Below are 134,120 nucleotides of genomic sequence, written 5' to 3'. Positions count from 1 at the left end.
CTCAGAGACGCCTTCCTTAAAATAGGTGCTGGTTAGACTGCAGGAGTTGCTGCTCAGTGTGGATCCATAGTACTCTGTTCTAACAGAGACCCGATGCAAGCGCGGGTGTCTGAGATAAAGCCCACTACTGTCAAGCCGTTTACATGGGAGAAAGGGGACCGAGTCTGTAATAATCGGAGTTCCTTTGCAATGCCTCCTATCTTTGCTCCGGGAATTGAAGATGCCTTCTCACTACCCCCCCGCCTCCAAACACCCCCCCCCCAAGCCTTCAAGTGGGTGCACGGTCCTTTTTGTGAACAAGCTCCTTCCACTTTCAGGACTGCAGCTCCCAGCACTTGTTACCTGCAAGGCTTAGAGCAGAGATGTTGTAAGCTCCTCTCTTCGTTAGCTGCACGGGGGGGCGTGGATGTGCGCGCGCGTAAGCACCATATTTATTACATTAGATCTATAAACACACGGGTGTATATAGATCCATAGATACCCCTGGTGCTTATAGCGTATACGTGTGTGCATATATACACACATAGGTTCACATATACGTGTATGCACGCCCACATGCAAATAGTGCATTGTTGTAGAAAATCATCCCTGAACACGTTACAACTTCCTCTTCATTACACAGACACCAAAATTCATTTGCGACACCCTCTTATGGGACGGGCAGGGGGGTCGCGTCGGTTCAAGGCAGAGAAAGGCACACTGGAACTGCCTGCCCAGCGTCGGGCTAGTCTCGCAAGCCGCAGGACGCCCTGGAGGCGAGGCGAGGCGTGGCGGAAAGTTCTTGCTCTGGCCAAATCGAGCGATGCTCTTTCGGCTAGTCTTGAAGCAGCCGAAATTCTGAGCACCGGGATCCTTCTCCAGTGTTCAGGTGTGGTCTTTCAAAGCCCGAGGGCACGCAGGAACTAAACGCTGGCTGGCTCGTGATAACCAACATGGGTTTTCTATTTATTTTCTTAATGTCCTCGTCGCCTTTTTATTTTTAGAAGCAGCGTCCTAAACAAAATCACTTCTGTCTGAAAAGATCTTGTTTAAAGTGCTCTTTTGTTCTCCCAAGTCTTATCGTGAGCTGGGCTAGGAAGAGACCATTTCTCCACTGAAACCCAGTCAATGATCAGCTGCGGAATGTGTGTGTGTGTTTGTTTGTTTGTTTCCCTTGGAAAAGAGATGAGGGCCCGTTGCCAAGCACCGTCCCGTTCAAATTGGTTATTTAATTTGAAATTTGTACGTGTTATTGCAAAACAATGGATCCAATTTCATTCCATGCTAATTTCATTACTGTCAATGAAGTCACTTAAATCAATGGGATTCTTACCCTGAGTGGGGAGTACAGGACCAGGAACTGAGCTGTGTGTGTGTACACAAACAGCTGCATATCCTACTTTAAAAACCCCCACACCATATATCTCGCCTTCATACACAAAGAGGTTATTATGGCACCTTAGAGACTAACAAATTGGTCAGTCTCTACGGTGCCACAAGTCCTCCTTTTCTTTTTGCAGATACAGACTAACACGGCTGCTACTCTGAAAGAGGCTATTGTAGATTTATTAAAGACGTTTCAGATGAGGAACTATTAGCATGTGTGTTGAAACGTTGTGCTTTGTGGTTACTTCCTTCTTCGTGCTGAAATTCAATTGGCCAGTGTATCTGAGTAAGACAATCAAACACATTTTTGATTTTTTTTTTTTAGTTTATTTGTATTTGTTTGAAAAACAAAACCTTTGTATCATAAGGTAAAATAATGTTTCTCAACATCGGCGAGCGAAACTTGGCCAACCGCTGAGATGTTTCTTTATATCAAACTCCTTTGTATAAATTGTTATTGCTCTGAACTTTGTACATTAATTAGACATGTTGTTGGTATTAGATGCTCGCTGTATGCCACTTCCATTAAGATCACAAAGTATTGTGTGTGCGTGAAAAATGCAGCACGAGGAAATAATAAGCTTTCCCGTTGTGTTTTGGTGACAAAGAAAGAAGCAAATAAACACAAAAGGCAAAGCAAAAGAAGTCTATTGCTTGGACAAATTATGCAATTTTACTGCTGCCCAGTGGCAGTAACTGGAATTGGGTCATTTTAGGGACAACGTCAGCGAAATTCAAGTCACGTCCACTTTTGATATAAGGAGGGTGTCCTCTTTAAAAATTGTTATGCAAAAGCGTCTAGTACGTGATCTTCTGGCAATAAAAGCAGCAAGCCAAATATTAGAGCACACGTCAATAATGTATGAACAGATTAAGAAACCTATCTCCCAGGCAATTACTTCAGCAATGGAAAATCGCTCTGTCTCCAAATTTCTAAAATAAAAAAGTAAATGCAGCAAAGCGAAAGTGTTGTATCTGGTCTTCTCTTTGCCCTTTCCGTGGTAGGGGTTGTTCCAGCCAGGGAATATGACTAAAGGGATGCTGTTTTATCTATATATGTATATTGCTGTACTAAAGAGACACAGCATGCAAACTCCTGTCTGCTTGCATTTATTTTTTTGTCTGGAGCAAATTACGCTTCCGGATCCGTAATTCTCACAAAAAGTAATAGGAAATGTTCCGTGGAAGGTGGGGTGGAGGCGTCCCGCAGGAAAGATGTGTTCGTGGGTTTTGTAGTGACTTATGTGCGTGGCGTTTGGGACCTCCGCCCGGTCAGCACTTTTAAACACTCTCTTTGTTGGTAAACATTGCAGCAGCCACGTCTTTCCCCTGCCTTTGAGGCCCGATCCCGTGCGCTAGGCTTGTCTCACAATGGAAGAGCCGCCTTAGATGCCAGTAACATCCGCCGGGCTCTGCAGTTGCGGACCCTGCTCGCGAGCGGGTTCCGAGTTTGCGGGGGGAAAGCGCCACCTGTCGGCGGTCCGCGGAGACGTGCGGGCGGCATTTTGCTCGCTGAAATCCGTGGAATTGGAGGAGGCGCAGAAAGGCATCAGTATTCTCGTTCAGAAGTTTGAGTGGGTCAGAGAGAGAGATGTTTTGACACACTGGGGTTGTATGCGCGTCTGTATAGTAGAGAACAGCCTTAGGTTATTGCTTAATACTCTTTCCATGCCGTCATGATTCTTGTATCGAACATTTTCCCAATAGTTACCTCGCATGAGTCTTCTTGAAGGCTCCCCTAATCGGAGACTGGTGACAGTGTACCACATGACAAATAATTCTCCTCTCCTGGGGAATGGCTCCTGAGGGCACAAATAGTGAATTAGATGTTGGGTTAGTGATGTAGCCACTCTATCCCTTGGCCATCGGTACTCTAACAATTCTTTCTTTGACCCTATATAACTAGAAGCAGGTCCTACCTCTGAATTTACCCAGATCTGAGGACTGTTCGTTAGGAATACTCTACCTGATGAGCATAAAATCTGGATCCAATGTATGTTTAGCAGGACAGTGTATAATTAGAAGAGCATTTGTATAGCGCTCAGGATTCAATCAGTGATGTAACAATCGATCAAGACTGCATATCCCTTCCCATATCGAGCCTTGGATCCTTGAGCAACCCCAATGCCTAACGAAGGAAGGCATGCGGGGTCCAAAATATAGGACCTGCTTGTAAATACGTAAGGATTTTAAGATTAAGGATCGGTGCTGTGCCCAGTCAAGTGAACAATACTGTATGGATCTGGCGGGAATCCTTTTCTTCGGTCTTTTTCTGATTATGTCAATGAGCCAGTCAATGGGATAAGCTGTAAAACAAGCTCTAGTTGCTAGAGACCCACACAAAAGAGGGGAAGGGCAATAGACAAGGAACATTAAATACCAAGTAAAGTTCGACGAGGATTTGTCTGTGGCCAGGTAACCAAATGGCAGTTAAAATTGACAAATTAAATGAGTTCACAGTGGGAACAGAAATAATAAATTTAAAAAGATGAACACAAGTAGGAGGACAGTGAGCGGTAAGGCAGGAAGTCTTTGAAAGGGTCCTCAGAGCGCTAGTGAATTCTTCACCGGGGCGTCTTCTAAACAATGTGGAGACGCCGTTCAAAAATCAAAAGCGTATCAGAGAGAGAGACAGAAAGAAAGAGAGAGAGAGAGAGAGAGCTGGTTCGGAGTCAGACTAGACTCCAAGAGAATGATTGGCGGAGTAGTTAATTATCTGATCTCACTTTATCCAGGGTGGGTTTCATTTGGATATTTAAAAAGTCAGTTAAATGGCAAAAGAATAAAAAGAGACAGAGAGGAAATTGGACTTAACAACGCACTGTAGGAAGAAATGTTTAAGAAAGAAAAGATCAAGAACACAGCTCCAAACCCTTCGCTTTCCTAATGCAGAAATCAGATCTATCTATCTACCTACAATAGAATATGGTGATAGATCCACACCCCCAAAACCCCAGAAGAGAGGACAGGAAGGCAGTCTTTCAAAGGGGAAAGGGAGAAGAAAGTCAAAGCAGATAATCGGTTACTTCTTCCTTTTTTCCTGCCTCTGCCATACTCCGACCCTTAGCACCCCAAAACAGCAAGAGGTACTCTGCAACGCGCATTGTCCCATGAACCAGTTCCTATAGCAGATCTGGGCTTTAGTTGAAACAATTAAAACATCCCCATCTGAAAAATCTGTTATTGGTGCACAGCAGACCGATTTACTATCTTCACTAGTTAATTGAATGGATTTATTTTGATACCTTTACAAAGTAATTAGGTCTTTGTTTGTTGGGGTTTGAAATTTTGAACTAAGGGGTGTTTTACTCTCTCCTCAAGTTAGGGATTGAACTAATTTGGGAATCGAGTTCATTGGGAGCACATTGTACTAGCTAACATCTCCCCAGCTTTTTTCCCAGGGAAGTTAGACAGCTCGGGGCAGATCCATTCTCGTAGTTCCACTGACTTCAAGAGAGCTTTGATCATTAACACCAGCTGAGGATCTGCCCACCCCAATCAAAGGGAGACTCCTCGGAAGAATGGCTGGAGAATTCCGTATCCCGACACCAGTTCTAATGTTCCTCATTTCTGACACCATTAGGTAGAAACTAGTTACAAACATGGGCACCCAGGGTTTGTAGGTGATCTAACAGGAGACTGAAAATCTCGATGGTTTGATATTAAAAAGAATGGCTTGGAATTTACAATCTGTTTGGCTAGAAACTTCGACACAGTTTGGTGCTATTGCTCGCAAACTGGTCCCAACCTGGATGATAGTGTGAATAGGTTGGTTCTGCTTCTCTTTGCGCACACCGCATCTTGGACCGCATCTTCTCTTCTCTGAAGATTGATGCCCTTTCTTCTCTAGAGCTACCAGAGGGCAGCTTTTTTCTTCGCCGTACAGGACAGGCAGTTTCAGTTATACTGGACTCAGCCTGCTGGAAGCCTTGGATACCTATTGCCTAGAATTAGAGCTTACTTTGTAGCGGGAAACTGTTGCTCCTTGAGCTGAAAAAGTGACCTTTAGTGGACAATGCTGCTGTGAGCCGTGACCGTGGGCTTAATAACGCTTGGTCACTTTTTCCACCTGGCGTGGTGATAGAGCCGTGCTCATTGATTGTGCAGTGTAGAGAGGTGTGTGGGTCGGACAGTCAGATTTCAGATCATTTTAAAGAGACAGATACTTCTCCAAAAAAAGGAGGACTTGTGGCACCTTAGAGATTAACAAGTACATTTTGTTAGTCTCTAAGATGCCGCAAGTCCTCCTTTTCTGTGTACGGATACAGACTAACACGGCTGAAACCTGAGATACTTCTCAGTGTTTACAAAGTTCTCTCTATAATATTGACAAGCACAAACATTTCCGCATATTCCTTCGGTTTCGGAATCATTCCATTTCATATTCACCGATCAGCTGAAAAGAGATCACAGATAACTAGACAAAATGTAATAACTCGAGGCAATGTCAAACACACAGCGAGATACAGGTGGGTAGATATGACTAGGACAGATAAATTATAGGTAAGATTAGAAGATAAAGAGGGATAGAAGATAAATAGAACACTACACGTTTCATGCTCCTTCTAAGACGAGGAAGCAGGACAACACGACCTATGCCAAAGAAAACATAGTTTGGGGGGAATTCATCAACTCCCTGTCACCAGAGAAAAGATTCATTGTAAAAGACAACTTCTTTAGGCAACGATCGGAATTGAACGGTGAAACCATTCCGTTATTACGATGGCGGAAACTGTAATGGGACGGGAAGCTCATTTCTGTCACCACCCACCATTATTTTAAAAGTGAGTTGAAGAGTTTGTTTGCTTCGTAAAATACCCCTTTTAAGTGCAGAGCATTTCCGTCTTCGGTCCTGCGGGAGAAAGGGGGGTGGGAGTGTTGCCGTCTGAATGTAAAGGGACTTTGAGTTGCTGCGAGTTAAGCCAGTGCTGGGGATAAAAGAAGAGGAGACCAAAGAGGGAAGAAGGAAAGCTGGAGCGAACGTGACCCTGATTTTGAAACTGCCCAGTCATGCTGAGGAAGAGCCCGCTGTGTAAATCACTGTGGTTTCTGCGCGGGTGAAGAATAGTAAAGCAAATCAGTCTCTCGTTAGACTGAGCAGCCACATTGAGTCGTGCTTGGTTGTTTTGCCGCTTTAGAAACTTCTTGTTGCTGCAGTTATTCCTCAAGACTACAGGTGATTAACTTCATGTTTAAGAGCAAAATAAAGTAGCCTCGAAACATTAAAAGGAGAATGGCTAGACATATGGGAAACAGTCTTAAAAGCAATGGGATCTCTCGTGGTCTGGCGGGGGGCTGATGGCCCTGCAGGGCTTGTGTCCCTGGTCTGAGCTTCCTTCAGCGTGTTCGTGTATTCAGCTATTTTTAAAGTACCCGGCTCTGCACTCTTTCTGTGTGCCGGAGCGCCTCGCTTTGTCTCTGGACACATTTGTACAGCGGCATGTAAGTGTCAAAGAGAAAGATTAAATCCATGTTCAGGGAAGCTGTCCTAGTGTTGCGGGATTTGTCGGCACCTCGGCTCAGGGGAGATAGAAAGGAATCCCCTCCTGTCTAAAGTTTCTGAAGACAGGAAAGGAGCCAGCGTTTGCCAGATACCCACTCAGGAATCCCCCATCCAGCCGAGCCAGGTACCTTACAGAAGGGGAGTGGGGCAGCGTGCGGGGGAGTGAGGGTGGCTGGAGGGGGGAAGAGGTTGCAGTGGTTTCTGCCACTCTCTTGGGAGCGTTTCGAAGCTGGCTCGCTTCGCCTGTGCCAGGCTTTGATGAGCTGATACTTGATCAACTCGGTAACCACCGAGATCAGCACTGTTTTTAAAAAGACTGTTCTGTTCCAAAGCATATGCTCTGATTGCCTGGGCACGTGATCCTAATGCTTGCGGACGGTGCCGTTTACACTAGCAGAGACCAGGATTCAATCAATGGGCCGAGATGGGGGAAGCCCAGTGACCGAAACCGTCTCCCTCCCTTCCTCCAGCAGGGCCAACTTTTGCACCAGACCCTTCGGTCCTTAGGACTCCAGGATCACGGCGTAAGCCCGCAGCGCAAAGGGCACCTGCCCTGGTAATCCCCACCCCTCAGCCTGCTGCTACTGCCCCCAGGGCCAGCTGCGGAGGGCAGCACAGGCCCGAGCCCAAGGGAGCCTTGTCGGTGACGGCCTTAAGGCTTGACTCAGGCTCCGGGGGAGCCGAGATCACCCCCGGCTGCCCCGGGACCTGCAGGCTCACTGCGGTGCCGGAGCAGCGCAGGGAGAATGGTCCCAGGCTCTGCAAGGCGCTGGCCCAAGCCGGGGCGCTGGGAGCCTCCTCCTGCTTTTGCCCTCTGCCCAGACCGAGGCGACGGGCAGCCCGGGTCCGGGTGAGCTCGGCTCTGGCTGCCCGCCGGACCACCTCGCTTCCCGAGCACAGACACACCCTGCCACTGGACAGCGGGCAAAGGTTACAGGCCTCTGCAGTGCCCGGTCTGGCCTGGAGAACCCGTCCTGCTGGCCAGGCCTTTCAGGTCAAACCCCAGAGCGCCCGATCCTGCTCCCAGGCCAGCCAGCAGCAGAATCCCCTTTGAGTCCAAGGGGGGCAGAGGTGCTGGAACTGGGGGGCTGCTTCACCCCCGGCTCTAAGTGGTTCCCATTATAGACAGGACTTAGGGTGTGGTTCAAGGGCTCTCGACACATTGCTCCAGCGCCCCTGAAGGGCTGGTGGGTTACAGAGACACAGAGTGCGGGGCGCAAGCCCTGGAGGTTTTGTTCAAGAACAAATAAACCTGGATTGTATCAATCTGTTTTAAAGGCATTCTGTGTTCAGGGATCCTGCGGCAGGCCAGGCATTCTGGGCGCCGAAATCACTGCCCGGTTGTGGAAGGCCGGAGATTTGCTGGGAGGTTTTGTTGCTAATGCAGCCCACCCCTCTAGTCCACGCCTTTTCCACCGGCTTTGACCTATTTAAAATGGCCCCATCCTTAGTTAAAAGAAAGCCACCGCAGAAGGGGGTTTGAGATCTGAAAACTGCCCTGGATCCGAAATAGTCCCCCTGCCCCACTCTTTGTCAGGCTCCGGCCCGGGCCTGCGTGGAGGCGGGGAGCGACATGCCCTCAGCTTGGCTGCAGAAGGAGTCCGCAGGGCTGTAAAATCAATAACAACAACTGTGAAGTTGACAGAACCCTCTTGGGAGAGATGCTGGGTTCTGGAGCCAAGACACCAAAGAGAAAGGGATTGAATCAGGAGTGATTTATTTAGGCGGGGAGGGCAGGTGGGAAGGCCAGCTGGGATATTTTCTAGACTGGAGAATGACTTCACAGTATTGTCGTCCATGTCATGTTGTCCATGCTATATGTTTTATTTTAATTGACAATCGCCTGTGGAACACCCCCTGAAGGGAGGCGGAGGGGGCTACCCAGCCCTTTTAAGATACATGCTGGAGCTGAGGGCTATTTCCAAGGTATGCCATAGGAAAATGGAAGGAGCACTCCCAGCCCTGCAGCCAAATGGAGAGTCCCTGGCTGGGCTAACAACATCACATTCCTGAGCTACACAAATGATGAAAAAGTTCCAGTTACTGTCTAATGAAAGGCCTCCATCTCCCTTCCCCAGAGGTTTCCGATGCACATATAATTAGCTCTCAATATTTCATGAATATGGGGTTGATTAATTCCTTTTCACTTGGGAGATTTTACATTCCGAGTTTTACCATCACTGGCACTTTGGACGAAGCCCTGAACCTGGGAGAAGTTGTTGAAGTTTGGAACTGTTTCTTCTACCTGGCTTTCAGGCTTCCTTACAGATCACCTCTTAGCCCAGCTAGGCACAAATGTGAGATACAAGATGTGGCAAAGACCCAAAAAATGATTTATGCAGGAAACTGCTCATGCTCTGTGGGATTCATTCCTTTAGCGCAAATAATTCTTTCTCTAGCCTATGTTTCAAGCTCTTTGTTTCTAGGACATTTGGGTGGAATGGAGCTAATTTCTGGACTAAAAAAGAGTGACATCACTGGACAAGGTGTGAGAGATGCTGCAGGGCCTGTTTCCATCAAGACGTTATGAAATAAACCTCCATGTTCTCTTACAGTTTTCCACAGTATTATTTTAAAATTCTTCTGATTGTAAGTAAATGAAATAATATGAGTGAGAGTTGGTGATGCATCTCTTAAATGTAAAACAGGACACACCTCTCTTCTTAGTTTTCACTGGGTCCAATAAAACTAATACATGAGTTCTTTGAATCTGTTTCAATTTTCATGTCTATCTCACTTTACTTTGACAGGGCCTAAAATAATAATGGCTTTAGGAGGCAGTAAAAGCTTATTAGTGTTAGGCTATGAGGCATATTGGTTTGGGCCAAGATTATCTAAAGTGACTAGTGCTTTGGGGTATTTAATTCCATCATTCCAATTTGTGATGTCTTAAAGGGCCTGGCTTTCAGAGGGTGGGTGCTCAGCATATTCTGAAAACCAAGATGTCTTAAACTGTGTGCTTAAAAATGGAAACAAGCCCAACTCGCTGATCACTTGTGAAAATATTGGCTGCTAGAACTTTTTCCTGTTGTGTAGGAATTAAGATCCAAAGCCTATTGAAGTAAACAGAAAAGTTCCCTGACTGACTTCGCATCAGGTCCAAAGCGAGTAAATAGGTTCCTGTCTCTGTGTAAAAAGCCCATTCGAGACAGTTGAAAGGTTCCAATGTACGTCAGGGGGCTTTGGATCAGGCCCAAAATCATTATAAATCTTTCCAAAACCAAAATAACTATTTAAAGATGGTTTCTTTTGAGAAGGCAAAGATTTCCCTCATGACCTACTCATGATCCTGTGGTTTAAAAAAGAGAAGAATAGAATGATGATCTCCTTATGAAATTCCAAGGTTCTTCGTATGGGTACTAGGTTGTGCCTGGCATCTTGTGTCTACGCTGCAATATAAGACTGGGCTCAGACTCAAGCTTCAGTCCAAACCCGCCTTCTGTCTACACACAAGTCTCTCAGACTCTGGCTTGGACCCTGCGGGGCTGGAGGGTTTGAGCCTGAGTCAAGCTGAGACTGAGGATTTGAGCCCTATTGCTTTGCAGTGTACATTCAGCTTCCTTGGCCCCTCATTCCCCATTCAGATCCTGGGAGTCCACCAAAGTCCCACAGTCCCATGGGCCAATTCCTTTGTCCTCTCTATCAGAAGAATCTCCAGCTGGCTCCAGGGAAATGGAATCAGCCCCCCCGGTGTCGTGCAGCAGCTCATTGAGACAGCATTTACCCCTTCTGTTGTCTTCTGAACACCATTGGAGAGCCTGCTGTGATTGCAAAGAGGGCTGAACAGAAGAGTCCTTTGCAAAGTAACACTGTTTCATGGTCATGAGGGCACAGCCAGATTTGGGTAAATGTCTGGTGCAAGGCCAGAAAAACAGAGGACTTTAGTGAGTGTACCAGGAATTACCATGCATGCCAGCAAACAGCAAAGAAGCTGGCAGCGTTACTAGTTTACTCGACCGCTGACCAGTGCAGGGAGTGGCTGAAGAATGAGTACAGGAAAATCAGGGACCTGATCTGCACCTCAGGCAACTCGCCGATATCATGCCCATTTTATGAGGTGTTTGACCGGGTGCTGGGCACCGTGCTAAGTGCAGAGCCAACAGTGCTGCATGTTGACCTGGTCAGCCAGGATGGTGACCTGCTGGCCCCAGCATCCAGCATGGGGAGTGATGGGAGCTAGCCACAGGTGCCGAGTCAGGACATTGAAGTGACTCTGTTGCTGAAACCAGTCCTGGAGGAGACTTCGGAGTAGGAGCAGCCGCACACCCTGGGGCCATACTTTTGATGCCCCCCGACCCCTAAGGAACTGCCTGCCAAGGAGACTACAGCAGACATGGAAGGGACAGAAGCTGCCCCTGAGGCCAGTAAGTTTCTGACTCCATGTTAATGTCTATTAATACAGTAATGGCGGGGATTTCCATTCTATGAACCAATGCAAAAGTTATTAGAAGCCCCAGCTCCCAGTGTATAGCCACAAATGGTATGCCACAGGGGGCGTGGCTTCCTCACCTCGTCACCCCCTACCAGGTGCCTTTCAAAATGGCGACTGGGAAATGTAAATAGTAAAAACTCCTTGAAAGTAAAGTTTCACTTAAGCAGGCGCAGATTTTTGCTCGGGGCTGAGAAGTCCTATTTCTTAAAAATAATAACCTGACATTGCCATGCCTGTAAGTACGCCACTCTGTAACCACTCAATGGTGTAACAAGCCACCTGGAAACAGTGAACTGAATTGGGGCGGAGGCGGGGAGGAAATGCTTTGCCTTTACAAATCTAGTCCACTTCAGTTAAAGGTAGTCCTTGCAGTCCATAGGTGACAAAATCATTGGTGCCAAATTCAACTGAATTTGAAATTTTTTCAAATTTTTTTCCAGAAATGTGGCAGGGGAAAATGGGGAGGAAGGAGGCTGGCTGTGGAGTTCTGTGTGTTTGCGTTAAGCTCTAACAGACTAAGCCATGTGTAAGCTAATGCATCATCCTGTTGATTCCCTCCTGAATTCTGACCCAATCCTGCGTGCCGATAGGTGCAAACTTTTCTTGAAGCAGGAACTCCAGTTTGGAGCAGTCACATTTCAGGGACCTCGGTAGCTGACCAGCCCATGCAACTCATAGATGTGCTGTAAGTTTGAATGCATCGGCGACGTACACTGCAGGTTTCCTACCAGCAGCTTGGAATAACATCTCCCTCAGGCACCACAAGAACAGTGGTATCCTCCAAAACGTGGAAGGCCTGAAATGCTAGAAAAAGCTTTTGCAGCACAGCCATGGATGGCACTCCCCCTAGCCCCAACCCAAAGAGTTCTGCAATTTTTAGAAAACAAAAAACAGCTTTGACTTTTTTACTTACCATTGTCTCTGCACTTCTTTCATTGCGATTAACCCAGCTCTGTCTAGGGAGGGTCTGTGGTCTGAAGCATCCCTCTCACAATAGACGGAAGTTCAGTTTGGAAAAGTAACATTATCTGAAATTATACAAGGATTTTTTCTGTGCTCCTGCACTGAGCTACTTGAGACAATAACCCTCTGTATCATGTCCTATTTCAGGGCCTTTGACCTCTACTAGCTGCAGTGCCTCCATAGCTTGCCCACATTGCATCTGAAACCTGGGCCAACATATACTCCCACAGATGGTTCCAAGAGGAAGTGTTTCTGTTATGACCTAACGGTTGAAGTTCTGGAGAGGGCCAACAAATAGGCTCAGTACCAAAGACAGAGGGACGGACTTACAGCTAGAGTAAAAGCATGGTGAGAGGCAAGAGAAAAGGTCGGGCTGGCTGTACAGCTTAAGGATGGGGTTTCAGTGCAGGAGCAGGCATTTGCTTCACAGTTTCTGGAACAGGAATGGGGGCCAAGGGAGGTGGACAGAGCTCAGCAGAGAAAACTGAGAAGTGGTCATGTCATTCATAAGCTCATTGCATGGCCATCAACCTCCCACCAATTCCCCAGCACTGAAACCCCAACCCTCACCCTACAAGCACATCATAAAGCATTATTCCCCCTCTTCCCTTGGGCCATACAAGTCCATAATGTGGGACCACAATGCATCTTCTGCCTGGGTGCATCCAGCTACAGTAGTGCTAAGCAGACTTTCTGGCTGAGCATACTGATTCAGCGGCCCCTAGCTGTCATAGATCCAGTCAGGGGGAAATGGTTCACCTCTGGCTTCACAGAGATTGTGAAAAGCCCAGCAAGCCACAGTAATATGCACATTCTTGATGATCCTGGAACACAAACGGGTCTGTAAACATCTCCAATGGGATTTCAATCTGTCAAAAGCATATTTAGCAACCTGCTGAGAGTGTAATTAAACCATCTTTTGCCAGGGCCACTGAAATCAGGATACAGATTCATAAATCAAGGAAAGGGGGGGATTTGTGGGGGTCCCCCAGGATAATGGTGGGGGCAGTAACTCCACTGATGACAATGGCATTTGGTGGGACTAATGTCCCAGCCTGTCCATGAATGTAGATGCCTGAACAATGAAAAACCCTGGGATTGTGAACTTTCCCAATGTGGTCTACGAAGGCCTGCATAACAATGGAGTAATGGCCTTTAGAGTTTTCATGTGCTCTTTGAGGAGGACAAACAAGTCCCATCCATGGCCCCAGCACAGTTTGGAAACCTCATTCTCTCAAGGCCATGAATTACTTCAGGAATATCTTTTATGCCTGCCACCTTGGGGTAAACCACATGGCTGATTGCCTTGGAAACCTCTACCACCTCTTTACCCACAGTCGACTTTCTAACACTTAACATAGTCCTGTTTGAAATTCACACCTCCTGCAATTCACACCCCTATAGTCCATTCTGCAGCACAGTGCAGACAAGCCCTTACAGGGCCAGATTCGTTTCGGGGTTCTGGCAAGCCTTTACGCTTTCTCTTTTGCACTGACAGAGATAATTCCAGCTCTAATTTCTGGTGCAGAGAATCCATGTCTGTGACTTTTTTGTCATCCTAAACAAGCCAACGCATGTGTGTGTGTGTAACCTCACAAAGCCATGTGACCCCCTTTTTGGTTACTTATTGATTTAGTACATGGCTTACTTGCCTTCACAGTAATCCAGAAGTTCTTCTAAAGCTCAGTAACCCTGATCTTGTCCCTTTATTGACCACATTAACTGGCAAGGGGCTTCAAGGCCCCCCATGGCAATTTGTTCTGGTGGCTTGTGTTGTTGAACAGCTCACATTCTCCAATGGTTTATCAATATGAACATTTCCCCCTTCAGGACTTCCTTTGCCAGAAAACATTTCACCAGTGTGATGCTGTGAGAGAAAGAACAATTCATTTGCCCATTAGGCTATTTTCTCTATTGATGCAAATTGGTATAGCTCCATTGATTTCAATAGAGATATGAAGCTTTACACCAGCTGAGGATTTGGCCCAATTAAGACACACTTCTCCCCAGAATCTGCCTTTCTCCTAAAAGTAGCCCTATTGTCTTAATATTTTGATTAGACAAACGTAGAGAGCTTCCTTCCACCGTTCCTGCCACTGGATCAGACCTATGCCTGAGCAGGGTCCTATGCTGCTCGAATGGAGACATCACAAGCTCTCCTCCCATTAGAGTTCCATTGTTGAAGGGTGGATGGTAGCTGGTATGAAGCTGTTGCGTCTTCTCCTGTCCCCGCTGTTAGAGAGAGAAATAGGGCCAGCCTAGGAGTTGTGGTGGAGCTTGACTGGCAGAAGATGGTAAGAAAGAACAACTGTAACAACATTAGTACCACCGGACAGGCTGAATTCTGGAATTGAGCACAATACTAACAGATTGTGGACTCTGTCCTGCTGGGCCCAGTCCCATTGTCTTCATGTAAAAGATGTTCTTAAGAACCTACCCGCACCATCTTTAACTACCTTGGGGGACAGGGGAAGTCATGGCCCATATGCCTCCTATATGTACCTGAACAGCTCTACTCTACCCCTCTGACCATTGGCAGTGACCTCCAAGATCTTACATTTTCGTCTCCTGTGCAAGTCCTATGTGGAAGGCCCCACCCTGAAATCTCGTGGGTAAAATTTACTGATGTAAACATGGGGTGACCTCACTTGTGTTATCCCAATGGCATTGCCCTGGGGTAAGTGACAGAAAAATTTGGCCCTTTTGGTCATCTAGTTTTTAAAGTGTGCATTTAGTACTAATTCATTTTCTTTTAAAGAACACAACTGCTATTAATGGTTTAGGTGCCAAGGCTATTTGGCTATTGATTTACTGAGTCTGTTTTTTAATTTGCCTGTCAAAGATCTGGGGCCCACAACCACAAAAGTGTGTAGGTGTTGCAGTCCCCACCATCACACCACCTAACTTTTAAGCCCCTGTGAAATCACTGGAATCCACAAGGCCTGATTGAGGTGCCTAGGTTTGGTGTGCAATAGGCACCTGAGGCTGGGATGTACAAAAGCCAGAATACTAGGCAGGGAGTTGCCTAAACTAGCTAATGGGAGAGCTTTTACCTAAGCCCCACTCACCTCAGAGAGTTTGGGGCTTTCTCTGCTTATGAGCCATAACCAGGAGACTTTTGTGATAGTCCAGGTCTTGAACCCAGGACTGGAAGTCTCCAGAGAGCCACATCCTGGCCTCCACCCACTGTCTGCTGAAATTTTGCAGGCTGGGAAACTAGTAAGACTATAAATAGCCTCAGCCAAGGCACCACCCATGGGAACTCTGATTGGAGGATCACCTGGCTCCACTGGTTGGTCCAACTGTGCTCTTTAAGTCAGAAGGAGGCACAGGAAGTTTGTCAGAGCAGCAAGGTGATTTTGATTTCCTGTTGTGGCTGTATTAGATTCTGCTTGTGCAAGCTTCATCCCTGCCTTTGCTCTTGCTCCATGCTTGATCCTTGCTTCTCCTCCAGTTCCTGCCCTTAAGCCTTGCCTCCAGTCATCAGTTACTGGTCCTGACTCTGGCTTCACCCCTGGCTCGAGTAACTGGCAGTTGACTCTGGTGCTGACCCTTGTCTTCATGGCCCACGCTGGATGCCTGCTCTGCCCACTAGCCCTGACTCCTGCTCTGACTACTAGGCCAGCCTTCCTACATCCCAGTCCATAACACCTTCTCCTGGAGCAGGTGGTTTAGGCACCTAAACCATTTCTTGCAAGAATGGTGCCTTCCTAACTTCACACACACCAGCTGAGGAGACAGCAGCCTCCCTTATAACCTTTAGACCAATGGTTGGGGAATTCTTTCAGGATGTTGGAGACGTCAGTTCAATTCTTTCTCTGCCTGATGAGAAGGGATTTGCAGCGGGGTTCTTTACCTCTTAGGTGAGTGCCCTAGTCACTGAGATGTGGGTTATTTGATGTGAGAATCTCTTCTGTTGAAGAACATCCATTTTGTATTAAATAAAGATTAACTAGGTCAGAGAGTGATGATGACTCTATAGTCCAATGTTCTAGGGCCCTCACCTGAGAGGTAGGGAACCTCTGTTCAAATCCTTTCTCCTTATCAGGCAGAAGGGGGAATTAAACTGGGGTGAGTACTCTAGGCTAAAGGTTATAAATAGGCTTGGCAGAATTTGGTGGTGGTGGTTGGTTTTTTTTGGTTTTTTTTAGTGTTGATGGATAATGTCGATGTTTTGTTTTTTAGCCCTTTTTTATTTTTATCCATTTAAATTTGCACAGTTGCTGGAACTTATGGGGGCTTAGTCAATAATTAATGACAGTAGATATTTATTCAAAAAATGAAAGCTTTATAGCCATTAAAACACAATTTGTCATCATCACATGACAAAATATACACAGTAAATATCCTTAAATCAAGCTCTGCTATGTTCTCAAGCTGCATTTTTCTTACTTTACCCATACATTTTAATTATCAATGGAAATATATTTTCATTGGTTTGTGTGTGTCCAGTGAAATTGACACTTACTTATATTTACCAGTAAAATTCTAATTCTCCCAAGCCTAGTTATAAGGTGGGCCCCCTCTAGCTGTTTTGTGGTGCTCGGGCCCTGGAGACAAGATAAGCATTGGCCCATCTATCATTCCCCTGTTTGAGGATCCTACTGGGCTGAGATAGCTGTCTGGGCACCTGCCTGAGGGAGGAGCAGTGTGTGTGCCCAGAGGCAGAAACTTAAAGGCCTAGGAGAGTTTTACTGCAAACATTTTGGTGCCCAGTGAGTTGCGGCCCTTACAGGGTTAAGTGTTAGCTGAGTGGGGGTTGTGTGAATTGCAGTAGTGCCTAAATTCCTTTATGGATCCATGGTGCATACAGACCTCAGCAGCCAGGTAAAGAATCTTTTGGACTAAATTCTCAGTAGGCATAAATTGTCATCGTTCTGTTGGTTTCAATGAAGCAGTACTAGTTTACACTAGCAGGGAATTTGGCCCTTTAAATTTATACCCACAGTAATGCACATCTGCGACTGGGGCACCCAGAACACATTACAAGCTGAAATGGCCCATGTTGCAGTTGCTTTTTCTTGGGTTGTTAAGGGCTTGCTTTCAAATGCTTGTTTCTAGCGACATCTCGTGGTTTCCTTTAGGTACTGCAAGCAAACTATTACACATGCCTCTTTTTATTGGGATTCCTTACACTGCAGAAGCTTTATGAAAGTCAGTTTGTCTTTTGCGCTTCTCATGATACTTTTGCCCTTTTAGATGGGGTTGATGCATCATACAAATTGGCTCCCATATATTTTTGTGGCTAGGAAGTGAGTAAAAGCCCTAATTTCCTTGTACATGAACCTTAAGAGTGAGGATATCTCCAAACTTGATGACGGCAGGAATGGCCTTTTCAGTGTGTTTTAGGGGAAGGCAGATTTCCTTAGAGATTGCTTCTTGCATTCTAGAACACTAGACACACACAACATCTTGGTGCATTGGTGAGGTCAAGACCACGATACCATGCACCAAGAATTAACTTCCCCCAGAGGTTTCCTCACGGCTCACTTAAGGACAGGGCTGCACAGTCAGAGAACTGATCAAACAAAAGCCATCAGTGACAAATAGTGGCAGCCTTGGAAAAGCAAATAAACATTGCCACATGGAGGACAAAAGGGTATATTTAACTTTGATCAATCAAAAACCAGTGAGTAGGGAGAGAAATGTTAAACTTAGAGATGGTAATAAAGAAAGATGGGGCTTTAAATTTTTTCAGAAGTAGTGGATTGTGTTCCTTTAAATTAAACTATAGTTTTAAAAAATATATAAAGAAATGCCTATGTTGATTGGCAAAACTACTGAACAGTAATTTAACCAAGAGAGGCAATATTTATAAAGGACCCCTCCCTCCCACAGGTCTTTTCCCTGACTGTATCTATCACCAATGGTGATTTCTTTATCCCAATAATGCAATGGAAAGGCAGGTATAGTATAAACAAACAAGGTATTTTATTAAACAAACCACAGAACCATAAAACCACTCAGTAGTTAACACCTAATATTGGCAGTAAGCCAGGACCGCAGAACAAAGAAGTGGCTACAGAGAACATCAAATAATCAAGTACATCACCATCTCTGCAGAGACACACAGGACAGGTAACACCACAGACCACGGATCATGACTGGAACACAGACGACCACTGAAAAATGACAACAGGGACCACTTGGAACTTCACACAGGATCAGGAGGAACACCACACAGGACCAATGGAGGCAGGAACACGAGGATAGCCGGGCGGGTAAGTGAAGTCTTCTCCTCTTCTCTCTTGATGATAGTGCAAGCATGGCTGCCACTAGGGGGACAGCATTTGGTGCTGGGCGCACCATTCCTTCATAGTCTCTCATTGTCGGGCAGATCACCCATATCATGTGACTCTTTCCCGCCGCTATTTCTCCTGCCTTAGGAAACAAGTGAACAAGAATAGGGGACCAAAAATGGAGGGCAAACAACAGCTACGAAAATAAAAATGGTGAACTGGCCTAACATCTAATAATGCTAGTTTAGGGTTTGATTTGGCCATCGTTAGTCACACTGGGCCCGATACTAGCATTCATTCATGCTCAGTAGTACTTTGTTCCATGAGTCAATCCATTGGGACAAGCCATGGAGTAAGTTACTACTCAACGTGAATAAGTCTGAGATACTCCGGCCCACAGAACAGTATCTTATTACACGAGTAGCCTCACTGATTTTAGTGGACAGAGGTGCGATTCAGCGTGAGTTAGGGTGGCAGAATCAGTCCCATGGGGATTTATTCCGTTCTATTCTCTTTAAAATATTCAACACCCATCACTATGGTATCTGAGCTGGCAATGCTGTTTGCTGTAGTTCATTGTATAGCATGGGATTGCCTTCACATTGCACAGAAAATTCTGTTACATGTATTTTGACACCAAGTGGTTTTTTTTTAAAATGGGTTTCCCATGTACTGACACCAGCTCAGACTGTCTTGCTGGTAGCCAGCAGCGCATGTAAGCTACTTTGTCTTCCTTTCCCACTGGCTAATAACTTTCTTGGCACCAACTTTTCAACAGGTGGGATGAAATCTGACTGCTTCATTGCTCACGATGAGGAAAGATTTATGGCAAAAGACATGTTGCTTATGCTTTTATGGAAACTGCTATGTAAAGACATATAATGCGTTATGGCAAGGGTCCCACAAACTCAGAGAGAGCCTCAGAACAGCCTAACAAATGATTGTCCAACTTGTCATTTATATGCTTAAAATATGGGTGTAAAAACAGGATGTAAACTGAGATCACTGAAATGGCTCTGTAGCTAAATTTTCCATGTCTTTGATCATAGAATGCTCCATCACTCATCCAGGATTAGATAAGGTATTACAGATTTTAAAAAATAGTTTCCCAAGTGCACAGAACAATGTTTTGCTATTTGATTAGACACCACGCTGATCTGAGTCTCTTCAAGTAGCCATCAGCTCCTTGTCTTTGATTGCAAAAGGCCGCATTGTCCAAAACATAACTATAGCTTTTTCACATGAACAGGTCAGCAGATGAAGAACTCTGTTCCAAGGCCTTTCATTGAAGGTGCGCACCATTTACAGATGGTGTCCAGACTTTCAGATCCAAATCTTACCTGCTGTATTTGTGTTAATGATCTATATTCCTTGAATAACTTTATTTATTGTTACATTTTGAAATATATTAGATGGTAGAAAATCCACTAAGTAGAAAATCCACTACAGTGGCACATCCTTTCAATACAACAAATACTTTTTCCATTACAACCACTAACTATTATAAAGACTGATGAACTGTAAGAGACCAAATGAAACCTTGTAGTGTTGCCTATTAAACCTACGGAATCAGTCTATTGTTTTGTTTTGTCAGCTGGAATGGACCATCCCATTAACTCAAAGGCTGGCTTTTGATATGTTATTAGATGAATCACTAAAGTTGACTGATGACTGTCTATGATATATTAAGAATGGAACAACAGAATTCCTTGGGGTGGGAGAACAGATGTATTTCAGCAGAACTGGAAGTTGGTACCTAAGGGATACATCTGTGAGTAGTTAAGAAGAATATTAGTGAATGTTTGTGTTTATTTGGGAACAGGAAAAATTGTTGGTCAACTTTAACTGGTATCCAAAGGAACTGTAGTTTCACTAACAAGTGATTGTCACCGAAGGGGAGTAATCATCTTGTGCTGGACTGCAAGCTGATGTAATCCCAAATGCTAATGGAAGCTTTTGACACATCAGGGCAAATTAATCCCTGGGGTAACTCCAACACCAAGGATAAATTTGGGCAGGTCTCCCTCTACAGATGTGGACTGTCTGTGTGTGCTTTTCTTCTCTGAGGTCATCATGTTGCGCTCTGACACTGATCAGAGAAAAGGACAAGTAGTAGGTTTGGGTGAATATTTCCACATGTTGTAGCTAAATTTAGGGCCAAACTAAGATGCTTTCTCTATCTCCCTCTTAATTTATTATTTTGTCTCTGTTCACGCAAAATTGACAGTGAAATATTCATTTAAGAGGTCCCAATTAAAAGCAGAGGCAGTTATTAAAAGGGAGAAGGGGAACTGAATTCTAACTTCACAATTAGCTATCATGTCTCTTATAGGAACACTCATTCTGGGATGGACCAAAATATATCATGCCCTTTGCTTTTTAAAGCATTCTTTCAGTTAAGGCATGTGTCTTCCTTTGTGTCTGGAAAGCAAACATTATAGCCCGCTATGTTTATCATCGTCCTTCCATTGTTCAGTATTTGGGTGACATGTATGTTAAAAACATTTCTTCTGTCAGCTGGATCTCAGTCTGAATTTGAAATTCTGCATATCTCAGAACAGCATAAGCGCTATGCCTCACTGCAGTAACTTCATATTTATTAATCGCACTTTCATGGGAGAGTTGATCTGTATACTGGCCTATTTAGGCTACCTGCTGTGTGTAGTTCCTTACCTAGTTTATAGTCAACATATTTTTCTCCTTCATATTATGTTTGCAGTATCAGCATCAGCAGGGGGACTTAAAAACATTGCTTCATTTCCACAACTACTGCAACTGCTTCTAACTTGCTAATAATGCTACAATATAATCCTAGATACCACATGATAGAAGTGCCTTTGTCAGTCTTTTCACGGCTGTTCCACTTTTGTGCACCAGGTAGCAGCACCATCACCATTTCACACAGTGCACATGTGACCCCTCGTGTCTTGCTTGTTAAAGGCAAACACTGCTCTACTTCCACCTTCTAATGTTCATCTCTTTACTTGTATTCATCAGTCAAATTTATTTCTTTTAGCGATAATGTGACATTATTTACACAGATGTTAGACATTTTGGGGCCCTAGTACCAATTGTCCCTACCTCTCGTCAGCCCTGGCTATCTCTGTGGTATTGTATTCCCTTGAGCAAGGCAGCCAAGTCACAATTTGCTACAAACTAGTTAGAAGGACTGTGTTTAAATCCTTTGGGGAAATCCTTTATTTCAGCCAAGCTCACCACCTTGTGAGCCCCATTCAGCTCATTCCGTCTCCTCCAACCCCTTTTCAGATGGAACAGCTCTACTCTGTCAACACAAACACCCCCTCCCCCCCAACCTCCTCACTCTTTCCTTCTAGTCAGGATCCATACTGAGTGGCTCACTAACCAGTGACAAGAGGGAAAAACATTGGCAAAAGGCTCTTTGGAAAGTTGTGCTTCAACTTGGCTTCCTCATCTGTGTCTGGCTGCTTGTTAGAACCTCTGCAGACAGCCCTGGTCAGGATGAGATTCCAGGGGAATTTGGGTGAGTCTCTTTGCTGGGCCTACAGTCCAGAGAGAGCTCATTCTACTAATGCTGTGGTCTCTGGAGATGCCAGAGAATAATAATTCCTATTATTCACAGCATAGCAGCGATATGACCTGCTTATGTACACTCTACCAAAGCATAGCTCAGAATTATGCCAATCAACCGACATCACAAAATCAATAATGAACATACAACAAGGGGTCAGACTCTTGGACCCCATGTACTGAATATCTCCAGCACTTTGGCCTCATGTCTGTCTGTCTTTTCTCTGAGCTGTGTGTGTGCCCTGCTACAACCTCATCGATGTTCATCACACCTCACCTTCATGCCATCCATGAAAGAGCCCTCATAAAGGGACATAAAAGCCACACGCAGGTTTTGCTTAATATTATGGAGGAAACTTTTCTATCTAGTAAGCTGGATGGGTTAAATCTAGGGATGGAAGAAACTTATGCAATTCAAGATGCTGCAAAACTCTCAGACTAAGGTCTTGTCTACGTAGTTATATATAGGTCTTGGTTGACCTTGAGCCCCTTCCCAAGTGATACAAACTAAACCATAGAAAGACCCACTGCTGCTGGAATAAGAGTATCCTCATGAAGATTTTTCCTTCTCCCCATTTCCTTCTCCTTCATTTCACAATCTCACCTAAGTAGAACGTGACACCAGTAATGTTCAAGTAAAAATATCAAACCTCACAGGATTTCAGTGAGTTTGAAATTTAAGGGAACCCAGTTTGCCCTCCATAGATAATCCTTCCATTGGCTCCTGAGTCTGACCACCTATTGAGCTAATATGCCACAGAGTCCTTGGGAATGGCAAGACTCAGATGGTACTACTCCTGGAAGAGTAGTATATCGTATATCTTCTTTGGGAATTACATTCTCAACCCAACACTTACCAAGGTTAGTGAACCAACTAGACAGCTGTATCAGGCATTTAGCTCATTAGGCAGTAGAGACAGAAATGCTTTGAAGACAGGATTTGTAATGCACAAAAATGCCAACTAGTTCTTAATCAATGCCACCAGTAAACATAAGGAATGACTTACGCCTCTTATTGCTTTGCAGTTGAATGTGGCCCACTTTATTTTCTTTTTGAGGTATCCTCTTTGGTTTCCACATGAAATATCCATCCCGTATTCTGTGTTGCTGTTCTTCCCCTGCATTTTCAAGGTCCCTGATTCACATCAGCTAAACAGTATGGTGCGAAGTAAGTGCCTGAGCAAGTAAGATTTTAAGAGTGCACCTGCAGATTGTCACTGCATTAATGGGTCTACTGCTGAGCCACAGGAAGAGAAGGGAAGAAGGAGGCTGCAGCCTGCTTCTCGTCATGGTTTCCTGCTGAAAATGATTATGAATAAGCTTCATTCCTTGATTAACTTCACAGCTTCATACAAGCGAAAAGAACTGGGGAGAATGCAACTGTAGGTCTGGCGTCTCCTAGTTAAAGCCGCTGACTTTACTTGCTGTACGTTGCTGTGATTCATTTCTGGGAGCTTGGTGGCGTCAAGCCTTTGAAAAATAAGATCTCTGGAAATAGAGATGATGATGATCGTGCTAAAGGAAAAGAAGTCTGGACAGTCAGGGTCTGATCGTCTGCTGGTGTAAATCAGTGTGGCTCCATTATGCTCAGTGGATTCGGACACTGACAGCTGGGTTTGTATTTAAATACAGGTTTGCATTTAACAATGTGCAAGCTGTACAGTCAGTTTTTAATGCCCGCTTTCCTAAAAGAATGGATGTTAAACCCATTCCAGCCCAGCTCAGCAAAGCTGATTTAAGAGTCCAACGTAGAGGCAAATGTATTATTTCCTTGTATTTGTTCGCCTCCATGCTTTGGGCCCAAACCTGTCAGGTACTGGGCACCTTCAACTTCCATTGAAACCAATGTGAATTAATCATCACTTTGCAGGACGGGGCCCCTTAAAATAAGGGAATTAGGCTTTATTTATAGTTCCATTTGCCCCGTGTATTTGGGCAGTGATATTTCACAGATGAAGATTAAAAATGATCTCTAGGTTTTCACCTTCAGAAAATACATTTTTATTTCTGACCAGTTTTTCCATAGAGAAACTTTCACCTAGAGAGAGACACTTAATTACTGACAACATGAAGAACTTAATTGGAAGGGTTTTCTAATGAATAAACTCAGAAAACTTTTGGCATTTCCAAAAACCAGGGGCTATGCACAGCACTAACTGGGGAGCCACCGGTTGGCTACATATTTTACCTGCAACTATCATTTCCATAATAATGGCATTTGCCACCTTGATTGGCCATCCTCAGAATGCCTCCCCATAGTAGCCACAAAGGATATAATTTGGCAGGTATTTTTGGCTAGTTAAGTGATGTTACTGACTTTGTATGAAGGTTGTGGTATAGAAAGAGTCTATAGTGGTATCACAACTGCAGGGGTGAACTTTTCTGTATTAAAACTTATCAGAGCATCAGAGGAACATGGTAGGAGTCAACATGCCCGCGCTGGGCTTTTTCAGTTCCTGCCAATGACTATCTGTAAGAAAAGCCAAGGCATATGTGCACAGACCTGCTTGCAGTGAAAAATCTAGCTGTGATTAGAGATGGGTCCAAACCAAAGCACTAGTTCTTAGTATCCCTAAACTTTGGGTGTGTGGTCTGGGGAGATTTGACATCCAGATCCAAACTGTGTGGTTCGATCCTCTCTATGTGTAGCTACAGGTAAACGGCCATCTAGTATTGTACCACAAGATGGAGCAATTACGATGCTACATGTCAGGCAGCTTGTTAAATGAATCGCTGGTCCATGAGGCACAGAGGAGCTGTTTTCATTTGTCTCTAGCTGCTAATGATCCCAGAATCATTAGTAGGCTTAATTGCTTCTCCCCCCGCACCTGGACCCAAGATCGACGTAGTCCATGTAGGGGTAAAACCCACCACCACATCCCCTTGTGCGAGCACGTAGTTCTAGTACGAATCAAGGGCTGTGTCCACACTACAGCTGATGTTGGCATAATTATGAATAAATCACCCCCTGAGCGACATAAGTTACACCCACCTAAGCGCCAGTGTGGACGGTGCTATGTCGCCTTCTCCTGCCAGTGGAGCTGCTGTGACTCGCGGGAACTAGGATAGTTACGTTGACAGGAGAGCTCTCTCCCCTCGGCTTGGAGAAGCGCAGCTGCTTCAGTGCAGATGCGCCGCTGCAAACTCTCTAATGTACCATGCCCTATTCTGACCAAGCGCCCACACTGCAAAGAAAAAACTGCGGCACTGAGTGTCCAAGCCGGTCACAAATACAAAGGGCAGGGTAACCACCCTTCCGTCCACAGTGCTATAAAATCCCTCCTGGCCAGAGGCAAAACCCTTTCACCTGTAAAGGGTTAAGAAGCTACGGTAACTTCGCTGGCACCTGACCCAAAATGTCCAATGAGGGGACAAGATACTTTCAAAGCTGGAGGGGGGCAGGAACAAAGGGTCTGTCTGTCTGTGTGATGCTTTTGCCGGGAACAGATCAGGAATGCAGCCTTACAACTCCTGTAAAGTTAGTAAGTAATCTAACTAGAAAATGCGTTAGATTTGCTTTTGTTTAATGGCTGGTAAAATAAGCTGTGCTGAATGGAATGTATATTCCTGTTTTTGTGTCTTTTTGTAACTTAAGGTTTTGCCTAGAGGGATTCTCTATGTTTTGAACCTGATTACCCTGTAAGGTATTTACCATCCTGATTTTACAGAGGTGATTCTCTTACCTTTTCTTTAAATAAAATTCTTCTTTTAAGAACCTGATTGATTTTTCATTGTTCTTAATATCCAAAGGTTTGGGTCTGTGTTCACCTGTACCAAATGGTGAGAATTATTATCAAGCCTTCCCCAGGAAAGGGGGTGTAGGCTTGGGGGGGATATTTTGCGGGAAGACGTCTCCAAGTGGTCTCTTTCCCTGTTCTTTGTTTAAAACGCTTGGTGGTGGCAGCATACTGTTCAAGGACAAGGCAAAGTTTGTACCTCGGGGAAGTTTTTAACCTAAGCTGGTAAGAATAAGCCTAGGGGGTCTTTCTTGCAGGTCCCCACATCTGTACCCTAGAGTTCAGAGTGGGGAAGGAACCTTGACAGAGCCTGAGTCAATTGACTTGGGCTTTTGGGGACCAGGCTGCGGAGCTACAAATAGCAGTGTAGACGTTTCTGCTCGGGCTGGAGACTGACCTCTGAAAGCCAGTGAGGAGGAAGGTTCTTGGAGCCCAGGCTCCAGCCTGAGCGCGAACATCTACACTGCTGTTTTTCGCCCCACAGCCCAATTCCTCTCCTCACCTCCTCCCCCTGAGTCAATGGACCTGGGCTCTGAAAGTGAACAAAAGGGTGCTGGGGGAGCAGCCCCACTCTGTCTGTCAGCTCAGCCACTCCTTCCCCACTGCTTTGCACCTTGTGCAGCCATCCACACCGAAACATACTTCATGCCAAACAAGAGTACAATGCAAACCTGCACATCCCCTTTGGGACTCCACAGCAGAAAATCAAGCCCTTGGTGGCTGGCAATCAGCAGCTCGTATCCTCACAGTGTAAGGTAGGTTTGGTGATACACTTAGTACATATTTTTATAGAGTGCTCGTGCTGATGGCCTGCGAGGTGAATCGAGCAGCACATGTGCTCAATTTCAGGGAGAACCGCAAATTCTTTGGGAATTCTCATCTATATTTGTCAAGTATGTCATTGCTCATATACGCAATGACACCACTGGCCAACGAATATCTCCATACAGCTCTCTGCTGACATCCAGCGGCCCATTCCATTGTTAGATGATGCCATTCAACACGTGATGTGCATGGCTGACAGTCCCAGCAGAGAGATGAGGGAGTGAATGAGCCCAGAGACCTTTTCTCCTCCCTCAGAGATGATCCCTCCACTTCAGGGATGAGACACGATGGTGGGCAGTGTGGCGAACACTGATTTGCCACTGCTGCTTTCATTCAGCTGGGTATTTTAGGATAGGAAGCTGTGTATTTGACTCCTTCCCTGGGAATAGGACTTTCAGGGAGAAGCTGCTATCTCTTTCAATGGACACCCTCTAAGTAAATAAATAACAATATCCCAGGAAGGTAAATAGAAGATACCCCAGTCCCACCCCTCTCCTGTCACCTGCCCCACTCATTCACATTATCTCATGTTTGCCTCATCCCACTCTTTCTTCCCATCCCCTGTTTTCACTTATCTTCCCTTTCTTACATATTTTTACTCCTCCTTCCCTTCTTGATCTCTCTATCTTCTTCTCCCTTTTACCTCGGTCTTTTTCTCCATCTAACTTTCTCCCCAGCAACTCTATGGTTAAACGTTTTATAAAGTTATGGGGCCCAAAAGCCCAGATCCTCAAAGTTACCTAACTCCCATGCCCTATGAGGGCGAGAATGAAAAGAAAGAGGCTGGTCATTGAAAGAGGTGATGAATAGAAAAGACATGGTAGAGCTATACAAAGTAATGAATGGTAGAGAGAAAGTGTATCACGTGCTCCTGCTTCTCCATGAAACAAAGATAAGGGGACATCCAAAGAAACTGAAAGACAATACATGCAAGCCAAATAAAAGGATACACTTTTTACCCAGCATGTAATTGACCTAAGAAACTCACTACCACATATTACTGGAGATTAATAGGATTCAAAAAAGATGTAGACATTATAATGAGAACATCCTACACTTACATGCGATAGACTAATGTCTTATTTTAATTTTTAATAAGGGTTATACACCTTAATTCTTCAGGACATAAGCCAACCACTGACTGCTGGGGGCTGGAAGGAAATCTCTTCTAGGTGTTGACCACTGCCGTTACTTGCTTCTTCTGCTGAAGCATCTGTTACCAGCCATTGTCTGAGAAAGGATGCGGACTAGATGGACCACTGGTGTAATTTGTAAGGCAACTCCTATTCTCCTGTGTTCACCTCTTGCTCACACGCTCAGGGCTGAGAAGGAATTTTCCCCCAGGTCAGATTGCCAGTGACCTGGTAGGGGTTTGCCTTCCGCTGCGGGGGGGGGGGGGTGCAAGTTTCTTGCCAGGATTATCAGGGTATATTTTACTTAAATTCCCTGCTTTTATGGGGGCTTTGAGCACTGGTGCACCTCAGTCCCTCCTATTCTCTGACTGTGGCATATAATAGTCTGGCCTCCTGTGGGCTGTAATACTTTGGTTTAATTTCAGTTGTTGGGTTTAGTGTGTGGTGGTGACCTGTGATATACAGGTGGTCAGATTAGATGATCTGTTGGTCCCTTCTGACCATAAACCCTATGACCTCTCCATCCGCCCCCAGTATCACTCAGCATTTGGGAGAATGGAAAAGTGGCCTGTCTCTTTCTGCTTCCCAGGCTCCAAGTCTGGGCTTCTTTACAGACCACTTCCACACCACCTGGAGACTTGGGTTCTTCATGGCTGAGTGTATGGAGATGTGGCCATACTCCTTCTACCACCTGCACTGCAGGGTGGACTCCTGGAACACATGGTCTTCAAGCTGGTTGCTTTCATGCAGCTAGTAGCATGTTGCTGCTTGTGCTTCAGGGATGAGTTTTTGGAGCGTATTTTTCACCCTGGATGCCGCTATGAGGAAAAGGCTGTCCTCCCTATGGAGCCCATTCTCTGAGCACAGGCTCATCTTGGTTGGCCCCAAGCAGAGGTGATTGATCTGCTGCTGCTGCCCTTACTCCAGGAATGGGATCAGCAAACACAGGGACTTCCCTGGCTTTTGCTCATAGCAATTCCCTTCTGCTGCCTTTCCTGGGGATGGTCTGCTGGAGTACAGATGCTGCTGACCCTGGGGATGGTCTGCTGGAGTACAGATGTGCTTGATGGCCTCCCCGGATGGACTCTCAGAGCACAGACTTGTCGATGCCTTGACAGTATCCTGGCTCAGCGATGAGCTGGGGTATCATCCAAAGATTGTGTAGGGTTGCAGAATGGCATTAATTGCTGCCTATGTGGTACCTGCCCTGTGGATAAAATCAGAGACTTCAGCCCCAAGGGCTGTCAAACTGGTGACATCATTAAGGTGCTCGTTCTGCTCCTAGTCCGGCATGGAGCCTGCTGCCACGCCTTCCTCCGAGGCCTCCCCTATGACTGGCAACTGTTTTATGTCCACCAGAGAGGTCTCCTCTTAGCTGCTGATCTTCTACTGGGACATCCTCAGGACCTCACTGAAACCCTGCTGCAAATCCACGTTTTCCTGTGCTGGGGGAGACTCCTCAATGTTCAGGAGGTTGGTCCCAGCTGGTATTGCTGCCTGACCAAGGTGAGGAGGTCATGCCTAGTGGCTGGTACAGGAGTCAAGCCTACTGGTCAGAGCAGGAATCAGGCCCAATGGTACAACAGGAGTCAGCAGCCAGGAATCAGAGCCCAGGGTCAGAACTAGAGTCAGAGGGCAGATGCCAGAGCTGAAGTCAGGAATCAGAGCTGAGGGTCAGAGCCGGGTTACCTGGCATCAGGTATGAGGCAGGGGCAAGGCTGGAACAAGGTAGGAGTGGGAGCTATTGCAGCTGTGGGCGAATGGTTTGAACAGCCACTGAGCTGCTGCTGCTGGATTTAAGAGCCGGTCTGTTGACTCTTACCACCAGTCAGGTGGTGTAGCTGATCAGGCAGCTTACTACACGCCAGCTGTGTTTGTTGGGTTGCCCTGAGACTGACTCTGCTGCAGACCATAATTCCTGACAGGCGTCTCTGGATGACCTCCTAGACTGTGGCTGGTGGGACTGCCCACCTCTTGTCTCCCCTGCCTTGTGCTCCAGGAGGTGAAGGACACCCTGTCTCCTCCCTCTCTTGAATATCTCCTCTGAGGAGAAAACTCAAGAAGGAGGTTTTCTACTATGGTGGAGCCATTGTCTGTTCCCAGGTCATTCCATGTCTCCAGGCAGAGGTCCTCCAGACAGTGTCCATGGATTCTTTGGGCTCCTTAGCAGAGCAGTGACCGTTGTCCAGGGTTCTCTGCTCAGTGTCCCCATCACATTCCCTTGTTTCACACCTTGGATCCCATTTCTGTTTTATCACTGGTTGACCCCTTGTTTAGCTGATTCATCACTCTGTGGGCCTCCCACATTTGAAGGAGTGGGTCTTTTTTTGTGGTGAACCCCATCCACCCTTCCAAGATTTCAGATAGGCTGGTGAAAGCATTACGGCACAGGTCCTGCATCCCTGAAGTCAACAGGAGCTCTGCATCAGTGCCCTCATCAGCAGAGCACTTGAGTATGAGCTAAATTTAAGCATTGAGTAATCCCATCCCAATTCAGCAAAACACTTCAGCGCATGCTTAACCTTAATTGTCTGAACTGACTTCAGTGTGACATAAGCACCCTGCTTCAGTGCTTTGTGGAATAGGGATGGGATTACTAAAGTGCATAAAATTAAGCACTTGTTTAAGTGCTTTGCTGAGTGGAAGTTCAAGGGCCAAGAGTTGAGATGCAGATCACCTCCAGAAGGATGCTGAATGGGAGCAAGGGCAGCTCAGTGGCTCGCAGGATTGGGCCCTAAAAGAGGAAGAAAAGAAAATGCCCTAAGATGCACATTGAAATGATTTGTCATTGAGTATATTTGTGGACAAATTCAATGTTGTCAGTAATTTTCATCCTGACTCAACAGCTCACAATTGTTACCCCGCATTACTCAAGTTGTTTATCTATGGGGCAGTATTTTGCTAGAGAAGAGAATGGAATTGCATTGCAGTCACATAGAGCAGCTAGTTAATTAGACCACAGATGTCCAGTCAGTTTGAAGTCACCAAAGATAATAGGGGTAACAGTTGGGCAGAAGCAGCAAAGCCATGCGCATTTTCACACTGGTAAAGTGGTACCTTTTTTATTTTAAGACTGTGATAGAAAAACTACAGTCAGCATCAGTAAAGAAAGTGTGCCCGACCTGGCATTTTATTTCTAGATAGCTTAGGAGATGAAAGCATTCACCTGTGACTGGTTTATTACTGTCCCCAGCCACCCCAAAATGAAACATCACATACAGCAGTTTCTTCTTTATTGCTTTACTATTGCACTCACTTGTGTGTTGTGAAATGCTGGAACTAACGTCAGCGGCAAGGGCTGGGTTTTCTTTGCCATGCAGCTACAAAGCCAGCCTATAAAGTTTATTGACTCGGGAAACTTAAAGACACTTTAACGGAGCTCTCCCCAGTCCCCACAAATATTGTGTATTGCTGCAGAGAAGGAACAGTTTTCATGGATGTGTTGGTCATAAAGTCCTAAATGACCTGGGTCCTGCCTGCCTTAGAGACCAACTCTCTTCCCATGACATACTGCCACAGTAGCCAGCGGGGGTGCTCTAGCTAGATCTCCCTATTTATCAAAGAGACCAGGGCTGCCATAAGAGGGTTCTCTGTGACAACTTTAGGCTCTAGAACATGCTACCCGCTGCATCCAAAATAGCCCACATTTGACCTTCCAGGAATGCTGTTAAATTCTTTGACCCAGGCTTTTGAGGAAGGATGAGGGTAAGTTCCTGCGAAGGATGGGGGCTAAAGGGCTTCTCCATTTTGATTAATCGGCTGTCTGAGGTAAATTGGCTTATTGACTGCTGCTTGCTAGTGGGGTTTGTTTACCTGTATAATAGTATTTATTTCCACTGCGTGCTTATGGTTGGTGTTATAAGTTTAATTATCGTTAGGATGCTCAGAGCTTCTCTATGGACTTTTCTTAAATCTACAGTAAATTAGATAAATGCATATGCATCCTCCACTAAAATTAAGCTTCTACAACTGAGTCTGACTTGATGTGCTTCCACTTTACTAGAAAACATTTTGAACTCTTTAATTTTCTTAAAGTAAAAAAGACATCAGGAGGTAAATTTTCTAAGAACCAAGCACGGAGTTATCTGACAAATGCACTCAGCATTAATAGGATTTATGTGGATAACTCCTTCCATGCTACAGTGGGAAATCCAGCCCGGAAAGCATATTTCCTTTCAAATGCCACTCTAATCCTATTTTCAGCCTTTATTTTATTAACTCCATATTATTTTTTGTGCTGCATCCCTGCTGGAGTAGAATCTATATGATATCTACATTTGACCATACTGTAAGGGTGTCTTTACCCCCAGTCTTGTTTTTATTTCCTTTTCTCTGAGGAAATCACTTCAGTTTTATTAGCTCTCTGCTGATCAGTACTGGTGTTATTGCATTGCAGTAGCATCCATTGTCCCCAAGCAGGGTCTGAGCCTTTGTACTATAGACTGATACAAACACGCTGTAAGAGACAGGATGTGTGTTCTAAAGGCCCCCACATACACAGTGCAATGTCACTGCACACCTGCAACATCTCTACACAGACATCACGGCACTGACCAGGCCCACTGTGACGCTGTGTCTTTTTCATGCAGTAGAGATACAGTGCTCCGCTAACCATCCTAGACTGATGAATGGCACCTTCCTTCCCAAGCTTACAGATTTTATAGAGAATGATTAGCTTGTGATTTACATCTCTTTGATTTATATGATAGAAAATTATGGGATTGGATAGTTCAGGGGCCTGAAGGCTTTTACCTCGGCCATTTCAAAACCAGCCCAAGTGGTCCACAGTGGCTGAAAGGTCTTACTAGTGTTTAGTGTATCATTTGCAGTGAATCATTTATTCAGTGAATTCAGCCTCTTTTTCAGCTCACGGAATACCCTCAAGCTGATAGCAAGCTGCTATTTGAAGATTTTGGGAGTATGTTTTTACTCCAGTAATTGGTGAGAAACAGTTCCCCGTGAGTTTTCAGATACCTGAAACCTGTAATATAAAAGATGAGCTGCTTAGTTGTGACTGGCCACATACATCACATGATATTACTTCTGTTCCCTGGCTGGGTGAGATTCAGGGCCTATAATAAGGACTGAAGAAGCCATGATGGTTTTGAATCTCTCAGGGAAAGGCAGCAGTTTAGGGAGACAGAACTGATAAGCCAGATTGGGGAATTTTAGCAATTTTTAAACCTTTTTCTGTCTGGATTCCTTCTCCCGCTGGCCCCTAAGGAATTCCCAAACACACAAGCCAGCTGCATAGGATGTTCACTGAGGCCAGGATTTATCCAATAGCATAAGTGCCCTAAAGATAAGAGGCCACACGGTGTGGATTAGCCAGGTAACATGCGAATACTGTGGGCAGGTATCAGGGCCAGTGCAAATGGCACCATGCTCCCCACTCAGCACTCTCAGCCTGATCACGGCTGCTCAGAAACAACCTGGGCTAGGGCACCATGGTACCCTACTGTGTCCTGAGGGCAAGGACAGGCGGTGACATGCTCCCCTTTTAGATGGATCCCAGGCAAAGAAGAGACATGCAGGGGTGGGGAAAAGGTGTAAATATTGTCCTACCTCCTCTGTGCCAGCAGAGTTGGCTGGATGTAGAAGGACAGCACATGCCGCATCCCCTTAAAAGGAGAAGCAGCAGCTGGACTCCTTGTGCCTTCCCAGTGTGTTGCTTCTCCATCCTGCCTCCAGCTCAGGACAGCGTCTTGATGGCACAACAGAGCCCTTTGTCTGGGGGAGGAAGAACGGGACAATGGGAGAGTGAGCTAGTGACTAATAAGACCAAGCTGCTCCAGGTTTTTGATGTCACCTGATAATTCTCCTCTTGTTATTGGACTAAATCTTTCTATTGGCATGTAGCCTTCAAGTGCTGCCTGCTGGCAAGCGCCCAGGCCCCACGTCCAGGCCTGTTTCCAGAACATTGATTGGAAATCATTAGAGAGACAAAAGAGTGGCTGATGGACATTGATGAGAGGGGAAGAGAAAATTATCTCATGTCTGGCCTGGGAAGAATTATAACTGAGTTTGCTTCTGAAGAATAAGAAAACGGGTTTGCAAAAGGAAAAAGATAGTTATGTGTTGAATATAGCTGAGGTAATGCCAAATGCTAACTGAGACTTAACTGCCACGGCCTGTCTCTACAGGAGTATATCTACAACATCTCTATTTACAGCGGGGCACCAATTCTTTGACACATGCCACCAGAATAGCTGCCAGGCACAAACAGATCACATTAGATTGGGCAAATAGACGACTTTTCTTCTCTGCTATATTAAGCAGAGGAGAGCGGGACACTGGGTTTTCCAGTTTGTGAGAAATGCTGTGATTCTGAAAAACCATTCATTCTGAAATGGAACAAAACTAAAAAAAAAAAAAAATTGAAATGTCCCACAAAGTCAAATTCTGAATATTTGTTTATTTGGGGGTCACTCAAAATGTTTTGTTTTGATCAAATTAAAACATTTTGTTTCAATTTCACCCTTTAAAAATGTTTTTACATAAAGGAAAACCAATGAGTTTCATTTCAAAAAACTCAAAACTTCATTCAGAAAATGTCAAAATAGGATATTTCAATATTCCTGAAATGCTTTGAGTCATTTTTTTCTAAACAAAATGTTGTCAATCTGCAAGTTTTTCTAAATGTATGAATTTCAGTGAAAAGCAATTTGACAAAATTTTTCCAACCTACTCTAATAAGAAACATTTCATTATTGCATAATATAAACTCTGTGCCAGCCTAGAGCCACTGTTGTACTATTTGACTAGACATGTTTGTTTCTACTTATTTTGTATTTTATTAATCTTGTCCTAGTTTCTGTAAAATTGCCGGTAAAATATAGTTTTGTTTAAGAGCACTTACACCGGGTCTCAAAATCATTTGGGACATTTATGGGCCCGTGTCTGAAAGAGAGGAACTGAACCTGGACATGAGGAGTAGGCTTGGGTATTGTAATGATGTGTTTAATTACAGGTTTTAGAGTAACAGCCGTGTTAGTCTGTATTCGCAAAAAGAAAAGGAGTACTTGTGGCACCTTAGAGACTAACCAATTTATTTGAGCATGAGCTTTCGTGAGCTACAGCTCACTTCATCGGATGCAATTACAGTGAGTTATTCAGTAACTAGTTGTCTGTGGGCACTTTCCAAGCAAAGTGTACTCTGTTTCAAACCAAAGAGACAAAACTAGAACATGAGCTCTACGGAACTGCTTTAAGAGTGTCCACAGAAGGGTTTGCACTGCTTTAACAAAACCAGTTTAAAAATCAGTGGAAACCTAGACAAGTCTTCAGATTAGACTCAGCACTAATCCCCATCAGGAGGTCTTGGGTCACTGGATAGCTCTCGGGAGCAAATGGACAGCAAAAGGGACCACGGAGGTGTGGCATTAAAGCCTTTAAGTGGCCTCTAATCTAGTGTCTCAGGTTGTGTGTGCAATTGAGGTACACAAAATGAGTGCACACTTTTGAAAATTTGCGTGCAAATCTTTATAATGGGCTGAGCTAAAGCCCTAGTTCTAATTTCTCACTCAGCCTTCCCCAGAATGCATGAGCGTTTAAAATCTAGATCAGGGTCTAAGTTTTGTGACTTGAGCCTTACATATGGTGTTTTTTGGGGGGAAGTATATCTCCTGTGAGTGATTTGGCTTTACTGTCCATACACAAAGAAAGTCTCTCTTTTATTCTCTGTGTTTAGACAGTCAGTCTGACATTGACTATATTTATGTCTGGCACATACATTTATTGGCATGTTGACATCTCTTTTTATTTTGCCTGCAGTAGGGCTACTCCAACAGTCTGAAATCACTATAACAGAACATTTAAATACTCTAATTTATAGAAGGGGGAAGGGAGATCAAAATCACTTTTTTCCCCGAAAGTGGGACCACATTTTACAGGATTATCTGATTTCTCATCTCTACACATTTCTCGGCAGAGATTCACTCCAAGCAAATCTCAATCTATCCACTGAAAATCAATCCATTTGTAATGGGACTAGCATGATTTCATAAGCAGACTCTTCCAAGCCTGAGATTTAAAGGCATTATGCTGCCAAAGTCCTGTAATGATTAACACGTGTTGTGCTGGTCATACTCCCTCAACTACACACCAGTGAAAGCTGCTTACTGGCCTGCTAGGTTTCTCTGCAATTTAATTAAAATAATTAACGAAGCACAAAACAGCAGATAATGGGCATACATAATTGATCATTAATACATACTTACAGCCTGGCCCTGAATTCCTTGCAAACCCACTTGGGGTGTGGATGCAAAAGTGGTAAGAGTTGAGCTTTTGGCATTGTATCCAATTGACTGCATTGATCCAGATATTCCATTTATTTAGGCCCGGGACTTGGGTGTATGTTGAACTTCAAGCACACGAGTGCTCCTATTGATTGCAGTGTTTAAATGCTTGGCTGGCTCAGGGAGTTCACTATGGTGCACAGGGTGCTGGCCCCTCTGCACCATTTAGGTCCTACAATGGGCTGACTGAGGGGATGTAGACAGAGCAAGTGCAAACAAGATGCCTCTTGCACCCCATGCGGACTGCAAATGAGGACTATGCAATGGTGCTGAATAGGCTGGTGTGGAGATGGCTTTGCAGAGGGTCAGGGAAGAGCTCGCAGGAACCACCACAGCTACGTGAATCTAGTGGCCCAATCCCCCTCGTCACACATAAGGGATGCAGAGAGCAAGTCACCAGGGACACCGGGTTCAGGAGAGTGTGAATTCTGCCCCCACACTGAGTCCCCTGCACCAAGCCAGAGCACTTGGGGTTTGTGTGCGAAGAGGTGACTTACACTTAAAGGAGTTCTGCTTCACCAACGAACTGATCTAAAGTCCACTGAAGACAGTGGAAAGTCTCCCATTGACATCCATGGGCTTTGGATCAGGCCCTGAATCCTTGGGGCTGCACGTGACTTGGAAAGGTTAAACACTGTGCAGTGCAGGTGTTTACATCTGCTAAGCTAATTTAAACACAACGGTGAATATAAATCAGCTACTTCCATGTCGGATTTCTCAATCCCATCAAAAGCACTGTACTGAATCACAAATATCAGACTCCAGTTAATAAAGGTAAATAATGACAGTCAGATCTTATTATTTTATGGGGCTAGAGTTAAATATTTGACCAATAATGAAAACATGATTCCCCACCCCAATTTCTTTAATGTGTCTTTTTAAGTCTTGTTTTCTTTGTTAGAACAGAGGGACTTTATTTGGGTTCTTTTTTAAGCTGTCAGCCTCTGTGCGTTGAACCACGTTTTTACTTTATTTATTTCTGGATTACTTCAGTACTCAGAGCTGCAGCCCTGGACCTGGGCCCCATTATGTGAGGTGCTATCCAAACGCAGCACAAAAAGATGGTCCCTGCTCCAGAGATCTTACCATCTAAATTATAATCAACTCAGCAACGAACATAGGTTGGCTTGGCCAAAGGTGCCTAAGGGAATTACAACCAATGGGAGTTGAGCACCTGCCTCCCTTGGGTACTTTTGAATGTCGCAGCCTTCAGGGCTCTACATAAGTTCCTCTATTTAAGATGGGCTTTATTTCCATTCACAGAAATCAAGTTTTATACAGAGGGATGTAATTATAGAAGGTGCAGGGCTGCATTGCAAATTATCTTTCATTCATTGCTGGCAGGTTAATCAGAACAACAGGAATCTGACAGAGAGAAAGGTGCAGGATGGGGGAATTATACATTGATCAGCTAGCTGCAGGCAGAAAATGGAAGATACCAGCTGGCAAGGATAGGCCCAAGTGGAAATGTCCAACTCTGACTAGTACAATTAATTACCTTTCTCTAGCTAGTTACCAGACCTGCTAGTGGCAAGATTCAGCGTAATTCATTCAGCTGAGAAAGGTCAGCAAGAAAATCAAAATGTGTATATTGAAATGTGTGACAGAGTGTTGAGAACCGGCTGCTGAACTCTCCACTGTAAATCCAGTAAGTCTCGCACCCCTCCTCTGACTGAGGGAAGGAGTGGCTAAGTACTAGATCAGCCTGAGCTGGGGAGAGCCAAGAGCCTGTTAACTGCAAGAATAGAAGAGGCATGCAGGCGGGAAGTGCGGGGACACGGGTGCAACTAGGGCCTTGGGGAGATCTCTGCCCTCTCTGATGATTGTCTGATTCTGTAAGTAGAATTGCTGCCCGGAACTGTAAGAGGGTGGTGACTGATAAAACACAAATAAAGTACACAGCAGTGGCTACAAACCAGAGGTGTCAGCACCTTTGGTGCAGTAAGTCAGGAGGAGCAGAGGGCCCAGGCCCTATTACAACATGTCATTTAGTTGCCAACTCCCTCCCCCCGCAACCCGCACAGATTCCTTCCTGCTGTTAAATCAGCTGAGCCAGTGTCTATCCTGCGTAGAGGGGCACCAGAGTATATGCTTTACAGCACATTATATATTTTTGCTTCCTTTTCTGGCTTGAAAGGAAGGAGCTGTCATGAGTGCTCTGAAGGAAGCTGCTGTGTGCGGATGCTATACGTGATTTACTTCTTTATTAGAAAAGTGAGAGGCTTTGTGAATGCTTGTCTGCTTCACCAGCTCAGGCACTTAGAATGCATTCTGCCCACACACACAAGTGGTCCAAACAGCTCCCTAGCATGCACAGTGCTGCTAGACCTAGAGTAGCTCTGAGTGAGTCTTGTTAATGTCAGAATGTCCACTTCTAACCACTTCAGTGGTGGGGCCAATAGAAAGCCCCAATGTGGCAGCAGCACCTGCTGCATTGGTTCTCCTGGTGCTGACCATTCAGCAAGCACTTTAGACTAGAGCCCTCTGGATTCTGTGCCCTCCCCTGGAAGCAATTCTCCAGCAAGTTCCTTCCCCAGACATAATGCTTTGCTGCCACCTCAGGTAACTACAGCTCGCATCTTTCTGTGAGGATGCTGTGGTGGTGTGCATGCTACCTGAAACTTTCAGATTCCCAGCCGTGTTTCTATAACCAAGCTCTTCTACAGTCATGTTGCCAGCTGGCCCTAAATGGATGCTAGGGCTCTTCTGAGGACCTGGGGTGATGAGATGAAGTGAGATGAGCTCAAGGATCTTGAACACTGATGTTTTTAAAAGTATGCAGGCATGTGGCTGAGAGCAGTGTAAATTGAACTACCAAGCAGTGCTAGCTCTAAATCAAGAGCCTCAAAGTGATGGATGATGACTGGATGTCTGGGGTAGGACGTTGCATCTGCCTCTTCTGCACATTCTGAGCCCTGAGGCAACCATTTGGAGTGACACCTGGTAGTGTGATGGTGTGTCTGGAGGAAAGGAGGAGGCTTGCTGCTTTGAGCAGGACAAGGACGGGGAGCTCCCAGGCTCTGTGAACCTGGCCTTGAACTCTGTCACCAACAGGGACGGAGAAGAAGGATCTTCCACAGAAGGTACAGTGCTGTCCGTGTAGTGATTTCACAGTGAGTGTCTTGAATCAGCTCTATACCCCACAGAGATCAAAATAGGTTTCTTCCCTCATTCAGATGTTCTTTTCCGTAGGCCTACAGTACAGCCTTTCCCCACCAGTCACTGGCTGTGCTCCCAAAGTGGCACTTGACCAGTGAGGGTTGCTAACCAACAGGCACCCAGGTTGGTCCTGATTTAGACAACATTCTCTGATGGAACTCCTTCTGCCACATCTTCCAGTCTCAACAGCCTTTCCATTGACTTGCCAGCATTTCCATCACAAACTGGGCTCCCTGAGCACAGCTCGAAGGTGTGCTTCGTATTGGGGTAAGTGCAGAAAGTGGTCAATCCCCAGAGGCAGGGTGTCCTCCAGTGTTGATCTGATCTCCCAGAATTCTATTCTGGTCCCATAGTATGTTGCAGGATCTCCCATAAACCCCCAATTCAGGAAGCTGTGTCAGGAATAGAGGGTGAGGTATCTCAACTGACCCACAAGGCATTTGTCCTGGAGCATTTGGAGAGCAGCGACTGGCTGGCTGTGCTGAACTGTGTTACACAAATTAGACAGGTTAGCGTGGAGCAGACCGTACTACCATACTAAGTGGTGCCATAGTCTAAATGCTTATATGTAACATTTATCCTAGGCACGATGTAGTCTTCTACTGGGAGATTTCTGACAGTAGAAGGCTCTTCAGTCTAGAAGACAAAGGCATTAACAAGATCAAATGGGCTGGAAGATGAAACTGAACAAACTCAGATGGACCTTTATAGTGTTGTATTTAAAACCCCATATAACTCCAATGGTCTGATTTCAGTAAGTTGTGAAGAGCAATTCAATGAATGAAAATGTGCTAAGATTTCTTCCAGCAACGGATTATTACAGAGTTGCAAGAAAGTGCTAGTTAACATGTTGTAACCGGGCAATGACTCACCAGCGGCGCCTCCTGCTGGTCATCTCTGGGAATTAGCGTTCCAGCCTCTGGAGTGCCCTCTTCAGGCCAGTGTCTTGCCTTGCTGCCGGCTACCGTGTCCCTCCCAGGACCCCAGTGCTCCTTTCACTGGGTGCTGCCCCCTGGCAGTACCCCACAGTTCTGGGTCTCCCCCTTCCAGGGGAAACCCCCCCCACCCACTATCCCTACCTCACCTCAGTCATAGGCTCCTGCCAGTCACCAGCTAGCCCCCGCACCTTGGGGCAGACTGCAGTACGAGCCACTCATCACAGGCAAGGCTGGGTTTGGACCTGCTGCCTCTATCTAACCTTGGGCTGTCCCTGCAATACCAGTGCCTGTTGGACCTAATACTGGGCCGCAGCCTAGGGCTTTCCTGGCTAGAGCTCCCCAGCCGCTTCCCCAATCTAGGTATTCTGCTTGGGTCCCTGCAGCCAGGTCCCTCCCTCTCAAAAGCTAGAGAGAGTGCTTTTCTGCTCCTGGCTTCCCTGGCTTTTATAAGGCCCGCTGGGTCAGGCCCCCAGCTGCAGCTGCTCTGCCAATCAGCCCAGCTCTTCCCCTGCCCCAGCCCTCTCCCAGGGCTATCTTAAACCCCTCTGGGCCCAAGCGGGTGTCCACCCCACTACACATGTATAAAAGTGTGTACTGACACTGGTAAAGTCACACTGAGCATTACCATTTCTCAGCAATTAGATTGAGCAAGATCTGTCCAGAATGTCCGTCATTGCCAAAAAACAAAAAATGTTCTGCCAGATGAGAAAGGAGAACTGAAAGGTCATGTAAAGCAGACTGAAACTGCCAACTTTTGAGATGACCAGTGACACCATGATCCTATAAGTATCAGACCCCTACAGGAGCAGAATGGGAGAATGCCCCATGACCTACAAGGGGAAAGAGCAGGAAAAACCATTAGCATTGATGTCAGGATAGGAAATTCAAGTCACCGTCCTCAGATGTGCCCATTATCTGATGGGTGTAGCTGAGAAGGGGAACCACTTTCGTTTCCCCAGTCCTGAAGCTGGATTGGTCCTCGGCCTACGGTACAGCTCACTGCTTTAAGCTATACCTGTGTTGCAAATGGTCCCAAGTCAGTCAAGGCTGGGGATTGCTGGCAGCGAGAAGCTGCATGAATGCACAGCTTTGAGGAATGCTAGTGTTTTCAGGTTCCAGTCAAGCCAAGGGTGAGCCTTCTTTCTGAGAGGGAGTCAGCCTGAACCAGCTTGCGTGTCGCCAGATGCCTGAGATGTAAGGCCAAGCCTTACTGTAAAAATGGAAGGTGCATTTTCAGACAAAAAAAGGCAGTTACCTGCTTTGTTCAGAATGAGAGCTGAACCCAGAGTATTATTAGCCTGTTTGAGTGTGCTTGTGATCTGGTTTCTGCTAAATGGGTGAAGGGGCATAATTTGGGGGACAGTTTGAATTGTGGCACTGGCTTTTGCTTTCAGTAGGAAGCCACAAGACAGTGGGGTCTGAGGTATGTTCTTTGAATTCCCAGCACTCAGTAACCGTGCACACTCGGTTTTTTATACTGTCCTTTATACATAGGTGTAAAGCATTTACTATGTATGGACCATGGCCTGCCACTGGATGAAATATTTCAACTTTGTTCATGCACATATCTGCTCCATCTGCTTGCCAGACAAGTGACGTGGGACGGGGGTGGCCAGAGGTTCATGGTGGTTCAAGTTGAAATGTTTGCCAGCAGCATTCAGGATGTGGAAGTGAGGCTGGTGGCTCTTGAGAGCAGCACTTCAGGCCAGGATCCTTATGAGGACAAGTTGGTGTGTGGTGCCATCCATGAAGCAGAAGACCATGGGTTAGATTCTTATCTTAGTCACATCAGTGTAAATCTGGAAGTCTGATTTAGGAATCTGACAATTGCGTGTCTTTCTGAATGATCCAATAGTGCTTAGGGCAAACTGCTGAGCTTCTTTACGAAATGCAAAGGGGCAGCAGTTCGAACAGCCAAGTTAAACATGACACAGTTAGGGATCAGCTTACTTCTCCTCTCCAGCTCAGAGCTCCTATGTGCGGAGCACCATGAAGATGCATCATGCCAGCTGTAATTATGTTGTTTCCACTAGACCATTAGAAGCGCTAGCCCATTTTGAATGTGGCTGATTTTTATAGAGCTCATGGTTTTGTATATCTCATGATCTTATTTCCAACTTGGCTTTTAGACCCGGGAAATGTTTGGGCTCAGATATTACTTGTGTAGGGAACAATTGTGCGTTCAGATGGGGGGGACCAGATGATGTATAGGATCTTTAGAGAACAATGTTGCTTGTCAGAGGTACCTCTTTTCTTACAGAGCATGTTTTTCCTCTTTGAGGGTGGCCCTCTTAGGCCACCCTGACCATTTTACTGGGCCAAGGGGGCCTCCCTGGTGTTAATTCACCTCAAAGAGCAGGTCTGAGTCTCTAAAATACTTTGCAGGTGGTTCCTTGAATTTGTGATGCAGCTGGGCCTAGAGATGGGTTGAAGAGAAGCAGGTTCTGGTGGCACACAAATTAACGTAATTCACCACAGAAAAGAAATCTGGTTTCAATCTCTACACAACAAAGCTAGGGAGGAGAAATGTCAGCCCTCCAGCATCTGTGCTTTTATTGCTTTAGCACAAGTGCTTCTTCATGGGTCCCAGGGGAGTCGCCAGCTGCATGCTGCTGCCCGCAGCTGTGGAACCTGTATGCACACACGCAAACTTTCAGGATGTGCCTTGTTCCATTTCTCGTGTTGCACAGCAGTGGCAGGCTCGCTCTCTGTCTCCCATAGACACACACACACCTCCCTCCTGCGGCTGCTGACGCCACTGATGGACTCCATGCTGACTCCTGGCTCCCTTTGGGGAATAAGAGAATCTGCATCCTGGGCAGGGGAAGAAGAGATGGGCAAAGCAATGTGTTCATTTCACAGCTATTCTCCTGAGAAAAGTAAAGCTGGTGGTCTCAAAGGGAAGCAGGGAGGGTGGTGCCAGTCCATAATCAGCCCAAGGATATTCAACGCAAACGATCCCTCCCTTGGGCATTGAGACGTTCTTTGGAGTAAGGTATTGCATTGTAAAGGGGCCTTGCCTGCTGCAGATATCTCCTGCTGACACACCTCCGCAATTCCAGGGAAATTGCCGGGCCTTGTTATAAAAAATGGACCCAAACAGGAAAATTTGGATCTGGATTTTGAAAACTCAGAGTCTGAAGATATTTGAGTCCAAGTGTTTTGTGTTAACACAAGGGCCAGCATGACACACTGGTGTTCAGATCCAGGGCGTTGGCTCAGCCTAGTCTCTTCAGTCTCCCCGCATGTGAGTGTCTCTTCAGGGCCTTTAATGATTTCTTTCACTCCTATCTGGACCCTTCTTTTTCTGCTGTATTGCTTTTGAGATGGGGTACCCAGAACTGAACACAGTAGACAGTGTAGTCTAGTGAATGTGGTGTTCAACTGGGAGCCCCGAGACCCGATTGATAGTATTCCTAGCTCTGCCAGTGACTGGCTGTGGACCATGGACAAATCACTTAGGACCCGATTCAATGCCCATTGTACTCAACAGGCTCCCAGTGATTTCACTGGGCATTGCGTTGGGCCCCTAGTCTCTCAGTTACTCATGTGCCTACGTGCTTTCAGGATCAGGCCCCGTGTTTGTAAAATTGAAGACCTGACACATGGCAGAACTGTTTGATACTCATTTCAATAAAGAAATTTTTTTTTAAAAAGGGAGCGAGACAGGAAACACACTAATTAGGTGAATCAGAGGATAAATAAGCCAATTTATGAACAATCTTGTAGCTACACTATTGAAGTTCAGGCTGAAAGTCTGTTTGCTGTAAAGTTATTAGCATCCAATCAGTTATCCAGTCAGCTCCATCACCTCCTATTTTCTATAAAACTCTCATTTCCCACTCTCATGGCCTTCTGTGCTTTAGGACAGGTTTGCACTAGAAACCTTTGCCGATAAAACAGGGTCACTTAGGCAAACTTTTTGCACCATTTTTATACCAGCCAAAGCTCTAGGGTAGACACCACTAGATTGGCATAAAAGTACTTTTGTTGGTGTAGCTTATTTCACTCAGGGAACCAGTGTAAACCATACTGGTAAAATAACTTGTTTTTTTCTGGTATAAACTGAGATTACACTAGGATAGTTTGCAAGTATAGCAAGAGTAGCAAACCTTTTCTGGTGCAGATGGGCCTTACTGGAAGTTGAAAGTCAGAAGGCAAAGGAGTTAAAAGTAAACCCAATTCCCAACCCCCCCCACACACTAGAGCACATCATTTGCATAAAACTAAGGCCAGATTCAGCCCCCTTTGCTATCTTACCTTAGGGTGTTATACTGCTGTCCATCACCATAGTATCTTAGCATTTCTCACTTTGAGTTGCACCTTATTCTTCGAGTAATTGCACTGAAACAAATGAGATTACTCAGTGAGAGGAGCAGAATATTGTGTGTAAATATTGTAAAGCCAGTGCCAGGGTCTGACTTTTGAAAAGGCCTGGAAGCAAATCACACTTAAGCTTTTCAGGTTTCTGGATGCAATTATCCTGGTCAGAAAGCTGTGCGGAAGCTGTAGTGCAGGGGCACCTTGCTTATCGAGCTTCTTAGAGAAGTTTAAAGAAGAGTTGGTTGTCAGACCAAAGCCTAGCAGAGCAGTGCATTAACAGGGAAATGCAGACATGGGGTTGCTGTCAGGAGCAGGTAACATTACTGAACTAGAAGGGCTCACACTTTGTGGCTTCCATAGGCCAAACTCATTGCACGCACCAGGGGCTCCTTGCATTCCTCCATTCTCCCCCACCCCCCAAGTTCCAGGTGTACCATCCTTCCAAGTCCCTCTATTTCAGGGACCCCCCTGCAATCCCCTCTCACTCCTCTCCATGCCAGGGGTTCTGTATCCTCCTCTCCCACATCCACCACATGCAGTGCCGGGTTTACAATGGCTCCAGTGGCTCCATGGAGCCGAGCCCATGCTCGGAAGGGGCCCCGGCTTGCTCCACTTGGACTGCACCCCGAGACCCCACTGGATTCCCCCCGTCCACCCCTTGCTCCTCTCAGCCCCCTGGCCGGACCCCAGTGCACCTCCGGCTCCAGGCAGTCTCTGCTTCCCGCCACCTGAGAGGCCCCACCTGTCTCCCTGGAGCTGAGCCACCTGGGACTGGTGCAGAAGCCAGGCCAGTCTCAGCCAAGTGTGTGTGTGAGGGGGGAGACAGTGTGGGAGACTTAGCTGGGCCCCTCCAGGCAACTGCATCTTGAGTGACCCCAGCCGGGGCAGGTTCTGGCCTGGCTGATCACGCCACTCCCAGGGGGCTGGAGCGATTCACGGCCCTGGGACCAGCCCTGGCTGCGCTGCTGGCTCAGCCTGACAAACACAGTTGCCTCCCAGCAGGGCCAGTGAAATGCAGCCGGGAGGCAGGGCTTGTGGGAGTGGGTCTGTGGGGACTCTGGGGGGGTGAGGGGCTGTGAAGGGGTGGGGAGGATCTGTGTGTGTTGGGGCACTAGGAATTGGGGGTTCTGTGGGGGATGCTGGGCAGTTGTGGTGGAGCTGTGGGCCGGGGTGGTGTTGTGCAGGGTGCTGTGCATTTGTGGGTGGGTCTGGGGGGGTGCTGGGCATAGTGGATCCAGGGGGCCTCCAGCCATAGGGAGTCAGCGAATGTTGGGTGGGGGGGTGTGTGGTATGGCATGGGCCTACCCCCTCGGGGAAGGGACACACTGGCAGCACAGGGCTGGGAAGGCCACTGTGCGTCTGGCAACTGCTGGTTTGTAAATAGTGCCCTCGCATTGGGCAGAGCGGGAGTTATACTTTAGCCTTCACAACATCTCCTGGCACTGAGTTCCACAGTGTGCATTGTGTGAAGAAGTACTTCCTTCCATTTGTTTTCAACCAGCTGTCTATTAATTTCATTGTCTGACCCCTGTTCTTGTGTCATGTGAAGGGGAAATAACACTTCCCTATTCACTTTCTCCACCCCAGTCATAATTTATAAACCTCTACCATATCCCACCTTAGTTGTCTCTTTTCCAAGATGAACAGTCTCAGTGGGTTTAATCTCTCCTCATATGGAAGCTATTCCATACACCTAATCATTTTTGTTGTCCTTTTCTGTACTTTTTCAAATTCTAATATATCTTTTTTGAGAACTGCACCCATTATTCAAAGTGCGGGTGTACCAAGGATTTATATAGTGGCATTATGATATTTTCTGTCTTATTATCTCACCCTTTGCATCCAATGAAGTGAGCTGTAGCTCACGAAAGCTTATGCTCAAATAAATTTGTTAGTCTCTAAAGGTGCCACAAGTCCTCCTTTTCTTTTTGTGGATACAGACTAACACGGCTGCTACTCTGAAACCTTTCCTAATGGTTCCTAACATTCTGTTCGTGTTTTTTGACTGTCGCTGAAAATTGAGCCAATGTTTTCAGAGAACTATCCACAATGACCCCAAGATCTCTTTCTTAAGTGGTAACAGCTAATTTAGACCCCATCATTTTGTATGTATAGTTGGGACTGCATTTTCCAGTGTGCATTACTTTGCACTTATCAACTCTGAATTTCATCTGCCATTTGTTGCCCAGTCACCCGATTTTGTCAGAGCTCTTTGTAACTCTTTGAATTCTGCTTTGGGCTTAACTATCTTGAGTAATTTTGTATTGTCCACCAACTTTGCCACCTCACTCTTTATGCCCTTTCCCAGATCCTGTATGAATACATTGAACAGCACTGGCCCCAGTACAGATCCTTTGGGGAAGCTGCTATTTACCTCTCTCCACTGTGAAAACTGACCATTTATTCCTACCCTTTATTTTCCCCTGTCTTTTAAACAGTTACTGACCCATGAGAGAACCTTCCCTCTTCTCCTATGACTGTTTACTTTGCTTAAGAGCCTTTGGTGTGGGACCTTTATCAATGGCTTTCTGGAAGTCCAAGTACACTATATCAACTGGATCACCCTTGTCAACATATTTGTTTACACCCTCAAAGAATTCTAATAAAAAGGCCCCTATTTATGTGTAAAAAAGTTCATTCCCTTCTGTTGTAAACTCCTTCTTGAGGGGCTATACAGGCAAATGTCACATTGGACACCTCAGGAGCAGGGGAGCTGAGTGGGGCTGTGGTTGGCTAGTTCTGAGTGAGAGCTTGACTTTGTGACCCTTCGTTCTGACATGAGCTGGGAGAATCTTAATGGTAGGCCAGCTGGCAAATATCTGAAGCCAACAATAGTGATTTGGTGAGATGGCTGAAGTAAGGAGCCCAACTACATGGGCCCAGTGTTCCCTCTAATTTTCCCACCCGTATGCGGAAAGAATTTTGTTATGTGCACTAATATGGAGGTGCTGTGTGATACATCACCTTCACATTGGTGCACATAACAAAATTCATGTGGTGGGTGTGGGGCCGAGGGGTTCAGAGTGTGGGAGGGGGCTCAGAGCTGGGGCAGAGGGTTGGGTGCCGGGGGTGAGGGCTCCGGCTGTGGGTGCTGGCTCTGGAGTGGGGCCTGGGATGAGGGGTTTGGGGTGCAGGAGGGTGCTCTGGGGCTATGGCAGGGAGAGAGGACGCCTCCCAGCTCTCCCTGGGCTGGGGGGAAGAGGTGCCTTGCCCCCGCCGTGGGAGCTCTGGGGCTGCAGGATTGGCACCCTTCACCCGGCCCCCAGCAGGACCACTCCGGAGTGAGGCCGCACCACACCACCCCGGCCGTGCCTGGGTCTCAACCTGCTGCGGGTGGGTGCGAGGACTGCTCTGGCCGTGCCGTGCCTGGGCCCAGTTCGGCTGCGGGAGGTCTGGGCCGCAGGCTCACTGACTTGGGGCCTGGGGGAGGGGCACCCTGGAAGGAGCCTCCAGAGGTCATCAAGTCCAGCCCCCTGTGCTGAGGCAGGGCGAAGAAAACCTAGACCATCTCTCATAGATATTGTCTAACCTGCTCTTAAAAACCTCCAGTGATGGGGATTCCACAACCTCCCTTGGAAACCCATTCCAGGCCTTAACTATCCTTATAGTTAGAAAGTTTCCCCTAATATTTAAGCTAAATTTATCTTACTGCCAATTAAGCTGATTACTTCTTGCCTTAGCTTCAGTGGACATGGGGAACAAGTGATCACAATCCTGTTTATAACAACTCTTAACATATCAGGTCCCTCCTCAGTCGTCTTTTCTCAAGACTAAATGTGCCCAGTTTTTTTAACCTTCCCTCATAGGTCAGGTTGTCTAAACCTTTTATCATTTGTGTTGCTCTCCTCTGGACTCTTGCCATATCTGTCTCTGTCCACATCTTTCTTAAAGTATGGTGCCCAGACCTGGACACAGTGTTCCAGCTGAGGCCTCATCAGGACCTAGTAGAGTTGGATAATTACCTCCCATGTCTTACATATGATCTTCTTCTTCAGGCATCCCAGAGTGATATTAGCCTTTTTTGCAACTGCATCATGTTGACTCATATTCAATTTGTGATTCACTCTAACCCCCAGATCCTTTTCAACAGTACTACCACCTAGCCAGTTAGTCTCCATTTTGCAGTTGTGCATTTGATTTTGTTTCCTAAGTGAAATACTTTGCACTTGTCTTTATTTAATGTAATCTTATTAATTTTAGACTAGTTCTACCGTTGGTCTAGGACATTTTGAATTCTAATCCTGTCCTCCAAAGTGCTTGCATCCCTGCCAGCTTGGTGTCATCAGCAAATGTTATTCGCATACTCTCTGCTCCATTATCGAATCCATTAATGAAAATGTTGAATAGTACCGGACTCCAGACTGACCCCTGCAGCGCCCCATTAGATACATCTTCCTAGTCTGACAATGAGCCATTGATAACTACTCTTTGAGTACGCTCTTTCAACCAGTTATGTACCCATCTTATGATAGTTTCATCTAGACCACATTTCCCTAGTTTGCTTATGAGAATGTCATGTGGGTGAAGTCCCTGGAGTCAGTCCGTTCAGATCAGTAAAACTTCACTGGCATGACAAGCTATGCAAGTGCTGACAAAGTATAAGGACTTTCTCAGGCCTGTCAGGTGTTGGTGTGACCCACCAAGCATAAAGGCGGGCTGTCAGCTCCTTCTGAGAGGGTGGCTTCCCTGCTTGTCTGGCTACACTGACCCCTGGCTGGAATGAAAATGATGTCCAGCTGGTGGAGGTGGCAGGTGGTGAATGAGAACAGCAGCAGTTGCTGGCACTGAGAGACAGCCCCTGTCTTTAAGGCCTCCCTGTTCTTCTGGAAGGGATGTGCCCAAGGATTGAAGATGGTGAGCATCACAAATGGGTCCGTTTGCTTACCGTAAATGAAAGGAATCACAGGTGTAGCCATTCATCCTCCTCCTGCCCATACAATGTGCTGGAAGCTGCTCTTCTATTAATAATCACATTGCTTTAGCAAGCCCTCCACCCAGTCACATACCCTGCTTCGGAATTCATGTTTTCCCCTTATTTAGTAACTCTGTTGCACAATCAAAGTCAATCAGTTGGTACAGCCAGAGATAGCACAGCAGGATCCAAAGCATCACAGAAGGAGAGGAGCCAGCAGCTATAGTGAATGTGCAGCAGAGGCTAAGGAAGCAAATCCAATAAATGATCGCTCGTTCATCCTTACTGTGCTCGAAATGTATATTAGAGCTGGGTGAAAGATTCTTCATGAAACATTTTGTCATTTGTTTTGGTTTACACCCTGTTGGAATCATGTCATGAAATTTCCAAATTTTTGATGACATATATTGTAAAAGCTACTTTATAGACAAACTAGCCTCCGAGAAAACCACTTTTGCCAGAAAATTGGCACTTATGAGTGATGGAAGAGGGCCGGCCGCCTGCTTCCAAAAGTCACACACGCTAGTGAGTTGGGATATTGGATTAAACACAGGTGGTGTTGAATTGTAGTCTCTATATATCCATGGCACTTACCTGGTTTGCATTACTGCAGTATCTGAGCACCTTACAATCTTTAATATGTTTCAGAGTAGCAGCCGTGTTAGTCTGTATTCGCAAAAAGAAAAGGAGTACTTGTGGCACCTTAGAGACTAACCAATTTATTTGAGCATAAGCTTTCGTGAGCTACAGCTCACTTCATTGGATGCATACTGTGGAAACTGCAGAAGACATTATATACACAGAGACCATGAAACAATACCTCCTCCCACCCCACTCTCCTGCTGGTAATAGCTTATCTAAAGTGATCACTCACCTTACAATGTGTATGATAATCAAGTTGAGCCATTTCCAGCACAAATCCAGGTTTTCTCACCCTCTGCCCCCCCCCCCCAAACTCACTCTCCTGCTGGTAATAGCCCATCCAAAGTGACCACTCTCCTTACAATGTGTATGAAAATCAAGGTGGGCCAATTCCAGCACAAATCCAGGTTTTCTCACCCCACCCCCCCACCCCCCCACAAAACACACACACACAAACTCACTCTCCTGCTGGTAATAGCTTATCCAAAGTGACCACTCTCCCTACAATGTGCATGATAATCAAGGTGGGCCATTTCCAGCACAAATCCAGGTTTTCTCACTCCCCCCCCCCACCCGCCAACACACACACAAACTCACTCTCCTGCTGGTAACAGCTCATCCAAACTGACCACTCTCCTTACAATGTGTATGATAATCAAGGTGGGCCATTTCCAGCATAAATCCAAGTTTAACCAGAACGTCTGGGGAGGAGTAGGAAAAAACAAGGGGAAATAGGCTGCCTTGCATAATGACTTAGCCACTCCCAGTCTCTATTTAAGCCTAAATTAATAGTATCCAATTTGCAAATGAATTCCAATTCAGCAGGTTCTCGCTGGAGTCTGGATTTGAAGTTTTTTTGTTGTAAGATAGCGACCTTCATGTCTGTAATTGCGTGACCAGAGAGATTGAAGTGTTCTCCGACTGGTTTATGAATGTTATAATTCTTGACATCTGATTTGTGTCCATTTATTCTTTTACGTAGAGACTGTCCAGTTTGACCAATGTACATGGCAGGGGGGCATTGCTGGCACATGATGGCATATATCACATTGGTGGATGTGCAGGTGAACGAGCCTCTGATAGTGTGGCTGATGTTATTAGGCCCTGTGATGGTGTCCCCTGAATAGATATGTGGGCACAGTTGGCAACGGGCTTTGTTGCAAGGATAGGTTCCTGGGTTAGTGGTTCTGTTGTGTGGTATGTGGTTGTTGGTGAGTATTTGCTTCAGGTTGGGGGCTGTCTGTAGGAAAGGACTGGCCTGTCTCCCAAGATTTGTGAGAGTGTTGGGTCATCCTTCAGGATAGGTTGTAGATCCTTAATAATGCGTTGGAGGGGTTTTAGTTGGGGGCTGAAGGTGAAGGCTAGTGGCATTCTGTTATTTTCTTTGTTAGGCCTGTCCTGCAGTAGGTGACTTCTGGGAACTCTTCTGGCTCTATCAATCTGTTTCTTCACTTCCGCAGGTGGGTACTGTAGTTGTAAGAATGCTTGATAGAGCTCTTGTAGGTGTTTGTCTCTGTCTGAGGGGTTGGAGCAAATGCGGTTGTATCGCAGAGCTTGGCTGTAGACGATGGATCGTGTGGTGTGGTCAGGGTGAAAGCTGGAGGCATGTAGGTAGGAATAGCGGTCAGTAGGTTTCCGGTATAGGGTGGTGTTTATGTGACCATTGTTTATTAGCACTGTAGTGTCCAGGAAGTGGATCTCTTGTGTGGACTGGACCAGGCTGAGGTTGATGGTAGGATGGAAATTGTTGAAATCATGGTGGAATTCTTTTCCATGGGTCCTGATGATGAAGATGTCATCAATATAGCGCAAGTAGAGTAGGGGCGTTAGGGGACGAGAGCTGAGGAAGCGTTGTTCTAAATCAGCCATAAAAATGTTGGCATACTGTGGGGCCATGTGGGTACCCATAGCAGTGCCGCTGATCTGAAGGTATACATTGTCCCCAAATATAAACTAGTTATGGGTAAGGACAAAGTCACAAAGTTCAGCCACCAGGTTAGCCGTGACATTATTGGAGATAGTGTTCTTGACGGCTTGTAGTCCATCTTTGTGTGGAATGTTGATGTAGAGGGCTTCTACATCCATAGTGGCCAGGATGGTGTTATCAGGAAGATCACCGATGGATTGTAGTTTCCTCAGGAAGTCAGTGGTGTCTCGAAAGTAGCTGGGAGTGCTGGTAGCGTAGGGCCTGAGGAGGGAGTCTACATAGCCAGACAATCCTGCTGTCAGGGTGCCAATGCCTGAGATGATGGGGCGCCCAGGATTTCCAGGTTTAAGGATCTTGGGTAGTAGATAGAATATCCGAGGTCGGGGTTCCAGGGGTGTGTCTTTGCAGATTTGATCTTGTGCTTTTTCAGGAAGTTTCTTGAGCAAATGCTGTAGTTGCTTTTGGTAACTCTCAGTGGGATCAGAGGGTAATGGCTTGTAGAAAGTGGTGTTGGAGAGCTGCTGAGCAGCCTCTTGTTCATATTCCGACCTATTCATGATGACAACAGCACCTCCTTTGTCAGCCTTTTTGATTATGATGTCAGAGTTGTTTCTGAGGCTGTGGATGGCATTGTGTTCTGCACGGCTGAGGTTATGGGGCAAGTGATGCTGCTTTTCCACAATTTCAGCCCATGCACGTCGGCGGAAGCACTCTATGTAGAAGTCCAGTCTGCTGTTTTGACCTTCAGGAGGAGTCCACCTAGAATCCTTCTTTTTGTAATGTTGGTAGGGAGGCCTCTGTGGATTAGTATGTTGTTCAGAGGTATTTTGGAAATATTCCTTGAGTCGGAGACATCGAAAATAGGATTCTAGGTCTCCGACTCAAGGAATATTTCCAAAATACCTCTGAACAACATACTAATCCACAGAGGCCTCCCTACCAACATTACAAAAAGAAGGATTCTAGGTGGACTCCTCCTGAAGGTCGAAACAGCAGACTGGACTTCTACATAGAGTGCTATCATGCACATTGTAGGGAGAGTGGTCACTTTGGATGAGCTATTACCAGCAGGAGAGTGAGTTTGTGTATGTATGGGGGTGGGGGGGTGAGAAAACCTGGATTTGTGCTGGAAATGGCCCACCTTGATTATCATGCACATTGTAGGGAGAGTGGTCACTTTGGATAAGCTATTACCAGCAGGAGAGTGAGTTTGTGTGTGTGTGTTTTGGGAGGGGGGGTGAGAAAACCTGGATTTGTGCTGGAAATGGCCCACCTTGATTTTCATACACATTGTAAGGAGAGTGGTCACTTTGGATAAGCTATTACCAGCAGGAGAGTGAGTTTGTGTGTGTGGTTTTTGGAAAAAAAGGGGGGGGTTGAGAAAACCTGGATTTGTGCTGGAAATGGCTCACCTTGATTATCATACACATTATAAAGAGAGTGGTCACTTTGGATGGGCTATTACCAGCTGTAGAGTGAGTTGGGGGGGGGGGCGGAGGGTGAGAAAACCTAGATTTGTGCTGGAAATGGCCCAACTTGATTATCATACACATTGTAAGGTGAGTGATCACTTTAGATAAGCTATTACCAGCAGGAGAGTGGGGTGGGAGGAGGTATTGTTTCATGGTCTCTGTGTATATAATGTCTTCTGCAGTTTCCACAGTATGCATCCGATGAAGTGAGCTGTAGCTCACGAAAGCTTATGCTCAAATAAATTGGTTAGTCTCTAAGGTGCCACAAGTAATCTTTAATATGTTTATTCTCACAACCAGAGTACCAGATCGCAAGAATAAAATACCAGGACGCATGGGGAGGGGGGTGGGGGGACAGCCACAGCCCCAACTGGAGCTGTGGGGAAGGGGGGGGGCACACAGCCCTAGGAAACTGTGAGGGGGGTGTACAGCCCCTTCTGCAGCCCCTGCCACAAGCCATGGGATGGGCTCATGGCCCTAGCTCCAACCCCCTGGCAGAAGCCACAGGGCAGGGGCACGGGGCCCAAAGGCAGCAATTAGGGGGGCAGGGGAGGGCAGGAGCCCCCCTCCACCCTCCCCCAGAGTTTCGTACAGGAGGTGTAGAAGCTCCCAAGTGGAGCTCTTAACTACAACCCAGCATTAGTGTGAAATGTAAGTTCTGCAGAGGAGAGGTGCTCCTGGGGTAGGGAGTCAGTATTTGGTTTACAAACAGAGGCAGAGTGATTAAGATAAGAAAGGGCTGGTGATTAAATTAAATATATGGAAGTTTAGCCTGTAAAAGAGGAATCCCTCTGTGGAGGGGGGAGAGGGAGGAGGGGTTGTTTTAGGGCATGGCTACACTTGCAGATGTAGAGTGCTGGGAGTTAAACGCTGTGTTACAGTAACTCCCTTCTCTTCATGTGCCAATATATATTTATGCCTGTGTCAGTAATTTCCACTCCATGCATCTGAAGAAGTGGGTTTTTTACCCACAAAAGCTTATGCCCAAATATATCTGTTCGTCTTTAAGATGCCACCGGACTCCTCATTGTTTTTATGGACTTATCACATACACACCAAGTAAACTGTCCAGTGTTCAGTTTTTCTATTTCTGAAAAGAGGCAGCATGTTCTAATCCCTGGCCTGGCTGAGGATGCCAGGAGCTGGCAGCATGTTCTAATACCTGAGCCTGGCTGAGGATGCCAGGAGCTGGGAGCATGTTCTAATACCTGGCCTGGCTCTCCCAATGACCTTCATATGCAAACTCAGCCAAGTTATTTCACTTGGACAAAATCAATCCTGGAGTAAGTGGCAGCCCTTTAAGTTTCTGGGCCAAAATGTCAAATTCAGTGGTGATGAGAACAGGGGTGAAGTGACGTGAAGGTGTAAGTGGTCCAAGCAATGGGGGTAAGTGGTAAAGTGACATGATTTGAACCAATCTGCCATTCAGCGGTTTTGGCAAATGAATGCAGTTTCCTTGCGGAGGAGGGGGAATGCATGTAGCAAGAAAAAGCAACAAAGGCCATGTCTACATTTACAGAAGCACATGGAGTACAGATGCTGCAAGCCAAACTAGCACTAGGAGTGTGGATGGTGAGGCACTGCTTCCTTAGATATACACCCTACCGGCTCTCCATGTGCCCAGGCCCGATACGTGCCCACACAGTGCCTCCCATGGCTACACTGTTAATTTTAGACTGTAGACTGCTATTTTTAGCAGCGTAGCGCCCTGCTGCCAGAGCCTTTCCCCGCCATGACGAAAGGTTCTGGCAGTGGGGAAAGGCTCTGGCAGCTCCCCACTGCTGGAGCCTTTCCCACCTGCAGGGAGGAGCTGCCTCCCCGTACCAGAGCCTTTCATCACTTCACGTAGCTACACACCACAGTGTAGATGCCGCCTGCTTTTCACTGCAGCATGTAGCTACATTTACCCTACATGCTCCTGCAAGTGTAGACAAGGCCTAAAAGGAGGGTGTAAGAGAAATCGGCCCTGCCAGCTTTTTGTACATACTCCTTTTACTTGAAATCCACCCCACTGATCTTCAGGTCCCCTGCTCTGACCTGCTTTGTTTTAGGGTATGTCTACACTGAAAATAAATACACTCGGGTTAAAATAGCAGTGAAGACACAGCAACTCAGCTTTTAACTCAGGTTAGCAGCTTGCGTTCAACCCCAATCTCCTCTATAGGCCTATAGTCCAGCATCTAACCTTAAAGGAGTGAAAAGGTGAATTGCGATTTCTTCACTGCTATTTTAACCGGAGTTAGCTAACCCAAGGTCAGAACACATCTTTTATTTGCAGTGTAGACATACCCTTACATGTTCCTGTTAGTGCCTTCCCCCAGTCACTCTCATTTTGCGCACTTACTAAATGTAATTTCAGTGCAAGCTACACTATTGTGTTAACACTCAACATTTAGCCTTCTGTCCCTAAGGAACGATCCTGAAGTCTGTGTTCAACCAAACATCATATGGACTTCAGTGGGAGTTTTACCTGCATACGGGCTGGCCACTTTGGCTTCAAATGCTGCAAAGTGCTAAGCAACTCTTAGCGGTGGTGAGCATTCATTATTCTTATTGAGTTCACCTTGCAGGATCAAACTGCAGGGTCTATCCAGACTGTGCTCTAATATAAGCACAAGGGAGAAGCTAAACATCTTAGTTATAGGATTTTTGAGGAACTGATCAAATTACCACATCAAAAGTATCTGGCAAGTCTAGAAAAATCGAGTTAATCAGAATGCACAGCAGATGGCATAAATTCAGCAGATGAAGTGGAAAGTTCCATATTTCCTCGGTGTCTGTAATCGGACAGGACTCTAGGTTACTATAAAAAATTCACCATGGAGAATCCAAAGAGTTACACTGAAGATGAAATTTCGAGTGATAGCAAAATGTTCACCATGTCAGACAAGATTAGGTTTGCTTCATCTGCTACCACCACATTTGAACTATATGGTAAAGTACTTTATTGCTTAATTAAATTGATTGATAAGTGTTTAGGCTGATCTATGAAGAAAATAGCTGATCTATTTGCATTTCATATGCAATGCCTTTCTACTGTGACTTTTGCTCCTAAATGTATCTGAACATTAATGAAGAGATGTATCTGGGACATATCTCTTCCAGCCAAAAATGCTGAGGAGATAGTCTCCAGCAAACACTAACCATTTTTTCTTCCAGTGGTTTTTAAATAACCCAAATACATTTCCATTGTGTAAAATTTCAATGCCTAAAATATTTCAGATATTCAAATCACCAAAAGCTAACTGAAAATGTAAATTTATGAATTGCAGGTGAATATAAAAACACTGTTGCTGACTCAAAACAATTCTATTGTAACATTAATGAAGATGATGCTCTTTTTAATCATTATGACTCAGCATCATACACTTTGCAAAACTCAATTAAGGGCACCTGGCATGGGCCACTGTCAGAAGACAGGATCCTGGGCTAGATGGACCTTTGGTCTAACTCAGTATGGCCGTTCTTATGTTCTTATGTTCTAAGTTTGCCTTGACTTACAGCCTGTACAATCCTAGCACTCACTGCATGAAACTCTTGTTTCACTAAGAGTTTGTAGATTTTTGACAGGATCATGCGCTTCTGGATCTTTCAGTGTGTGCATATGGGGACAGAAGAGCTGTTTTGAAGAACAATTCTTTGAAAGTTTGATTTAAAAAAAAAATATTGTAGCTTCTAAGTGAAAGCTTTCGAATTATAGCCCTTTCACAGGAATTCCTCCCCTTTTAGTACCAACAGAGTGCTCCTACTGTAACTCTGTGTACAGTACCTTCTATCACAGGAATCTTCCTGATCTTATGTTCTTATGCTGCCAGAGCCTTTCCCCACCACAGTGAAAGACTTTAGCAGTGGGGAAAGGCTCTGGCAGGGGGAGGCAGCGGGGAAAGACTCCAGGAGCTCCCCACTGCCAGACCCTTTTCCTGCTATTTCCCCAGTGCCGGAGCTTTTCACTGTTGCATGTAGCTACACACTGTAGTGTGCATACAGCTTGCTTTTCCCAGCAGAGTGTAGCCACGTGTACCCCACATACCCCTGCAGGTGTAGACAAGGCACGGGTTTCAAGAATGTTACAAATACTTTATTTGCACAGAATTGGCCAAAGAAATGTGTGATTTGAAAGGATGTTTGTCTTGTTTCTGCTGGACTTTAGAACCGCAAAGCAAGAAGAAGCCTTCTGCATGCTGTGTTTGGACTGCACTGGCAATCTACTTAATGATGCTAACTATAGGCCTGGGACTATTGGCGCTAAAAGGTAATTTTCCTAAATAACCATTTACTGTAGCCTTGAAATCCTTGTAATGGTTGGCAACGTGTTTGTGCCTGATGCTTTTGCAATACGCCATCCTAGAGGGTTTCGTGCCTCAATAGGATGAGCCTACTGTACATGCCAGGGGCTCTTTGCATCCCTCCAGTCGCTGCCCTAGCAAGCTCCTGTGTGTCACCCTTCCACCCCTCTATTTCAGGGACTCCCTGCAACCCCCGTTCCCCTATCCCCTTTGCCAGGGGCTCTGTGGGTTCCCCATTTCCCTCTCCCTCAAGTGTCCCCCATTCTCCCATCATGCCAGGGGCTCTGTGTGCCCCCATACCACTATTCCTCATTCTCCTCTTCATTCTCCCCTTCCCCACCATGGCAAGGGCTCCGTGTGCCCCCCATTCCCTCTGCCAGGGGGCTCTTTGAGTCCCTCATGCGTCCCTCCTCCATACCATTGTCTCACATTCCAGAGTGCTTTGTGTGTCCCCCATTCTTCACTTCCCCCTCCTTCCCACCATTCTCATATCTTTTCTTTCTGCCTGGAAGAGTCCCCCTTCGCTCAGCCAGTTAAGATACTGTGATGCTCAGTGCATTATAAATAGACATCCTGGTAGAGTATTTAAGCATTATCCAGCTAAGATCCAAGAGCAATCAATATCACTCCTATAAATGGTTGTTATGCCCATCTGTCACTCAGGGCTGGTTCTGAAAGCATACACACAGAAAGGGTGAGGAGAGTTTTGTGCACGCTCTCTTCTCATGCCAGGAAGCTGATTTCAGTGTTTCAGGGGTATGAGAGATGAGTGCCATGAAGAGCAGAGGAGGATAAGTACACTTTCCTTCAGTTCCTCAGAGAAACTTTTGGAGGACAAGTACATGATCCTGAGCACTCTAAGAATTAAGGCTCCCTCTATTAGAAACTGTTTTTTTTCCCCAGATGCATATTAGATATGTTGCTGTCATATCTGGCCACATAGCCAGGCATATGTGGCACCTGGATACAATAACGAACGGCATACTAAAAATGCCTGCATAAGTAGATGAGAGCCAATGGCTATGTCTACACTATAAATTAGGGGTGTATTCCCCTGCTTAATGTACTCTCATTGAGCTAGCGTGAGTATAAATAGCAGTGTAGCCAGATTAGCAGCGGAGGCATGGCTGAGCTGTGCCCAGTACGAATGCCCCGGTTTCAGGTAACATTCTACCTGTCATGCAGGAAAGAAGTGTCTGTTTTACAGGAACTCAGGGCCAGTCAATAGAAATTGCCCTATAGAGCAGGAATTTCCCAGGATGATAGAAGGAGCTTGAGAATATTTATTCCATGATGCCTTCCATTTTCCCAGTGTTTAACATGCAGGAGGAAATACGCAAAATCCAAAGAGAAGACAACTCATATATACCAGAGGAACTAGTCAGCCCCTTCTACAATGAAACTCTTCCAGAAATCAACTTTTATAGAAAGAACACTAGAGGTGAAGAAACATTGATTGAAAGCTTAGAAGAGGAAATCAACACCATTAGGGTCAGCAACCACAATTTACTGATGAGGATGAACAATATCACACTGGCTGCAGGTATCTCTCTGCTTCACCTTATCTTTTTGACTGTCATATTTTGTACATAATCTGAAAGCCTGATGGTGCTGTACAAGGAGTACAAGAGTCAAAGCCTTCTTTAAACAGAAAATGCACAATTCAGTGGTCCCTATGGGAAACTCCAGCTTTCTTCTCTAAGATTGAAGGGTGGTGGCCAGATCCTCAGCTCATCTAAATGGTGTAGCTCCATTAACTTGACATATTATTATGGATGGTCCGGTGGTTAGGGCACTAGCCTTAGGACTGGAGAGACCTGGATTCAGTTCAGTGCTCTGCCACAGGCTTTCTGCATGATCTTGGGCAAGTCACTTAGCCCCTGTGTGCCTCAGTTCCCCATGTGTAAAATGGGGGTGACAGTCCCACCCTGCCTCCCAGGGGTGTGGTGAAGATAAATATGTTAAAGATTGCAAAGTGCAGTGCTTTGAAATCTACCAAGGAAAAGCACGATGTGAGAGATAGCCACTGCTATGAAAATATAATAAATACTTAAGGAGCAACCAGGAACAGGGCCCCATTGTATAAACACAGAGTAGTAAACAGTGGCTGCCACAGAAAATGAATGGAGTTATGATGATCTGTACCAGCTGAGGATCTGGCCCGAAGAATTGGATAAGATTGTGCATAGGGTGGCAGTATGGAGCCCAGGCTGGCATATCCCTTCGGGGTCCCACTTTATTGCAGCTAGAGTTTATTTCCTGGGCTGGAATGGGCGTGGGCTCCCTGTACCCAGTCCCCCCACCCAGGACTCCCACACAATGTTGCTCAGACTTTTTTTTTGAGCCTCTCTAGGACTTCTAGTCTTCCTGCAGGGAGGGTGACATTTTCAACTCAGAGCTAAATTTGTTAACATACTGTTCAATCAACGATTGAGTGCTGACTGTTTAAAAATGCACATCAAATATCCATTTCAGGGCAACTTGGAATCAAAGGAGAACCTGGTCCTCCAGGTAAGTAAATATTTGAGCAATGAACAGCTTCCCCTCGCTTTCATTCCCCCTCCCTTCCCCTGTTCTGTACAGAATCGGAAGTTAGATTTTGGAACCCTATTCAATAAGTCATTTGGGCCCCACTCCTGCAAAGACGTAATTCTACCCTGCATAATTTTACGCACGTGAGTGGTCCCATTGAAGTCAAGCTCCTCCCACACCCCCTTGCATGGCCTGCTGGGAGTCTGGCTTTGATGCAGGGTGTAGTCCCTGTTCTCTGGGTAAGTGGGTGGGGAGAAGCAGGGCGCTAGTAGAATCACAACTCAGTCTCCCCTCTCCGCTGCTGCTTACTAGCCAGGGTAGCTGGGGAGAAGTAAATTGTATTTTATCAAGAGCTTTATCAGTAACTTACTTCCCCCCTTGAATCTGGATGGGACCAAGGGAGGAACTGATGGGAAACGGGTGGGAGCCACAACTGCAGAGAAGTTTCACAGCACCTTTTACTCAGGGTTGAGCCTACAGGCTCAATCTAGTCCACAACGAGTAATACAATATGTCAGTTTTCCTACATGATTAAGGTGTGATCCTACAAAGTGCTGAGCGGCTCCCACATGGCACTAGGGGCCTCAGCCTTTCATAGGATTGCACCCCAAATTGTGGCACTTGTTCTTGCAATAGAATAGCTGCATAAGGTCCTCGTGCATTTCCCATTGAAAACCACGGAAATACATCCACTGACTTCAGTGGGAGTTGGATTGGGCCCATTGACTTGATGGGGTGGGGGGGGATTGCACATGCTCAGGATCAAGCCCTAAAACTCCCCAGATGTGAAGGTTACTTCTCCTAGTTGGATTCACAAGCCATTTTAAGAGACACCCAGCTTCCCTTTTCTGACATTGACTTTCTGTTCCTCAATCTCTCCAAGACTTATACTTCAAACTGGTGTCCAACTAGTGCAGGGGTCGGCAACCTATGGCACGTGTGCCAAAGACGGCCCGCGAGCCGATTTTTAATGGCACGCTGCTGCCTGCCGGGTCCCAGCCGCCGGCCCCACTCAGCCCGCTGCCGAACCCAGGCTGGGACCCCGGCAGGCAGCAGAGTGCCATTAAAAATCCTACCTGCCCCAGTCCGCTCTTCTCCGCCCCCCCACGGGGGCAGGGTGAAGAAGCTTGGTCCCCTCCCCTGCCTTTTCCCCCAGCATGCTGGGTTCCTGCCCCTCCTCCTCTCCCTCCCAGCCGCCAATCAGCTGATGGCCCCTGTGAGGGAGGGGGAGAAGCGGAGCCGCAGCGCGCTCGCTGCTCCGGGGAGGAGGTGGAGAAGAGGTGGGGATGGGGCCTTGGGGAAGGAGGTGGAATCAGGGCATACCCTCTCCAGCCCCCTGCCGTGAGCCGCTCTGGGCAGGGGGCTGGGACCATCCCCACGACCCTAGCCCACATCCCCAGCCCTCTGCCCTGACCCCTGCATGACCCCATGGCCCCAGCCCTGACTCCAGCACCCCCCACACATGCCCAGCCCCCCACACCTCATGCCCTGACACCTGCACCCACCTCACACACCTACAGCCCCCTGCCCTGACTCCTGCACCCCCCACACCTCATGCCCTGACTCTTGCACCCCCCACATTTCCACCCCCACCCAGAGCACCAAACGGGAGCCCCTTTACCCCCCGCCCCATTCCCACCTGCACACCTTGCACCAAATGGGAGCTGCCCGGGTAAGCACTCCACACCCAAATCTCCTGCCCCAACCCTGAGCCCCCTCTCTCATTCTATCTCCTGGACAGACTCTGCACCCTAACCCCCAGCCTGCTCCTTCCCCCCCAGCCCTGTGCTCAGTGCACTCCCATCCTCAGCTCAATGCAGAGAGAGAGGAAGAGAATGGGCTAGAACCAGGGAGAAGGTAGGTACCCACTGTATGTGGGCAGGGCCAGGATCCCAGACCAGCAGCGGGCTGAGAGGGGCCGGCAGCCGGGACCCTGGCTGGCAGGAGCCAGCGGACGGAACCCCAGACCGGCAGCGGGCTGAGTGGCAGCGGGCTGAGCTGCTCAGCCCACTGCTAGTCTGGGATTCTGGCTGCTGGCTCCTTGCCAGGGGTCCCAGCCGCAGGCCCTGCTCAGCCTGCTGCCGGCCTAGGTGAATGGAACCCCAGGCTGGCAGTGGGCTGAGCGGGCCGGCGGCGTAAGATCAGCATTTTAATTTAATTTTAAATGAAGCTTCTTAAACATTTTGAAAATCTTGTTTACTTTACATACGACAATATTTTAGTTATATAATATATAGACTTATAGAGAGAGACCTTCTAAAAAACATAAAAATATATGTCTGGCACTCAAAACCGTAAATTAAAGTGAATAAATGAAGACTCGGCACACCACTTCTGAAAGGTTGCCGACCCCCGAACTAGTGCATACAATTTCAGTCTTTTTTCTTAGCCACGTTATCTCAGCCTGCCTAAAATGAAGGCTTTATTCTGTTCAATTCTGGTGCCAAGGGGGAGAAAGGAAGTCAAGGTGAAAAGGATTTCAAGTTTTCAAGTGCTTACTCCTGTTTTTTACTCTATCACCCAAAGGATGTTGGTTACATGCTGAAATATACACAAGGCCAGATTCTCATTGGGTGTAAATTAGCATCATTCAATTGCACTCAATGGAGCTATGTCATCTAACACTCATCTGAGGATCTGGTCCTAGTTATGGTCAAATCCTGGTCCCATTACAACCAATGGACATTTTATTATTCAATTCCGTGAGCCATAGCCCTTAGTTTACACTTGTTCATTATGCCATCAAATCCATCTTCTAGGAGGAAAAGGTGAGAAGGGAGACATGGGTCTACGAGGACCAGCTGGAAGCAAAGGAGAACCAGGGTCAAAGGGTAAGCAAATAACATAAAACTCAGAGAGGGGTGGGGACATATTTAACAATGTAGACAAGCAGAGGAGAACAAAAGTGGATGTATTTGTATTTTAGGTATTGGATTTCCTGGGGAGAAAGGAGAGAAGGGTAAGCCATGGAAATGAACCCTCCCTTGCATCATAAGAACAAATAGAAATAAAAACGCCCTGATTCTCAGACTTCCCATTGGCACTTTGATTTTGGTGCCTAAATATGGATTGAGATACCCCGTGTTAAGCACTTTGGATGTGAGCATTTTGGCCACTGTATTTAAACCTGAAATGTTTTTTAAGCACATGCTTCCAACTGCAGACTCGGAGAGATGTGAACGCATCCAGTGGCAGATTAGCCACTGGGCCAATGGGGCCCATGCCCCGGGGCCCTGGCCAATTGGGGCAACAGGAAAAATGGGCACCCCCTCGCACCCAACCTGTACCACCCACTCAGCACTCCTGCCAGGGAGTGGAGGAAGCCCCCAGGACCCAACCCTGCTCCCTGGCAGGAGTACAGGGGGAGAATGAGCCACTTGCTCTGGCCCAGGGCCCCACAGAACTGTAATCTGCCTCTGAACACATCCCACTCATTGTTGAGGAATGTCCTTTATAACCCCTGTGATAGTCTCTGACTTTCACCCCATTCACTTGTAGAAAACAAGTAGATAGGTGTGATGAGCTTCCGTAGCTGCAGGTTTTGTGTGTGTCTTGTAGTTAGTTTACTTGTTTGGGAGCTGTGGTTTCAGTCTTCACAAAAGAATTGATGTTAATTTTTTTTGTCAATTCAATTTCAAGGTAATCCTGGAGAAGAGGGTGCTGGAGGTGCTCAGAAAGGGGAGAAAGGTTCATCTGGAAAGGATGGAACTCCAGGTACTGAGTTACTTACCTTTACAGCCCTGCACAAATGTTATCGTACATAATGCTCAATCCACATATTTCCTTTGATATTTTTAGGGATACCCGGAAGAGTAGGAGCTCCAGGTGCCAAGGGAGAAGCAGGTAAGGAAGTATTAGTAGCAGCACCTCCTAACAAGTAAATGAAGAGCTAAGCAAAGAACTGAATACCCAAAGTTCAGTAAAACCAGAACACGCAGCAACAATCAGAGTGATTTATATGGGTTTTTTATGGGTCATAAGTAGTAACTGGAGGGTAACTTAACTTTCTGTGTCAAAGATGACATTCCTACTGATAGAGCCACACTGATACAACATAATTTGATCAGCCACTGCTCTATAAGATTCACACTAAAATGTGTATGTTGTAATCAACATACAATCCAGTTGTCCTGTGTGTCTTGTTCCTGGAGACCCAGTCTTCTGGCCAGTTTCTGGTCTCATTTACAAGAGGATAAATTGGGAGTAACTCTACTAACGCGTATGCATTTATTCCCAATTTTTCATTTGTGTAAATGAGATTGGAATGTGGCCTTTCATTAGGACTAAATCCTGGAGCTATTGCACAGCCCAAATGGCTGGACTATGGTACATGCTGGGGAAGGAATTATCCCTCAGGCTGTGCTATGCATTCACAACAGTTATAGTCCCCTAGCCAATGCCTTCATTCTCCATTTAGGACCATGTCAAACCATGGATTGACCAGGTTCTCCCTCATCCCTCCCTTCTCCCCAAGGCTCCTAGCTGGGGAGCAGAATGTTCACGCACATCAGATTTTCCTGACATGCAGGGAGACTGCTACCCCCAGCTTGGGGACCGCAAGCTTTCTGCCCTGGAATCACACCAGTCTCACTAGGTAAGGGCCCCCACAGCCAGTCAGGCAGCAAGTCAGCTCTGCTGCTCCCCTTATCTCATCCATCCATGGTGCTTGTCTATGTTTATGCTAAGCAAGCATTTTAAACATCAAGCATCCGTGTCGTCCTTGCTGTGCAGCATGACTTACAACAATGAAATACAACTTCAAGCCAAATCCTGCAGTTCACTACCTATACATTTCAGAGCCTTTTCAGGGAAAAATTCCCACTGACATCAGTCTTTGAGCAAGGACAGCAGGAATTGGCTCATAGACAGTTGGACCAGTTTCACAGCTTGTGTAAATCAGCAAAGCTCCATTTATGTCAGTGGAGTGACTGTCCATTTACATCCGCTGAGAATCTGGCCCAATACCTGTGGATTGCATAGGCTCAAAAATATCTACCTTTCATGTCCATTAATCGTTATTATTAATATATATGTATTGGAATTTCAGGAATAGAAGGACCAAAGGGGACAAAAGGAGACCAAGGAGTCCAAGGTAATGCATTTCCTTCATTGCGTTGCTACTATGGATTTTGCTCTCATTCATACCTGTGTAAATCAGGAATAACTCCATTGAAGTTAGCAGAAATAAACCAAAGTAAAACCAGTGGATGAGAATAGAATCCAGCGGACAGTACTGAATTTATACAGATAGACCCAAATTTGGCCCTCAGTGACAGATACCTATTTCAAAATAGCTGCACTGCCATCTTCGGAGTCACTCTGGATCTACAACGAGAGCAAAATTTGACTCTTATATTGGTATTGCATTTTGTAGTGTGTGCGTGATGGGTCTTTCATGGGATGTTCAAAGCAACAAAGCATCAGAAGTTTGGTATTTTTCATCCAGGCTTAAGAGGACCATCGGGTGAAGATGGTAGTAAAGGGGACAGTGGCCTCGCTGGTCCAAAAGGTGAACCAGGAATGAAAGGAGATAGGGGACCTACAGGTAAGGCAATTTGCTTATTTTTACCTATGCAATTTTAACAATTTCACATGCCTTCCTAGTTAAGTCTTTTCCGTTTACAGTGTAAAATGTATTGTTACTCCATGAGTTGTTTCCACAAAGATTCAGACATCTCTGACCATAGGGTTACCAGTCTATAAAGGGATTGGATGAATGAGGTTATTTGCCTTATTTGTTTCTTGCTATGCCAGTGCATCAAGAAGGGTGGTTCTCCAGAAATGCTGACTCAGAGCAATGAGCTTTTATATTCTCTTTTGGGATATGTACGTGTAATGAAAGAAGCAGGTACTTAATTATCAGCACATCCCTGATTATAGCAGTGGTGTTTATAGAAGGATTTATACGGTATAAACGAATACAATACCATTTAAATGCACAATCATGTGCAGGTTTGGTTGGTTAGAATGATAGTAAAGCCTGCCTCTGAGTGGTTTATATCCCATATAAACTAGAGTTTTGTGTAAGTTAAACAGAAGAATTATGCAGTGTCTCTCGCCTGTGTAACTTGCATTACATTGGTATTCATCAGCCACATCTGAGATGTGGACAGGGAGAATGAGCCGAAAACAGGATGGAAAGTGGAAACATGTTGTGGAAGTGGTCCATATGAGCGGAGAATGATGATTATACACAGAACATTTGGAAATGTAACATTACTGCTCTGCTGGTGTACATCAGTGAGGTTCCATTTATTTAACAGAATTCCACTGATTTGCACCAGCTGAGGGTCTGGCTCATGAATGGCAAAACGGATCTTAAAAAATTCTAGGAATCTTAGGAAAATCCTGGAACTGAAAAGGGAAGGAGGGAATTGCAATCCCTTCTGAAATATTTTATTGCGTTCTGTCATAAGTATCTTGATTACCAACTGCAAATGTCAGAGATCTAGAAATGCAAACCCAGGGCCAGATGCTGGTGCTGTTAGAGCCAATGGGAGAGAGACACAGATTTGACTCCAACCCTTTGATTTATACACATTCATTGTATTGTTAAATAGGTCTTCCAGGAAGTAAAGGTGAAGTGGGTGAGAAGGGAGAGATGGGCCCCAGAGGACCAATTGGTGCTCCTGGAAACAAGGGAGATGCAGGTCAGTCAGATTTAAATGGGTAAGTTAATAAGGCAAAAAGCCAAATCTGGCTGGGGGTTGGTGGAGGCGAGGGGAGATGCCATTTTTAATAATTTGTACAAATATCACTAACGCTAACACCAATATTGTATTGTATGTACAGCGGGTGCACCAGGGCTTCCAGGACAGAAAGGAGAGGCAGGTAAGCCAGGCAAAAAGAAAAGTTTCTCGTATTGGTATGACACTGATCTCCCTTAAAGGTACATTTCATTAAAAAGGGGCAGCTAGTGTAAATCGGCTCTGATTTAATTGAAGTCAGTTAACAGCCACAGTGGATTGGCCCTGAAAGTCTAATTTAAAAGAAAATCAAACCCACTGTGATTGTAACTGAGAAATGTCCATTTGTCTCAATTACCAAGGAAGAATATTATAAACACAATATCTGCCCTCCCTCCAATCCCGCAGCAAGCTACAGATTCAAGGCCTGTTGTCTCACGTACACCACTGGACTCAAAGAGTAATTCCACTGAACTCAGTCGAGTTACACTGGTGTAAAACTGCTGTAAATGGGTGTAAGTGAAAGGAGAAGTAGGATCTTTTGTTCTATATTTTTCATAGATTTTTAAAGTCAGGAGAGCCCAGTACGACCATTTTGTCTGCCCTCCTGCATATCATAGGCAATCACAGTCCAGGGCAACTGCACCTCTGTCTCCCCTCGGTGGTTCAGCAAAGGCATCCGCTCTCTGGCTTCAGTTCCGCAGTCATTGCCTTTCTGGGCGGAGACCTGCATCTTTCTCCCTTCTGACTCGGGTATTTCCAGGCTGCACACTTGCTTGCCTTCACGGTGTATTTCCCATCACAGACTGGTTGGCCAAGAACACGTGCTTGCTTTTTCTTGAGAGACTGATGATAGAATGATGGTCGATAGTTATAAGTTACCATGCAGCACTTCCTATGCACGTCCACTTTATTCTTAAGGGGTAACACATTGCAGAGAAAACATGTTAAAACAATAAAAGAACCTACGCACATGCTAATAAGTTTAACAGAATTAACCCCAACCCTAACATGGATTCTGCAGGGCCAGTCCTTTCAACCCTACCCGAAAGATTGGGGCCTGCTGTGGATTAGGGGTCCAGTCCATTTGGTGGATCAGGAAAAAGGCCCTACACCAGTTTAAAAGCAGGCTATTTATTCAAAAATCCTTCCTTTGTCTGTCAGTCCCTGGAGAATCTAGGTTGAACAAGTATACACGTGTCTCTCCGGGGGTGGTGGGGTTCTTTACAACCTGAGTGAATTTGTGTAATCACCCCCAGCTGTATGAAAATACATACAATTACACAGTAACACATGCACCATTGCATGTTTAACACAAGGAATGTCAAAGATTTTAAAACTAATTCAATAAGTTTTAACTTCATTCAATGAAGTTCATTTACGATATTGCAGGAAATTGTCAGTCTGTTACACCAGTCCCAGAATTTCACCCAGTAAGTCCCTTTCTAATCCTCTAAGGCCTGGTTCACCATTGTATTACTCCATTTTCACACCAGTTTCACTCTACTGAGGCAACACCAGTGTCAAACTGGAATAATGCAGTGATGAATCAGGACCCTTTTGTCTAATTCTAAATTCATATGGTGTCTCCCCTGCTTCACGGCCTGACTCATCATGTCATTTAGATATGAAGATATTGGTACTGAGTATCCTCTGAGCATCAGTTTCACACTAGAGTAATTCCATGGAGTTGCTCCTGATTTAGCCCAGTGTAAATGAAAGGTGAATCTGTCCCATAGTACCCTGGAAAAATTGCAACACGGGTAATTGCTTTCTGTCTATGAACATTTCCCCTGCAGGTGCATATGGATGGAGTGTTCTTCACCCCTTATGGAAAAGTCCTAGTAGAAGCTGCTATCCTTTCTCTGGGCTTTGTGAACTATCCTACAGAATTATATCCCTTCTCTAAAATTCTATGGGATGACTTAGAAAATCTATAGAAAATTTCTTCTTTTCTGTTAACATCTATAGATTTTTAGAGCAATTTATATAGAATCCTATTAAATTTCCATAGAGCCCTAATTTGTGTGTGTGTGTGTGTTGTTTACAGGGCCATATTCTGTATGTACAGGGCCATATTCTCCTTTTGGCTCTATACACATCACTCCCTTTGAAGTCAATATAAACCATTTGTATGCATCCCAGGGCAGAATTTGACCTAAATTTTGGGAAGTGCTTTGGGATCCTTCAGATTGAAATGCTATGTGGACCTGATTCTCCACTGCCTTTCACTTTGTATGCTCATTTACACAGTGCAAAATTGGTTATAAAATTATACCACTAGTGAAAGTGAGTGGAGAATTCCAACATGGACGCGGTTTACATCCACTTTGCTCTCACTCTGCACAGGAATAGATGACTACACAAGGTGTGGGACAGTAGAGGATCAGCCCCTGGAGAAATGTTATGTTACTTTGGTTCCTTTATAGTTCTTTGTACTTCACTTTTGTTGTTGTTGTTCATCTTTAAGGCCTGAATGGAGAAGTTGGTGCCCCGGGACTTCCTGGTTTAAATGGCATGCCTGGTCAGAGAGGGGAGAAGGGTACGTAGCTACCAGCATTTTTAAGTTAGTAAAATAATACCCTGCTAAGTATTTGTTACCCATGTACCCTTTTTTTCCCCCTTTTTTTAAACATCAGGAATCCCAGGAGAGAGGGGACCTAAAGGTGAAAAGGGACAGAGAGGAGAAGCAGGTAAAGGAAAACAAGACACGTCCAGCATCAGCAACACAAGTTATTCAAATAGGGGGATGCACTGGAATGAACACACAGCTCAAGCCAGGAGGCAGGATGCTCAATCCCATGCGTGACAGACTCATGCAGTGTGGACCTACAGTAGTGGGCATGGAGATCTGCCAAGCTGCCATGGCAGGATACTTATTTCTGTAGCTGTGCCCAGGGTCCTTATAGGCACCTGTTGATATAACTTAAGAACATAAAGTGCAGCAGGTTAAGATAACCCACTCCAAATCTCCTTCCGCTGACATTAACAGAGCTACTGTGACTTACCCCAGCAGTGTATCTGGCACATAGGGTCAATTTAGGTATGTTATCATGAAAGATCCACTTATCCTCTAAGCTCTTGGATCTGAAAACCCAATCTTCCTAGGTGAGTAAGTTCTTATTTTTATATATTGTATGTGCCTTATCCACTTCATTAACCATTAGCTGGAGAACAAACGTGCCTTCCCATCTGCATGAATTGAAAAGTAGACTATAAATGTAAGCTTGAGGGAGCTTAAAAGTGTGATAATATCTATTTTACTTATTTATTTTGGTTTTGATGATCTTTGATGGCATGCCAGGACCAAAGGGAGAACAGGGAGATTCGGGTAAAGCACTTGCTGTATTAAATTATGCAAAGGGATGATTACACAATAGGGTACTTTCCATGGAATGTTTCACTGACTTCTGAAGGTGATTGCATGTAATACTTGTCATGCTCTTTTCTTCAGAAATTGCCAAAGGCATCAGCTCTCTGATATTTTCCACCTAGGGGTTAGAGGCCTACCTGGTGAAAAGGGAAGTAGGTGGAATTTTGGCTCTCCAGGTCCAAAAGGTGAACCAGGAATGAAAGGAGCCAAAGGAGACATGGGACCTAGAGGTAAGACTATCTATCAAGGTTTATGTTGAGTAGTTGGTATGTTTTGCATTGTGTGTGTGTATTGTGGAATTGCAGTAGTTGTTCCATGGTTAAGGTTGCTGCTAGCTTTCCATTTATAAACCTGATTTTCAACCCCACTACCAAGTTCCCACACACAGAAACCAATCTTCCTGACATTTTGGGTGCTACATCTCATCCTATAGTATCATCTTTCTGGAAACTTTGGTAAAAATTATACAAAGGATTTTAAAGTCATGGGGCCAGATACTCTGGTCCCGGCCACCTTTATGTCCCCCCAGTTGCCAGTGCAGTTCATTACACTTAATTTTTGTTCCCTTGTATTATTTCGGCAGAGACACCGTGCAAGTCTCCTCTGTAAGTTTTTAGAAATTAATAATTCAACAATATCTATTTATCTGCATGCAATGAGGAGTGAAAATAAAGGGAAGCAATTGTAATAAGGAAAGGGAAAGATTGACTGACTGGAAAAAACATTTAAAAACTGATCAGTAAAGTTAGGTGTCATTATGAGACCAGCCCATAGGCACCCCTAACTTGGAGGACCAACAATTATGCCAGCATTGCAGTGGTAGTATTTTGGCAAAAATGCCCAGTTCTTGAGCAATTCCTGTGTGACTCTGTATTGGACACAAACACGTTTTCTTTTAATGTCACTCATCTACGTCGTCTTGTTTCATGAATTTGCCTCTTGAACAAGTGCATTTCAGTGCAGCCATTACAAGGAAAATTTCATTCACTGCTTGCATCTGAGCTGAGCTATTTCTTTCGGACACTACATTAAGGCAGGTTTCAGAGCGGCAGCCATGTTAGTCTGTATCAGCAAAAAGAACGAGGAGGCCTTGTGGCACCTTAAAGACTAACAAATTTATTTGAGCATAAGCTTTCGTGGGCTAAAACCCACTTCATCAGATGCATGCAGTGGAAAATACAGTAGGAAGATAGATATATACACACATGAAAACATGGGAACATGAAAACATGGGTGTTGCCATACCCACTATAACGAAAGTGATCAATTAAGGTGAGCTATTAGCTGCAGGAGAAAAAAACCTTTTATAGTGATAATCAGGATGGCCCATTTCCAACAGTTGACAAGAAGGTGAGAGGAACAGTGCGGGGGTGGGGTGGGGAAATAAACATGGGGAAATAGTTTTACTTTGTGTAATGACCCATCCACTCCCAGTCTTTATTCAAGCCTAATTGAATGGTGTCCAGTTTGCAAATTAATTCCAATTCTGCAGTCTCTTGTTGGAGTCTGTTTTTGAAGTTTTTTTGTTGTAATATTGCGGCTGGCCCAAACAGGGGACTGCCCTGCGCCCTGTGAAGTAAATTACACCCACAAGCCAAGGAGCAAAGGGGAAGCCTGAGGAGGAGAGTCACAATTCCTCCCTGGGCTGGTTCTGGGGTAGTCCAGCTACACTCTTACCTTACACCGGGCAAGCTGTAAAGGCACAGTCCAGCCCTTATTTATTCTGGTGGCTCCAGCACCAGTGCAGCTATTAGTGGTTTTTTTTATCAATAACTCTCGCTTTGCACAGGACTGAAATATATTTTCCTCCTTGGGTGAAGCTCCGAGGTCCCCAGTTGCCCCAAAGTGGCTGAGACAGCATCTTACCTGGCCCAGAAGTAACAACACAGAACATCAACATGAGCAGATAGCCCTATAGTGAGACATCACTCCACTTCACTGTGACACTAACCAGTCCCTGCCCACTACCACTCCTAGACGGAGGCTGCATCTTTGCTGATGAACTAGCTATAAAGTCAGGTTTCACAGTAGCAGCCATGTTAGTCTGTATTTGCAAAAAGAAAAGGAGTACTTGTGGCACCTTAGAGACTAACCAATTTATTTGAGCATGAGCTTTCGTGAGCTACAATCCGATGAAGTGAGCTGTAGCTCATGAAAGCTTATGCTCAAATAAATTGGTTAGTCTCTAAGGTGCCACTAGTACTCCTTTTCTTTTAGATATAACGTGGCCCCCATCCAACCAGCCTTACACATGCAAAACTCCCACTGAGCTCAACTTGATTTGGCCCCAATCAGAACAGGGAGACTGGCTCGTACGTTAAGAATTGATTTCTGAATTCACTCCTGACATGTATTTGAAATCTGCTTTAGGCCACACCCGACTCAGATGCCGATATGCAGCCTGGTAGTTTTAGATTTCTCCTGCATCTAACTCTGGTTAATGATGCAGAAAACACACCTACCAGATTACAAAATAGGTTGTGTATGTCTATTTATATAGTTATACTTTTTTAAAAGAAAGAGTTGTATATTTAGTGCTTTTAGCAAAAGAAAAAGGATGTGGGAAGCTTTTTTTTCAGTACATTTGGGATCCCTTTGTGCATTCCAACTAAACTATCCTTTAAGAGGGCCCAAGTGGCATTGTGGTGTCAAAAGACCCCGCTCCTATTCTTGAGGCTGCCACTGACTTCTTGTTTGACTTTGGATAAAAATCACTTAGACCCAAATCCTCAAAGGTATTTAGGTGCCTAAGTCCCACCTTTCAATGGGAATTAGGTGCCTAAACACCTTTGAGGATCTGGACCTTTCCTGCTCTTTGCCTCAGTTTCCCCATCTATAAAAGGAAGGTAATAAACCTTTATTCGTGTAGGGTTTTTTTAATTAAGACACTGAGATCCTTAAAGCATTTTGCAATCTTTGGATGGAAGGCACTGTAGAAGTGCAAATAATTATTATGAACGTTTATTGTTATTGGTTTTTTTTAATTGTAATATGGTAGCGCCTGGTGATGTGAACTGAGATTGCGACCCCATTGTGCGAGGTTCTGTGCAAACACACAGTGAGAGACAGCGCCTGATAGCAAAGAGCTGGTCAAATTAATTGCTGTAGGCCATTTGACCATAAAATAGAGAAAGGGACTTTTATATTTTGCAAAGAACATAAGCAGCTGGAGGTTGTTTTTAAATGTATTTTTAAAAAACAAGGTTTTTAAAATGTATACTCTGTAGCTGTTTTTATAACATTTAAAATACATATTATATGCATGGCAGCACCAGTAAAATACTGTCCACTTAATATAGCAGGATTCTGCACACTGACGTATATACACCATCACGGGACCTTTTCACCAGTGTTGTGCATTGCAAATACTCTGCAGTGCATAATACTCCTGCTGCTTTTAACATGCTGCTATCATGAGTTCCAAAGCTGTCCCAGGGGCTTAACCATATCAGGAGTTTAATTCCAGGAGTATATTTCAAATTCTAAAAGTGTGAGGGGGCTGGAGTTTTGTTTGAACATTTGCATTCATCTCCGATCAACACCAGCTTAAGACATAATGGTAATCATTATACTTTACCTTGAAAGCGTGTCTAACGATTGTTTTTTTTAATTTGGAACAGGACTGCCAGGGAGCAAAGGTGACAGGGCTGAACCAGGTACTAGACATTTATCTCGTCTCCATAGCTTGCCCTGTAACACCAGCACAATATAGGACCCAGTATATATCCAGGACACATGCTTAACTTTGACTATTTGCATAGTCCCAATGATGTCAACAGAACCTCCCACGTGCATAAAGTGAAGCAAGTGTTTAAGAGCCTGCAGGATCAGGGCCGTCATGCTTCTGAATTAATTGCACCTCTGAGCCCTCCCAGGGTCTGTTCAAGGAGGCCTTTCACCATCATCAATCTCTGGGCAGGGACCTGCATCACTCTTCCTGCGGAGCAGGGTTGTTTGGTTGTAACCCACCTCCCTGCACTGCCCTTGCTTATCCCAGCAAGCCTGACTAATGTCCAGCTTCTGTGCTTTGTTTTCTCTCCAAGGGCTATGAATAGCATGCGCCAGTGGTTATGAGTAACCAACAGCTCTCTCGGAGCCTTACAGAAACAATGTATAAAACAATAAAAGGTCTAAACACATAATTAAGCTTACCAGTGTTCCCCCGTGACATCTATGGAGACCCTGCATGTTCCAGTCCTTCCATGGGGTTTGATACGCCGCACCCATTTTGGACAAAAGGGTCATGCCCATTTGTTGCCTTAAAATGAAAGCCTGTCTCTTTATACCCCAGTCTCCTAGGTCTCTTGAACACACTCTGAACCAGTATATGCAAACCACCACAGAGACTGGTACTTGTCTGGAACTGTTTGCTGGTCCCAGGGACGGCAGTAATCACACCCCACTGTTTTTAGTTCCTGGAGGAGCTGCAGTAACCCTCCCCATTGGAGTAGAATACAATCCCGAGCCCACAATAATACATATAACCTGTACGAATAACAGGTCTAAAATTGATTCAAGAGTCTCAAGCTAGACCTGTGTTCATCATATCTATCACAGGGTCCTGAACTGATCTGATTTTTGCTACAACAGCAACCTTGTTTCCCATGTAGCCATGTTCATTTAGGTGTGGCCGTTGGTTTGTGTTATTGGGTTTAGCGCCTTATTCTTCTGTGTCATTTTTCTTATGCAAACGTCTTATTTTCTGTGTGTGTAATTGGTGCAATTATTTCATAACCTTCTAATCCATCAGGGGAACGCTACTCCCACCCCAATATAAGGCTCAATGGGACAGCTAGGGAGGGCCGTGTCGAAATTAGGTACCAAGAGAAGTGGGGAACAATATGTGATGATGGATGGGATGACAGAGATGGAACCGTGGTCTGCAAAATGCTGGGATATAGACGCGCAGTTCGCACCATGACGGCACCCCCAGGTAAGTTAATAACTAATCACCCAAATCACCAACTACATTCCGGATCCCAAATTGTGATCTGTGATTTTATATAGTGTGGCTGGTGTTTGGTGTAAGATTCAGCCTTTACAGGGGCAGTATTCATGGCCTCCTGGCACCCAAGCCACTTTCAGCCAGGCATTCAGATACAGAGCTGGAATTTTTTCAGTCCAGGGTGCCACACTTTTTTGGTGCTGCTCTTGTTGCACGGGAAGTCCTAAAATTCTTTCCAAGTGCAGGATCACAGTCTAAGGTTGTACAAAATATATAGTTTCTTGATGGTGAATACTGAGATACTTGCATTCACATGTGAGCTGCATGAACTTTGCAGACATGCTTCCTCAGAGGATAACTCTAGAATTTCCATTCGTCCCTTTTATCTCCCTCCCACCTGCTATTTCTATTTCCCGATTGTCAAAATACCCACCCACCCCACTGGCCTCCGAAAGAGAAATTATGATGGTCCAGACCAGAGGCAACCCATGCCTGCCGATGGGGAAGAGGGGGGGGCCGAGTCAGGGCAGCCGGCTTCAGCAGTTACAGTCTGTGTGAGCATGCTCAGTACAAGCCAAGCACAAATCTCAGGGTGACCCTGCCTCCACCCCCACACATCCCCTCTTGTCCGGACCCTGCCACTCTTACCAAGACAAAACTCATACTGAAGCAAATGGGTGTTCTGCTAAAGTAAAGAGGGGCAGTATCATAACCTATAGAATAATCACCCAGCAATCAAGAACTTACAGAACAGTTGTGTGGAAGTGTTATGGGACAACTGGGCACAAGCCATTCAGATATAGGGATAATCAACAGAAGCAAGGTTTTTAGAGATTTCTGTGTTAAATAGGATTGCTGGGATTAGCGATTGAGATTATCACTGAGGTGAATCATTATAATTAAAATGAAAACCCTTCTATCCTCTACCCACCCTCAAGTTTTACCCACAACCTGAACTCACTCAACTTTTCCAAAGTTCACAAAAGTTCACTCAATGGTGTTTCCTCTCTGATCTCTCAATTCCATGTGCCCCTGCACTTCCTTCTTCTAGCCAAAGCTGGAAGCAGAAGTGCCACAATAGTACTAGAAAGTCTGCTCTTGCAAAATTTCCAGCCCAGTTTTGCAGACCCAGAGGGTAGTGATCATTTGGATGAAACCGTCTAACCTAAATCTGTGCACTGTCTTAGTTATGCCCTATATTAGTGGCAAGTGTAATTCTCTGCAGCAGGGTACCCAAAGGCCTCTTAAGTAAGTGTTACCCTTTCCATTTGGAAGTGACCATGGGCAATATGTGAAGCAAAGTGCATGAGATTCAAGCTGAGAGACCACCTCCAACATGTCAGATGACAACTTCGATTGCAATCCAGCCAGCTCCTTCCCCTCCTGTGTTTTGATCCAGGAGTTCATTATGTATTCCCCTGGGGGGAGTTTGCCGGGGGACCTTGTTCTATTTTTCACTGGTAACAAAAGACAGAATTGTGACCTGCTCTTACCAGGACACACATGGTGGTAAAGGTGCACCAGGGAAGGCTTCTTCCTCACTCCGCGCTGTGAGCCACAATGGACATAACCTGTACAAAGAGCCCTTTCCTTCCATCTGAGTTAGCTGCACTGCAGGTCACTGAGCACTGGGAAGAGCAGCCTTTGCAGGCCCACTGTTCCCATTCACCTGTAGATGGGTGGAGGGAGGGCTGGGAATAGGTGGAGCTTTGACTCCACCCTCCAGTGCGCCAGCCTGCAATGCCAAGCTGCTGTTAGAGGGGAAGTCAGCTGCCCCCAGTAAAAGGCTGCAATCCGTTACTTTCTCTTGGGAGCCGTGGCAAAGCAGGGAGGGGAAATGTAACTGTCACAGTTCCTTCCCAGGCCTCCTCCTGGGGTGACACAGGTACCCGCTCCCGACACAGAGCTGTGCCTCGAGGCTAAGTCTAGCCCTAAGGGAAGTGTGAAACCTAAAGAATGTCGTCTTTGTGATTCACATTACAGATTTCTTTGGGTGACTGTATATGTCTGTTTCCCATGCTCTACAGTGACTTATTTTGCTTTTTATTTATTTTTTTTAACCACTCACCCCCAAAAAAGGTTCTGGTCAGATTTGGCTTGATGACGTGGAGTGCAATGGAATGGAATCCTCCATTTTGAACTGTGAAAAAAACAAGTGGGGGGACCACAACTGCAGCCACAATGAAGATGCTGGTGTGGAATGTGCCTAAGATGGTGTCGAAATGGGCATGATACACTGCTGTCTGGCATAAGATGTCTTAATTCCACAAGTTCCAACAGACTGCGCTGCTGTTGTCCATGGCTGGGACTTGCTTCTTTGTTTCGGTGTTTGTAAAACTGTTGGTTTCTTTAGCTATTTTAAAAATATGCATCAATGAGGCAAGTAATTGTTCCTTAAATCTTTAATAACCAGTAAGGCCAAAAGTAAACCAGGAAATCCAGTTGCCACAAAACAATTAGAGACAGAAAAGGAATGAAATACCCAACTCACTCAAATACTCGTAAATCTTTGGGTAACCTGGCCGGTCTGGTATCCAGCAATCATGTATACTGCACAGGGTGGAAGGATAATGGAAGTTAAAGCATAGGAGTAGGAGACCTATGCCCTGCACTCTTCCTAGCTCTTCCCTGGCCCTCCTTCATGACCGTGGCCAAGTCACTAAGGCCCAGATCCTTAAAGGTGAGGAGTTAGGCACATGAATACCTTTGAGGATCTGGGCCTTAACCTCTCTGTTTCTCAGTTTCACAGCCTCCCAATCTATTAACAGAGGTAATGATACTTACCTCTCAGGAGTATTATGAAGATTGGTTCATATTCAAAAGTCCTTTTAGATCCTCAGACATAAGGCTCTATGGAAATATAGAAATATATACAAATATAAAGCAGGAGCATGCATTAGCAACAGTAATATTCTGTCAGGAAGTCACTGATGATTAAGTGTAAAGCTTGCAGAGTTAACTGTCCTATATGTAGATACATAATGGCTTCCACCCTTTACTGTCTGTTATACACAACCATGTCTGATGCATTGATTTTTATTTGTACTGAGCATTTTCTCTCTTTTTAAGGATCCACAACACACCCCTGCACCATACATTTCCATATTGTAAAGTGGTGGATGAACAGTAGCACATACAGAGCTGTGTACAGTATATCTTGCTTACAGGAATGTTACTTTAAAATAAGAAATAAGTTTACCAAAACCCTTTTCCTGTGCTTTGATATTATTATGCAACCCTGGCTACATTTGTTTCCCTTAGATGACTGTGGAATTTTCTTCTATGTAATAATACAGTGTCACACACAAAGTGAAATGTGTCTGAGCCATGCCACAAAGTTTTAGGACTGGTTCACACTACATGGTTAGGCAGCTTATGTCATCCTAATTATGTCAATGTCTACACTACAGCCTTCCTCCCACCAGTGTAAATGCCCTACTACACCGACATCATAAATTCCCCTCCACAAGAGGCGTAAGTCTTATGTCGGTGTAGTTAGGGTGATGCAGTGTCTGTGTAGACACTGCATTCCTTACATTGGCTGTTGGCTGTCTTGTTAATTTCATGGCAGGAGCTGTGAAATTGACAAGAAAGCCAGACAGCTAAAGGCCCCCATGCCCTTGGAGAGCTTGGTGGTTGGACCCTGCTCCCAGCTGGGAGCAAGGGCAAGAAGCCCTGTGCAGCCACCGCTCCCAGCTCCTGATGGGGAATGGGAAGTTGCGGGGGAGCCCGCCGGGAACTGGTAGGGTAGCCGGACTCCCAGCAGGGAGTTGACAGCAGAGCTTAGAGACCAAGCTCTCAGCTCCCCACACTGCCTCTCTTAGGTCAGGGGAAGTGCTCCTGGTGAGGACGCGCACCAGTGACCCAAGGAGAGTAGTGTGGACATGAACCACCTCAGTAATTACTGCAGCGGCTGTAAGTCAACCTAATATAGGTTGACTTACGTTTCTCATGTAGGCAGCCCCTGAGAGAGATCACATCACAGAGGAGGAGTGGTTTCTGAGGCAAGGGGGTGTTGTCCCCCCCGAACTCATGTAATAAAATTCTCTGGACCCTGATTCTTAAGCAGGCTCAAGTGCAGCAAGTGTCACCTGTAAGCGATCTAAATACACAACTCATTTCAAACTCAGAGAGTAGATAATTGGAGAGAGGGATGAGCCTTATGAAGAGAAGGAAATCTGCTAATGTTTTCCAGCCTCCACTCTGGTTCCTTTCTGATAGATCCAGTTTCCCTTCTTGGGTCAGATTCAGAGGAGGCAAGGCACATGCATCATCAAAACCAGGAGGCTGAAACCTCGTCAGCCACAAGCATTTTTAAAACTTGCTCTAGAAGCAGTGGCACATCCAAATGAGAGCAGTGCCACATCCCGCATTGCCAAGGCTCCTTCCCCACTCTGAACTCCAGGGTACCGATGGGGGGACCCGCATGAAAGACCCCCTAAGCTTATTCTTACCAGCTTAGGTTAAAAACTTCCCCGAGGTACAAACTTTGCCTTGTCCTTGAACCCTATGCTGCCACCACCAAGCGTGTTAACAAAGAACAGGGAAAGAGCCCACTTGGAGACATCTTCCCCCAAAATATCCTCCCCCCCAAACCCTACACCCCCTTTCCTGGGGAAGCTTGATAAAAAATCCTCACCAACTTGTACAGGTGAACACAGACCCAAACCCTTGGATCTTAAGAACAATGAAAAATCAATAAGGTTCTTAAAAGAAGAATTTTAATTAAAGAAAAGGTAAAAGAATCACCTCTGTAAAATCAGGATGGTAAATACCTTACAGGGTAATCAGATTCAAAACATAGAGAATCCCTCTAGGCTAAACCTTAGGTTACAAAAAGACACAAAAACAGGAATATACATTCCATGCAGCACAGCCTATTTTACCAGACATTAAACAAAAGGAAATCTAACAGATTTCTAGCTAGATTACTTACTAACAGAAGTTCTGAGACTGCATTCCTGATCTGTTCCCAGCAAAAGCATCACACAGACCCTTTGTTTCCCCCCTCCAGCTTTGAAAGTATCTTGTCTCCTCATTGGTCATTTTGGTCAGGTGCCAGCGAGGCTGTCTTAGCTTCTTAACCCTTTACAGGTGAAAGGGTTTTGCCTCTGGTCAGCAAGGATTTTATAGCACTGTATACAGAAAGGTGGTTACCCTTCCCTTTATTTTTATGACATATATAAATTAAGGGAGTTGGCCTGTCTCACCAGTGTGGTAAATAATGCTCCTTGGACTAAAGTAGCTCCTCCTAGGGTTTCCGTTTGCAATCAGTGAATCTGTGTGATATTAATTCATCCATCATTTTGTAATAGCAAGCCGCATGTATCAAGCCTCCCTCACTCTCTGCAATGAAGGGACTTACAAACAGTATCTGTGCTTGTTGCATCAGCCAATACCTCTTTGTCCTTGTGCTTTCTGATTTTGTTAATCAGACATGGGAGAGGAGGTTCCTCAGAATGATCAGGCCAGATCCTGAGATCCTCACTCCATTTTTACTCAGGCCAATTCCCACTGGAGGCACAGGCTCAGTGCACCTCCTGAAGAAATGGCTCTTATAGGGCCCCAGCTGGAGTTTAAAGTTCCTTCTCCAAAGGCTGAATTCTCATTCAGGAGATTCCTCAGAGTCCAAGGCCAGAAGGCAGCAGTGTGATTGTCTCGTCTGACCTTCTGTAGAACACGGGCCATAGGGATTGCCTATATTAAGGTCGGTATCTAGGCTTTGGGACTGCGCTCATCACCATTGTATCCGAGAGGTGTACACGTTTTTAAAACTCTTCACTTTCTGTTCGTAACAGGGCATACAGCTTTTCACATATGCCCAGATCCCAGTACACATTTACATGTGTCGTATATGCTTTGTGTTGGGTGTGTGGGGTAGCAGTCAAATGCCAAAAATAGGGTCAAAAATAGGGTCAAAACTTTATCTTCAAGGCCTAAGCTCATGGTCTTCAAAGAAGTTCACACAATTAGTAGTTTTGACTATTTATATAGCACCAGTATTGTTCTAGTGGATGCTTTAGAGACAACTATGGATACAAGGTCTTTGCCCCTGAAAGCTCAGGAGAGATGGGGAGAGAGGCGTAACAAAATCAAAGTGATTAAACCCTGCCTTTGTCAAAATGCAGCAAATATTTATTGACAGGCATATGTGATTGAATGATGGTATCCAACATGAGCTTAACAAACAAAGACAAGTTGGCAAAACCTCCCCTGCCCCAGAAGAGAGGGTGATTTCTAATCAAACGTTTAGTTCTTTCTTTTCCCACATGCTCATCTAATTTTTGTTTCTGCTTGTGCAGTTCTTGTTTTTGCCACATCAGAACTCAATCTTTAAAAGTTAAGGAAATGTTCAGATCTGGACTTCCCAGTTCATAATATGTGTTATGCAGAATTCAACCCAAATTCCTGTCTTTATGCATGATGCCTCTCTCCTCAGCCTTTTGAAAAGCTGACATTGGTCGGTTTCATATCCCCTGTAAAGTTTTTCTGGGAAGCCCTTTTGCCTCTAAATTCCAGGTGGCAGATAAACTTTTAAAGGGGAAAAGGTCATGTTACTTAGTGGGACCCGTGTTTAGAAAAATATAATTACTGCCTTTGTCTATCAAATCTATTTCCTGGAAAATAACCACCTCTACTTCCAAGACTTCACCCTGCTTTCTGAATCCTGCCACTTGGTTGGGTATAACATTTGTTGAAGATCTATTCTTTTTAATACTCTCAAATTGTTCATGAACCAATCCTTATTTCTATGAATGTCTTAATTGTAAGTAAATGCCTAGTAGTTTATGGGAACAAATTTCAGCCTATGGGTATCATCATCTATTATTGGCTACTCGTGGTGTGTGGTTCTTGATCTGCGTCACAATGCATTATTTCTTCTCCCCAATTGAATGTTTAAACAAGAGAATAACAAGCGACTAAAACAGCAGATAGTGAATAGTTCACTTTGGTCTGAATCTTTAGATTAATCATCCCCAGGCTAAAACGTGCAAAACATTCGGGATTTTCAAACTTTTTCCCAGCTATACAACAGCCATCCAAATACTCACAAACACTGTCTGATATTACCCCACAAGTTAACTGTAAACTGAATTCTTGGCTTCCATTGCCCAAAACATTTGCAAATCCATTATCATATTAGGCACCCAGCTCTAGTTGAGTAAGAACCCCATATTCAACTGTGGGCATCCTCCCAGGATGTCCAGCCATCACATTTGGATGAGTTAAGTGCCCATCTCTGTCTCCGTGGTAAGTCCAGCCTCCCAGTGCAGAATATGGACATCCTACTAAATCTCCCACATTTGAAAACTAGGCTTATTGTGTTGAAATTCAGTCACAGCTGCTTATAATGTTCTTGTGTCATGGTGGTCTGTTGCTTCAAGAAGAATTAGGCAAAAGTGTGGCAAATAAGTAGTACCCTGGAGAAGGAAACTGATAAAAACAGAACTTTAAAGGAGAGAACTAGATGATCCTGATGGTCACTTTTGACCTTAAAGTCTAGAAGATGCTAACTGTTTGAAAAGGGGAAGCAACAGCAAGTGCTGGCCAGGACACAGATCAACCTTGGAAATAACGTCTGTTGTAACTTTGTTTTGGAATTTCATTAACCTAACATTTCTTAAAGTCGGAGTCCACCCTAGCATGGCACCAGTGCAACCAAAGAAAGTTCTTCTTGATCCAAGTTAATTTTTTCCAATTGTTTCTATTTCACTCACAAGAGAATATTACAATTATGCTATGGCAACACTAGAGAGCTCTCCCATCGACTTAATTAATCCACCCCAAATGAACAGTGGTGGCTGTCCACACCAGCGCTTACATTGGTGTAATTCACATTGCTCAGGGGGGTGGCTTATCCACACCTCTGAGTGACATCAGTTATGCCAACCTAAGCTGTAGTATAGACATAGCCAAAGTGTAACAGCAGGAGAGCTCCATGCATATTAACGTCGTGGTCACATGGCTGCCATGCACACAAAGTGTACCACACTGCCTTTTTCTTACCAGAGCTGCCACTGGGTTAATATGACACATCTGATTACGCATGAACTCGTTTAAGGCCTTGTCTGCACTGAAAAGTTTTGCTGATTTAACTAGACTGTTAAAGTTACAGCAGCCCTACTACCCCAGAGTGGAGTCAGGTATACTGGTAAAAAAGTGCTTATACCAGTATTGCTCATTCTGCTTTGAGAAGTGAAATATCCCATAAGGCACCTTTCTACTATTACAACCGATATAAGGCATCTGTGACAGGTTCAGTCACAGAGACCCCCTTGGGACTGTCACCTGATGTGCTGGAATTACCTCTGAGCCTGTCTTCCCTGCCAGTTTGGGACTCCAGAACCCTGTCTTGCTGAGACATACACGCTAGCCTACTGCAGAGACCCAGGGTCCGAACCACGCCCCCAAAGCTGCAGACTTAATTGAAAACGGCTTAGCAAATACTCCCATCTCCAGCACCAAGACACCCAGCTCCCAAAGGGACCCAAACCCCCAAATAAATCCATTTTACTCTGTATAAAGCTTATACAGGGTAAACTCATGAATTGTCTGCCCTCTATAACACTGATAGAGAGATATGCATAGCTGTTTGCGCCCCCAGCTATTTATCACATACTCCACGTTAATTAATAAACAAGTGACTTTATTAAGTATAAAAAGTAGGATTTAAGTGGTTTCAAGTAATAACAGATAGAACAAAGTAAGTCACCAAGTAAAATAAAGCAAAAACATGCAAATCTAAGCCTAATACATTAAGAAACTGAATACAAGTAAATCTCACCCTCAGAGATGTTCCAATAAGCTTCTTTCACAGACTAGACTCCTTCTTGGTCTGGGCCCAATCCTTTCCCCTGGTACAGTCCTTGTTAGTTCCAGCTCAGATGGTAACAAAGGGGATTTCTCATGACTGAAGCCCCCTTTGTTCTGTTCCACCCCCTTTTATGGCTTTGGCAAAAGGCAGGAATCCTTTGTCTGTCTCTATGTTCCCACCCTTCCTTCTAAATGGAAAAGCACCAGCTTTAAGATGGATTCCAATAGCAGGTGACATGATCACTTGTCACTGTAAGACCTCATTCTTCATTACCCACAGGCTGGCCCCCATGTCCACAAGAAGGCTGGCAGGTAATGTGACAGGGTCAGGCCAGATTGCTACAGGAGAGTGAGAGGAGGCAGATACATTAGCCCCAGATTAAGCAGGTCCCCTTTGCCTGGGTAAAGTAAAAGGGGCAGTTCCAGAACAATCAGGAACTTGCTGGAACCAATTAAGGGAGGCAGGCTAATTAGGACACGTGGCGCCAATTAAGAAGATGGTAATCTCAATTAAGACAGGCAGGCTAATCAGGGCACCTCGTTTAAAAAGGACCTCACTTCAGTCAGTGAGCAGCGTGCAAGGAGTGGGAAGTGAGAGGGTGTGCTGCTGGAGGACTGAGAAGTACAAACGCTATCTGGCATCAGGAGAAAGGTCCTGTGGTGAGGATAAAGATGTTGGGAGGAGGCCATGGGGAAGTAGCTCAGGGCGTTGTAGCTGTCACACAGCTGTTACAGGAAACATTGTAAACAGCTGTAATCCACAGGGCCCTGGTCTGGAACCCGAAGTAGAGGATGGGTCCCTATTTGATATAAGAGGAGTTGACCCGGACTGTGGGTCCCACCAGAGGGGAAGATCTCTGGCCTGACCCCCCCCTCCCGACCCACTAGGTGGGTCAGCAGAGATTGCGGGGATTGTTCTCCTCCTGTTCCCCATGCTGGCCAGTGATGAGGTTAGCTGAGTGAACAGCAGGTTTGAGCCACTAGCAAAAGTGGCCAAACTGAGGGCTGCTGTGAATCTCTGAGGTGAGCAAATTGGCCAATAAGCACAGGACCCAGCAAAGCAGAGGAGGAACTTTGTCACAGTAAATAAACTATCTACAGCCAATTATCCTAGTCAATGGGAGCCATCAAGATTCTAAACCACCATTAATGGCCCACACTTTGCATAATTACAATAGGACCTCAGCGTTAACTTCATATTTCTAGTTTCAGATACAAGAATGATACATATGTACAAATAGGATGAACACACTCAGTATCTTAAAGCTTTGTAATGATACTTTACAAGAGACTGTTTGCATAAAGCATATTCCAGTTACATTATATTCACATTCATAAGCATATTTCCATGAACATATGGAGTGCAACATCACAGCACCTTTCTGCTATTACAACTGCATCCCCACTAGGGCTTTTAGTGATATAAATATGTTGTGTGTGTTTGTGCGGGGGTGGAGGGGATCATACCTCTTACTAACATAGTCATACTGGTAAAGCTGGAGTGTAGACCCGTCTTAAATCCCTGAATTTGGTGACCTGCTTTTCCATTCACACCTGACTTCTAAACTGGTGAATGTCTCCTGGAAGGGGAAAAAACTAACTGCTCCTCTTAGCCCCTCTTTTGCTAACAGGAGTTTATCACAGGCAAATTTCTTTAATCCAGGCCTTGAGTCACCTACAGGGTCCTTACCCATCTCTGAATGGTTTTGTTAATTTCAGTATAGCAAGCAGGATCTGGCCTTATGTTTGAACTATTTCATTTCTTTATGCCAGAACTTCAAACTTATTTTTAAAATCGTGCTGAAATAATATGTAGGAGAGACGGGAGGACCCTACAATTTGCTAGCCAAAGATCCCAGGAATATAGGATTGGAGATGTGTGGGCAGCTCTGCTTTCACCACATAAGTAAAATGAGTTCAGTGCTTTTGAGTGGCACAGCAGTGAGACGTACTTTGCAGACTATCTGTTGGCCAAATCAGACAGTCTCTATGCAAAAGAATAAATGGACACAAATCTGACATCAGGAACCATAACATTCAAAAACCAGTAGGAGAACACTTCAATCTCTCTGGTCACTCAATAACAGACCTAAAAGTGGCAATTCTTCAACAAAAAAACTTCAAAAACAGACTCCAACGTGAAGCTGAAGAACTGGAATTAATCTGCAAACTGGATACCATCAGATTAGGCCTGAATAGAGACTGGGTGTGGTTGGGTCATTACAAAACCTATACTTAACTTCCCCAATACTAATTTCTCCCTATTGTTACTCACACCTTCTTGTCAACTGTCTGTAATGATCCACTTTCTTACCACTTCAAAAGTTATTTTTCCTCCCTTGGTATCCTGCTGTTAATTGATTTATCTCGTTAGACTGACCTCACACTTGATAAAGCAACCCCCATCCTTTCATGTATTTATACCTGCTCCTGTATTTTCACTCCATGTATCTGATGAAGTGGGTTCTAGCCCACGAAAGCTTATGCCCAGATAAATTTGTTAGTCTCTAAGATGCCACAAGGACTCCTCATTCTTTTTTACCCTGACTTTCAGTTTCCATTTACCAGAAATGAACCTTTATCTTTCCCAGGTTTACACGTCTTAGAACGCCCAGGGACAGTTCTGTTTTTTCCCCTAAAGTGAATTTGTGTTGGTTTCTAGTTAGATGCACTGAAAGCAGAAGTCCTCTAATTATATCTTGAAGCATATGTATTATTGGCAGCAGAAGTGCAGGGTAAAACTTTCTAAAGTACCCATTAGGACTTGGGTGTTCTTGAAAATCTAACCCTCAAGGATTACAACCTAGTTGTGTGCTTAAATACTATTGTGATGAATCTACAGATGGTTGAATTGCTAGTTAGGAATAATAGCCATTATGAATTTAGCCCCTTTTCTTGGTTAGCAAAACTTTCTTACACTGATCTTGGGGGGGGGTTAATGTATTAATTATTCATAAATATTCACTGGATATTCTGAACAAATGTTAGGAGGCCAGGTCCTTTCAAGGTGTAAATCAGCATAACTCTATCTACTGTGTTATCTTCAGACCATGGGGTTTTTGTAACCTCTTTGCTTTGGCTGTTCACTATTTATCGTTCCTGGTGTGTGGTTGGTCACCCAAGTCACATTGCGCTATTTCTGCTCCCTGATTGGATAGACTGAAATATTTTAAACAGGAGAAAAATGAGCAGTTACTAATGCACTTTCTGGTATATTGTCATGCAAGTAACCATTGTGCTAAAACTTGTGAAAGTTTTGTGATTCCCCAATGCTTTCACAAATAACTGGTTGGTCAATATTGGGGAATAACCAATATATCCCCTCCCAAATCAGAGCCAACCAAATTGGAGGGTGGGGGGAGGGAAATATTTGCATATCCGTTTTTTACTATTAAAGGAAGCTCTCGGAGGGACCGGACACCTCTCAGTCCATTCAGTCCTTGCCCCCTCACCTGAGACTGTCAACAAGCTTCATCTGCCAGCCAGCGCACATTTACACTTCAACCCACTCTCTGTTCTCGTGTTGTACTGCACTTTGTCAAGCACTGATTTCAGTAACTGTCCATTGGCACTCCCATAGCTCCTGCTTGTAGAGCCCTGGGAATGTGAGATTCCCTGATATATTAGCCTCATCTGATGGGCTAACACCATATGTCCTGTTCCCTGCTAAAATGAGCATACATGCAGTGTAGTACTTTACAGACACATACAGGCCCTGCCCCCTGCCCCACAGGCCTTATAATCAAAATCAGGCAAATAGATGATACACAAAGAAGCGAGGCAGCCGAGGACAGCATGAGCATGGCAAGTGAGATTTTTATACTATGTATTAATTCTTTTATTAGACTGATCTGGGGCTTTTATTGTTCAGGTTTTTTTAATTCCATTTCCTCTAAAGTGTGTGTCATTTCAGTTCACATATAGAAATTGTAAACACTAACGAAGGGGCATTTCTGTCTGTTAAACTAAAGTGGCATGCATTATCTGAATGCTTTCTATTTGTGAGCGCAACTTTAGAGTAACTGGGTCAAAAAAATAAATAATGACCAAGTCATTCTGCAGTGCCAGACAGGACAGGCCAATTCTAATATGCAAAGTACATGAAAACTGGAAGGACCACGCTGAATGAGTAACAGTTGTCATCTGATTTTGTAAGTACTACTTAGCCATGCGACCAGGGAAGTGAACTGTCCTTTGTAACCCTTCCTAACATAGAGGGGCTGACCCTGCTTTCAAGAGCTCAGGATCAGATTTACAATATTTGAGTCTTCATCCGAAATACTATGAAGCTTATGTTCAAAGTGAAACCGGAGAAAAATCTTAAAGGGCAATGAGAAGAAGAAAAAAAAAACCTTCACCCTCACTGGCAGTATGTGCTCAGCTGAGCAGCATTTCTGGTCTGAAGGGTTATTCAGGTCTACTAAAATAATCTCCCTGATGGCTGGATTCACAAATCCTAATCCTGGACCCCTGTAAATCTGTCCCAAGTTCCCAGCATGCTTGAATTGTGGGGAATTCAAAGTAGCATGCAGCCCTCAGAAGAGAGGGCTTTATAATTCTATTTCACCAGGAACAGCCTCCCAAAGAAGACTGATCACTTGGGATATTTAAAACTAGACTGAAAAAGAAAAAGACGAGTAACCCTACAACAGAGAAGACACCTGCAGTAACAAGGAGTTGGACTAGATGATCTCCAAGGTCTATTCTAGCACTTTCCTTCATTTCCTTCCCGCCTTTCGCAGATTCCCCCCAGGGAGCAGTCTTTGCACTTTCTAGTCGCGACCCATTAGAAGTTGCAATTTTTTCCCTGCCATCCCCCTCCACCCCAAGGCGTGAAATGAATTTAATAACCCCAGCCTGTCAGACACCCCGTCGGTGGTCCGCACCCTGTCTACCCGCCTTAGCGGACCACGAGGCTGTATTAAGAGTCCTACCAGGGAACACCCCAGAAATTGTAACCCCACCCCCCCATGAGCTGCGGCATGCACTACGGAAGTTCCTAGAACACACCCGTGGCGCCCGCAATAGGGTACAGCTGGCTCTTCAGCTATGGGGGGACTTTGACCAAATCCTCCAGGCCACAAGGGCCCTTATACAGGAAGGCAGGGGGCAAGGAAGGCGCGGTGCTGCGGCCTACGAGCGAGCCCGCAGCTTCCGACACAATCTACTCATCCACGGGATGGGTCACGGGTTGCTGCCCAACCCGCCGGGGGCCCTGAACACCCCCTCCAACAAGAAACCCCCACCCCCCCAGCCCTCCTCATGACGCCTCTTATTATTGCAACCCTGAATACCAGGGGCTGTAGGATGGCTCTCCGCAGGTCCCAGATGCTCTCTTACCTTCAGGAAGGGGGGTACTCTGTAGTTTTCCTGCAGGAGACCCATACGGACCCAACCGCCGAGGACAGGTGGCGGCTGGAGTGTGGGGACAGGGCATACTTTAGCCACTTCACGACTTGGCAAGCTGGAGTGGTGACCCTGTTCTCCCCCAACCTACAGCCTGAGGTGCTAGGGGTCACTGAGGCCGTGCCGGGCCACCTGCTGCACCTTCGAGTCCGTATGGAGTGGCTCGTGGTCAATCTTGTTAACATCTATGCCCCGCAAATCAGCTCAAGGCGACCACAATTCTATCAGCGGGTGTCCGACTTTCTCGGCACCCTAGATTCGCACGAGTGCCTGGTCCTGGGAGGGGACTTTAACACCACCCTCGAGGAACGGGACCGCTCAGGGGCCGAGCCGAGCCCGGCCGCCGTGAATATTCTACGAGGGATAGTTGAACATCACTCCCTAGTGGACGTCTGGCGTGACCATCACCCAGATGACACTTCCATGTTCACTTTTGTCCAGGTGGAGGCCCATCAGTCACACCACTCTCGGTTGGACCGTATTTACTTATCCCGTTTCCATCTTTCACAGGCCCACTCCTCCGCCATTCAGCCGGCCCCATTCTCCGACCATCACTTAGTCACCGTAACAGTCTCCCTCCGTGCAGAGAGACCGGGGCCGGCCTATTGGCACTTTAACAACAGCCTGTTGGAGGACGAGAGCTTTGTGACGTCCTTCTGGGAGCTTTGGCTGGCCTGGCGAGAGCAGTGGCGTGCCTTTCCCTCGGTGCGGCGATGGTGGGATCTCGGGAAGGTGCGCGCCAAGCTCTTCTGCCGTGACTACACTCGGGGCACCAGCCGACGGCGAAATACGGTGATAGAGCAGTTGGAACGGGAGGTCTTAGAGATGGAGAAAGAAAAGGAGTACTTGTGGCACCTTAGAGACTAACCAATTTATTTGAGCATGAGCTTTCGTGAGCTACAGCTCACTTCATCGGATCCATGCCGTGGAAACTGCAGCAGACTTTATATACACACAGAGATCATAAAACAATACCTCCTCCCACCCCACTGTCCTGCTGGTAATAGCTTATCTAAAGTGATCAAAAAGTTGGGCCATTTCCAGCACAAATCCAGGTTTTCTCACCCCCCCCCCCCACCCCCATACACACACAAACTCACTCTCCTGCTGGTAATAGCTCATCCAAAGTGACCACTCTCCCTACAATGTGCATGGTAATCAAGGTGGTCACTTTGGATGAGCTATTACCAGCAGGAGAGTGAGTTTGTGTGTGTATGGGGGTGGGGGGGTGAGAAAACGTGGATTTGTGCTGGAAATGGCCCACCTTGATTATCATGCACATTGTAGGGAGAGTGGTCACTTTAGATGAGCTATTACCAGAAGGAGAGTGAGTTTGTGTGTGTGTTTTTTGGAGGGGGGTGAGGGGGTGAGAGAACCTGGATTTGTGCAGGAAATGGCCCACCTTGATTATCATGCACATTGTGTAGAGAGTTGTCACTTTGGATGGGCTATTACCAGCAGGAGAGTGAGTTTGTGTGTGGGGGGGGTGGAGGGTGAGAAAACCTGGATTTGTGCAGGAAATGGCCCACCTTGATTATCATGCACATTGTGTAGAGAGTTGTCACTTTGGATGGGCTATTACCAGCAGGAGAGTGAGTTTGTGTGTGGGGGGGGGGGTGGAGGGTGAGAAAACCTGGATTTGTGCAGGAAATGGCCCAACTTGATGATCACTTTAGATAAGCTATTACCAGCAGGACAGTGGGGTGGGAGGAGGTATTGTTTTATGATCTCTGTGTGTATATAAAGTCTGCTGCAGTTTCCACGGTATGCATCCGATGAAGTGAGCTGTAGCTCACGAAAGCTCATGCTCAAATAAATTGGTTAGTCTCTAAGGTGCCACAAGTACTCCTTTTCTTTTTGCGAATACAGACTAACACGGCTGTTACTCTGAAACCTGTCATTAGAGATGGAGAGGCGCCTGGCCGCCAACCCCAAGGACCCATCCCTCTGCGGAGCGTGCCGGGAGAAGCGGGAGGAGCTCTGGGCCCTCGAGGACCACCAGGCCCGAGGTGCCTTCGTTCGGTCCCGCATCCGCCTCCTTCGGGAGATGGACCGCGGCTCCCGCTTCTTCTATGCCCTGGAGAAAATGAGGGGGGCCAAGAAACACATCACCTGCCTTCTAGCAGAAGACGGCACCCCCCTCACGAATCCGGAGGAGATGTGTGGGAGGGCCCGTGACTTCTACACAAGCCTTTTCTCCCCGGATCCGACCGATCCTGGCGCTTGCGGGGTACTCTGGGAGGAACTCCCCACGGTCAGAGTGGGCGACCGAGACTGGCTAGAGCTGCCTCTCACCCTGGCTGAGTTCTCGGAAGCCCTCCGTCGCATGCCCACCAATAAATCTCCGGGCATGGACGGGCTGACCGTGGAGTTTTACCGCGCATTCTGGGACATCCTCGGCCCAGACCTAGTCACTGTCTGGGCTGAGTCCTTGCAGAGCGGGGTCCTCCCTCTGTCGTGCAGGCGAGCAGTGCTCGGCTTGTTGCCGAAGAAGGGGGACCTCCGCGATTTACAAAACTGGCGTCCTGTCTCACTCCTCAGCACGGACTACAAAATCGTAGCGAAAGCAATCTCGCTGCGGCTAGGGTCCATGATAGCGGACGTGATCCACCCAGACCAGACCTATACTGTCCCGGGTCGCAGCATTTTTGACAACCTCTTTCTAGTCCGAGACCTTTTGGAACTCGGGTGGAGAGATTGTCTGTCGTTCGCCCTCCTGTCTCTTGATCAGGAGAAGGCGTTCGATAGAGTAGACCATGGGTACCTCCTGAGCACTCTGCAGGCGTTTGGATTCAGACCTCAGTTTGTGAGTTTTCTCCGGGTGCTGTACGCCTCCACGGAGTGTTTGGTTAGGCTCAACTGGACCCTGACCGAACTGGTCAGCTTCGGGCAAGGAGTGCGGCAGGGGTGCCCCCTCTCGGGCTAGCTGTACACTCTGGCGATTGAGCCTTTCCTCTGTCTTCTCCGCAGGAGGTTGGCAGGGTTGGTGCTGCGGGAGCCAGAGCTGCGGCTGGTCCTGTCGGCGTACGCTGATGACGTACTCCTCGTGGTCCAGGACCAGGGCGACTTGGCGCGAGTGGAGGCATGCCAGGCCATCTATTCAGCAGCCTTCTCCACCCAAGTCAACTGGGTCAAGAGCTCTGGCTTGGCGGTGGGGGACTGGCGGCAGGTAAGCTCCCTCCCACCCGCGCTTCAGACCATCCGGTGGAGTGTGGGTCCACTGCTCTATCTCGGCATTTACCTTTCCGCCACGCACTCTTCCCCGCCGGAGAACTGGCAAAATTTAGAGGGCGGGGTGATAGAGCGGATCCGGAGATGGACGAGGCTACTCTGATGTCTCTCCCTCCGAGGGAGAGCACTGGTGCTTAACCAACTAGTCCTGTCCACGCTCTGGTACCGGCTCAACACCCTGGCCCCGGCCCCGGGTCTCCTGACCCACCTCCGGAGATTGATTCTAGAGTTCTTCTGGTCAGGAATGCACTGGGCCCCTGTTGGAGTTCTTCATCTACCCCTGAAGGAAGGAGGGCAGGGCCTGAAGTGTCTGTACACTCAGGTCCGCGTTTTCTGCCTCCAGGCCCTGCAGAGGCTCCTTTATAGTGCAGGTAGTTCGACGTGGAGCATATTGGTGCACGCCTTCCTGCGCCACTTCCAAGGGCTCCGATACGACCGGCAGCTCTTTTATCTTTGTCCGAGAGGTTTTCCGTGAGACCTCTCCGGGCTGCCGGTCTTCTACCAGGACCTCCTCCGGACCTGGAAACTGTTTCTAATGACCAGGTCCATGGTGGCCACCGTGGGAGCAGATCTCCTCACAGAGCCCCTGCTACACAATCCCCAACTCCGTGTGCAGGTGGCGGAGTCCCGCTCGGTGTGCCAGAGGTTGGTCCTGGCGGAAGTCACGAGGGTCAGAGACCTCCTGGACTACGACCGGAGAGACTGGCTGGATCCTCTGACGCTCGCTCGGCGCATGGGTCTCTCCAGCCCTCGTACCCCCCGGCGCGTACTTCAGGAGGTGAAGGCCGCCTTGACCCCCGCTGCTCGGGCTTATGTCAACCGAGCCTTGCGCGAGGGCACACCCCGCCCATCCTCTACTCCAGGCCTGCCGGACCTTTTCATTGGGCCCCTACCCTGTCGATCCCAACAAACCCCTCACCCTTTCACCGCAAGTCGGCTGCATGAACTGCAGCCGGTCAGTTTTCAAATCGCACCACGGAAATATTTATACACACTTACGCTTCACACCCTTCACGCCCACACCCTGGTGTCCCGCTCCGATACAAAGTGGCGGGACCTCCTGCCACCTTTGGAGGGTGAACAACCTCGGTGGGGCAGCCTGTATTCCACTTTGGTCCCGAGGCCCGTCGGGGACATCAGTTGGCGGCTCCTTCACGGAGCTGTGAGCACGGGCGTGTTTCTGACATGGTTTACCCCCATCCCGGATACTTGCCCTTTTTGTAATGTGAGGAAAACCCTGGCGCACGTATATCTAGAGTGTGCCAGATTGCTGCCCCTTTTCCGGCTCCTCACAAATATTCTATTGCACTTTTGGCTTCATTTCTCCCCTCACCTTTTTATCTATACACTCCCCATCCGTAGCCCCACAAAATCACAAGATCTCCTGGTTAACCTCCTCCTAGCCTTGGCTAAAACAGCCATTTATAAAACCAGAGAGGGGAGGTTGGCCCATGAAACGTCCTGCGATTGTAGGGCCTTTTTCCAATCCTCAGTACATTCACGTATCCGGGCGGAGTTCCTCTGGGCGGCGTCCACCGACTCCCTTGATGCCTTCGAGGAGCGGTGGGCGCTGTCCGGGGTTCTCTGCTTGGTGACCCCATCCGGTTCCCTCAGTCTGACCCTTTGATTGAGGGGAAGAGCGAGAGATGCCACCCCAGCCGTTGCCGCTGCGGATACCATCATTACTGTCATCTAGGAGGGGTCCTATAATACATGGGTGTCTACCCCCCCACCCCCAAACCGCCCACCCCGCAGCCGTGCCCATCTTGCCGGGCACTCTCAGGAGAGGGCTAATCGGTGACACTGGGCGCGGCACTAGGTAACTCGAAGGGGTGGAAGACCACGAGTGTCGAGGAAGCCCCCCAGCTCTGGGCCCAGGCTAGCCTGAACACTTCTCCCTCCTGAAAGCTGCTGTGTTATACCTTCTGTTTGCATTGTTTTGTTGCATAGTTTGTTTTGTTTTCCTTGGTAACTCTTTGCAAGTGTTACACAATAAATTTTTTTTTTGTTTCAAAAAAAAAAAAAACCTTCCCTGTAACCTTACCCACGGAAAAGGGACCTACTTAGCCTGCTCTCCTGCTGCTGCCCCCTGGCCTGGGCTTTCCTTGCTTTTTGCCCCTGCTTTCGGCTCCCCCCCGCCCCCGACCGGGCCAGACGCTCTCCCCCCTTTCTTTTCTTTTTGTTGTTTTTTTTTCTTTCTCCGCTGTTGCTAGAGTGCTGGCTGGCTGCCGGCCGGCTGTTAGCCCCCTCTCCCCACCCCCGGCCTGCCCTCGGACACTGCTGCCGCTCCAGCTGAAACCCCCCTGAGAGGGGGGGGCCTGCCGGCCCACTTCCCCAGAGGGGGAGTGGAAGTACCCAGCCCCAGACCCAGCCGCTTGCTGTTTGTCTGCGGACCCGTCTCCGGTCGAGAGGACTCTTATCACTTGCTTCGGCATTTCTGGAATGCAAAAAAGAAAGCCCGGAACAGACGGAGAAAAAGCCGTCCACCGGAGGAACACCACCTGGAGAATCTACAAATCGCCGTGGAGGGGGCCTAAGACTGAGTAACTTTCGACCTGCGCTCTCATGTGGGGGGGGGAGGCCTTGACTGTGTCTTAACTGTGTTTGTAGGGACACAGGGGGTGTGGCACGGAGCTGCCCCCCAATCCATCTGTGTCCTTCCAACCCCCACACTACGATCTTCACCCCCCCACTCCACCATCTTTGCTGGCTGTCTAACATCTGCCTCTGGACTCAGTTGCTCACCGTGATTCCACCACGTGGGCCAGAAGCACCAGCCAACCAAACAGGACTCTCTGGACAAGCGTATGGTGGTTCATGTGCCTCCCACTCCCCCCGAATTATCCACCCCACAGCTTGTCCCTTTCTATCTGACCCCAACTCCTGTCAATCACCTGCCACCGCCCCCGCTGGGGCATTGGCAATGGAGGACACTGGGGTGACCTCCGCCGCTGCCATGCCCACCGCCTCCCCAGACTCTAGGGAAGCCCCCCCAGCCGGCGGGAAAGGCCAGGGCAAGAAGAAGGGGAAGGGCCCCGCTAAAACCACCGGGCCCTCCATGGCAGGGGCCACCCCCACTACTGCAGCCCCGCCATCGACCACGGCATCCTCCCCCGCTGCCCCTCCACCAGCTCTGCAGATGCCCCTCCCTCAGCGTCCAGGACGTATGCCCGGGCTGCGGCAGCCCCCCCGCCTGCCGCCTCGTCATCTCTCCCACCCACCGCCTCCGCCACCATCAATAGTGGCCGGGGCCCCTTTCCCACCAGGACAAGGAAACACGGTGTCCGATGCCTCCTGGTGCCCACCTCGCCCCACGTGGAGACCTATGTGTGGGTGTTGGCGAGGGTGGTGGGGCCCTCGGCCATTGTGGTGGCCTCCAAAATGTATGGGAAGGTCGTTTTCTTCTTAGCATCAGAGGCTGCTGCCCAGGAAGCGGTGGAGAGGAGCCTGGCGGTGTGGGGGGTGTTTGTCCCCCTAGAGCTGCAGAGGACCTGGGCGTCCACCTGGTCCTGACCTCTGGCCCTCCTTTTCTCCCCAATGCTGCCCTGTTACCCACCCTTTCCACCTGGGGAAACCTGTTTCTGTCATCAGCCCTCTCCCATTGGGCTGCAAGGACCCCACCCTCCGTCACATTTTTTCCTTCCGCCGGCAAGTGCAACTTTTACTGCTGTTGGCGGCGTGTGACAGAGTGGCGCTCGAAGGGTCCTTCCTAGTCTCCCACAGGGGACCCGTTACCAGGTGTACTTTTCCACAGGAGAAGCCTGGTGCTACCTCTGCCGGGCGTCGGGGCACATCCGGAGAGACTGCCCCTTAGCCTGGCAAGGAGGGGCACCTGGGATCCCCGAGACCTGGCAGGACATCGGCCCCGTCATTGCCAACGCCCCTGGCTGCCTGGTACCCGAACCCACCCCCCCCTTCGGACCACCGCTACTCCCACTCACACCCCAGGGGCACCTCCCCTACAATGCCCAGACGAGCGGGAGAGCCCCGCCCTCGCTGCTGACAATCTGGCGGGGCCTATGGAGGAGGGTGTGGCAGAGATACCACCAGGCATGGGAGAGAGCCTGCCCCAGGGAGAATCCTCCCTCCCTTATGCCGCACCACCATCCCCCTCCCCCCCCCAAGTCCCTGAGCCAGTGCCTTTACCCCCTGACACGACCCCTGCTAACCAGCCCCCAGATGATGCCATGGAGGGCTGGGCTCTAGTCCAGGGGAAGCGAGGCAAGCAGAAGGCTCGAGCTCCGCCTCATCTACCCGAGGCGGAGGCCCCCCGGAAGATCAGGAAGGGGGGCACCGATGCCAAACCTTCCGCTTTGCCCACGAGTGCATCCCATCCACCGGTGTCAGCCAGGAAAGACATGGCAGAACTGGAGGGTAGTGTCTCCCCTCCATGGGAGACCCTCCCCTCCAAGACCCTCAAGGAAGCCCCTTCTGTCCTGACACTACCCGAAGCCCCCGTGAACCCCATGGCAACCATCGTGGCGGGTGCCAACCGGGAGAAGCCCGGGGCAGAGGAAAGTGTCCTCTCCTCCATGTTCGAGGATATTGAGGCCTTAGATCTGACCCCGGTCACCCAGGGGGAGGACGACCTTTTGCCAGCAAATCTCGATCTGGGCGACCTCACTTCACCCCTCTTTTCCCCATGCTCCCTCCCCTTAACTGCTGCTTCCGCTCCCACCTCTGAGAAGCCCCTGGACTCCTCCACCGACCCAGCCGCTGATGGCACCCCGCTGACAACCACCGAGCATGCTCAGGTGACAGCCGGCGCCACGCGGCCGGGACACAAGTCGCCAGGGGCACCCTCCCATTGGTGTGGAGCAATCGACTTCCTTCCCGGGAAGGCACTGTCATTGCCGCCCCCGGGGCTGTCTCCTTCCCTTTCACAACTGATGACCCCCAGGGAGCGGCCTTTGTGTTCTCCTGCCCTGACCCATTAGGAGCTGCTATTTTCCCTCCACCGCCCCCTATCGCCCCAGAGCTTGAGGCGAGCCTAGAAGCTCCAGCCCATCAGGCGCCCTGTCGGGGGTCCGCACCCTGCTTGTCTGTTTTAGTGGACCACAGGGCTGCACCGAGGGCCCCGCCGGGGAACAACCAGGAATCCCCCTCCCCCCCCATGAGCTGCGAGGAGAGCTGCGGAAGTTTTTAGAGGATGTCTGTGGCTCCTGCAACAAGGTACAACTTGCTCTCCAGCGATGGGGGGACTTTTCTCAAATCCTCCAGGCCACAAGGGCCCTCATGGGGGAAGGTAAAGGGACGGGGAAGCAGGATGCCGTGGCCTACTGGCGGGGCCGCACCTTCCGTGAACAATTACTCACCTACGGGATGGGTCACGGACTGCTGTACGGCCCGCTGGGAGATGCGAGCATCCCTGCCAGTGAGGACCCCCCCGACCCTCTCCATGACACCTCTCACCATCGCAACGTTGAACACCTGGGGTTGTAGGATGGCTCTCCGCAGGTCCCAGGTGCTCTCCTTCCTTCGGGAGGGAGGGTACTCTGTGGTTCCTGCAGGAGACCCATACGGACCCGACCGCCGAAGATAGTTGACGGCTGGAGTGGGGGGACAGGGTCTACTTTAGCCATGCCATGATTCAACAGGCTGGAGTGGCGACCCTGTTCTCCCCTGACCTACGGCCCAAGGTGCTAGGGGTCACCGAGGCCATGCCAGGTCACCTGCTGCATCTCCGGGTCCGTATGGAGGGGCTCGTGGTTAACCTCGTTAACGTCTATGCCCCGACATCGGGCCTGGAGCGACTGCAATTCTACCAGCGGGCATCTGCCTTCCTCGGCACCTTAGATTCTCATGAGTGCCTGGTCCTGGTAGGGGACTTTAATACCACCCTCGAGAAACAGGACCGCTCGGAGACCGAGCAGAGTCCGGCCGCCGCAGACAACCTCCGGGAGATAGTCGAATATCACTCCCTAGTGGACATCTGGCGCGACCACCACCCGGATGACACTTCCACTTCCACTTGCCCCGCCCGGTTGGACCGCATTTATTTATTACGCTTCCATCTCTCACAAGCCCACTCCTCCAGCATTCGGCTGGCCACATTTTCTGACCATCATCTAGCCACTGTGACTGCCTCCCTCTATGCGGAGAGGCCGGGGCCGGCCTACTGGCATTTAACTACATCCTGTTGGAGGATGAGGGCTTCGTGACATCCTTCTGGGAATTCTGGCTGGCCTGGCGAGGGCAGCAGCGTGTCTTTCCCTCGGCACGGCGATGGTGGGACCTGGGAACGGTGCGAGCCAGGATTTTCTGCCGCGACTACACCCAGGGCACCAGCCGAAGGAGAAATGCGGCGATAGAGCAGTTGGAATGGGAGGTCTTAGAGCTAGAGAGGTGTCTGGCCGCCAGCCCCGAGGACCCGCTCCTCTGTGGAGTGTGCCAGGAGAAGCGGGAGGAGCTCCGGGCCCTCGAGGACCATCGGGCCCATGGCGCCTTTGTTCGATCCCACATCCGCCTCCTTCAGGAGATGGATCGCGGCTCCCGCTTCTTCTATGCCCTGGAGAAAATGAGGGGGGCCCAAGAAACACGTCACCTGCCTCCTGGCAGAAGACGGCACCCCCCTCACGGAACCGGTGGAGATGTGCGGGAGGGCCCAACTCTTCTACCCAAGTCTTTTCTCCCCGGATCCGACCGACCCTGGCACTTGCAGAGTGCTCTGGGAGGAGCTCCCTATGGTCAGCGTGAGCAACCGAGACCGGCTAGAGTTGCCTCTCACTCTGGCCGAGTTCTTGGAAGCCCTCCGTTGTATGCCCACTAATAAGTCTCCAGGCATGGACGGGCTGACCGTGGAGTTCTACCACGTGTTTTGGGACATCCTCGGCCCAGACCTAGTCACCGTCTGGGCCGAGTCTCTGCAGAGCGGGGTCCTCCCTCTTTCGTGCAGACGAGCTGTGCTCGCCTTACTGCCGAAGAAGGGGGACTTCCGCGATTTACGAAATTAGCGTCCCGTCTCGCTCCTCAGCACGGACTACAAAATCGTAGCGAAAGCAATCTCGCTGCGGCTAGTGTCTGTGCTGGCGGACGTGATCCACCCAGACCAGACCTACACCGTCCCGGACCGCAGTATCTTTGATAACCTATTTCTGGTTCGGGCGGGCGTAGAGACAATCTGTCGTTCACCCTCCTGTCCCTAGATCAGGAGAAGGCTTTCGATAGGGTGGACCATGGGTACCTCCTGAGCACTCTGCGGGCGTTTGGCTTCAGACCCCAGTTTGTGGGTTTTCTCCAGGTGCTGTACGCTTCCGCAGAGTGTCCGGTTAAGCTCAACTGGACCCTGACTGAACCGGTCAACTTCAGGCGAGGAGTATGGCAGGGGTGCCTCCTCTCAGGCCAGCTGTACACTCTGGCGATCGAGCACTTCCTCTGTCTCCTCCGCAGGAGGTTGACAGGGTTAGTGCTGCAGGAGCCAGAGCTGCGGCTGGTCCTGTCGGCGTACGCTGATGACGTGCTCCTCGTGGTCCAGGACCAGGGCGACTTGGCACGGGTGGAGGCTTGCCAGGCCATCTATTCTGCAGCCTCCTCCTCCCGGGTCAACTGGGTCAAGAGCTCTGGCTTGGCGGTAGGAGACTGGCGGTAGGCGAGCTCCCTCCCACCCACGCTTCAGACCATCCGGTGGAGCACGGGTCCGCTGCTCTACCTCTGCGTTTACCTTTCTGCCATGCATCCTTCTCCGATGGAGAACTGGGAAAACTTAGAGGGCTGGGTGATAGAGCGGCTCTGGAAATGGACGGGACTACTCCGATGTCTCTCCCTCCGAGGGAGAGCACTGGTGCTTAATCAACTAGTCCTGTCCATGCTCTGGTACTGGCTGAACACCCTGGTCCCGGCCCCGGGTTTCCTGACCAACCTCCAGACATCAGTTCTGGGGTTCTTTTGGTCAGGAACGCACTGGGCCCCTGTAGGGGTTCTTCATCTTCCCCTGAAGGAAGGAGGACAGGGTCTGAAGTATCTGCACACTCAGGTCCACGTCTTCCGCCTCCAGGCCCTTATGAGGCTCCTTTATGGTGCAGGCAGTTCAGCATGGAGCATACTGGCGCACGCCATCCTGCGCCGCATCCGAGGGCTCCGATATGACCGGCAGCTCTTTTATCTCCGTCCAGGAGGTCTTCCGCGAGACCTCTCCGGGCTGCCGGTCTTCTACCAGGACCTCCTCCGGACTTGGAAACTGTTTTCAATGGCCAGGTCCGTGGCAGCCACCGAGGGGGTAGATCTCCTTGTGGAGCCCCTGCTACACAACCCCCAGCTCTGTGTGCAGGTGGCAGAGTCCCGCTCGGTGCACCAGAGCTTGATCCTGGCAGAAGTCACGAGAGTCGGAGGCCTCCTGGACTACGACCGGGGAGACTGGCTGGATCCCTTGACGCTCGCTCGGCGCATGGAGCTCTCCAGACCTCGTACCCCCCCGGTGCGTACTTCAGGAGGTGAAGGCCGCTTTGCCGCCCTCTCCTAGAGCTTACCTCGATCGGGTCCTGCTCGAGGGCACGCCCCGCCCACCCTCTAGCCTAGGCCTGCTGGACCTTTTAATTGGACCACTGCCCCGTAGACCCAATCAACTCCCTCACCCCTTTACGGCGAGCCGGCTGCATAAACTGCAGCCAGTATGCTCCCAAACCTCGCCAAGGAAACATCTATACACGCTCGTGCTCCACACCCTTCACTCCATCACCCTAGTGTCCCACCCCAACACAAAGTGGCGAGACCTTTTGCCACCTTTGGAGGGTGAGCAGCCCCGGTGGGCCAGCCTATATTCTACCTTGGTTCCGAGGCCCGTCAGGGACACTAGTTGGTGGCTCCTTCACGGAGTTGTGAACACAGGCACATACTTGGCGCAGTTCAACCCCATCCCAGATACTTGTTCCTTTTGCGGTGTGAGGGAAACCCTGGCGCACGTATACTTGGAGTGAGCCAGGCTGCAGCCCCTGTTCTGGCTCCTCACAAATCTTTTATTATGTTTTTAGTTGCATTTTTCTCCTCTCCTTTTTATTTATGCACTCCCCATCTGTGGCCTCACAAAGTCGCGGGATCTCCTAGTTAACCTCCTCCTGGCCCTGGCTAAAACGGCCATCTATAAAACCAGAGAGAGGAGGTTGGCCGATGGAGTTTCCTGTGACTGTGGGGCCATTTTCCGATCCTTGGTCCGTTCATGTATCCGGGCAGTGTTCCTCTGGGCGGCGTCCACCAACTCCCTTGATGCTTTTGAGGAGCAGTGGGCGCTGTCCGAGGCTCTCTGCTCGGTGTCCCCGTCTGGCTCCCTTGTTTTGACCCTTTGACTCGGGGAGAGAGTAAGGGACCCCAGCCCCAGCCATTGCTGCTGCTTAGAGGGGTCCTTTCACACGTGGGTGCAAGTAGCCCCCCCGGGTTGTCCACCCCACAGCCTGCCCCTCTTGTTGGGTGCTTTCAGAGGAGGGAATTGTTGGTGACACTCGGGCGTGGCGCCAGGTAACTCGAGGGGGTGGCAGACCTTGAGAGTCGATGAAGCCCCCTCGCTCTAGACCACCAGGTAACTCGGAAGGGTGGAAGACCACGAGAGTCGAGAAAGCCCCCCGCTCTGGGCCCAGGAAAGCTTGAACACTTCCCTCCCCTGAAGCTAATGAGAAAACAATTGTGATTGGTTGGTGTGTTACAAAACAAAACAACAGCATATGCAATGTGTAAGTGTGTTATGCAAATAACAAAATACCTTTTTTGCTTCAAAAAAAAAAATTACTCTCCTATAGCCATCTAGCCCGACCCTGTCACACCAGTTAAGCCTGCTGTGATTTTGGCCTCTTGCACTGCAGAACTGCATTCACGTGTTCCTGTTATGAGGGTGAAAATCTTAACGGCAGCTAATTGTTCAGTCCCACACCAGTGATGTGAAGAGCTTGCAGACCTGCTGTCTACATCCTGGTAGACAGTGTGTAACTGTTGAAGTGAGTGTGGCCCTTTTGCGAACTGGAAATAGCTGACTCCACCATCCAAAACAAACGAGTTTAACGCAGAAGTCATTTGGTTTTCTGGCTTGCTGTGTAGTACTAGGATCATGGAAGATCACTTCCTGATGTATCCACATGAGCAGTACCGGTGATGGTCCAGTAGTTCGGGCACTAGCCTAAGACTTAAGGGTATGGCTACACTGCAGCTGGGATTCCCAGCGTGAGTAAACAGATTGTCCCTCGCTCAGCTCAAGCTAGCGGGCTAAAAATAGCAGGATAGACATTGTTGCACTGATGGCAGTTTGGGCTACCTGCCTGAGTCCAAGCTTGCCTGGCCCTCTGGGCCTGAGCTCAAGTGGCTAGCCAAAGCTGCTGCCAGTGTCCACACTGCTATTTATAGCACGCTAGCTCAAGCATGAGTCCATCTACCTAAGCTGGGAATCATGCCTTCCACATACTCTCGTCTACACTACTCGCCGGATTGGCAGGCAGTGCTCGATCCAGCAGGGATCAGTTTATCGCATCTAGTCTAGACGTGATAAATGGATCCCGAAGCGCTCTCCCGTCGACCCCTTAAGCTCCACCGCCGCTAGAGGTGCAAGCGGAGATGATGGGGGAGCAGCAGCAGTTGACTCACCGCGGTGAGTTGATCTAAGTTGATCCAAGTACATCGACTTCAGCTACGTTATTCACATATCTGAAGTTATGTAACTTAGATCGATCTCCCCCTCCTCCTCCCAGTGTAGACCAGGGCTCAGAGACCTGGGTTGAACTCCTGCCTTCTCCACTACAGAGATTCCCAGCGTGACCTTAGGCAAGTCATTTCACTTCTCTCTGTTCCCCACCTTTTAAATGGGGATGATAGCACTTCCCTCTGTCACAGGGATGCTGTGTGGATACATACATTCAAGAGTGTGAGGCGCTTAGACATGGGGACCATAGAAGTATCATGTATCATATAAAGCAACATGAAAGCAGACTGAGAATCTCCCTCTGAACTAGGAGTGGGTGAACTGGTGCAGATAAAACAGCTTGCAGCCTTTGCCTATTCTTAGAACCAAATCTTCTGTGTTTTTCCATTTCTAATTTCCTGCCAGGGCCAGAAATTAACATGTACAAATATCACACGAGAAATTATTCTCATCTATTTCCTGCAAGGACTAGAAGTGCCAGAAATATAGCACAATAGAAAGTTCAGTGATTTCTAGCCCAGTTTTGTAAAAGCAGGAGGTTTGGCTAAATTCTAAACCTTTGGATTCAAAGCACAAAGATCTGGAGGCAGATGCCTGGCTGATAAATAGCAGAAGCTATGCTGCTTTCCAAGTATAAACAAGGCAATTCCTGTGTTTTAGCTTTTTAAAAAGTGGTTTAAATTGCTGGATTATCGATTTAATTCCAAAGTGCAAGAATTTGTTTTCTCCGATTCAGAACTAGGTTCAGAAAATCAATAATAAAAATCAATAATCGTTTCTGAAATATTTGAAAACAAAGCTTTGTATTAAATAAATGCTCTCCCATTTACTATCTGGGATGGCCAATTTGCTGAATAGTATTTATCACACGAGCAGTCTGGGAGTTGCAGGATCAGCCCACTATATCTGCTTCCAAAAATCTTATAGTAGACACCTACTGGACCTTGCTAAACCAGCTGCGGACTATCATAGACTCCATTCAACGGTGATGTTTACAATGGGTTTGACTCTTGTCTATGGCACTGTTGTTTTACAAGGCTAGCAGAAAAAAAAAATGAAAACCAGGCAGGTTTAAAAGACTTTCTTTAAACATCTTTTCCTATAGCACTATTAAGGACACCTTGTTTGAAAGATTTGATTCTTTGAATGTTGCCTATTATGGCATTTGAAACAAATTGGTGTTTACAGCCCCACGAACATAATTGAAAGGCTGCGTGACATCTTCTGTCTTTTCCACAGTATGCATCCGATGAAGTGAGCTGTAGCTCACGAAAGCTTATGCTCAAATAAATTGGTTAGCCTGTAAGGTGCCACACGTCCTCCTTTTCTTTTTGCGAATACAGACTAACACGGCTGCTACTCTGAAATGTATCAGACCAGTGATTTAGATTTAAAAAACAATCCTTCCCGCCATTAGGGGGAGCTCAAGGGCCACCACCCATTCTGAATGAAGATGTACTCTGCGTCAGCTCTAGCATACCCATACAAATGAATCACTGACAAAAGTAATCAAAGAGTATATGTCATTGTGCTAATATATAAACTGCCTTCCTTAGGGTGTTTGCTTATGCACATAACTGTCTGCTGGAGGTCACTTAGCAATTTTCAGTCGTTTTCGGAATGTTTAGATTTCAAATCAAAGCCGTTTTCTTTATTCTGACACAACTGCCCTCCCGCCTCCCCCAGCCCCAGACGCACACCCCCCCCCCGCTTCTATTTTCACTTGTATACATTTCCCCAGATCTGAATCATCTCTCCAAACCTCCTTCAGAAGCAAATAAGGTCGAACAGTGGTAATGAATTGGTGGTGATAAAAATCTACAAGACATGGGTCCTGGAAAGAAAAAAAACAAAACAAAACAGAAACACACTACTCACTTTTCATCACACACCACTTCCTCACTAAAGGGAATATTTTCACAATTGTTTTAAGCAGAGCTGATTGAAAATTGGAATTTCCAATCACTGGGAACTTCCCATATTTTGATATTAGTTATTGGTCCAAGTTGGGAGGAAAATTTGAAATGGCAAAAAAAATTTTGCCCAATGGAAAGTTCAGAAAAATTTCAGTTTAGAGCCATCAAAAAGTAAAGCACGTGGTGATTTAAGGGGGCCAATTTCACAAAGCTGAAAACAATTATGAGCTAAAACAGGTGGGAGGAAGAACTTAATCAGAAAAAGGTGAATGACAATTGGGAATTGTTCAAGAACACTTTACTAGATGCCCAAAAAAACACAGTCAAGGAAAAGGGACACATTGATTAAAAATAGTACCTAGTTGAGAGTGGAAGTGAAGGCAGCTATACGTACATAACAAATGGAAGAAAGGGGAAGTTTACAGTATCAAATATAAATCAGAAACTAGGACCTGTAGAAAATTGATGATTGAAGCAAAGAGACACAAGTAGAAATCTATGGCCAGCAGAGTTAAGGACAATAAGAAGGAGGGTTCATTATGTATATTAAGAACAAAAAGACTCCTAACAATGGTATTGGTCCATTACTAGATCGGAATGGTAGAATTATCAATAATAATTCAGTGACAGTATTGATCAATAAATATTTCTGTTCTGTATTGGGGAAAAACAGATGATTTAGTTATACCATATGCTGATAACACTTTTCCATTCCATTAGTATCCCAGAAGGATATTAAACAGAAGCTACTGAATGTAAACATTTTTACCTCATCATGTTCATAGAAACATAGAATCATAGAATATCAGGGTTGGAAGGGACCTCAGGAGGTCATCTAGTCCAACCCCCTGCTCAAAGCAGGACCAATCCCCAATTAAATCATCCCAGCCAGGGCTTTGTCAAGCCTGACCTTAAAAACTTCTAAGGAAGGAGATTCTACCACCTCCCTAGGTAACGCATTCCAGTGTTTCACCACCCTCCTAGTGAAAAAGTTTTTCCTAACATCCAACCTAAACCTCCCCCACTGCAACTTGAGACCATTACTCCTTGTCCTGTCCTCTTCTACCACTGAGAATAGTCTAGAACTATCCTCTCTGGAACCACCTCTCAGGTAGTTGAAAGCAGCTATCAAATCCCCCCTCATTCTTCTCTTCTGCAGTTCCCTCAGCCTCTCCTCATAAGTCATGTGTTCCAGACCCCTAATCATTTTTGTTGCCCTTCGCTGGACTCTCTCCAATTTATCCACATCCTTCTCATAGTGTGGGGCCCAAAACTGGACACAGTACTCCAGTACTTCAGATAACTTGCATTCAAGAGTTTTAAAAGAGATGGCCGAGAAGCTCATTGGACCATTCCAGGAGCTGGAGCTTTCAGAGAAACAACACACACTGCAAGCTACAGGATACAATCAGGAGAGTTGTAACAATATGAAAGTGAAGATGACCCCTCTCCCCTGCCTCCAGTGGGAATGAGGGGCAGTTGTGTTGGCCCACCCTGTTCAGGCTGTTGTTCTCTTCTAGGGCTCCATTAGGAGAGGTCAACGGTCTTCTTTAGCTGGGCTCCACAGCAGCCCTGCTGGAGGTAGCTACAGAGGGAACATAATGGCATTAGAGCACTTCTTAGGCTTTCTATGTAAGAACAAAGGCACATGGGCACATTCAGATGTTAGCTAGCACCCACACCCTCCTCTCTGTCCAAACACCCAGTTCAGCATTACCTTGCATAACTTAACATGATTCTAAACAAGATGGCCACCATCATGGTCAGTGTTCCTCTGTATGCCCCTGCTCTGCCCTGACTCCCTTACAGCCTTCCCAGAGTCAGCACCCCCTTCAAGAACTGCTTCATCTGTCTTATAAGGAACCAGCCACTTGAAGTTCCCTTCCTGGGCCATGTTTCTGGTTGGCTTATTTAGCAAACCTGCTCCAGGCTTCAAGTCTCCTGCAGGCAGTTCCCTCCCTTCCTCTGCTCACTCCGAAGGATCATAGCCAAAAATAACCACAGCACTCGGTGTCTGTATGTCCCTAGCTCTGCTGATGTAGCTCAGCACAGCCTCTTCAAGCAGCAGAGAGTGTGACTGCTGTGTAATAGCTAATAAGGAATTCTACAGCTCTGCTTATCATTTCCTCCCAGTGCCAATTAAAAAGATTTAGTTAAAGAGAATGCAATTACATTGTCATGGATAAAAGGGATACAATTAATTAAAGCTGAATATTTTCCCTCAGGAGTGTTGATCTTTCCAGATGTTCCCCATCTCCTTCCCTGATCATGTGTGATGATCTGGAACGAAGCTATTCTGGAATTTTAGAAGAGGTTGGCGAGAAAGAAATCTAGAGTTAGAGTTGCCGTACTAGCCTGTTTCTCTCTCTCTCTCTCTCTCTCACACACACACACACACAGCATTATGGGGAAGACCAACTGACTAGTTTTTCCATATCCTTAAGGTTTGTCAGTGACACATGACTAGGCAGCAAACCTTTTTAATTTGCATTGACTTCTCTGGGATGTGGGGCCTGATCTTGCAGCCTGTGGACCAGTAAGTACTCCTACTGAAGTCAATGAGGCTATTCACATGACCAATAAAGAGCACACCTGAATACTGTTAAAAGCCTGGCATTCCCAGAGCTGCTACCTAGAGCCAGTGCTTCGTTTTCTGTCACATACCACAGTATTTTGTGGGGAGGAAGTCAGAGGTCACTAGGGCAGCTGGCAGGGCTAGAGGAGGAATTGAGGTGAGAAACCTCAGCACTTGGTGGCAAGTGAATGAGGAGAAAGCATTAGGAGATGGTAGTTCATGATGAAATTTGTTGAGATTCTCGTCAGCAATACCCCGAGCAGAGAGGGAAGTGAGTATGAGAAAAGGGGTATATGCAGGGGGGATTAGATGGTGCCAAATAGGTCAGAGGGGCAGTTGATGAGGATGGCTAAGTTGTGCTGCTTGACCAGGAAGAAGGCAGAACTGAGGGAGGAGAAAATCAGCTGGAGCTGGAGGAAGTCTGCATGTTTGTGGGACTGTCTGCAGAGACCTTCAGCAGCACAGAAACAAGGGTGGAACAAGCGGATGGTGGGGGTGGACTTGAAGGAGTCTAGGCTGTTGAAGAGCTTGGTGAGCAAGTGAATCAACAAGTTTTTTCTTTACATTTTTCACCCTCACCCTTTTTCCCTTGTAGACAAGAGGACAGCTGGGGGAATAAATGATTGTTTGGTTCAGTGGGTGAACTGGAAAAAAATTGGTTAATTTCAAACTAAAATTGATTTTTTTTGTTTTTCTCACCAAAATGAAAAAATAAAAAAGATTTGGGTTGAACTAAACAGTTTCATTGTTGATTCGACTCAATGATTCAAAATGACTCAATATGATGAATTTGAAATTTTTGTCTTTAGGGGTTTTTTTGGCTGACACTATTTGCTGAATTCAATGTGAATTTGTGAACAGTGTGAACAGTGCCCTGAACAATGCATTTTTCAGCAAATTTATTATACACCTGTAGAGAGATGGAGTGGCCTCCCTCCGAACTGGAAAGCTAGGGACTACTATACTCCTCCAGGTGGGCAGAGCTGAATCTGACCCACGCCCAGCACCAGAAGTCCTGGGGTGGGACAGGAAGTATAAAAGCAGAGCCCTGGAGCTCAGTGAGGACTGGACCCCAGGAGGGAGCAGATGTTTCTTCCAGGGAGGGGAGATCTTTGCAGGATCCTGGATTAGCACCCGAATGGAGCCCAATGAGTATCCTGAGGAGCTGTGGGTATAGCCAGCAGCCAAGTACCCTGAGGAGGCAGAGGACCTTTGGACTATGGAGCCCTACACCCAGACTGTGGTAGGAAGTAGACCGGGGAACCAGACTATCATCCAGTTCTGCTGCCAGAGAGTGAGTCAACATGTTTTGGGAGGATTCCCTGCTGTCCCAGAGGTGGACTTGTCACTGTTAGGGCCCTGGGCCTGGGTCCCCTTACTCCCTTTGTTGTTGATCCCACCCCTTGGGTTGTGGCCAAACCCCCTCTTTTTGGCCAGAAGGCCTGGGCTGTGTTGTGGGCTCACCCCAAGCCAGTGGCCCCTGTGTTAGCTTCAGGTTAAATTCACTCAATCTTATGTTGTCTCTGCACTTTTTCAGTTTTCAATAAACTGAGCATTGGAGTATTGTCAGGGGTGAAGCAGGGCAGGGGTTGGTACTTCAGTAGAAGGCAAGTGGGCTCTTTGCAGTTGTGAAGGAGTGTGGGGAGGCAGTCTGAGATTGTGGGTTAAGCATACTGGCTGGGAGTTACTGCTAAAATCATCACAAGTGAAATAGTGAATGTTAAACATGGTAATGTGTAAATTGTCATCTCTAGGTTTTAACAAACAATTGACATGAATAGGACTCCTCTCATGTTCCTGAGCTATTGTTTCAGGCTGTCTGCAGGCTAAGGAAGGTGCGTCGGTGCTCAGTTTTCATTTTCAAGGGTTTTTTTTTTTTTTTTTTTTGCAATATGGTCTAGAAACACTCACTAATGAAAGCTTGGATTCTGAAGCTCAGTTTCGCAGCAAGGGCTGGATTCCATATTTGTGGAACTCTGGAGTTCACAAGGCCCCTCCGATAACTGATATTTATTTAATCATTGCCATGTCACAGCACTGGCATTACCACTGAAGTGTAAAACGTTATGTAGCAGATTAAAGGTAGTTCCTAAATTATGGTCAGGCAATAGGTATAATGCAGTTTTTGTCCCAGCAATGAAATCTGTATATAATCCCAATTGCTAAGAATTGTGACCTCATCCTGCAAAATACAAGGATCCACTTCTGACAAGAACAATGTTTACTGCCTTAAAACAAGTCCCTCAGATTCATACAACCTCAGGTGTATGCTGAATGCATCCAGGGGATATCAATAACTTTGCTATGGCAGGATGATTTAGCTCTGAAAGGCAGAGGAGGACAATTACATTTGGCTCACAGCTAAAAAGGTGATCTGTTTGATATTTTTTTTTAAATCTGTTAAAACTGTAATATTAAATGTCAAATGTACTTATGATTTCTCCTGCTCATGTTAGAGACAGTAAGAGTGGTAATAATTTTAATATGCATGCTAGACCTGCCTAAAAGTTAAAAAGCATCTGATAATGTACGATACAAAAATTGTATTTCCATCCATCTCCTCCAAACTCTCCCATTGTGAATCTGAATAAAATCTCATCAGCTACATTCTGCAGGCACTTGTTCTGGCTAAAGGATTTTTCCTAGTCTCATTCAGATAAATGTAACAATGGAAGAAGGCATCTGTCTCAAATGTGTCCGCAAAATCTTGTTTCTTTCACTCTCCTTCATACTAATCATCTTCAGAAGCCACTGCCAACGCTGACCGTGTATGCAGTATAGGCCTTGCTAGGTGTCCTGCCATCTACCTTGGTTCTTTGCTTGCATTTATTGCCTGGAACAGCTTATTGCTTGGCACTCTGTTTGTTAAAAGCACTAAGGCCTCTATTGATGTGTCAATGTCCACGTGAAGAAAGTAAGAATCCACAGGCCATTACTGCTTGGCTTAAAAAAAGCAAGATCTAACTAGAGTCAACCAAATGCCATGAGTAGATAAGGAATGGCCCCATGAAGCTGCCTCTTATAGATCTGATAGTGCAAAGCTGCCTTAGTTCCCTTAAGCAGCCAATCCCTGGCTGGTGTAGAGCCAGCCTCACTGGGTCTATGCCTCTGGTATGACGGGGCGTGTGCGAGAAACAAGCTTCATATCTATAACTTATAAAATGGCTTTCAGATGTACCACATCTAGTGGCCCAGATTCCTCAGACGTAATGTAACACTGATAGACCTCGGTTGTTGCTGGGCAGGATCAAACCTGGGACTTCTAGAATGCATCCACGTCTACTGCATGAGCTACAAGCCACATGGACCTCATCTAAAAGGCTGTAGCAGACTGATTGTTCCCTCTAGTGGCACAGAGGCCACTTAGAGATTAGAGTATCACACCCAGGAGGTGTGTGGGTTACAATAGCTTTAGGCATATGAGTAGCCCCACTGGTTTCAATAGGATTACTCATGCATCAAAGTTACTTGCATGCATAAGTCTTTGCATAACCAAGGCCTATATATATATATATATATATATATATATATATATATATATATATATATATACACATTATGTATGTGGTCTGTAGAACATATGTAACACAAGTTTCTAACCAATAGAAAGATTTTTGGCAAGACATTGCCTCAGCTTTCTCCTTTATGATGTCCTATGGCTCCTAGTTTTAGTAACCTTTTCCAAAAACTACAGCTTCAATTTATATATTTGAAAATGTCATACAAAAGGTCCTACCAACTAAAACGACCAAGGAGGCAGTTCTGATCGCAGTACTGTATAATGAATAGGTTTTTCCATTTTAGACAATGAGCCAAATTCTGCTTTCAGTTGCATCTGTGTAGCTCTGTAGTAAGCCCCCAATGAAGTCAGCTATTCTGCTATGACAGAGCTGTGTTTAGCCCCAGAAGCATTTTAAAAAGTCTTGACTCCAAAAGATTATACATTTTATTTAAATATTTATCTTTTTTTCAAATGTGACTTAAAATCTATAAGTAATTAGTTACTGTACTGGCTGTATTATTGCAATGTTCTTCCTTTAATTTCTTATTCAGACTGTGAGTTATAACCCTAAAATCATTCCAGTCACATCTGCCTTCAAAGGTCTAAATAGGAAGGAAAAAAGTTAAATGCCTTAATATCTTTGATATTTGCAAAGATATTGAGGATTTGCTGGGGGATTCAGCGCTGGATGAAGAAAGAGTTTTGTAGGCAAATAGAAGAACTTGTGCCTACAGTTCAAAAGGAAATATCCATCCAAATGCACAAAGATTATGTAGATGTATGCGTACTAAACAATCATTGCTATTCAATGGCTGCCTTTGTCTTTTGAGTCCTAGGTTAAAACTAGTTTAGAAATACAAAGGCCTATTCCACTCCTTTGTTGATTGTTAAATGAATTTTAACAGTAGTGTAAACCTTCATTTACATTAGAACTTGTAATTACAGTTCAACAAAAAAACAAATCAAAGCCTATCACATGGGTAACTTTCTGAGGTGCTGAATACGTGTTCCTTCTAAGCAACGTTTTAGGAATGCCGGGTGAAAATCTAAGCTATTCTGGAACTATTTCTACCAATTTATAAAATACTAACAGACTAGCTGCAGTGTAAATAGTTGTGGCATACAGTTAAGGTAACAGTAATGCAATAAGGTGAAACTAAGGAAGTGACCCTGCAAGCCCTCCATTTTAAGAAATCCCATGGAAGTCAACAGAAGCTCCATGAAGAGGCATTGGGCCATAAATCATTCAAGATCTGAATTACTGGCTGTGATGGGGTTGGCGGGGCGGGTATATGCCACACACTGGGGAATCAAGGCTAATGAGCAGCTCTGGGTCCAGAAAGCCCTGCCCAGTTGTACCTGCTTGGCATGCTCACCATGGAGGCAGAGCTCAAAAGGGAGCTGCCCAGTTCAGTCAGGATGGGCAGAGCAGGGGAGCAACCCCATGGTGTTCATTCCTGCAGAGAGGCTGTGGGAGTTCCCCACTGCTTGGATCAGACCTTTCTGTTGAAGGCCCCTGTGGAGGCTGGGAATGGTGGGCTGTGACTGATGGAGAGGAGCCTTTGGATCATGGTTGGGAAGAACCCCATGTGCGCACACACACACACACACACTTCCCCAGCTGGTGAGGCCATACACAGACTTGGCTGTGACTTTGGAGGGGAAAGGCCTCAGTACAGCCAGGGAGCAGGTGTGGTGGGGTCTGCCCCAAGCTGCATATCTGACGTGCCAGTCACAGGGCCCAGGGTTGGAACCTGGTGGAGCAGGGAGGGCCTAGGTTCCCCTACTGCTGGCCCCACAGACCCTTGCCACTGGTAATAGTTCTGTGTTCTGATGCTAAGCCCTCTGATGCTGCCCCCTGAGAGCAGCTTCATAACTGTGCATCTATTTGAAGTTAATGAGTCTGGTCTCTTCTACTAACATGAGGAAAAAATCATATCCCAATCTCCTGAAAAGTTAGTCAAACAAATTGCACTAAACTTTAATGGAATGGATGTTATGATCACCTAGACTGACCTCCTGTACAACATGAGAACCTCACTCAGTAGGGTCTGTATCAAGTATGTATCTTCTGTTTGAGCTATGGCATATCTTTGAGAGACATCCAGTCTTGATTTAAAGATTTCAAGTAATGGAGAATCCACCATGTTCCTAGGTAAGCGGTTCCAATTGTTAAATTACCCTCACTGTTAAAAACGGGCACCTTATTCTAGTCTGAATTTCTCTAGCCCTTGATCTTGTTCTGCCTTTTTCCGATAAACAGCCTTCTGCTATCGGAAATCTGTTCCCTACAGAGGTACTTGCGGACTGCGATCCAGCCACCTCTTAGCCTTCTCTTGGCTAAATGGAATAGATTGAACTTTACTTGCTCGCAATAGGGCAGCATGTTTTCCAGACCTTGAATCATTCCTGCTGCTATTTGCTGAACCCTTGCCGATGTCTTGACATCCTCAGTGAAAGATGAACACCAGAACTTGGGGCTAAGTCGGCACCTTGCAACCTGCCCTGAGGAAGGGGAATGAGTATTTGTGCTGCTCCAGGGAGCACATCACAGACTGAATTTTGACCTCGCATCAGTTTAGTCCCTTCTTCTCCTTGCCCTGTCTGGCAGGGAAGGGATAATGTGTGCCAGATCTCTATGCCCCACCGGGGAGTGGATTTAAGGTTTTGCCCACTCCTAACCCGCCTGCACAGAAGGGGATTACTAGTCCTACAGTGACTGCTCTACCCACCTCCTGCCCTGTGATCCAAGATGTAGGTAGTCTGTGTCTTGGAGTAAAGGACACAAGAGCTGGCTCACCATTTGAGCCCTTGGTAAAGTAGCATTCATTAACACTCCACTACTGTCATTAAATTGTAGTCGGCATAATATTGCCCAGGTGAGCACCTTGACTGTCAATGCTGCTTTATTGATTCCCTGCACAGAGTGTTTTATATGTCAAACACTGAGCAGGGAACTAGCCTGTCGCATGTACAATATGCCAGTGCAAACAGGTTTGGAATGAATCAGTCTTTTCCTCTCTCCCTCTCCATCTCACTTGGTGTCTCTCAGCATCTAGTGATGCAAGCAAAGTCCAAAAATAATCACGACTTTCACTTGTGCTAACACTACTTGGAAATGACAATCCCCTCTTAAAATTTTAGCAGAGCTACAGAACTTGTAACAATACACCTGACGTGGAGAGATGCTTAAGCCACCACTGGAATCCAAGCCCTTGTCTACACTACAGAATTACTTTGGCATAATTACGTTGCTCAGGGGTGTGAATAATCCACTCTCCTCCCGACATAGCGACCGCCTCTCGCAGACATGGCGTTATTAAGCAGATGGGTGAGCTCTCTCCCATCCGCTTAGAGCAGCTTCATCAGGAGCACTACACCTGCATCAGTGCAGCTGCGCTGCTGTTTCTAGTGGAGGCCTGCCCCAGAGGAGTGAGAAATGGTCAGCACAGCTCAAATCAGGCCCAGAACATACTCTTGGGTTCCACCCGTGTCCATGATCTAAAAGTGAATTATCTGACAACAATGTTACTTCAACGTCTGCTCACCTGGGTATTCCTCATCGTGATCACTTGGCCTGATTCTGGTCTCACACCAGTTCTATTTAGACTGTGATTCACTTGATGATGCCGTCACTCTGAATTTAGGGTGTAGTCCTACAAGGTGCTCAGGTTCTCTGGCTGAGCTCAGTGGCCGCTCAGCACTCTGCTCAGTGCCTTGTAAGAGCAGGTCTTCACGTCAGTGGAAAGGAGATCAGTGTCCGTCTCAATGGCTACAGTCACATGAGTGCGGATTACTCTTTCCCCTAAGGGTTGCAGGGTCAGTGTTAAAAGATATTGTTGATCCAACTTAGAGCTATAAAATCCAATAGAGACAGACTCCTGCAGTGAGGCCTGGGGGGCGGGGCAATATGGTGTCTCCAAGAATCAATTTATTTTGAATCATAGAATATCAGGGTTGGAAGGGACCTCAGGAGATCATCTAGTCCAACCCCCTGCTCAAAACAGGACCAGTCCCCAATGTTTGCCCCAGATCCCTAAATGGCCCCCTTGAGGACTGAACTCGCAACCCTGGGTTTAGCAGGCCAATGCTCAAACCACTGAGCTATCCCTCTTGATCAACTTTTAAAATAGTCTCCACTCTACACTATAAGTGGCCCCTGCTGCAGTTATTAGATGAATGGGGGAAGAACTCCCTTTGGTTTTCTTTTGTTTAGGCTCCTCAGGGGGAAGACCACCAATAATAGAAAAATTGACAGCTGGTTTCTTTGCTTTAGACTCTTTGACTCCTCAGCCTGGCATGAGGACTGGGGAGGGAAGATAGTAGCCATCAGAACAAAAATGTCCTATTTTGGGAGTGCTTTGAGGCACTGTGACTTTCCACCTCTTGGATTAGAATATGTAAAATACACTTTTTCAACATTTTTTTTTTCTTTTTGTTGCTTCCAGACACTCAGTGCCACATGCGGTTACATTGCTTTGTGTCATTTGTGACCTGCTACTGCATGGCATGACATGACTCGATGTAACCAGACAGAGTGCGCTGAGGAGTTTAAAAATAAAAAGTACAATCGTTGGTAAACATGTGGGGCTCAGTTCTGCCCTCAGATATGCACATACAGCACCTACTGACTTTTCAGTGGAGGGTCCACAGGCATAACTGAGCACAGAATACAGGACTGTGGGTAGCAGAGTACACATTCCAGGCTGCGTAGGCAGCTCGGAGTAAATTGACATTGCTCCATTGATATTAATGGAGCTGCACTGATTTAGGCCAGCTGAGGAGCTGGCCCTCTCTATTTTTAACTTTTTGCTCTAACCCACCTTTCCGTAAAGCTGCTTGGCTCACATTAACTAAATCGTCATAATTATATGCCAAGTGCACTTCAATGACAGGCATATTTTATACTCTGCCAATCCACCCTTCCTTCCTTCCTACATATCTTTTCTAATAAGCTTAAACATTTCATTAGAGTGGGGACACACCACTCTGGGTTTAGTGAGCCACTGAAATCAATGCCCATTTACACCAGCGGAGGATCTGGCCCTATACATTCAAGGGTTTGATACTACAAGTTTTGAGCTCCTGCAACTCCACTGGACATCCATGGAAGGGGAGGGTGCTCAGTGCCTTGTGGTGGCACTCAGCCCTTTGCAGCTCTGTAGTTTGTAAACTGGTTTGGAACCCTTCACGAAGAAAATTGCCAGAGCAGTGGTGTTGCCAACTCTCATGATTTTGTGTCTCATGATGATTGTGTTCCTTAAAGCCCCAGCTCCTGGAGTCATGTGGATATGTGATGATTTCAGTCGTCGTTCTTAAAGAAAAAGTAAGTTTCTAGCTCTCATGGCTGTGGAGAAAGCTTCAAAATGTGCCACTCCCCCTCCACCCCCCACACACCGCCATGCACCCTAAAGCAGGGGAAGCTAATTATTTTTTGGTCCAGGTATAGGCAAGGTCCAGACTCCAGAGAAAATAATAAAAAAATTTGTGGTCCATTCAAAAGCATCTGATAGTCTGGATTTGGCCTGCAGTGTGCTGCTTGACTACCCCTGCCCTAAAGGCTCAGAAAGCAAACAAAAAGATCACCAAATCTACTATTTTTACAGAATCTCATAATTTTAAAGCCCATCCCATGATTTTTGTGAGCCTGATTTGATTTTTTTTTTTTTTTTTGAACATTTGGGGCTGGCCGTACCACAGCAAATAACTTTACAATCACAGGTTTCAGAGTAGCAGCTGTGTTGGTCTGTATTCGCAAAAAGAAAAGGAGGACTTGTGGCACCTTACAGACTAACCAATTTATTTGAGCATAAGCTTTCGTGAGCTACATCCGATGAACTACATCCGATGAAGTGAGCTGTAGCTCACAAAAGCTTATGCTCAAATAAATTGGTTAGTCTTTAAGGTGCCACAAGTACTCTTTTTACAATCACACTTGCTTCAACACCTCCTGGATCTGCATCTTCCACATAGGTAGGTAGGGGTGGGTGTGTGTGTGTGTGTGTGTGTGTGTGTTCTAAATGAGGATAACTACAAATCCAATGAACTGTTATGTCAAGGAGAAGGCTCCACCTCCATACTGTGGGGCCATACGGGTACCCATAGCAGTGCCGCTGATCTGAAGACAATTTGGGGACGATGTATATCTTCAGATCAGCGGCACTGCTATGGGTACCCGCATGGCCCCACAGTATGCCAACATTTTTATGGCTTACTTAGGGGACAAGAGCTGAGGAAGCGTTGTTCTAACGCCCCTACTCTACTTGCGCTATATTGATGACATCTTCATAATCTGGACCCATGGAAAAGAAGCCCTTGAGGAATTCCACCATGATTTCAACAATTTCCATCCCACCATCAACCTCAGCCTGGTCCAGTCCACACAAGAGATCCACTTCCTGGACACTACAGTGCTAATAAACGATGGTCACATAAACACCACCCTATACCGGAAACCTACTGACTGCTATTCCTACCTACATGCCTCCAGCTTTCACCCTGACCACACCACACGATCCATGGTCTACAGCCAAGCTCTGCGATACAACCGCATTTGCTCCAACCCCTCAGACAGAGACAAACACCTACAAGAGCTCTATCAAGCATTCTTACAGCTACAATACCCACCTGTGGAAGTGAAGAAACAGATTGATAGAGCCAGAAGAGTTCCCAGAAGTCACCTACTATAGGACAGGCCTAACAAAGAAAATAACAGAACGCCACTAGCCGTCACCTTCAGTCCCCAACTAAAACCCCTCCAACGCATTATTAAGGATCTACAACCTATCCTGAAGGATGACCCAACACTCGCTCTCAAATCTTGGGAGACAGGCCAGTCCTTGCCTACAGACAGCCCCCCAACCTGAAGCAAATACTCACCAGCAACCACACACCACACAACAGAACCACTAACCCAGGAACCTATCCTTGCAACAAAGCCCATTGCCAACTGTGCCCACATATCTATTCAGGGGACACCATCACAGGGCCTAATAACATCAGCCACACTATCAGAGGCTCGTTCACCTGCACATCCACCAATGTGATATATGCCATCATGTGCCAGCAATGCCCCTCTGCCATGTACATTGGTCAAACTGGACAGTCTCTACATAAAAGAATAAAAGGACACCAATCAGACGTCAAGAATTATAACATTCATAAACCAGTCGGAGAACACTTCAGTCTCTCTGGTCACGCAATTACAGACATGAAAGTTGCTATATTACAACAAAAAACTTCAAATCCAGACTCCAGCAAGAAACTTGAATTGGAATTCATTTGCAAACTGGATACAATTAACTTAGGCTTGAATAGAGACTGGGAGTGGCTAAGTCATTATGCAAGGTAATCTATTTCCCCTTGTTTTTTCCTACCCCCCACCGCCCTCCTCAGACGTTCTTGTTAAACCCTGGATTTGTGCTGGAAATGGCCCACCTTGATTATCATACACATTGTAAGGAGAGTGATCACTTTAGATAAGTTATTACCAGCAAGAGAGTGGGGTGGGAGGAGGTATTTTTTCATGCTTTGTGTGTACATAAAAAGATCTTCTACACTTTCCACAGTATGCATCCGATGAAGTGAGCTGTAGCTCACGAAAGCTTATGCTCAAATAAATTGGTTAGTCTCTAAGGTGCCACAAGTACTCCTTTTCTTTTTATATACACAGACAACATGAAACAATGGGTGTTACCATACAGACTGTAATGGGAGTGATCAGGTAAGGTGAGCTATTAGCAGCAGGAGAGTGGGGGGGGGAACCTTTTGTAGTGATAATCAAGGTGGGCCATTTCCAGCAGTTGACAAGAACGTGTGAGGAACAGTAGGAGGGGAAATAAACAAGGGGAAATAGTTTTACTTTGTGTAATGACACATCCACTCCCAGTCTCTATTCAAGCCTAAGTTAATTGTATCCAGTTTGCAAATTAATTCCAATTCAGCAGTCTCTAGTGGGAGTCTGTTTCTGAAGTTTGTTTGATGTTCTGCCTAAGTATTTGACTGAACCCATAAGCTAGATGCTTAGGCACCCAAGTTATCTAACAGTGATTGCAAGTAGAGGGGCCAGGTAGAAAACTTGGCCCCAGCTCTAGCCCAACCCTGCTGGCTGAAGCCAGGCTGGGGTCCCTACTGAGAGAAAGTCACCTGCAGCTCTCTCCGGCCTGGAGGCATCCAGCAGCACCCACCAAGTAGGTAAGGCCACTCAGGCAGATGGCAGGAGTAGGGCAGTGGGGAGAGGCATGCAACCTGCCTGTCTCCTGGAGAGCCTCTACCAGCACCGCACATGGGAAGCTCTGGGGAGAATTTAAAGCTGCCTTCTGCTGAGGGAGCCTAGTGGTGGGACCACTCTCAGCCTCCCCACTCATGAGCGATCAGATCCTGTGGAGATTATCTCCTTTCAGGCACAGCTGTCCTTACAGGAGGGAATCAATTGCAGGGTGGTTTAGTTTCCCTTATAAACTCATTTATCCACCTTTCTGTAATATTCACCAACCTTTACTTTGCAAAATTCTGGGCTCCCCCTTGAGTGTATTTCTGGGGTTTGGCCCAATAATGACAGAGTCTAAGCACTTCTATGAGCCAGGCTTTTCTGATCCTTTGAGTAGCTCTCTGCAGTTAATTCACTCTCAAAAGAAATCCAATTTCAGTTCCTCTCCTTGAAAATACAGTGGCTGTTCAGAGCCAGGTGTCCCTTGTCTATCACTCTGAATAATTCCTATTAGCGGCATCTGCTTGTTACACAGAAACAGTAGCCAGAAGCTGCCTGGAGTTGCCAAGAGAATTTCTAGAGCCTGTGTGACATTTGCAAGTCCTTGGCCACCTCCTTACTCCATCTAGTTATAATCCTCTTACAGACTTTGAGGGGTGGTGTGTTTTTTTTTTTTTATTATTTCTGATTTAGAGTCCCCTGAGCATCCTACATAGCTGCCCGTACCCACAACCTTTAGCATCCCGGGCTGGAATAAAGTGGTGGTTGTTTTGATCCTAAAGGAAAAGGCACAGAGTGGATACCAGGAGGAAAGGTATATGAAAGTGCTTCCTCATCCCCAGGACATGTGACTCCGCTAGGGATGGGAAAGCATGGGGCAGACAGAATAAGTAGTGAGTGCAGGAAACTATATGATGCTGGATCCACCCTGCCTCACATGTACTCACGTACCAAATAACCTGCAGCTGCAGGACTCCCGCAGTCCTTGCCTCTCTGTTTCCGCAGCAGACTGCTGTAAGCCCCAGTACTAACTCAGTCTCCAGCTGGAGCTGCCCATGTGTTTCTTCTCTTTGGTCATGCAGCACTCAGCCATGGCACAACCTTGGAGGCACATGCAAAGCAGCTCCACAAAGCCATCAGCAGGCTGGCTTTCCATCCTCTGACATTCCCTGTGTAGCACTCCTTCTGGTCAGTGGCGGGAGTCAGTGAGGGGTGGGAAGTTTAAAAACAAGAAGAGGTTTATTTAAAAAAAATATTAAGGGGGATGGGAAGATGGGGGAAAATGGACTGACCGAAGAGAGATGGTGGAATCTTTTCTGGGCATGGTGCAGGGAGTCTTTCAAGAAGGGGCAACAAGCCCTGTGATTTAGCAATGAGAACCCATCTCTAGTATTTGCCAGCAACATAGAAAGAAAGATTAATTGAATGTTAGCTGTGCACTCCACGCCTCAACTCTTATGTCCGTCAAATGATGCTCTCTAATTCCACTGTATAGTGGAATCAAAGTACCAAGAAGAGGTTATTCACCCAGACCTAAACCTCCTGGCATGTTACCCTCACTTTTGAGAGACTGTGAGTTCCTGCTATGACAGTGCAGAGGTTTTATAATACGATGTATGGTGCCTAGATATCATGGTGATGGGTGCTTTTATAAATGCAGGTAGATTGTAGGATCATTCCTCAAATATTCTTTACTGTCTAAATTGAGTGCTGCAGATCTTTCTTCATTGACCTCAGTGGAAGTTAGGAATTTAAATAGAAGTTAGACTCCGAACTCCTTTTGAGCAGTCAGCCCTGAGATAGGAAGGCCTCCTGTTTTCTCCATAGGTTACTTGTTCGTTCCTATGCAGTGACCTTCTGGATACATAAAGCCCCTATGTGAACACAAAAGAGTAGAGTCAGTTGAAAAATGCCTAATTTTCAAAGATTTTTTTTAATTCGTTTGTGAAAACCCAACCATCTTTACTTTCTGTTTTTTTTTCAATGAAAAAACAAAGTTTCATCAAAAGATTTTTTTCTTGGCAAAAAGTCTCACTTTTGACAAAAAGCAAGGTGTCAAAGTAATTATGATTTAAAAAAAAGGGGGGGGGAAAAGTCACCAGCTCTACAGAACAGGCACATTTGGATGGGTGCCACCATTTCTTTGTTAGAAAGACCCATTTCCAAACTTCCAAGCTAAAGCTTTTCTTTCACTTGGCACCTGCTGATCCTTTCCTTTTCTTCTGTTCTTTTGTACGTCTTCTGGTCTTTAACTGTGAACTGTTCCAAGATGCTTACCTGACAGGATCTTATAAACCAGATGACAAGTATGGTATTCTCTTCAAGCACGGGGAATCATGTACTACCTCTAAGCACTTCACTCTTTAATCTTTGTTTTCATAGCTTTATGTACTGATCTATTGATATTTCTGACCCTGATTTCTAAACACTCACTCACTTTAAAATGAGATCTTCACAGCTGAGGGTATTAAAATAGCTAGCAGCAAAAATCTAGCAGAGGGGGAAAAAAATCTTATCTAATGTGGTGAAACACCAAAGTTAAGCTAATCCCAACCAACAGAATCATGTAAAGAACAGGTCATGAACATTCAGGATAAGCCACAAGAGAAAATGTTTTAACTGCAAATGAAAACAGAAAAGATCATTTTCAGGTTTGTATATCCTGGGTCAGATCCTTAGCTGGTGTAGATAAGCACAGCTCCATTGAAGTCAAGCTGGTTTACACCGGATGGGATTCTGGGCCTTTGTTTTTTCTTTTCTGAATGAGATGCAAATTCCAAACCATTTGTGGAGTAATCTCCAGAGGATTCTAGCTGTGCAGTTCTCACTAGAGGCAGTAGAAATTGTAAATCTGACAAATGACCATTGGAGTTATGGCAATTCTGTTAGGTTTCAAGGTGAGTTTTTGCTTCTTGATATTAGATAAGAAAACAAATATAATTCCAAGTCAAATGTGTAGGTAACCTTAAAGATATGGAGTACTTGTGGCACCTTAGAGACTAACCAATTTATTTGAGCATGAGCTTTCGTGAGCTACAGCTCACTTCATCGGATGCATACCATGGAAACTGCAGCAGACTTTATATACACACTTTGATGATCACTTTAGATAAGCTATTACCAGCAGGACAGTGGGGTGGGAGGAGGTATTGTTTCATGTTCTCTGTGTGTATATAAAGTCTGTTGCAGTTTCCACGGTATGCATCTGATGAAGTGAGCTGTAGCTCACGAAAGCTCATGCTCAAATAAATTGGTTAGTCTCTAAGGTGCCACAAGTACTCCTTTTCTTTTTGCGAATACAGACTAACACGGCTGTTACTCTAAAACTTAAAGACATGAAGCCAGATTCCAGAGCTGGTCAAAATTTTCCTAGTTTCTTTTTTTTTTTTTTTAAATGAAACCTTCCATTGACAATAATACTTGATAGAAAAAAATTCAACAATTTCAAAATATTAGGAAAAAAGTGTTTTAAAAAATGGAGAACTTCATAGCATTTTTTACTTTTTATTGTTTGTTTTTTCCCCACCATACACACACTAACTTTGCCAGTCACTGTTACACTCTGGCTGCTTTGCCTTCAATCAGCTGGAGTCTACTAGCCAGATGGGTCCATGGTTTTTCCAACCACAAAGCTTGTTGAAGCACAGATACTTTATTAACTTCATTGTGACAGAGTAAACTGTCACGGGCTGGGGGAAAAAACAAAACTCCCCAGATCAATCCGGTTATGATTATACTGCTGCTTCTTGTTAGCAAGTTTGACTCCCCCAGGGATTAGAACTAGAGTATGGGCCAGCTGACTCCAGTGAACTAATCCTTTGCAAAGTCTGCTGGGAGTGAGTGGAGGTGGGGAGTCCCAGCTCATTTTATATGTAGCAGGAAGAGAGGTAACAGTAAAGAAAAGTGGGGTTGTGAAGGAGTGCAAAACAGTTCCATGGAGAGGCAGCTCTAAAGCCAGCACCAAATCAGGGTCTGAGAAGAAATAGCACGTTGGAAAAGAAGGTACTGAGTTTGGGTACAGGTTTTAGCCTGCCGCCCTGTACTTGGAATTTCCCTGACAGGAGGGATTTTACACACACTTTGGGCACAAACATGGAGAAATGAGACTAAAACTAAATGTGTGTCGATGTTGGTAAAATACATATAGACACACCTTCCCTTAAGCACTGCTATGTCTCTGGCCTCCTTCCCTCATCCCCAGTTTCTGTGATGGTCTGGTCAACCTAGCCCACTGAGGAGTACTTGGTAATCTTCCTATAAAGAGGGAGAGTGTGGCTCAGCTCAGCTCTGTTATATCTATACATTGGAAGCTGTAAGAAATTAGCATCCCCCAATTTCTGTAGAGCTGTCCTGCAAATGTAATCTGAATATGGAAAAATAGTAGGAAATCAGAATCCACTAAGATTTATTTTCTACATATCTTGGTTCTAATCCTTTTAGGGCTTAGCACATGTTTAATTCTAAACATGCAAGTAAACTCATCCCTATTAAGCAAAGCACTTAAGGCCCACTGATTTCAATGGGTCTTAAGCAAGTGCTTAACTGCTTTGCTAAATCAGGGCCTTAGGGTGTAACTTCTTCAAGCAAGGACTTCGGGTTTATGGGGCTATGTTGTCTAGCACAATTATTTATACTTGTCTAAACATAAACACCATTTTAAAATCTGGATCTATGAGCCTCATGAGTTTTATGTATAAACTGGCCATCAACAAGTTTGACTTGAAATAAGGTGAAGGTTTCTAACCATCAGAGGAGTGAAGTTCTGGAACATCCTTCCAAAGGGAGCAGTGGGGACAAAAAACCTAACTGACTTTAAGACTGAGCTTGATAGGTTTATAGAGGGGATGGTATGATGGGACTGCCTACAATGGCATGTGGCTGATCTGCAACTGCTAGCAGCAAATATCTCCAACAGCTGGAGATGGGACACTAGAAGGGGAGGGCTCCTAGTTACTACAGAGAATTCTTTCCCAGGTGTCTGGCTGGTGAGTCTTGCCCACATGCTCCGGATCTAACTGATTGCTGTAGTTGGGGTCAGAAAGGAACCTTCCCCTGGGTCAGACTGGCAGAGACCCTGGGGGGTTTTCATTTTCCCTGCAGTGTGGGGCATGTGTCACTTGCAGGTTTAAACTTGTGTAAATCATGGATTCTCTGTAACTTGACGTCTTTAAACCATGATTTGCGGACTTCAGTAACTTAGCCAGAGGTTAGGGGTCTGTTACAGGAGTGGGCGGGGGGGTGTGAGGTTCGGTGGCCTGCAATGTACAGGAGGTCAGATGAGATGATCATGATGGTCCCTTTCTGACCAAAGTCTGTGAATCTGCGTCTTGTGGAAGCCTATGGATAGTGGTTTGTTTTCTACTTGCAAAATCCTACCTTACATAAAAATAGTTCAGAACTCATTCAGTTTTGTCATTGTCTTTTAACCCATTCTTCTAAAAATGAAGTGCTTTTTCAAACACTTTGGTCAGTGTCCACGTGCCAAATGCAAAGTTGCTAGAGCGGCTTACAGCAAAGGACCTCAAGGGCTAGGAGTTTTGTTAACATACTGGAGAGCTATATTTCTCCATCTCCTGTTTCTCCTCATTTTCTGTCTCTTTTTGAGATCGGAACTGCTGATCTCTACTATTACAGCAAACTCTGTGGCTCATTTGCTTTTACTCATAATGAGCAAACACCTCAAGATCATTGTTATTGTAAGAATTATTGTACAATGTTTCATTACAAATTCAGCACCATTCATGTGAAACTTTAAGCATGACTTCAACATATGACACAAGTGCTTTTAAAGCTATGTACGTGCTTGGCTGGATTGGAGCCGGAATAATGGACTTGATAGACAAGTGAGGATAAAATATGCACCAGGAAGAGGAAGGGAAGCCCTGGGTTATGGATATGTGATTATATAATTACTCCATTTAGACCTTTGTACATCTTGGTGGTATAATTTTGTAAGGGTAAATGCAGTCATTCTTGTAGGCAATGCTGCAGAAGTGAATCATTAGGAATGATTTGAATGAGTCAAGAGTGGAAGCTTGGCAAATAGGATTTGGAAGGGCAGCCTAAGAATAAGGAGCAGCATGGTAGAAGGTACAGATCTTGGTTAGAAAAAGAAGTAGGCAAGCATTCAAGCTGGCCTCACTGAGGGTGGATGGAGTATGGAAGTAGGCCAAGTTAGAGATGTACTGGCTGATGCAGAGCCTTGAAAGCAGGACAAGAAGCTCTAAGTGGATGGATTGGCAATGAGTAGTCAGCTAAGTGACTCTAGAGGGGTCGGGGAGCAGGCGCAGCATAGTTGAAGTGGCAGGAAAAAGATAACTTTTAGCAGAAGCATTTTAAGTACACTGGAGGAAATCAAGTAAACGTGTCTATATAGACAGACATAACCTGCATATTGAAATGAGCAGGGATAGTGATAATACATTAAAAAACACAATGGTGGGGATAAATACACCCAGATGAAAAGAACTGGTTGCTATTGAAACGAATGCAGAAAGAGAAAATAGAATTAAATCCATTAAGAAAGGGAAGAGATTAATGGAATCTCCCACTATCCAATCAAAAATTTCCATAGTAAGATTAAAGGGATACTTCCAAGTATACTCAGTTCAAAATGTAAGTACTTTTTAAAAAACGGTTTTTACAAAATCAAATACTAATGGAAAATTTTAATGACTGATTTTAAAAATATCAGTGACTTTATGTTTGTTTCCCTGCAGCCTTTGCAACCCAGATATTACAACCTCACACTAGTGCACCAGAATGAAGAAATAAAACTGACTAGACACCGGAGTAAAACTACCTGGTTTAGTATCACTGTCCAATATGAATAAAGTGCAAAATAATAAACAAAAGGCTTCAATGAGAGCCCAGTATCAAAGCTGGGGTGCAAATGAAGGACTTCACAAGTCCCAAACCTGAGCTCATTTCTCTGAGCCAGGTCTGCACTTAAAATTTAGATTGACCTAACTACATCACTCTGAGGGCTCGTCTAAACTTACTGGAGAATCGATGCTGCAGCAATCAATGTACTGGGGGTCGATTTAGTGGGTCTAGTGAAGACCCACTAAATTGACCACAGATTGGTCTCCCATCAACTCTGGTACTCCACCAGAACAAGAAGAGTAAGTGGAATCAACAGGAGAGCGTCTCCCGTCGACATAGCGTAGTGTGGACCCCATGGTAAGTAGATCTAAGCTACATCGACTTGAGTTATGCTACTAACCCCATAACTCAAATTGCATAGCTTAGATTGGTTTACCCCCGTAGTGTAGACAAGGCCTGAGATGTGAAAAATTCATGCCCCTGAGCATGTAGTTAAGATGCCCTCAGCCCTGGTGTGGACCCAGCTAAGTTGATGGAAGAATTCTTCCATTGACCTAGCTACCCTGCTTGGGGAAGTGAATTACCTACTTTGACAGAAAGGTTTGGGTTTTTGTATGGGTTTTCCCACCCCCGCCCGTCAATGAAGGAAATATCTACACTACCGGTGTACAGTAGCATAGCTACAGCACTGCGTCTGTAGCATAAACATGCCCTAACACTATATGGCCAAATACAAGCCTGAGAGTTTCAAAGAAACTAATGTCCACAATCCTTGATTCTGATGATGGCTTCTTAGCATCTGGGCAGGGCTGCCCCCTAGAAACCCTCATTGAGGCAACCTGTGAAGGGGGCTAGAAGAGCGTAAGGAGAATAAGTAATAGGCACGCTGGCTATAGTGGAAGACTTACAAGTACTCTTTACTGATGACAGATATGAACAAAACCAGGATGTTTAGAAATTTAGGCCAGATCAGGACATCTCACATCATTCCCTTGAGACTTTTTTTTTCCCCTTTCCATGTTAGTGGGGAAAAAAGCTAGAAAGAAAAAGCTAAATTGTAGAACGTAAATATACCATCTTTCGGAATCTCCCTAGGGACTGCTCTTCCTCCGGTGGTGTTCTACTGCCATCATCACTAAAAGGGAGACGCATGTCTCTGCTGCACTTCATGGATGCCTCCCTAACCATTATCCTTGGAAGCATAAACTGTTTATTGTTTAACTAAATGTATTTCTGAATTGGGCAACTGATAAAGAACCTATTCCACTTTATTCCTTAGACTCCGTCGTTTCTTCTGCCAAAACTAAAATAAGAAAGCATGCCAAAACAGCTTCAAAATGCTATTCATGGAAGTTGTAATAATTTGGCTTACTGAGTTAAAGCAAAAGATGTTTTGCAGATGAGAAGATTTAGGGCTGTCAGGCTATGACAATCTGAATGAGAGAGACTTCAAAATAGTCTGTGCTATGAAACATCCCAATGAGCCAGATTTAATCACAGGCGGAAGATACTTCAAAAACTGCCAAAAATGTCGTCCGAAATAAGGGAGCCCCTCTCTGGTTCTAAGCCCTTGGCTACACTAGGAAGGGTTTGTTGCTATAGCTATGCCAGTAACTACACTGGCAAAACTCCTACTGTTAGATGAAGCTTCTTCTGGCAGCAATCCTTCTGCTGGTATATCTGCATAAAGAGGGAATTCACACAAGTGCAGAAAGCCATCGTGAGACACTTCCACCACTTAAATCACAAGAACATGAATTGCCACAGACTTGGATAAGAGCCATGGTCCATCGAGTCCAGTTTCCTGTCTCTGACAGCAGCCAGCACCAGCTGCTTCAGAGACCAGTGTAAGAACACCAGAGAAGGCGGATGTGGATAATCCACTCTCTCATTTTAACCCAGAGCAGTTAGACACTAGTTTTAAAACTGGAAGCATGAAGTTTCTACCAGTTCCAAAACTGTTTGCATTAACTGTTACAACTCTAAATATTCTTGTAGCTGCACAGTGTCCAATCCCTCTCTGAATCTAAGACTGGAGGGACTTAAGTGATGGAGAGGTGTTGTTAGCCCTTTCAGGGGGGTGACTTTGACCCAAACTAAGCAGGGAGAGGTAAGAGAGTCCTTGTGAAATGAGTCCGACCCCAATTAGTAAGAACACACAAATACAAGGAGAGTTTGAGTCTAGATCTCACTCCAGAGACTCACTGGAAGTTAGGACCTAAGCCACTCTTTCCCCTCCTCCCCCCTTCCTTTGTTCCATCTGTTTTCTTTGGGACCTATTCAAAGCCCCCTGAAGTGAATGGAAATATTTACTGACTTCAGTGGGCTTTGAAGTAGGCATTTTTCAGCTGTTTTCATGGTTGTTGTTGTTCCACCAAAAAATCCACAAGAATATTCATGCTATTGGTCTCTTCAAACATATGCCTATTGGTTTCATTGGAGACTCTCTTTTTTCATTTGTCCCACTGAGACAACCCTAAGCCACTCACATTAATAGTTAAATAACGACTGAGCATCAGGGGAGGGAAATGTGACAAATCTGCCCAACTTGTCAGAAGATGTTTTGACAGTCTGTAGACTGGAAAGATTGTAAACGAGGAACTAGCCCCTCATTACGTTCCTGCATTAATGTGCTTGTCTTTAAATGTGGATTAAATGTGGATTGCAAACCATCCATCCCAGAGTCCCATTTTGATGTCATAACAATAGTTACGATGTTGGAGTACACAATACTTAACTGCTGACACCTTGGCACCATGATTAACAACCACTTTCGCCATTGTACCTTCTGTACTCCCATCAAAGTGAAATTTGTCCCTATTAATCAAATATAAGTGCTCTTTTCTGAAATGCTCATTTGTATTGAGTAGATCTCTAACATTCATCTAAAATGCTGTGTGCAACTGCTAACCTTTCAGTGGAGTCTACCGGGAGTTTCTGCTCATTTGTATACAAAGCATGTTGAATAAAAGGGCAACCAAACATAATTTACCAGGAAGTGAGGTTAAAAGTGGTTTACCAGTTTGATGGTATTTGGCTTCAGAAATGAGACACTAACACCCACCCAGGGATTAATATTGATCAGCTTTCTGAAAGTTTTAAGTAGGTGTAATTTTTGTAAATTATCTCTTTAAAAGAAAAGTTTTTTGTTAATTGGGCAAACGCAGTCTGAGCCTGACCCTTCTCCTTTTGACTGCGATGGGAGTAGGATTTATTCTGTGTACAGAATAAATATTAAGAGCCAAATTCTGTTGTTTGGTTGATAGAAACTCCTTTTGGCTTTAATGGGAGTTTGGCTCTGCTAGGCCCTAATCCTATATCTTAAAATCAATGAGTTTTGTCATTGACTTGAGTGAGCTCTTATAGCCAAATTCTACTGTACTTCAGACAGGCATTTTTTTTGCCCCAAGAAGGTGTCCAAATCCTGTGAGCTGGGTGCCTAACTCTCTGTAAACCTTACTGCCAAATCCCAGTCTAAAGGATCAAATCCTCAACTGCATAATTCAGCATAACCCCTTTGACTTCAATGGGAAAAGGAGAGAGTTTGATGAACAAAATAAACACCAAGGGCTAGATTCTCACGTGGCATTAATGTTAACTCTGCACACCAAGTCCCATCCTGTTCCCACTGCTGTGCAGAGTAAACGTTACACTAGGGGAGAATCTGGCCATGATGTTTATTTGATATGTAGAGCTCCCATTGAAGTCAATGGAGCTATGCTGATTTACACCACTTGAGGTTCTAGCCCCAATTCATTATTGTCTTTTATTCATAGTTTGCACTTTGTGAATCACTCATACTTTTCAGCAAAATGTTTGTATTGGATGAGTCACCCAGCTAAATAAAAACTCGAGATTAGATAATTAATTAAACATTCTCCTCTTACCACTACTTATCCACTTGTTGTGTCTTTAATTCAAGCCAGATATGAGCACGTTTAAAACAGGAGCCCATTCTAGGACTCCTAAACAAATGGTGGAATGTAGTAAACAGAATCAGTGACTTTAAATCCCATCAGAAAATGCACATTAGGGGTGAAATTCACCACTCTGCACAGGTCCTGCTCACCCAAGCCCCATTTTGAGATCTTACAAGAGATGGGAAATCTCTAAAAACGGAGCCTTAGGCCTTGTCTACACAACAGGGAAAAGTTGATCTAAGCTATGCAATTTGAGTTACATGAAAACTGTAACTCAAGTCAATGTAGCTTAGATCTACTTACCATGGGGTCCACACTACGCGATGTCGATGGGAGACGCTCTCCCGTCAATTCCCCTTACTCTTCTCGATCCAGTGGAGTATAGGAGTCAACAGGAGAGCGATCTGCGGTCGATTTAGCGGGTCTTCACTAGACCCACTAAATAAACCTTCGATGCATCGATCGCCGCACATCAATTCCCCCAGTAAGTGTAGACAAGCCCTAATTGTATGTGATCATATAGCATATGCACAGGCAGCAGAGTTGTTTGTACATGAAACCATCTCTGGCATTTCCTGACTGCTGAGTGATTGATCATGCAGCCTTCAAGTTCTTCGAATGTAGTTAATTGTGTAGCCTTTTTAAAGAAAAAGATCAAACAAACAATAGACACCTCTGGCATGTCCTGTCTAATGTACTTTGAGGGCCAATACAAACAAGCCCCTCTTCTGCACACTGAGGGGTGGTGCAGTTTCTGCTCCGTATTCCAGGACACCACCAGACTGGGTAGGGGTCTTATAATAGAGCCCTTGCCCCCATCTCATGCACCTACTTCATGTCCAGCAAATGAGGCAAAAAAACTCAATGAAATTGAAACTGGCCCGTGGGCATTGGGCCAGTACAAGGTGCACAGGCTTTGTGTTTGCTCCCTGTGCAGGGCTGCCCTCCCCTTATGTGATGCAGGGCTCCTCTAGAGAATTTTTATAGGTGTGCATCTTAAATATGCAAAGCTTAACATGTGCACCTTAAGTACATTCAATGAAAGAGGCAGGGCTCTGCATTAAAGGCCTGTTGCTAGACTCCCATTGACTTGAATGGACTCTGGATCAGGCCCTTAGGGTACATTTTATAAAGTGCCCTTTCCCGCACTGAACTGATATGTACACTTACAAAGAATTAGCCACGTCCCTGTAGGAGTCTTTCGTCGCTCCCCATGCAGGGCAGACTAGCTTTCTTCTGATGGCTGCTGTAAAATGATACAAATCATACTAATTGCATGAACAAAGTGCAACTCTCAAAGGCTCATAACTCAGTCAAATCAAAACCAATTTTCACTGGAACACTCAGCTATACTTATCAATGGGATCTATTTCACTGCCAGCTGCCATTTGTCTACCCTTAGCTGTCTTGTCTGTGCAGCTATTGCAAACCACTTTTTATAATAGGGAAAGTATGTGGTTCCCACCCCCCTCCCCTCCCCCTTGCCCCCCCCCCCTCCAGTATCCTCATTCAAAATGGCCCATTCGTTTCTGGCTCAATCTCTCAATCTCCAAATAAACAAAAGAAATAAACCCCCTTCTATTGGGATAGAGGCCAAACCATTAGCCAAACCAAAACATTAGCCTGAAAGGCCCATATTCATAAACTGAGGTCTGAGGGTGATGTGCTCTCCGGGGTGTGATTTCTAAAGCACACTAAGATGGGGCATATTAATTGGTCTGTTGCAGACCCTTCTGCTGCACAATAAAAGTTCTCTAGTGCACTTTAAGGCAGTGCCAGCTCTACATTAAAGCACATTAGCAGGGTTTACACCAAATAATCCCTTTATGGGATTCTGGCCCGCCCCTGACTTCCTCTTACAAAAGGGCAAGAGGAAGTCAGTGACACTGCACAGATGCACTAGACTGGGTAGATTCTGGTCACATGGTAATAATCTTCAAAATGTACCTTTTAGAACTATAGTGGATTCTACTTAGCATCTAAATACTTAAATCATGCACAAACTCCTGCTGACACTTGGGAATTCACAGTAATCTTCTAGGAGCTGCTAGCTGAATTGAGAAAGCATCACTGTTTACATGGGCCTGGACCATCTGCTAACAAAGAAAAATATTACCCCTATTTTTGGCATCCAAGACTGAAAAAAATCAAGTGTTTGTAACATGAAAGTGACTATGGACCTGTTTCACCACTGAACTTCTGTGCCTGTGTGATGCTACTGGAAATCAATAGTTACACAGGCATAAATATGAAAGTCCAGTGGTGAACAGAGGACTCAGTGTGATCAGAACACTAGTTTTTTCAGAATCATTCTCTAATCAAAACTAACTCTTTCTCACAATAGTGACACAAGGTGAGTGAGGTAATATCTTTTATCAGACAAGCTTTCAAGCTCACATAGAGCGCTTTTGCACAATAGTGTAATTCTGGGCAAGGGAATCAAGATTGCTGAATGCCAAACAATCCATTTATTAAAAAATAGAAGCTTGCTTCATCATCCGCTATTTTGGGTAGGAGATTTAGAACATGTCTGCAGCATGTTACCATATTGACTACAAATCTGATTATTGGCAAGAGTTTTTCATTTGTAAGTTTTCTGCAGAGCTTGTAGGCTAGAATTAAAGGGGCTACATCCTCCTTCTAAAACAGCAAGGGAAAATGCAATGCCTTTGCTGCTACTGGTTAGGCCAGGAAAAGTTAAATATAAGAAGGAGTGTGCTGCTTACATGGTATAAACTAAATGCACTGACCTTTTACAAAGCCACAAATTGCTTATCTTATTCATGTACCAGATTGTCTGCCTCTGGATGAGAGTCATATGATTCCCGGAAGGTGAAAGATAAACTAAAACATCAGCAACTGTTTTTGAGGGTCTGTTTGCACAGCCAAATTGACCAGGCCTGAGGATGGTGCAGGTTATATTAACAATAAATATTCAGGTTTTACGATCTACAGCCCCAAATCAGCAAAGCACACTTAAGCTTGTGCATACTTTGAACCATGTCAGCAGTCTTCTTGGAGGTATGGGATTACTCACGCTCAGTTGTGCATATTTAAGTGCTTTGCTGGACCAACGTTGTTGAATGAGGTCTGAGAGACTTTTGGATTTCAGCGAGATTACTTGTATGCGTAAAGTTAGGCACAAGGCTGAATACTTTGATGGGGGGCCAATATGTATCTTACTGAAAGTACTGCCACATGGATTGCAGGATGAGTCTGAAGGTTAGTTTTGATTGATTGCCAAAACAAAAACTAGGGCTGATTTGGCTCAATTTTTCCCCACGCCTCCAAGTTCAGAGGGTGAGGAGTTTTCACATAACATCCCAAATCTGTACAGGCTTTTTTTACTTGTACGATGACAAAGCAGGAAACTGCGTGAGTGAAAACCCATCTTGCCCTCTCTAAGCCCAATAGAGTTATTGGTCTACTCCAGAACTGAAGGCAGCCCTAAGGAGATTATACAGTGTATGTGAACTCACTGGAATCTTTCTCCCAGAAGTGGCTTCAACATCCTAAACGGTACACTGTGGGCTTTTGAGTATTGAAAAACCAAGGCGACATGCTTTCATGACTCCTTTCTTCATCCTCTTGAACCTTAGGCACTGGCTGCTATGCTGAGTGCATGTTGATGAGTTTTTTAAACTCTGTGGAAGAGTTGTAAGATTTGTTTGGAGACTAACTCACCTCAGTCTTGTCTCTAGTCTCCACAAAAAAATAGTGGCCATCTAGTCCAAAGGCGGGAATGCCAAGTACCACTCATCTGCAGAGAGGCTCTCTTGTTTTAGGTTAATTTTAAAGCGGTTTTAGGCTGTCTCCTTCAGTGTATTTCAATGAGCTATTTAGTTTCACTTGCTTTTTTGCTCATTGAA

The 134,120-nt window shown here is 46.1% G+C and overlaps 1 protein-coding gene across 1 annotated transcript; it reads left to right on the top strand.

The window, feature by feature from the left end:
* Nucleotides 1-12,551: 12,551 nt before the first annotated feature.
* MARCO (macrophage receptor with collagenous structure) lies at nucleotides 12,552-78,081 on the top strand. The gene is made up of 19 exons (XM_084643142.1): nucleotides 12,552-12,611; nucleotides 18,327-18,484; nucleotides 57,567-57,668; nucleotides 59,015-59,245; nucleotides 60,178-60,213; nucleotides 62,994-63,065; nucleotides 63,161-63,193; nucleotides 63,874-63,948; nucleotides 64,033-64,077; nucleotides 65,282-65,326; nucleotides 65,681-65,779; nucleotides 66,795-66,884; nucleotides 67,027-67,065; nucleotides 69,391-69,462; nucleotides 69,560-69,613; nucleotides 70,416-70,523; nucleotides 73,914-73,949; nucleotides 75,044-75,226; nucleotides 77,318-78,081. Exons 3-19 carry the CDS (start codon nucleotides 57,629-57,631, stop codon nucleotides 77,446-77,448), a joined length of 1,389 nt encoding a protein of 462 aa, XP_084499268.1. The 5' UTR covers nucleotides 12,552-12,611; nucleotides 18,327-18,484; nucleotides 57,567-57,628; the 3' UTR covers nucleotides 77,449-78,081.
* The last annotated feature ends 56,039 nt before the right edge of the window (nucleotides 78,082-134,120 follow it).

The sequence above is a fragment of the Lepidochelys olivacea genome (genome assembly GCF_965140295.1).
Source record: "Lepidochelys olivacea isolate rLepOli2 genome assembly, chromosome: 11".
Taxonomy (NCBI): Eukaryota; Metazoa; Chordata; order Testudines; family Cheloniidae; genus Lepidochelys; species Lepidochelys olivacea.
The sequence above is the reverse complement of the archived record's forward strand: the minus strand, read 5'-3'. Positions and strand labels throughout refer to the sequence as shown.

Bases quoted from the DNA above. Each gene is read 5' to 3' on its own strand.
- MARCO (XM_084643142.1), top strand. From the start codon at position 57,629: ATGATGCTAACTATAGGCCTGGGACTATTGGCGCTAAAAG. The intron at 64,078-65,281 runs GTAAGGAAGTAT...TTGGAATTTCAG, and splicing joins AGGTGCCAAGGGAGAAGCAG to GAATAGAAGGACCAAAGGGG. The intron at 75,227-77,317 runs GTAAGTTAATAA...CCCCCAAAAAAG, and splicing joins CACCATGACGGCACCCCCAG to GTTCTGGTCAGATTTGGCTT.